Here is a 138,270-nt window from a genome sequence, read left to right on the forward strand (position 1 = left end):
TTCCTTCGTTCCATCCTTCCTTCCTTCCATCCTTCCTTCAATCCTTCCTTCCTTCCTTCCTTCCTTCCTTCCTTCCTTCCATCCTTCCTTCCTTCCTTCCTTCCATCCTTCCTTCCTTCCATCCTTCCTTCCTTCCTTCCTTCCATCCTTCCTTCCTTCCTTCCTTCCTTCCTTCCTTCCATCCTTCCTTCCTTCCTTCCTTCCTTCCATCCTTCCTTCCTTCCTTCCTTCCTTCCTTCCATCCTTCCATCCATCCTTCCTTCCTTCCTTCCTTCCATCCTTCCTTCCTTCCTTCCTTCCTTCCTTCCATCCTTCCTTCCTTCCTTCCATCCTTCCTTCCTTCCTTCCTTCCTCTTTCTCGTCTAACTTTAATTCCATCATAGTTTCATCTTAGTAAAATCTCCCCAGCGCTCAGACAGAGAATCTCTAATGAGCATGTGCAGTGTTTCAAAGATGGCTCGTCTGTGTCTCATCTGGTGCCAAAGTAATTTACCACAAACATCTCTTTTGTAAGTGGAGGTCTGTGTTACCGCTGAGGTAAACAGATAAAACATTTGTAGAGACAAGTCTTTACTGACTGTCTGGTAATTGTTCCAACTGTCGCTGCTGTGAGACGCTCTGCTTTTCTCCCTCATATTAAAATGTGCACTTGAGATCTGATCTCAGTGTGTGTGTCTGTAAATCAGCAGCGCCATCATGTGGTCAGTAGAATATTGTAGCAGCTGCTGTCTCTAATGGATCTCTACCTACCGCTGGATCAGAACCATCAACAGCTGCTGGTTGACTTGGAGACATGATCCAGATGTTGGAACCAGATGGAAAGACTCTCACATGTTAAGTTTGGTCTTATTCATGTGATCATTTCTACTAGTGGTTGAATGAATGACTTAAACTCCTCTTCCTCAGATCAGCCCTGTTGAGTAGGTGGTCTTTAATGTGACCCAGGACTCATTGTGTGTTCACACTACCAAAGGAAGGAGGTCACATGTGTCCCAGACCACCTCCACATGTGGACTGACACCAGATCTGACTCTGGATTTCTTTTTCAGCTGCTCAGTGATGGAGAACAGTCACTGCAGTTCAGTATGTGACCATCAGTGGCAGCACTGAGTCGGTCTCTGGGTCTGTGTTCATTTTAATACTAAGTCAGTTTGTCAGCAGTTTATCTGGTTTTAGTCCAGATAATTTAAAACTGTCATTAGACGGAGACGCTCCTGAATGTGACTCTAATGACGTTGTGAATAACACTGACGACTAATGGAGGAGCTTAAATGTTGAAGCAGAGGGAGGACAGACAGGTTTCATCTCAACTCTCTTTGTCTTCCATCACAGCTTTTGCTGTAAAGCTGTTTTTGTATTTCATCCTCAGAGTCAGACATCCTGGAGTCGTTGGTCCAGAACGTTTTGATGGAAGATGAAGTGAATGAAATGTTAAAGAGGCTCTGCTGTTGAACGAGACGTTAAAATGTTCTGATCTGAACGTTCAGAGAGACGTCCAGTGTCTCATCATCTGATCAACGTGTCCAACAGGACGTTTCACTAAAACTGTCTCAGTGACATGTGTCTCATCTGCAGGTTTCTGATCCAGATCATGTAAAGCATCGAGTCCTTGTTTCCTGCTGGAGGAATAGATGTCTTCACTGCTGGAGGAATAGATGTCTTCACTGATGGAGGAATAGATGTCTTCACTGCTGGAGGAATAGATGTCTTCACTGATGGAGGAATAGATGTCTTCACTGCTGGAGGAATAGATGTCTTCACTGATGGAGGAAGGTAAGGGAGCACTGACTAGTAGTGTGTATTATAGTGTGTATTATAGTGTGTAGTAGTGTGTAGTATAGTGTGTAGTGGTGTGTATTATTGTAGGGATGCACTGATACCTAACAAAGCTTCTCCTGCTGCAGTGAGGAGTATAACACTAAAGTAAATAATGAAGGAGCTGAAACTGAGAAACAAACCAGGAGCTTGACCCGCTGGCTCATAAACAGGGATCAGCTCTGCCCTCAGAAACCTCCTTTCTGTTTATTCAGTTCTTTAGGGAAGAATCTCTGGAGATGTTTGATCAAGTTTTACCACCGCCCCTCTGAACAGTCACTGCTCAGGTATCACACGTAGCTGAGGTAGAGTGATAAAGTTGGATGATCTATTTTAAAAACAATGTGAGCGTTCACACGGCGTGTCGCCAGCGCAGGACGTCCCTCACAGCATAGAGGGTCCTACCCCTGTGGATCAGGCCCAGGTTCTTTAATATCGGATCAGTGCATCCTGTTATACCGTTTAGACTTGTATAACGTGTAGTAGAGTGTAAGAGTCACAGACAGAGAGTTTCTAGTTCCAGTATTTTAATCATTAATTCCATTAATTATTTATTACTGATCTGTGGTCAGTCCTGTTGATGAAATAATAACTTATTAAACACGTATCAGCTGATCCAGGTGATGATTGTTTTTACTGCAGGTAGATAAGAGTCAATAGAATAAATCTTTTATGACATCTGAACTTTCTCCTGTCGGATTAAACAAACAACATTTCCTCGTCCAGAAATGTTGTTTGTTTCTCTCAGGACACTGACGATCAGACGGCCAATGGGACGGCTGCGTGCTGGTCACATGGCTGTGGCTTTGTCCTCGATGACTTCCATGGCGAACTCGTCTCCTTTACGCCTGATCAACAAACATCAACATGAGCTCGTAAGTAATAATACACGTTATAAACTGAACTCTGATCATTTTAAAGGTGGAGAAGACGAGTGAACAGCTGATCCAGTGCTTTGTTGTTGTTACCTGACGTCTGGGCTTCTCTCATACGTGTTGCTCTGGATGAATTCATTTAGCTTCTCCATGTTCTTGTCCTTCTTCCTGCACAAAACAGAAACTTTACATCTTTACATGTTCTAGTTCAGTGGTTTTCAAAGTGGGGGCCGCGGCCCCCTGGTGGCCCACCAGGGGGCGCCAGGGGGGCCGCCAGGGGGCGCTAGGGGGGCCCCAGACAACTGGAGGGAAGATAAGAAAAAAAACTGAAAACTGAAAAAAATATAATCTAATTATTTTTAACCATTATTATAAAATATAATCTAATTATTTTTAAATCATTATCATAAAACGTAATTATTAATAATATATCATATCTACATGGGTTAGGGTTCTGATTCCCTGCCAGTCAAAACATCGTACATGACCTCATAATCTGTGTAGACCTGGCGGTTTGCGCCATTTATCAAGCTGCTTTGCTCCTCAGGCTAGCACGTAGCTAGCACGTAGCTAGCACGTAGCTAGCACGTAGCTAGCATGTAGCTAGCGCAAAATGGCCAGGTTTTTGACAAGAAAGAGACCGAAGGAACAGACCAACAGCCCTGACGTGGAGGACACTGCTGCAAAAAAACTAAGAACTCCTGGCCAACTAAAAACTAAAAACAGAAAAATGAGGCAGCACTTATGCTAAACAAATGTAATAGTTATTGAGGAGTGAATAAAAGTAAGAAACATTATAAAACATGAAGTTTCTTTACATATTTTGTAGCATTGTCTGTAGGTTTGCAAAGGGGGTCCCCAGCCAGAAGCTAATGCCGTTTAGGGGCCTTGGCATGGAGAAGTTTGGGAACCCCTGGTCTAGTTAATAATTTAGTTTCACGTCTGAGTCCTGAAGCTTCTTCTACCAACAAGTCATTCCTATAAACACAGATGGAAGATCAGAGGAGTCACTTTTCTACACATTCACACACCAGTGCCACACACCAGTGCCACACACCAGTGCCACACACCGGGGGTTCAGTCCGGATATCGAACCACTAACCCTCTGGCTCCGCCCACTGAGCCACAGCTGGCCACAACAACACAAGCTGACTAATCAGCAGCGTCTCTGATTAACTGACTCATGTAAATATTAACGCTGTAAAAAGAGTCAATCAGCTGACGTTGCTCTGTTTTGTCATCTTCATGTTCTAATAAGTGAAGGAGTCAAAGAGACACTGACCTCTGGGGGTCATCACACCAGGCCTTCTTCACCAGGACCACCACGAAGGCGAGGAAGAGGAAGCCACAGACGGCGATGATGCCGGTCAACCACTGAGGCAGCGGACGGCTGGTGCTGGTCTGACCATCCTCTGTGTTTATAGACACCAGGTACACATGGAGCAGGAAGAACACACACACAGGTGAGACAGTGTAAGGATATGTAATATTGGCTCACTTTAAATCACAGCTGCATAAATTAACCTGTTTATGTTTAATGTGTCCTGACTGGACACTGAACAGGATCAACTACCACCTGTCCTCACACACACACACACACACACACACACACACACACACACACACACACACACACACACACACACACACACACACACACACACACACACACACACACACACACACACACACACACACACACACACTAGTAGTCTCAGTTCTACAATGGTCATCAGTGTAAACTCAGTCTCTTCATATTTCATTGATTATTCATTAATTATTCATGTATTCATTTGTCCCTGAGGTCATAAAGCTCTAAACAGAGTGACGTCTACATGTAGAGGTTATTATTGTTCCACTGCTGTTGAATCAGAAACATTTACTAAGAGGAGGGTCTCTGTTAATAAAGAAGCTGTTTCTCTTTAGAGTCAGTCACCATGAAACTATCAAGGATGAATTATTTACTCTGACATAAACCTGCTCTCTCTCTCTCTCTCTCTCAGGTAATACTACTACTACTACTAATAATAATAACATTAATAATAATGGAGGTGTTCTCACCGGCCAAGGCCACTCCGAGCGTCAGCAGCAAACAAGGAACCAGAGCTGAGAGGTTTTCCATGGTTGCGTCTCTGCAGAGAAGTGAAGTGAGTGTGAGAGCAGCTCAGAGCTTCAGGTGTTTCAGCCGAAGGTCGATCGAGTCTGTTAATGTTTCACTGAAGCTTTATGTTCGTCTTCCTGGTTCCTCCCAACCAAACAACCAGCGTCTGGTTTAATGTTTAATTTAAACCTCAAGGTTTGTTGTTCAGATCAGAACGAGATGCAACGTGATGATGAAGATGAAGATGAAGGTTCTATTAATCTAATCTGCAACTAAACATGTTTTAAACTAATAAACACGTCAGATCCAGATATAAAGAAAATACCAGAGATAAGGTCACTGAGAATCAGTGACCTTATCTCTGGTATTTTCTTCTGAACCAAAATTAAATGTTGAATGAATCATTTAAAACCTAAAAGCTATTTCTGACCTTTTAAAGCGTCCTCCTCCTCCTCTTCCTCCTGTTGAATCACTGCAGAGCTGACGGAGCCTCTAGAGTTTCTCTTCTATTAAAAATTAACCTAAAGATGTTTGGTCACATAATAAACAGATAACGTCTAGAACATCTAGCACAGATTTTATATCAGGACAATAAAACATTTATTCTAATTTAATCTAATCTAATGTCCTACAGCAGGACACAGGTGGACGAGGGTTTGGCTCTGAGCATGCTCATGAGGTTCAGGTTGAACTGGGCCGGGTTGAAGTCCTGGAGCTGGGACTCGGGGGTGTGCTGGCCGTCCCGGTTCTTGTCCCTGGAGGTGACCCGATACTGAGCCTTGACGTTCCTCAGGGGGTTGTAGTCGGGGCTGACGTGGTCCGGACAGCGGAACACCTCCTTGATGACGGAGCCCTGCTGGGACAGCGCCACGAAGCCGTTCCTGAAGGTCACCATCCGGACCACGGGGGAGTAGACGTACTGGACGTACAGCAGGTTACCTGACGGGACGACATATCGTCAGTACCGGAAGTTAGACAACATCATTCAACCCCCCCCCTCCCCCAACTGTGTAAAATGAGCAGATATTTGAATGGAGTCTGGTGTGGATCTAACATCAGCCACCAGCGTACCTGAGGCCACGTCCCAGACTTTGATGGTTCTGTCCTGAGATCCTGTGAAGACGAACTTGTCGCTGTCGGAGAACGCAGCGCAGAGGACGCCCTCGAAGAAGAACCCCTGAACACAAACAAGAGAAGAAGAAGAAACAGTCATGTGACACTTTGACTTCCTGTTGGTTGTCCTGATGCTTTCTAACTCTGCTGTAGAGTTTTACTTCCTTCCTTCCTCCCCTCCCCTCCCCTCCCCTCCCTCCAGAGCAGACCTTGTACTCCATGGTGTGGTCCAGGACCAGTGGGTCCAGGGCCCACAGTCTCTGGACGGCGTCCTCTGATCCCACCAGAGCGTGCCTCCCCCAGTTACCGGCCGTCACGCAGGTCACTCGGCTGCGATGAGGCTCCAGGTCCGAGCTGCCGCCGCCGCTGAGGTCGTGCAGCTTCACCTCCCCACAGCTGGTCCCGTAGAGCACACGGCAGTCGGGCAGCAGCGCCATGGAGGACAGCGGGCCATGGAGGAGGGACAGGGGGAACCTGTCCACGGGCCCGTCCACCGTAGGGAAGCTGTCTCTGGTGGTGATGTCAAACAGACACACTGAGTCCTCGTAGGCCACGGCCAGGTGCTTCTCCTGAGAACTGACGGACAGACACAGCACCCTGGACAGGCTCTCTGGGGGGGGGATGCAGAGCGTCTCCTGGGGCAACGCCAACGGGTAGATGAGGACAGTCCCGGTGATCAGACCACAGAGGAGGAGACGCTTGTGTTGAGCCAAGTCCAGACAACAAACCTCAGCAGAGACGGCAAAGCTGTCCGACAGAGAACCTGCAGAAAGAAACGAAGAAGAACGTTCCATCTGGTTCCAACATCTGGATCATGTCTCCAAGTCAACCAGCAGCTGTTGATGGTTCTGATCCAGCGGTAGGTAGAGATCCATTAGAGACAGCAGCTGTCTCCACCAGGAAGTAAAGTCTGTCTGTAAATAAACGGCGCCATCATGTGGTCAGGACCATGAACAGCTGTTTGTTGACTTGGGGACATGGTCCAGATTTCTGAATCTTTGCTCCGTTCTTGACTCATTCATTGCAGAATAAACCTTGTGAACCTTTCAGCTCTGGCTGATGGATCTTTAGCTTCCTGCGTCTCTAACCTGTGTGACAGTCCCAGCTCCTGACTTCTGTCTGGTTTTGCTGCCGGACGTAGAAAATCCAATCAGCGTCTTTGGTGATGGTGACGTGGGCGGAGCCTGTGGGGATGTGAGCGGTGGGTTTGTGGCTGGTGTCGTATTTCAGACTCCACAGGTGGACGAAGGACGCGGCCGCCGAGGCTGAAACCACCACGCTGCCGTAGAGGAGCACCGAGGTGACGGGAGCGTCCGAACCACAGAGACTGTCCAACAAGGCACCGGTGGTCACCGACCAGATCTACCAGGAAGAGAGTCAGAATGTGTCCTTTCACAATAAAGCTCCAGTATAAACGTGTGTTGTGGTTTCTGCAGCTGATTCACCCTCAGGTATAAAATTAGCAGATATTTAAATGGAGTTTGGTGGACCTGCGTACCTGAGGCCACGCCCCAGACTTTGGTGATTCTGTCTCGTTACCTGGAGTCTGACTTCACAGAGGCTAGGAGGCTAGGTGAGGGCTTTTATTGTGAAGGGTCAAAAATGACCAGAGGGATTTTAATGTGAAATAGCTGAAGATCTGGTCATTTTATTTATATTTATATCATTTTAATTGTTGTCTCACCCGTATGAGCTGGTCAGCGGCTCCAGACACCAGCAGTCTGCAGTCTGAAGAGATGCAGGCGGATAAAACGCCGTCGTCGTGCTGGAGGTCGAGGAATCGATCCACCGAGTCTGTGAGGACGTTGAAGAGGCTCAGAGTCCGATCGCTGCCTGCACACAGACAACAGGTTCAGGTGAATCCTCTGGTCTCTAATGTGACTCTAATGTTGTGATAGAAGCAGAGCTCAGTCGTACCTGCCAACAGAACGTTTTCATCCTCAGACACTAAAAGTAAAGAAGGAAGCAGAGGGAACTCGGTCACCGTCTGTTCACCCGTCCTGGAAATCTGAACACAGAAAACAAATAAAACCTGTAAACGTCAAAAACATGAATCAGCTCTGTACTTAGATAGAAATCACATTTCTGTAAACACACAATATATTTAGACTTTCTTGGATGTGAAGCTGGGGTTGTACCGACTAGTGGACTTCACTACCGTACTGTGACTCAGCATCATGTGACCATAACAACAACATGGACGCCTCCTAGAAGACAGGTGAGGAGCCCAGAGGGTCGTTGGTTCTCCACTAAAGATGAAGCCCATACTACCGTGACATGTCAGTCCTGAAATACAACTAAAGTACTACTGCAAAAAGGACATGCTAAGGCTAACGCTAGCAGAGGAACGGTCCAAATCCTCTGGACAGCAGTCAGTTAACAACTTGACCAAACGTCCTGTGGTAACAGAGAGAAAGAAAGTTATTAGACCTTTAGCTGCTACACTATCCCATCTAACAACACGCTGTGGAGGACTATTAAATGCTACTGATGGTGCTGAGGTGCTGCCTGGTTTATACAGACTATACATATCTGTAGCTCAGTATTGATGAGCTCATGTGTTTATGTTCCGTTGACATCACTGCTCTGGTTGTAGAGCTGTTTTGTCTTTTAAGAGCCTCGTAGCCTCAGACTGACGGTGTTCATGGTGATGACTGGTCTACAGCCGACAGCAGCTCCTGGTCAAGCTCCAATAAACTAGAAAGTCCTCCGTAGCTGCTTTAGTGTGAGACGCTACCACATGTATTCAGGTCAAGAACATAGTCTACTGTGTTTTTATGTGTGACTCACTTTCAGCACATATTAGTCGACGTTAAAGAGTCTGACGTCTTCTTTCATACCTGATGGAGGAATCCCTCCTTGGACACCAGTAACACTCTCCCTTGGCGTGGTAAGCTAACGGAGGCCACAGGAGTCAGACGTCTCGCTGGCTTTTGAAGCTCAGTCTCAGTTTGGGTCCCGTCAGCTGGATGAGAAATTCTGACCCGACCAGAGTCACACAGAGAAAACACAGATTCACCCAGAACTCCCAGAACCGCTGAGGCCCCCTCACTGCTGCTGCTCAGGTGGAGTTCAGCTCCGTCCGGCCTCCACACCTTCACCTGGACCGACAGGAAGGAAACCTCCTTACAGGGACGTAAATATGGAGGAGCGTTAGCGTTAGCATGGAGCTAGCACGTACCTGTGTCCTGGTGTAGACAAAGACCAGCTGCTCGGACAGGTGGAGGTGAACTGACGAAGGGGTGGAGTCAACAGGCACCGCCTCCTGGATGCAGAGCAGCTGTTGGCCGTTCATCAGGCTCCACCTCCTCAGGGAGCCGTCGGCAGCCAATGAGAGGCAGTGGGCGGAGCTGTCAATCAGCCTGACAGACAGAACTGAGGCTGCAGATAAGACAGGAGGTTATTATTATTATCATTAGTGTGAGATGAATCCACCTGTGATGAGATCCTCTGTCAGACTCACCTGTGTGGCCCAGCAGAGAGTGCAGCAGCTGTTGGTCAGCCAGACTCCAGACCGCCACCACGCCGTCGTCTGAACCCGCCGCCAGGAGCTTGGCCTCCACGCTGACGTCCACACAGACCACGCCTGGAAACACGAGTGTTTTCAGGTCTAGTTTGAAACAAGGAACTGTTTGCTTTTCTGTTATTTGGTCTTTTTAGGAGACACTCGCCTCCCAGAGCCTCCCCTAAATGATTTATTTTAATCATGACTAAGATGCAGTGTCTACCTCCCTGCAGGGCAGTCAGTGTGTGCTGCAGCGCCCCCCCTGGCTGCTGCAGGAAGCTGCTCTTTGGGATGAGAATGGGCTCCAGACTCGTCAGTAACCGCTCCTCACACTGGCTGCACAGCCGACCAATCAGAGCGGGGAAGGCGGAGGTCAGGGAGGAGAGACGGGCCAAGAGCTCGGTGTAGAACAGAGACATGTCTGAAAGAGGAGGAAACGTTTTGATTTCATCCCGACTAAATAAAACTCAGACCAGTAAACGTCACTGACCCATGTGACCCTCCAGGAAGTCCAGGCTGGGTTTGATCAGCACCAGAGTGTCTCGGATCAGTCCAGTCTCGGTACAGTCCATGTACTGGGAGCACTGGTCCAGGTCATGGATCACACTGGAGATCCCACTGACCTGACTCTTAGAGTAGAGCCACTCAGCGCTGCCTGGAAACAGCATCAGACGTTTAGATCAAGAAAAGACAGAAACACATGATCAGTGATCAGGTCCAGACGGGACCAGGCCAGCTTCACCTGTACCGTCCTATGACACCACAGCAGATTTAACCTGCTACAGGTGGGCGGGGTTTTAACGTCCCACTGCCCCTCCCCTTCACCTTACCGATGACTTCCTGTTGTAGCTCCTCCCACAGGCCGGCATGCAGCAGGTGATAGGGCAGCTCCTGCAGCTTCCTGACGTTAGCCAATCCCGGAGCGAACCACAGCGGCTGGGGCGGGACCTTTGACGCCAGAGGACCAATCAGAAAGCACCGTCAGCAGAAAAGGGACAAAATGATTTGAACGTTTATTGGTCTGATCCAGAACAGACCTCAGCTAATGTGGTTCAAACAGATCATGGTTTTACTTTATTCTGGTTCATAACGGATCTCATTTACTGCTGCAGTGTTAACTACTCATCAGTCTGACACTTTAACAGACTGTTTTAAGTCTTTATAAGGGTCACATGGTTTGTTTCTGATCCCCAGCTGCTCAGAGCTCCTTTACCCAGAATCCTCTGTTCTTCATCAGTGACTACCTGTCCCAGGAAACCTTGGTCGTTCGTACCTTTCTGTCAGAGAGCAGCAGCGTCAGACCCGGCAGAGACGCCGGTTTCAGTTTCCCTGACCACCGACCCAGGAAATACTCTGCCATGTTCTTTAGGCTCCGCCCCCGCCGCTCTGACGTCAGGTAGCGAGCTGACACCGCCTCAGAAAGATGCCTGAACACAAACATCAGTGTTTCATTATTTCATTTCTGGAGGATTATTTACAGGAAGTCGATCTGGAGCCACATAAATATTAATGACTAATAAAATGAACCTTTTCTAACGGATCTTCACAGATAATTATCACATAGATTAATCACATGGATTTTTATTTTTATTAATAAAACAGAGGTGAGATGAGACTTTAAGTGACAGACGGAGGAACACCAGAAGGTGTTCAGCTCTAATCTGATTCATTATCTGATCTGTTTTTCTTTTACCGGTTTTTGAAGCCGATGGCGGCGACTCCGTCCGTCCAGTGCTCCTCCAGTTGGTCCTCGAGGTCCCGTCTGAGCCGAGCCCAGAGGAGGGGGGGCAGCCGGATCATTGAGGGCGTTGGAGGGAGGGTGTACCTGTACACCTCACGCATGACATCATCATCCAGAGACAAGACATCACGCAGCTCCGCCTCCAGCAGACCCTCCCTGTGGAGATGATGACGTCATTCCTTCATTATAACTTTATTCAGATTAGAATGAGACAAACACAAACACCTGGACAGTAGATTAGTTTCAATCTGACGTGAATATGAGCTGAGGTGTGTCATGTGACCATCACCTGGCCAAAGCGATGTATCCCAAAGCTCCGCCCACCAACTCCTTCCCATGTTTCTCTTCCAGCATCAGGAAGAGCTGTGACATCACTTCCTGTGTGGTAGCGCCCAGACGCAGCTCGGTCCGTGGCGTGTAGGACGTCCATCGTTTGGCGGAGGACAGGATCAGCTGGAGGTGGAGAGGACAGCCGCTCTGCTCCAAGCTCTGCAGGACGGCGTCGCTCTGCTCGGAGGTCAACGTTCGCCGGGACGTTCGTAGGTACGACTCCATGATGTGGGAGCTTTCATCACGACTCAAACGCTCCACCTCGAAGAAACTCGTTAACGTCTCCAGCTTCATCCGCATGCTAGCGAACGCCTCGCTGTTGGTGTCCATGGAGACCACCAGGTGGACGTTGGGCGGGACGACGGCGGGGAGCCAGCGGAGCTTGTGAGCGTGATGTTGGTCTGAGAGCTGGTCCACCGAATCGAGGCTGACGAGGAGGGTGTTCCCCCGCTGGGAAACCTCTGCCAGAACGTTCCTGAAGAACCGGACCAGCTCCAGGTGGGAGTTGACCGTCAGCGGCGAGGGCGGAGCCAGACCACAGGCCAGGCACACCTGGAGGCAGACGCTCCGGAGTACGTGGTCGACGTCAGGCCTCTGAGGGTGGCGAGCTGCCAGCAGCCTGATCACCACCACTGCCCCGGGGTCCAGGACGCTTCGCATCTCCTGGGTCAGTTTGCAGAGCAGAGACGTCTTCCCCATCCCGGCGGCGCCGTGGACCACCAGAGGGCTGTGGTGGACGTTGGTGGACTCCCACATGGCGAGGCAGAGCTTACCCAGAAGGCTCTCCCTGCCGTGGAGACCTCTGCACTGCTCGGCGCTCATGGCCACGTGCCGCCTCACGTCTTCAGCCACCCAGTCAGACACATCCACCCTCCCTTCATCAACGCTTCCCCAGATCTTCCCGCGACTTCCTTCCACATCGACCGCCGCTACGATCCGAGCCTTCATCTGGGACACGAACTGCTCGCAGACGCTGTCCAGGTACTGAGCGTGCTCTTTACGCGTCGGGTCGATGTTTCCTTTGTTGAGCTCCACACAGTGGAGGTTGAGGATCTTCTGCGAGGTGTCGTAGAGTCGTGCCTTGAGTCTGGTGAGGAATCCCTGAGCTTCAACGTCCAACAGCCCGTTGGCGGTCACGTCCATGAACTTGGCGAGACGTTTGGGACCATCCCTCACCCTCTGACGAGGAATCTCTCGGACGAAGACCAGAGAGGACGACTCGCTGCAGACCTTCCACAAACCCTCCTCAAACTCCTGCTCTGTGACTGGACGAGAAGATGAGACGATACAGCAACAAGAAGACACGTTAGATAGAAAAGAGAAGAAAAATATATACAAACATATATAATATTAATAGAAGTACTAATACTAACACACACCAAGAGGACGATTGCTCATAAAAAACAGTTGTGTACCAACAATGACGTGAGTATGAGAACAAGGTGAATGTACCTGAGATATGGCACAGAGTTAAACAGATTAATAAGAAACAATGAGATGTCACTAGACACGTCCTGATCTGATCCAGGACTCAGCCAAGGAACCCTGGTTCTACCATGAAGGTCGTCCTCTGTTAGTCAGTAACTAGAACCAGTGGATGTGTGGTGAGGTGGTAGTAGTTGATGATCTAAACAGAATCCATGGAGTCCACTCAGTCAAAGGCTGCACCCAAACAACAACAACAAACACTGAACGTTTAAAAGAAGAGAAAAGTTTCCTGGAGACAGCGTCAAGGAGAAACATCTTCCAGAGAGGGTTAGGGAGTTTATGGCAGCGTTGGATGACCAGAACATTTCTGGAGTAGAGAACACAAGGTACCAGCTACCCTCTCCACACTACATTAACTTTGACTGAAAGATTTATTGGACTGAATCCAGTCCACTCTAGGAGAAGACAAGGAAGACGAGGACAGACTTTAGGAAGACACAGGAGACCAACTCTAGGAGAAGACAAGGAAGACAAGGACAGACTTTAGGAAGCTACAGGAGACCAACTCTAGGAGAAGACAAGGAAGACAAGGACAGACTTTAGGAAGACACAGGAGACCAACTCTAGGAGAAGACAAGGAAGACAAGGACAGACTTTAGGAAGCTACAGGAGACCAACTCTAGGAGAAGACAAGGAGGACAAGGACAGACTTTAGGAAGCTACAGGAGACCAACTCTAGGAGAAGACAAGGAAGACAAGGACAGACTTTAGGAAGCTACAGGAGACCAACTCTAGGAGAAGACAAGGAGGACAAGGACAGACTTTAGGAAGACACAGGAGACCAACTCTAGGAGAAGACAAGGAAGACAAGGACAGACTTTAGGAAGCTACAGGAGACCAACTCTAGGAGAAGACAAGGAAGACAAGGACAGACTTTAGGAAGCTACAGGAGACCAAGTCTAGGAGAAGACAAGGAAGACAAGGACAGACTTTAGGAAGCTACAGGAGACCAAGTCTAGGAGAAGACAAGGAAGACAAGGACAGACTTTAGGAAGCTACAGGAGACCAAGTCTAGGAGAAGACAAGGAAGACAAGGACAGACTTTAGGAAGACACAGGAGACCAAGTCTAGGACATTCAGGATCAGATCAGGACTCAGTGTTAGAGCATTGGGTCATCTCTATATTTCGTGCGGTGCTGAGTGGACGCCTCTGACTCTGACCTGAAGTGTAGAAGAGTTGTTTCTGTTCAGCGGTGATGTCTCCGGCGTCCTCAGCGTCGGCGGCTGCAGATCGTAGGAGCTGCAACAGCTGGTTCTCTGTGGAACGCCAGGACAGGACATCGCTGTCGTGCTTCTGCCCACTCTCAGGTCGAAGGTCACAGTAGTGGGGGAAGTGAGCCGTGATTGGCTGAAGGACGTACGTGGGCGGGACAGCGTTGTTGTCCTTTAAGAACCACTGATTCAGCTGCTTGATGCCTTTGGGGTTTTTGGAAAGTTTGGACAAAAGAACTTCAAAGTGTTTCTCTGGAATGAGACGAGGAAGAGCTCGGTGACCGTAGCGGTTCCCCAGCAGAGCCTTCAGAATAAAGAGAAGAATGAATGAATGAATGAATGAATATAATATAATCATGCTCCACCTTCACCTTCAAAAGAAACGTCTCAATAAAATATAACATGACCGTCCATCAGACAGAGACAGAGACTAACCCTTTCAGCAGCTTTAACCAAACACAACAAAACACCTGCTAACTGTTAGCTTCACTAAACTGTTTAAACAAAATAAACTAGTAGCTTCCTTATTAAACATAAACTTTAAAAGAGTCTGCCATGTCTCTAGGGGTCATGCTAACTTTGAATCCTCCACCTCCCTGGTAGAGGTTCAGAGAAACAAAACGTCAGGAAGCTGAAAGTCTCACAACGAACGCTGGACCGGCTGAGATCCTCTGACAGTTCTGGATCTCCTGCAGGAAGATCTCACAGGCCTCATGGTCTCCAGATGGGACGCTTCGAATCCCCCAACGCAGATCAACAACCTGGACAGAAAAGCCACTGAAGAAACAGAAGCTCCACCAAAGAACCAGAAGACAGAGACCACGCTGGACCGATGAGTGAACCGGAGCATCTCTGGTCTGAGGAGGTTCAGACCAGGACGTGACCACAGTCAGACGTCTGTTAGAGTCTCAGCTGATCAGTTGGTTTAGATGGTGGTCACAATGTTTTGGCTCATCTTGGTGTCAAAACACAATCAGCTGTTCAAAAATCAACCTGAGACAAACTCATCAGGACTTGTTGTGTTTGTAGAAGACGTTCAGCTCTAAATGTCTGGTGTTGAGTTCAGGTTTCTGTCAGGAACATCTGGGGGTGGAGTCACCTGAAGGTCACGTGACGAGAAGCCAGAGACTCCAGGAAGACGTCAATGTCAGATATTAAAAATACATCAATCTACATCAGTCTGAACGTCTGAGGACTCTGTGGACATTAATGGATCATCAGAGAACCACTGATAGGAGACAGGATCAGAACAGGTTCCTCCAGGTCCAGGTCCTGGTCCTGGTCCAGGTCATTAACAGACTCTAGTCATGTGACCTTCAGGTGATAAAACCTAAACTCCTCCTCCATCATTTAGAGCTGAACACTTGGAGGAAACGTCTTCTACAAACACAACAAGTCCAGATGACTTGGTCTCATCTCGTCTTTCAGGTTAAATCACAACGTGGACGACTGAACCTTCAGACTTGTCAGTTACTAAAAGTCTTTGTTGATATGTTTGACGTTTAAGGAAATAACTGACCTCGAACACCAACCCCAGACTGCGACAGAAGGTCTGGAGCTCTGGGTACGCTCTCTCCAGCAAAGCTTTCCTCTCACTGCTCATGTCTAAACAGAAACAACAACAACACGTCAGAAAACCTCTGAAATAATTCAGATTAGATACAAGAGTCAAGAACTGAATTCATTCAGAACCACGTCTCCATTCGTTTCCTTTCCTTTAGTTCAGCTCACAGATAAACTGATCCTGTTTAAGACTGAATAAATAACACTGAGCTGCTGTTTTCTAGGTTTGACATGAACATTAAACTGAACATATAACTAGACCTAATAAATAATAATAATAATGTTTTAAATGTGCAGCTCAGTCAGGAGTTATGGAGACAAACGTATGAATTATAATAATAATAAATCAATCAGTGAGTAAAGACACAGTTAAAATCATTTCTATCGTCTCATGTTTTAGACTCTGATCTCTGACCTGTGAACGTGGAGCTGATAAACACTCGGATCATGTTGGACTTTGTCTTCGTCCTCTGACCTCCGTCCGTCCGTCCTGTCAGGACGTCCTCCAGGCCTAACTGTCCTCCTGCTGCTGGACTCTGGGCCATCGTCTTCTCGTCTTCAGTCGTCTTCTTCTTCTCCTCCAGCGTCTGATCTGGTCTCAGCTGTTCTGCAGCCTGTTTGTCTCCTTTGAGAGTTTCCTCCATGACGACCAGTCCTCCCACTCAGAGCTGGAGCCACTGGCACAGCCCAAAACACGAAGCCTGGACTGGAGTCATCCTGCTAACGATGGTCCCGTTTGTTAGAGCCCCTTAGTGCTCTGACTTTAATTAAGACCCCGCCTCTCGCCCCATGGCAGCTGGGATAGGCTCCAACTTTTAGTTAACGTCAACCAAACAGAATAGTTAGCCGTCAGTCACCATTAAACTAATATTACTTTGCTTTAACCAAACTGTTAGCTAACAGTTAGCTAGCTGAGCTGTTAGCTAACAGTTAGCTAGCTGAGCTGTTAGCTAACAGTTAGCTAGCTGAGCTGTTAGCTAACCTTAATTCAGATTAAGCTCTTAGCGACATGTTAGCAACCTTTAACCAAAGAGCTAAACTGTGTAGTTTCATTTCAGTTGGTGATGTAGAACATTAATCAGATAATTATAATGTTTGTAGTGATAGTCGCCTCCAGGTGTAAGATAATTAAACCCAGTGGAATGTATGAATTAGTCACTAGCTCGTTTGCTAACAAGCTAATTAAAAGTTACAAGCTAGTTGGTAACTTGTTCTTTAATCAGACTTTTAAAAGAACCCATAGAACAGATGATATAAAGGAAGGAGTGGGTTTCAGCTTGGTCCCCACAGCTCAACTCACCTGTTCAGGTGTTTAAATCATCTCACCTGAGTGTTTACTGAGGGGGGCCGGTGGGAGTCGGGCCCCTGAGGAGCGCCAGGCAAACAGCTGCAGCTCAGCGCTAATGACACTGAAGATGAATGATGATAATGAGGACGTGTCCTGTAGAGCTGCTCAGAGACACTTACAAACCTCCAGCATGTTAAATGTTTATAAAAGACAGCGGCTGACAAGAACAGAGATCAAATCAATCTAATTTATATCAAAAACACTTTAGAGGAATATTTAGACAATGTGAAAGAATATTTTATTCCTAAATATTTCCAACATGAGTCTGTGCTGTTGCTCTGAGTCAGATCTGAGGTTCTATTACTGCCTCTAACTTTAAATCTAACTTTAAATCTAACATTATATCTAACTTTAAATCTAACTTTAAATCTAACATTATATCTAACTTTATATCTAACTTTAAATCTAACATTATATCTAACTTTATATCTAACTTTAAATCTAACTTTAAATCTAACTTTAAATCTAACTTTAAATCTAACATTATATCTAACTTTATATCTAACTTTATATCTAACTTTATATCTAACTTTAAATCTAACATTATATCTAACTTTATATCTAACTTTATATCTGACTTTAAATCTAACTTCTCTGAGTTTCCTCTGATTCCTGGAACCAAACGCTGAAGCCTCAGCCTCAGCCTCAGTCTCACGTCACAGCTTGACTTGTTTTTCTGTTTGTTCTCTCTTCTGCCTTCAGGCTGTTATTTTAAAGCCGAGCTGATCAGCAGCTCTCTGAGGACGTCCCACCTCTCTGAGGACGTCCCACCCCTCTGAGGACGTCCCACCTCTCTGAGGACGTCCACTGAACACGAGGTCTTTTAGTTTATTCTTCTAACCAAGAGGACGTTTCTGACGGCTTTCACTATAACTGATCTGTGTACGCTCGGAGCTCGTCTTAGCATTCAGTCGCTAACATCAGCTGTAAGTCACTGTTAGCAGGCTAGCAAGCTAATGGCTAGCAAGCTAATGGCTAGCAAGCTAATGGGCAGTTAACACAATGTAGGACATGTAGAGACGTAGTTAGGACCATCAACCTGAGAGGTATCAGGACATTATCTGTGTCAGGCAGAGACAGGAACTAGAGACACACTGTCCTCTACAGAGACAGGGACTAGAGACACACTGTCCTCTACAGAGACACCGTCCTCTACAGAGACAGGAACTACAGAGACACCGTCCTCTACAGAGACAGGAACTAGAGACACACTGTCCTCTACAGAGACAGGGACTAGAGACACACTGTCCTCTACAGAGACAGGAACTACAGAGACACTCTCCTCTACAGAGACACCGTCCTCTACAGAGACAGGAACTACAGAGACACACTGTCCTCTACAGAGACAGGGACTAGAGACACACTCTCCTCTACAGAGACACTGTCCTCTACAGAGACAGGAACTACAGAGAGACACTGTCCTCTACAGGCAGAGACAAGAACTACAGAGACACACTGTCCTCTACAGAGACAGGAACTACAGAGACACTGTCCTCTACAGAGACACACTGTCCTCTACAGGCAGAGACAGGAACTACAGAGACACTGTCCTCTACAGAGACACCGTCCTCTACAGAGACACTGTCCTCTACAGGCAGAGACAGGAACTAGAGAGACACTGTCCTCTACAGAGACAGGAACTAGAGAAACACTGTCCTCTACAGAGACAGGAACTACAGAGACACTGTCCTCTACAGAGACACACTGTCCTCTACAGGCAGAGACAGGAACTACAGAGACACTGTCCTCTACAGAGACAGGAACTACAGAGACACACTGTCCTCTACAGAGACACCGTCCTCTACAGAGACACTGTCCTCTACAGGCAGAGACAGGAACTACAGAGACACTGTCCTCTACAGAGACAGGAACTACAGAGACACACTGTCCTCTACAGAGACACCGTCCTCTACAGAGACACTGTCCTCTACAGGCAGAGACAGGAACTAGAGAGACACTGTCCTCTACAGGCAGAGACAGGAACTAGAGAAACACTGTCCTCTACAGAGACAGGAACTACAGAGACACTGTCCTCTACAGAGACAGGAACTACAGACACTGTCCTCTACAGAGACAGGAACTACAGAGACACCGTCCTCTACAGAGACACCGTCCTCTACAGAGACAGGAACTACAGAGACACTGTCCTCTACAGGCAGAGACAGGAACTAGAGAGACACTGTCCTCTACAGAGACAGGAACTACAGAGACACCGTCCTCTACAGACACACTGTCCTCTACAGGCAGAGACAGGAACTACAGAGACACTGTCCTCTACAGAGACAGGAACTACAGAGACACCGTCCTCTACAGACACACTGTCCTCTACAGGCAGAGACAGGAACTACAGAGACACTGTCCTCTACAGAGACACCATTAAGACATTCTGTTGTTAGCTTGTCATTGACTCTTTCTGGACTCATTTTATTTTGAAAGGAACAGGGCCGGTCCAGGTCTGTTGTAGTTTTAATGACACGTTTTCAGACACCTCAGATCACTTTATTCAGGGGCCATTTTACAGTTTTCTAGAAAACCTCAGTCCATTGTTCTCTGGCTGAGCCGGCTGCTGTGATTGGTCAGCAGGGACAGGGTGTGCTGGCGTCCAGCTCCACTGTCAGTCCTTTGCTCAGCAGGAACGCTTCCTGTTTGGGTTCCCGGCCAAGAAACTTCCTCAGCATCTCAGAGGCGTCCTCAGAGCCGCCGGGACGCAGGATGAACTTCCTGTAGTCCAGACCCACCTGGAGGACCAATCAGGAGACAGAATAAATCAGTGTGAAGACAAATAGGAATATGTCCTCAGACCACAGGCTGTAGATAAAGACAGACGACGTGACAGGTCTCCTGGGTCCTGTAGCTAGCTGGAGCGCTAACAGTGAGCGTCCATGAGACAGGAAGAGGGAGGACGTGGGGACATGTCCACGTGTCAATAATTCATCACTGCTCAGATGTAATGTTTTAAACATGTTTACAGTAATACTCTGTATATTTATTTCTACCTCCAGCCTCGGGCTGACCTTAGGGTTCATGATTCCCTCCTGTTTGAAGCGAGCGTAGAACATGTCCATGGAGAACACCTCGCTCCACAGGTAACCGTAGTACTGGGCGTCGTAGCCACCGGCCAGGTGTCCAAAGGTCGCCGGCATGTTGGTTCCTGTAGGACGACAGGAGAGGGCAGAGGTCAGAGGTCGTATGCATGCGTTGGGTTCTTACCTCTTGAAAGTGAATCTGGCTACAAAATCCTCCTGATTCCACTACAGGAGGCAACGTACACACAATTCAACCTTTGGACATTTTATTTCTCCTGGACATCATCACATTCTACCATTGTGATCATTATACAATCCAGAAGAAGATGGAGATTTCCTCCATGTTGTTCACACATGGAACTCCCCAGAGAAACCAGTCACCAAGGCATGCTACATAGCAATGCTAAGCTAACTTTATTATCTGTAGTGCCACCATTAGACCACTAGATGGAGACAAAGGACCACGTATGAACCTGAGACTCAGGACTCAGATTCTATCAGTCCAGTCACCATGTGGTTCATAGCTGATGTAGAATCATGTGATAGACTCTAAAGGACAGAAGATAATAAAACTAGATGTTTGATGTCAGTTGTTTTTAGATTTGATGAAATATTGAGACAGAAGAAGAAATTCTGACATGATGACTGAGACATAAATAGTTAGCTGAGGCTAGCTGGTTAGCTGAGGCTAGCTGGTTAGCTGAGGCTAGCTGGTTAGCTGCAGCTTCTCTAGTTTCAGGTTTAACGTGTCTCGACCTGAGGACGCTGGGATTCCCAGGATGTCCTGACAGAGACGTCCATACTCCTCCGCAGGGTCCAGTCCGGTCCTGGTGTGCAGAGCTTGATCCACTTTGGCCAGAACGATCTGCCTCAGGTTGAAGAGTCCTGCAGCAGAGTCACGTGATCAAACCAATGTTTTATTAACATGTATTATTGTGTCTCTTCACAACGTCTCAAAGAATCCTTAAATGTCCCGTCTTCTCTGTTTGTTGCTTTAGTGTCATAACTTATTTTCAGATTTGGTTTCCTGAGCACATTTTAGATCCGGTCTCAGTCAGTTCTTGTTCTGTGTTCTATCAACGCTGCATGTTCAGGAGAAAACACAATAAACTAATAACATTAACACTGATATAAACCATGTTAGAGTGTCCTCCTCAATCATCTCTGCTCAGTTTGAACTTAAATCTTTTCAGACTGAATCAATAGAGCTGCGAATTATTTCAGTAAGATGTTTCAGGACGTCCAGACACAAGGACCTGAGGTTCCCTGTGTCTGCCTGTAGGGGGCGTACCGGTGTTGGCGAGCCGGGACTTGATGAGTTTGTCGAGCATGTCCTCGGGGATGGCGCTGCCGGTCTTGTAGTGCTTGGACATCCTCTTCAGAGGCTCCTTCTCCCAGACCCAGTTCTCCAGCATCTGGGACGGCGCCTCCACGAAGTCCCGCTCCACATGAGTCCCGCTGAACATGGCGTAGTCGGCCTGAGGAACCAGACACGTTAAGACACGTCCTCCACAGACACACACTGATCAGGCCTAAAGCTCAGGGTCTGACCTCGGCACAGAGCTGGTGCATGACGTGGCCGAACTCGTGGAAGTACGTCTCCACCTCGTCGTGCTGCAGCAGCGACGGAGCGTCGGCCGTCGGCTTGCTGAAGTTGGCCACCATGGCCGCCACCGACATCTGGCGAGAGCCGTCAGGGAGCAGACAGCCGGGCTGGAGGCCGAAGCAGGCGGCGTGGCCGTACTTCCCCTCCCTGCAGGGGGCAGCGATGAGACGTCACGCCACAACAGAGAGGAGGAGGAGGAGGAGGAGGAGAAGAAGAAGAAGTGAGACATGTTTCTCTGTGGTGTCGTCATGGTAACGGTGGTTCTACTTGTATGAACGGGTTCTGACCGGGGGTAGAGGTCCAGGTAGAACTGGCCGACCACCCGACCGCTGCCTCGGTCCTTCACACAGTACAGGACCACGTCAGGATGCCAGACGGGCGCGCCCTCCACCAGGTCAAAGGTCAAACCCAGCAGCTCCTGGTAGATGTCCAGCAGACCCTGGGTCACCACCTCCATAGGAAAGAACTCCTTCAGCTGGTTCTGGTCCACAGCGTACTGGGTCTCCTCCACCTGGACCAGGAGCAGAGGAGGAGGAGGAGGAGGAAGAAAAGAGGTGAGAAGTGTTTCTTCATCACTAACAGATGGTCTCTGTTGTCACGGTAACAGCATGGTGGGGGTCCTCACCTGTGTCATGTAGTAGCGAGTGTCCCAGGCGTGCAGCTGTCCCTCAGAGGGAAGACCTCTCATCTGACACTCCTTCTCCTTCAGCTTGAGGATGACTGCTCGCTCTTCATCACCCAGAGGCTTCAGTTTACGGGACAGCTCCTCTGGAACAGACATCAGCATCAGGTCAGCCAATCACAGAGCAGCATCAGGTCAGCCAATCACAGAGCAGCATCAGGTCAGCCAATCACAGAGCAGCATCAACAGCCTCCTCCTCCTCCTCCTCCTCCTCCATCATCTCTCTCAGCAGCTCATGGGACCAGACTCCAGGGGTGAAGGAGGTTCTGGAGACCAAATGGTCCGACCCAGTTAGAAGGTGTACCTAATAAAGTGGCACAGCAACTCACCCAGGAAACCAGCCACCATCTTCCCAGACTTGGCCATGTTCATCTCCAGGACGAAGTCAGCGTGGGTGGAGAAGCCCAGGAGGGAACTCTTCTGAGCCCGAAGCTGCACCAGCTCCTTCAGGATCCTCGAGTTCTCCTGCAACGACGAGAAGGAGGTCAGAGGTCAGAGGTCAGGGGTCAGAGGTCAGAGGTCAGAGGTCAGAGGTCAGGGGTCAGACTGGATTAACATCCAGATCGACCTTGAGCAGATTAAAAACCAGAGATGAGATGTATTGTTTCATTCCATCCTTCTCCTCTGATGTCCAGTGAAGTCCTTCCAGGTCTGACTGGTTTTGACTTCCCTCCTCCTCCTCCTCCTCCTCCTCCTCCTCCTCCTGCTGACAGCTGAGGGGACCAGGAGAACAGATCTAGTCTCACCTCCTTGCAGCGGGAGTTGAAGGCCTCCTCCAGTTTCCTGCGAGTCTCTGGGACGAAGCATTTCTTCATGGTGGGGAAGTAGTGAGGATACTTCAGGGTGACCTTCAGCTTGTCTCCGTCCTTGTCCAGGGAGCTGAGGAAGTCCTCCGGGAGGCCGCCTGGGACAATCACACCACACCAGTCATTTAGTGATGCTAACAGCTAGCATGTTTCTGCTCATATCAGCCTCTAAAACTAAACCAGGTAGCTTTCCAGTAACGTTCTGCTCTAAGTGGATGTTAGCACCCTTTAGCATTGGTTAGCATCATTTATCTGATTGATTGATTAGCTTCCTTGTTGCGGTCACATGACCACGGCAGGTAAACGAGGACCGACCCAGCTCGTCTCTGGTGAAGCTCAGGCTGGTGGTGTCCTCGTTCAGGTTCTTGTTGAAGTCGATGGACAAGTTGCTCAGCTGCTTCTTGATGCTCTTGATCTCCTGGTACAGAGAAGAAGGAGTCAGACCACAGGAAGCTCTACTGCAGCACCACACACAGTCATGACTGTTAACGTGCTCTGATCATCTGCAGCAGTTTAATCAGTCTCTTTTATTAGATATCAGATCTTTAACGGTTCATAAATGTTCTCAGATTCAGTTTATTATAACAGGAGACTTGTTCATTGTTTAGTGACTAAAATAATTAATGACTACTCTGAAAATAGATTTATAATTGTTTATTATTAATAAATCTACTCAAGAGACAAACTGCTGCAGCTAACGCTAACGCTAACACTAGAAGTGTGTGAGTTCTGTCGATCACAGTTTGTCTCCGTTGTCAGTCTGAAGGTTTGTGATGAACACAGATAAAATAAAAACGTTGTCTCACCTCCTGCGTCTCCTTGGGGAGGTGGAGGCCGTTCCTCCTCCCCAGTTTGATCAGTCGCTCCATGTAGCGCTTGGACTCCGGGGTCAGGCTTCCAGCATCGATCTTCTTCTACAAGACACGAAGAAGAACACGGAGGTAGAACCCTTCAGAGAGCTGATGAGGAGGACATGCTGCTGAACATCGTTACGGTTGTTGGATCAGAGCAGGACGATCAGAACGAAGCAGCTGGTTGTCAACAATCAACAGCTGATGTTCACCTGTAAACGTTGTCTCACCTCCAGAGCCACGATCCTCTGGTAGACGTCCTCCCTCATACTCATCTCCACGTCAAACTCCGACAGACGCTTGTCGGCCTCGGTGCTCGCCGCTCGGACCTCCTTACAGGACGACACGTGCTGCGGGAAGTCCAACATGTTCCTCTGGACTGAGACGTGAGGGGCGGGGCAAACAGGTGAGGGGCGGGGTCAGATGAGAATATGGGCGGGGAAAGAGACAAGGTTCATAGTTTAAATCAAACAGATGTGACGATAAGTTTTATCAACAGTTATGATTTTATTCACTTTGAATGAGGAAATAAAAAGAGTTGAAAAGGCTCCAAATAAATAAAATATATATATTATATTAATATAATATTATATAATATTAATATAATATAATATAATATTAATATTAATATTAATATTATATTAATATTAATATTATATAATATTAATATAATATAATATAATATTAATATTAATATTAATATTATATTAATATTAATATTATATAATATTAATATTAATATTATATAATATTAATATTAATATAATATAATATAATATTAATATTAATATTAATATAATATTAATATTATATTAATATTAATATTAATATTAATATTAATATTATATAATATTAATATTAATATTAATATTAATATAATATAATATTAATATTCGCTCTGGCTTCAGTACTTGAACTGTTTTCAGTTGTTTCTGAACCTTGGTCATGAGGCTGGTTTGAGAACTGGCCACTTCATTAGGTACACCAGTGACTCTGGTGTTCAGCTTTAGTTTCTACTAACAGAGAGAGATGTTGATTCTACTGTGTTTTCATTGTGTAGATCTATTGAACTGTAGCTGGTTCTAAAACATGGATCATCTCCTCAAATCAATCCAGTTTAACTCCATCCTCCACAATCATCATCAGGTCAACCACCACCTTTCTGACGCTGCTTCTACATCAACTGGTGTACCTAATGAAGTGTCTAGTGTACCTAATGTTGTGGCCAGTGTACCTAATGAAGTGGCCAGTGTACCTAATGAAGTGGCCAGTGTACCTAATGAAGTGGCCAGTGTACCTAACCAGTGTACCTAATGTTGTGGCCAGTGTACCTAATGTTGTGGCCAGTGTACCTAATGTTGTGGCCAGTGTACCTAATGTTGTGGCCAGTGTACCTAATGAAGCTAATGTATATTCCAGGAGGTTTTGAGTTCTTCTTTAACTCAGTCTTCTTTCGTCGCCCCTCTCTGATCAGGCTTGAATCTGATTGGCCGTCTCTGATCACATGATGCAGCAGCAGCAGCAGCATCGTTGCCTTTGAGCGAAGCCTCGGCCTCTTTTGTGGCAGCGCTGTCTGGTTCTTTCTCTGTAACTGCTGACGAGTGCTGACTCAGAGCTTCACTCAGAGCTTCACAATGAACCTCATCATCCGTCCACCAACACAACACAGAAATATCTGGACGGGAATGGAACCGTCAACAACACGGTCCTGACCCGACTGGGCTTCAGTCACGTTTTAGTCCTTTTAAATAAACTAGCCTCCAACAAGTAAACACATAATAAACTCAGAAACTGTTCATTAACACCGTAAAGAGGTTCAAACATTATCCAACTAGACTAGAGACTAGAGACTAGAGACTAGAGATGGAGGACACCAGGACACCAGGACACCAGGACTAGTCCTGATGTCTGGACCTGTTGTGTTTGTAGAAGACGTTTCCTCCAAGTGTTCAGCTCTAAATGATGGAGGAGGAGTTTAGGTTTTATCACCTGAAGGTCACATGACTAGAGTCTGGTAGCGACCTGATACTGACCTGGACCAGGACCTGGATCTGGACCTGGACCTGGACCTGGACCTGGAGGAACCTGTTCTGATCCGGTCTCCAATGAGGGAAACGTCTTCTACAAACACAACCAGTCCAGATGTCTTAGGTTCAGATTTGGTTTTAAGGATGAACCATGACCTGGACCATGCTAACCATTAGCATCTCCATTAGCATCTGTTCTAGACAGTCTGTTGAGTTCTCGTCTGAATCATGACGGCGACTCCCAGACTCTGATCTGATGTTGACGTCTGGTTGGTTTGACGTTGACGGACTGATTTTGGGTCTTTCTGGGTCGTTACTGTCGTTCCATGATGAATTATTAAGTCGTTGGGGCCAGGTTTGTTTGTTTGTTTGTTCTGTTCAGAGTTGGTTCTCTAACGACGTCCAGAAACTCAAGACAGGTTTTCCAGTTTGACGTAGATGTCTTCAAACCATCCGTCTTCTCTGAATTGTTGTCCTCTGTCCTGCAGGTGTTGGTGGACAGATGAGTCCAGACCTCTCTAGTGACCGCTTCACTCCACCGTCTGTTATTTTAACTCCAGTGAGTTCAGACGATGAACGACTGAACATCTGAGACCTTGGATCCGTTGGTTCTCCTCAACATGTTAGATTCATTCTCTTATTAATATATTTATTGACTGTAAAATTAGAAATATTTACAGATGGTAAAATATTTGTCTGATAGTTATTTATTTAACTTGACCTTTATGGTTCATTTGAATCTAAATGTTGGTTCTTTAATCACTGACCCGTGTACTCGACCTCCACGTCAGCCAGCGCCTTCAGCGTGTTCTCAAAGGAGACGGCGTCGAGCTCCACGGCTCCAACCAGGTCGTAAACCTTCTTGGTGCTGGAGATGAGCTCCTCTGACAGCTGATGGATCTGATCCGGGGTCAGGTCCCAGCGGAGACGGTTCTCAGAGCAGACCGGCACCGGGCTGCCGAACACCACCTCACCTGGACAAGACAAGTTAGAGGTGAGAGGACAATATAGGACAGGCTACAGGACAGGTAAGGACAATAGGGGACAGGTGACTATATTACAGGACAGGTGAGAGCGTTACGGGACAGTTGAGGACATTGTGGGACAAGTTACAGGACAAGTGACAACACTATGAAACAAAGACACTACAAGACAAATGAAGAGACTATGGGGCAGCTGAGGACTATTCGGAACAGGTGAGGGGACAGGTGAGGAGACAGGTGAGGGGACAGGTGAGGGGACAGGTAAGGAGACAGGTGAGGGGACAGGTGAGGGGACAGGTAAGGAGACAGGTAAGGAGACAGGTGAGGGGACAGGTAAGGAGACAGGTGAAGGGACAGGTGAGGGGACAGGTGAGGGGACAGGTAAGGAGACAGGTGAGGGGACAGTTGAGGGGACAGGTGAAGGGACAGGTGAGGGGACTATAAGCTGACACTGACCCAATAACTGATGGACTCTAGAGGAAACATTGTGTTGTCTGGTTTCCAGATTGAAGCAGACTTCATGAACAGGTTGACGTCATCCATCACAGCTGTTCACTCATTTAACTGATGTCGAGTTTTAAATTGACAGATTTTTAAATGGACTTTGGTTCGTTTGTTTACTGTTGTGTGTCTGTTAACTGGTGACCCGCCTGTAGCTCAGTGTGTCAGAGGCTAAACAACAACTCGCTGCTCAACATTCAGTTAGCTCAGAGGCTAGTTAGCTCGTTAGCTAACATGCTACACAAACCTGGAGAGAACATGAAGACGGAACTCAGAGGAAGTGACGCACTGTTCTGACATATTACATTTATCTTATTTATTCTGCACTGAGCCGACACCTGATGTGAAGTCTAGTCTTCCGGAGAGTTTAACGAACTGCTCCAGGTGCTAGCATGGAGCTAGCCAGCTAGCTAGCTGAGATACCGTTAGCTATGACAGCCTCACATCAAAGCTGCTGGTCTGTAACGGGAAGGAAACCTGCCGCTGATTTATTCCGTTAAACCGGCTCCGGCCCGTTAAAAGCTTCCCGCCAGGACTCACCTGTCGGCCCCATGGTTCTCAGAATGAATGAAGGTCGGTGTAGTCCGTGTGGTTAACTGACAGGCGGCTCTGCGGCTCAGGATTAAAGAGGCAGCGGAAGAAGAACTACACTTCCGCTCTGGCATTTCAAAATAAACCTCAAACTGGAGCATTCGTTTAACGAGAGAAAAAAATAAACTCTTTCTTTGTAAATAATCGTATTTATTTGAATATTTATTTTGTGGTTATATCAATTTATAAGTATGTGTTAGCTGTAAAATATTTATTTGTCAGATTTAAATTATAATCATCGACACTCAACACGAGAACAGATTTATTATTTTCATTTATCACTTATCTTTAATTTTCCTCGCAAGTTATGTAAACAAACAAATTGTATTAATAATTTCTCTTTTTACATTTAGCACATATTTAATCTATTATTTAATGAACCTTATATATTTATTATATTTATAAATACATGAATAAATAATCTGAAGCCATTTATCATATTATCACATATAGATATTATATCAACGTTTTGATGACACATTTGTTTTTCATGTGCTGATGTGATTTGAACTGATTTATGGTAAAAATTAAACTAATTAATTAATGAATTTTCTGTAACCGCTTGTCCTGTGAAGGGTCACGTGGGTGCGGGGGGGTGGGGGGGTTAATGCACTAATTATGAATCAGAAACATAATTAATTAGATTATATTTAATTTGTATTTTATCACTATTGTTTAGTTATTATTGTTCTATAGATTTATTAATTAATTTTATTCATTTATTTGTAGTTTTTACAGAAGTTAGCGATCATATGTCGCGTTTAATGTTTTATTCTGAAGGCGAGTTTGACTGTTATCTTCCGGTGTTTGCTGGTACCTTCACGCCGGATGTTCAATCCATGACGATACTACACTGACACCTTCAGATGACGGCATCGCTCTGCGACAAGCTCTATTAGCTAGCTAGTGACGGCTTCTCGAAGGGGCGAAGCTAACGTCAACTCTCCGTTACCGGGATAATCCGAAGGTGGAATACGGAGACAGCAGGTAAGAGGAGGGTGTTACCGTGTCCTCGTGTCAGAACCGGTCGACGTGACAGATTCATAGAAACGGCAGCACCGTGGAAATCAACGCAGAGCTACCAGCTAGCTAGCCGTTAGCATCGTGTGGAGGTTGTGGCGAACACGTCACGCCAAGCTTCGTTCAAAACTCGCGCAACGCAGCATGTTCGTTGTTCTGGGTGAACTCAGGAGCAGGTTGGAGCGGAGGTTAAGACATTTAATGAGCTGTAAAGAGACACTCTTTAATTCGGCTTAGCTCACATTCACCAAATAATTCTAGGGTTAAAACGATTGGAGCTTTAGTGGCAGCTTCGCCCATTGTTGTCACGTTATTCTCACATACAGGGTGTATGGAGAAAAGTATACATCAGTAGTTCAGGTTGACTTCAGCTGAGATGAGTTGCTGCTTTAAGAGTCAATAACTTCATAGAAGCTGCCAGAGCTTCAGTCATCCTGCTGATCTTCTCTAAAGCTGGTGAATCACCAACAGTTTGACTGGAGCTTCGTAGAAATGTGTTAATGTTGGAGTTAATATACACAATGTTGTGTTCACCGGCTGTTTAATGAGGCGCTTGTCTGCATGCTAACATGCTAAGCTAAAGTGAGGCAGCTAACTTGAGTTATAAGATCAAAGTGACCTCTCCACAGACTGAAGTTGTTTAAATCAGATGGGGCTGTTTCATTGTGGTCCATACACAGGTGTTAGCAGATGCTAATGCTAAAGGCTAAGCTGCTGTGTTGTTTCCAGGGTGTCGAGGTCTGATTCTCCGTCACCATGACCGACAACAAGCGCCTCGCCTTCTCCATCATCCAGTTTCTCCACGACCAGCTCCAGTCAGGAGGTCTGTCCTCAGGAGCTCAGGAGAGTCTGGAGGGTGAGTCCTCAGCGCTTCACATGTGGATGGATGTCATTCACAGGGTCCGTTTCCATGGAGACGGAATCAGATACATGTGTTTACATCAGAACATCAAGTGGAGCATCACATCTACTGGAAATAGAACAGCAGAAGAAGAAGGAGGAGGAGGATGAGGAGGAGGATGATATAGAGGAAGGATAAGAGGAGGATTAAAAGAGGAGAGACAGGAGACAGGAGGAGAAGAGGAGCGTCTGATGGACAAGGGCCGTTAGAGGTCCATTCATAGGGAAGAGGACAGAGACAAACACAGTCCCCCCCCCCCCCACAACGACAGGTAAGAACCCAACCGTTAATGGAAATGAGCTGCACCGGTTTCTGGTTGTTAACACAACAAGGAGTTCCTATTTAAACCTCAGACTTCCCATCAGACCCAAGAACTGAAGAAGATACTCAGATGAAACGTCTTCTCAAAGAACTCTACGAGTCCAGCTGCCTTTTCTGGATAAACCACGACCTGGATGAACCTTCACAGACAAGAGGAAGAAATAATGACAGACGAAGAAAGTGGAGGGCGGTGAAAAATGAAGTGAGAGGAGGAGGAGGGAGAAACGGGGAGAAGAAGAACGAGTTTAAGAAGCAGAGAGAGGAAGAGGAGAAGAATTATGAAAAGAGGAAAATGATGAGGGAGAACAGAATGGGAAGAGGAGAAGCAAGAGCTTAAGAGAAGAAGCATGTCCTCCTCCATGTCCTCCTCCATGTCCTCCTCCATGTCCTCCTCCATGTCCTCCTCCTCCATGTCCTCCTCCTCCTCCATGTCCTCCTCCATGTCCTCCTCCTCCATGTCCTCCTCCATGTCCTCCTCCTCCTCCATGTCCTCCTCCATGTCCTCCTCCATGTCCTCCTCCATGTCCTCCTCCTCCATGTCCTCCTCCATGTCCTCCTCCTCCTCCATGTCCTCCTCCTCCTCCATGTCCTCCTCCTCCATGTCCTCCTCCATGTCCTCCTCCTCCTCCATGTCCTCCTCCATGTCCTCCTCCATGTCCTCCTCCATGTCCTCCTCCTCCTCCATGTCCTCCTCCTCCATGTCCTCCTCCTCCATGTCCTCCTCCATGTCCTCCTCCATGTCCTCTTCCAGTCCTGAATGTGTAGAGTCTTAGAAGACGACCAAGATGTCTCCACGTCTCCATCGTCTCTGTCCACATTGATTCCATCTTGGTTCATCTTGTTTTTCTACCTCCATGTTTCTGTCCCTCACCTGATGATGATGAGTGAAGGTTACCATGGTTACCACCACCAGATCCTCTGCTCCTCATCCATCAGTCTGAGGTTTTAATCTGTTTCTAAACCAAATGATGGTGGGCTCCGTCGTCCTCCATGTTTTGATTCGAGGAGATCTGATTGGTTTGTGTCCTCTCGTCTTCCTCCAGTTGCTGTCCAGTGTCTGGAGACGGCGTTTGAAGTTTCCACTGACGACCAGAGTCTGGCCGTCCCCATGACGTTACCAGAGATCTTTAACTCCGTCACAGCCAAGGTAGCGTCAGAGTCTCCTCCCTCACCTAACAGCTCATGTTCTCCGTCCTGCTGCTTGGTCCTTATTTTGTCTGATCATCCGTCAAAGATGTCAAAGAGACTGTGGTTGGACAAAGACACAGACGATGATTGTTTAGTCCATCAGCTGATCCAGGGCTGGGTTTATGGTTTAAACTGGTTTAAATCTCCTTCATTCTCTTCTTACAAATCTTAGTCCAGAACATGAATGAAGCTCTGACTCTGAGTTTAGAGACAGACGTCCATCGATCCATGTCCTCCTGGACTCTTTGACGCTTTAGTCTTCATGTCTGACTCTGTTTGTTTCTGACAGTTTCCAGCTCAGTCGCAGGTCAACAACAACTCCAGCCCGACGTCCCCGACCGAGGAGCAGAGAGCAGAGGCCGAGAGACTCAAGAGTGACGGTGAGTCTGACCTCAAGAGTTCAGAGAAATACCACAAAGGTTCTAGTAACAATAGAACCAGGCCCACTCTCCATGTGGAGAACCAAAGAACCCAAAGTGTTCCACGTTGGGTTTTTACCTCTTGAAAGTGAATCTGGCTACAAAATCCTCCTGATTCCACTACAGGAGGCAACGTACACACAATTCAACCTTCTCTTGTTTCAGTTGATACCCAGCACAGCAGAGAGCAAACAAACACGTTTTGAATAAAACACACTTGGACAAGTCAGATCTTTGAGACGTGAGCTTGTTGATGACACACACACAACCAACAGCTGTTCATGGTTCTGAAACAGCAGTAGGTAGAGAACCACTGTTTCAGTTTGTTCTCGTCTGCAGGTAACGACCAGATGAAGGTGGAGAACTTTGCAGCAGCGGTTGAGTTTTACTCGAAGGCCATCGCCATCAACCCTCAGAACGCCGTCTACTACTGCAACAGGTCAGTCTGAGGACACGACTCAACAACAAACAGGAGGAAATGTTTTCATTGAGACTTCCTGTGTCCTTCTACATCTGACCTGTGTTGTAAACTACAAATATGTATAAATACCATAAAATCCTCATTTACATATAAATGCTGCTGAAACACTGTTGATTCATCAGGATGTTCAAGCTGCTTTAGGTCTTTGATTGTTTGACTTCAGTCCGGAAGGTCAACAGGTCAATCAGGGGAAAGACAAAGCTAATTTCTATGACGCTTCTTTTGACCCGAGTCCTTGTTGCTCAAATGTTTTCATGTAAAATCTTTCATCATTGACTAATAAAGGCAGAGAAGGTTCAGCATTGTGTCTGAGTGTAGTAAAGTTGTAAATGAGCTCAAAGCTGTACTTGAGTAAATGTGACTTCCACTCAGACTGATGAAGGTTGTTTGTCGTGTGCAGAGCTGCAGCCTACAGTAAACTGGGGAACTACGCCGGAGCCGTGCAGGACTGTGAACAGGCCATCAACATCGACCCCAACTACAGCAAAGCCTACGGCCGGATGGGGTAAACGCAACACTCACGGTTCTACCGTCGACACAGATCATTCCCTCACCGCTAACCTTTACCATAAACCAACAGGTGTTAACCCTCAAATAAACACGACCCCATCACTTCATAATTCATCGTAGTAGCTCCAGCTGCCAGAAATAACCCAAAGACGATTCAATGAACTACCTAAACTCTCCTCCATCATTTAGAGCTGAACACTCGGAGGAAACGTTTCTTCAAACACAACAAGGCATGCTACGTAGCAGCGCTAAGCTAACTGTCACTACAAGATGGTTGTATTGTTTATTGTCTGTAGTACCACCATTACACCACTAGATGGAGACAAAGGACCATGCATCAAATAGAGGCCCAGGGTTCAGGTTCTGTCAGTCAAGTCACCATGTGGTGGATAGTTGATGGAGGTCGTCTCTTATTTTCCTTTTAACTAAAATATTAAAGTTAGTAACAAATAAAATACGTTTGCATAAAAGCCACTTGGATGGTTTAAAGCCTGATCTCTCGGAGACACAGGCTGAACATCTGGTCACCAGCTGCTCCTCATGCGTCTCTCTGTGTTTCAGCTTGGCTCTGGCCAGCCTCAACAAACACACAGAAGCCGTCAGTTACTACAAGAAAGCTCTGGAGCTCGACCCCGACAACGACACCTACAAAACCAACCTGAAGATCGCAGAGGAGAAGATGGACACGTCCAGTCCGGTAAGATCAGATCTGAGGACCAGATCGGTGATGGTGTGCTGTGAGTCGGTGACGTTTGATTTGATTGTGTCTCTCAGACTGCAGGGATGGGCGGAGTCGATCTGGCCGGTTTGCTCAGTAACCCCGGCTTCATGAACATGGTGAGTTGTGACGGAAATAAACTTCTGACCAGGATCAGTTGTTCCCTCCAGGTGTAAACGTCGGTCTCTTTGTGTCTGCAGGCATCGTCTCTGATGAACAACCCTCAGGTCCAGCAGCTGTAAGTCACCGTCCATCAGCTGCTGCTTCTTCTTCTGTGGTTTGTCAGAACTAATACTTTTCTGTCTTTCAGGATGTCGGGGATGATGTCTGGAGCTTATGGTGGGATGGGAGGAGGAGGAGCCGGTGTAGGAGGAGGTCTAGGAGGGGGTCTAGGAGGGGGTCTAGGAGGGGGTCTAGGAGGGGGTCTAGGAGGAGGTCTAGGAGGGGGTCTAGGAGGAGGAGGAGGACTAGGAGCAGGTCTAGGAGCAGGTCTAGGAGCAGGTCTAGGAGCAGGTCTTGGAGGAGGTCCAGCAGGAGCTCCAGCAGGAGGTCCAGCAGGAGGTCCAACAGGAGGTCCAGCAGGAGGTCCAGCTCCTGGAGCAGCAGCAGCAGCCGGAGATTTATCTGGACTGATCCAGGCGTACGTATCTGAGGCTTCTGATGGAAGCTGCCAGTTGATGCTGTTGTTGTTGTTGCTGCTAACGTTGCTGCTAACGTTGCTGCTAACGTTGTTGCTAACGTTGCTGCTCCGTTTCTTCTGTTGCGGGTCAGAGGTCAGCAGTTCGCTCAGCAGATGCAGCAGCAGAACCCTGAACTCATTGAACAGCTGAGGAGTCAAATCCGCAACCGGACGCCGAGCGCTGGGAACGAGGAGCAGCCATGACACTTGCACGGTAAATAGCCACAGCAGAACGTCACATTCACCTGGATCTGTAGAAGAAGAAACCAGATCTGACAGGAAGTCAGAGTCCCTCCAACGGCTGCTGGTAAACTTCCTGTTTGGAGATTTAATGATGGTTAAACTCAGGTAAACGTTGGTTTAATGAAAACAACAGAAACACTGAGCCAATAGAGCGACTTGATTAAAACTATCAAACTAAAAGAGGGAAGTGTTTGATGCGTCTGATCAGGTAAACACACCTGTTCATTCATTCATGCTGTGATGTCTCTGGTCTGTTTCAGGTCGGACAGGTTTGTGTCAGCGTTTTTTTTTTTTCTTTCTGGTCTGGATCATTATAACTCGAAGGACTAAAAGGAAGCTGTGTTTCTCCATCACTGAATAGTTCCTGCATGAACGCGATCGAGGCGTCCCGCTTCGTTCAGGAGCCACGTCACCAAAAACTCCGCCCACTTCCTGCGGCTCTGTGTGGTCTTTACGAGGAGCGCTATCAAACCCGTGGATGAAGCTGCACCAGGAGCCTGAAACGTCCTCGAATAACCACACAGTGTAACTTCACATGCTTTAGTTGCTCCTTTTATCTGAGTGTGTGCGAGAGAATGAGTGTCGGATTCATTTAGTGTAAATGAACAAATATCTCCTCGGCCACATGGAGCCGCGAGGAGCGTCAACGTTTTACTCCTCCTGTCTGATTCCACTGTCAAACAGAATGTATTAAAGTCTCCAGTTTAATTAGCCAACGGCTCCAGTCTGCTCTCTGACCATGAAAGCTTTAATGTTGCTCCAGTGTTCATCTTAAATGTTATTTTAAGTTGCTTAAACTTCAGTTTAAAGTTTTTTGAATGTTTGTTAAATGACTGTTAAGTGCAGGTTGTTAAACTCAGGTTAGATTTTGTTTCATGATGCTGAGTTAATGCGGTTTTTCACCTGTGAAACACTTAATGTAGATTAATGTTGATTAAACTTTGGTAAAAGTCAAAAGAAAATAAATGAGCAGGCAGATAAATAAGTCAAGATAATTAAAACTGTCTCAGTTTTTCAGTTTTGATTAATAAAACTTAAAAGACTCGAGTTGAGACGAATAAAACTGTTGAAACGTTCTTATGACTTTGAGAAAGTCCTGGATGGATGAGTGACGAGCTGTCAGGGTCAGAGGTCATCAGGTCAGTCTGAGGCGACTAATGGACACAAACACTGATGATTCAGAAAACTACTGAAGCCAGAGATTTAATGTTTATTTTGAATTAAATCTAGTGTTAGTTGGTGTTTAATCACCTGTGAATGTCTTTAGCCCAGACCGAGTCCTTCGCCCCAGACCGAGTCCTTCGCCCCAGACCGAGTCCTTCGCCCCAGACAGAGTCCTTTGCCCCAGACCGAGTCCTTTGCCCCAGACCGAGTCCTTCGCCCCAGACCGAGTCCTTCGTCCCAGACAGAGTCCTTCGCCCCAGACCGAGTCCTTTGCCCCAGACCGAGTCCTTCGCCCCAGACCGAGTCCTTTGCCCCAGACCGAGTCCTTCGTCCCAAACCGAGTCCTTCCGAGTCCTTCGCCCCAGACCGAGTCCTTCGCCCCAGACCGAGTCCTTCGCCCCAGACCGAGTCCTTCGCCCCAGACCGAGTCCTTTGCCCCAGACCGAGTCCTTCGTCCCAAACCGAGTCCTTCGTCCCAAACCGAGTCCTTCCGAGTCCTTCGCCCCAGACCGAGTCCTTTGCCCCAGACCGAGTCCTTCGCCCCAGACCGAGTCCTTCGCCCCAGACAGAGTCCTTTGCCCCAGACCGAGTCCTTCGTCCCAAACCGAGTCCTTCCAAGTCCTTCGCCCCAGACCGAGTCCTTTGCCCCAGACCGAGTCCTTCGCCCCAGACCGAGTCCTTTGCCCCAGACAGAGTCCTTTGCCCCAGACAGAGTCCTTCGTCCCAAACCGAGTCCTTCCGAGTCCTTCGCCCCAGACCGAGTCCTTTGCCCCAGACCGAGTCCTTCGCCCCAGACCGAGTCCTTCGTCCCAGAGCAGCAGTTCCTCCATGTTCCTGCATCGACTCGGCCGACAGTCGTCCCGTTTCCAAACTCAACCTGATGAAGAGTCAAGAACAAAACCAGCTGATCGACATGAGAGGATTCAATAACGCTGTGATAATCTGACAGAAGTATGAAAAAATAATAAAATATAAAGTTTATAATTAAATAATAATAATAACATTATATGGTGTAAAGTGGAAATACTTTAAAAACTACATCTGTGAAATAATAAAAACAATAACATACGTTCATTATCCAACGATTTTAAATTGTCTTTGGTTCCGGGTACGTCACGAGCAGATCCGCCAATTAGCTCCAAGGATTTACAAGACTCGGAAGTGCGGAAGTGTTTTTGGTACACCTGCCGTTACCGGACGGATCTACGGAGGTAAACTCGGTTCTGATGATGATTTCTTGTTCAAAATGTTCCCGCTGAGCTGAAGTCCAGATCCCACTGAGACAGAACCGAGCTCAGAGGATTTCAGCGGGAGTTAGCTCCTTTAACTGCCGAGCTAGCAGCAGCTAGCGAGTTAGCTGTCAAGCTATCCGCTATTAGCTCGACATGCTAGCGGAAACGAGGGGCATTCCAGGTTTTATTGATTTGCGTTTGACAAACTTGAAGTTGGTAAATCAATATTTTAACTACTGTTTATGTTTGGTAAAGTAAATCCTTATTATAAATATAATAGTTTATATAAAGATTCAATAGTTGGTAGTTACGAACTCGATGACGTTTTATTTTGAAGGCGTCTACAGGAAATAAGCTGCACGTCCGGTGGTTTGACGCGTTTGATTCCTGGAGCGACGACGTTAATTATTAAAAACAGACCAAGAGCTGGATGATGTGGGGTCAGTTCATTGGTCTCTGCGCCTCTCTGATCAGATGAAGTTAATAATAAGAGGAGAAGAGGAGCTCTTTAGAAGGTAATAAAATAAAACAACAAGGTACTGGCTCAGTCCTGACAAACCTGAAAATAAATTATAAACAGAATGATAACTGTTAAAATGTGTCTAGTTTCTTTAAACTCATTTAGTTGATTAAAAATAAAGATAAATAAAAGTGGAAAAACAGACGTAGTATCGTAATGTCCTGTTCCACCACGAGGGGGAGATGTTGTCCTGGTTTTGGATGTTTCTGCAGCTGGTGAACTCTGACCTTTTCATGTGTTGTGACCAGATCAGCTGGTGAACTCTGACCTTTTCATGTGTTGTGACCAGATCAGCTGGTGAACTCTGACCTTTTCATTGTGTTGTGACCAGATCAGCTGATGAACTCTGACCTTCCCGTCCAGTAGAAGCAGCAGACCGGAGGAAGATGGCGTCGTGTTGGTCGTAGCGCCGGCGCAGCAGCTTCAGGATGCAGATCCTGGCGGCCAAGCTGCTCGGCATGCTGGGACTGTTCGGCCTGGTGCTGGCCGGCGTTCTGGTCCCGGTGCGCTTCCTGCTGGCCGACCACGACAAGGCACACCGTTACCGGCGGCCGCTGTCTCTGAGTAACTCGTTTGGAGGAGGTGTGTTCCTCGCCACTTGCTTCAACGCTCTGCTGCCGGCCGTCAGAGACAAGGTAAGGTCACCTGACTCACCTGTGGGAGGAGTCAACTGACTCACCTGTGGGAGGAGTCACCTGACTCACCTGTGGGAGGAGTCACCTGACATGCTGACTTGTTGTCCTCAGGTGGGGGTCGTGTTCCAGCAGCTGCAGATCAGCAGCGATTATCCTCTGGCGGAGACGATGATGATGCTTGGCTTCTTCCTCACCGTCTTCGTGGAGCAGACCGTCCTCACCTTCAGGAAGGAGACGCCGTCCTTCATCAACCTGGAGACCTTCAACGCTGGCGGCTCTGAGGCCGGCAGCGACTCCGAGTACGACACACCGTTCATCTCGCCTGGTGGCGTCCAACGTCCCCACGGACACCAGCACGGACACTTCAGCCCGGCCGAGCTGGTGGGGGCGGGGCCTCTGCGGCTGGTCAGTCTGGTCTTGGCTCTGTCGGCACACTCGGTGTTCGAGGGCCTGGCGCTCGGCCTCCAGGACGACGGCGCCAAGCTGGGCGGGCTCTTCCTGGGCGTGGCTGTGCACGAGGCTCTGGCCGCCATCGCCCTCGGCGTGAGCGTGGCCAAGGCGTCGCTCGGCATCAGGGACGCCGCCAAGCTGGGCGTGACGGTGAGCCTGATGATCCCGCTGGGCGTGGCGTTGGGGATGGGCATCGAGTCGGCGCAGACGCTGGCGGGCAGCGTGGTGTCGGTGGTGCTGCAGGGCCTCGCCGCCGGGACCTTCCTGTTCGTCACCTTCTTTGAGATACTGTCCCGGGAGCTGGACGACAAACAGGACCGGCTGCTCAAAGTCCTCTTCCTCATCCTCGGCTACGCAGTACTGGCAGCGCTCGTCTTCATCAAGTGGTGACAGGACAGGAAGTGCAGCGACACAGCACTACCAAAATAAGAGTCCTGTGTAGGGGCCAGAAACCAGATGAACTGAGAGGAAACTATTTATTTACAAGAAAACTTTATTTAAACGTCTCCTGGTGACAGAAGGGTTGATTAACGTGTCTGTTGTAGTTTATTAAAAGCTGAAATATTAATGTTAAATGTTTTCTCGTGTTTTTATAAAGCTTCAGTTTGTGTCGATGGCGCTCAGATGTTTTCCAGCTGCTTCTTTAAAGTTCCTGAACAGAAAATATGTTTTAATATTAAGAATCCTTTCACATTAGAAATAAAGAGTTGAGCAGGAACCAGTGTCTGAACTTCATTATGATCCAGAGTCTACCAACCAACCAGAGACGTTCAAACAGATTCAGATGATGTGTATGAATCAGAGACTACGTGTGGATCCAGGTCCTGGATGAGCCGTCCCTCCTTCCTCTACAGCGTTCACTCTGCTCGTATGAACCGTCACAGACGTGTCACTTTACGTGATGGATGAGTATTTTACACGTCTCCTCTTCCTCTCATTGGTCAAACTGACTCTATGTTCCCGGGGATACGGGTGGCGCCATCTTGTGAGTTTGGATCCAGAGTCTGATCAGTATGGTCTGAGGGCGGAGCCACGTGGAGCCGTGATGTTGATGCCCCGCCCACACTTCCTCCAGACTCACTCATGTTTTAGTTTCATTAATACGACGCTCTGCTCTACCTCCACCTGGTACAAGGACATGATGGATTATACTCTGGACTTATTTTTACAACTCTCACGGTCCTACGGGACATTATGTCACATCCTGTTTCTATAGCGACTCATCCACAGGACGGACTCTTGAACATTCATCAACATATTAACGAACTAAAATGACTGAAACCTCCTTGGAAAAAATAATATTTGTGTCTTTATCAAACAAACTAAATAACCTGCTGTCATTTATCTTCTTTACATCACCTCATTCCATCTCTGGAGGCGCCGAGACAATCCTCTGCTCCTCCTCTGCTCCTCCTCATTGACTCTGCTCCTCCTCTGCTCCTCCTCATTAGGCGCGTTCGACTTCATGCAGATCTGTCTGAGTCTGACTTGACGTGATGCATTCTGGGAAGGACGCAATGCATGCTGGTTAGAAATCCTGTCCGACTTGAGTCAGACGGGGAGGGACTTACCACTACGTCACCATGTCACATGACCTTAAAATATCGCGGGAGTCTTCGCCTGCAGACAGATCTTGCAGTTGCTTTCCACGAACTGCACGACCGGAAACCCGCCCTCATGACGTCAGGTCAAAGACGTGATTGGGCAGTTTGGGAGGAATCTCCTCATGATGATTTTGACGTTTCTCGCTTCGTTATGTTGGAATATGTGAAATGAACAGAAATGGAAGGGATACCTTCTTATATGTGATTTCTGCAACAATGGTAGGCTGGCCTACTGAAAACGTTGTACATCTGACTGCAGTTCAATGCAGAGTTCATTTCTTCCATTAAACAGTAAAAAGGCATTTTTAACATGTTGGTAACAGTAGAATAAGAGAGATAATGGACTTCACTCCATTAGAGTATAAAATAAAAAATAAAAATACCCTGGGCTATTGGCTCAACTGTCAGCACGCTCGCCTCCCGATCCGAGGTGCTGCTGGTTCGAGTCCGGGCGTGTGCAGAGCTCAACACAACGCAGGTTACATTCTAAGGCTTCGCGTTGGGCCGTTTTACCATCTAGAACGCTTGCATTCAATTTGTAGAAGTGTCGTCCATTATCCTTTACTTATATCGTAGTACTGCTTCTTCAGTATCATCCTAAATTGGTTTAGTGGGTAACGCGTCAGTCTGGCGATCGGCCGTCCGTAGTTCGAATCTTGTTAACGGTTAGTAGATTTTTGGGGTTCTTCTTCACACCTGTCTGTCCAGAAATGAAAACAAATGGCATTTAATCTCCATCTCAATATCTTTGTGTGAATTCGTTTCATGGTTGAGTTACAGGTGCTAAACGACTTTGGGTGTAAAAGTAAATATTCAAATAAGTAGCCTAATCAGCAGTTCATTTTGGCCAAGATTGGAGACCAAAGCACTATGCTACTTAATCCTTATTCAGTAGATTTGCTGCTATTCACAATCCTTTGCATGCAGCATGCTTGTTGTAACACGGGTATAAATTCCGGTAACTCCAAAGCTTCTATTTCGTCGGCAACAACGAATGCAAACACCGCGAGATCCGCCATTGTTTACACGAAGTTGACCGTGTCCGACTTGTCTGCAGCCGGGTTCGGCAAGATGGCGAACTGAGCGGTCGCACGTCACGGGCTCTCACAAAAAACTCCTCCAAACTCGTCTTATTGAAGGTATATCCTCCCTGAACATACCTTTAAAGTCTGTAAGTAGTCTATGAGTAGTTTTTCAGTAAAAACGACCGTAAAATGTCTCAGCAAGAGCCTAAAGAGAACTTTTCATCACGCTCCCACATGAGGGACCACGAATATGCCTCACAGGCTTTGATGGACACCGACAAAAGTGGGGATAAACGGTCGTTAGAGGAAGCCGGTGAGTCCGGCCCTTCTACCCCGTCCAAAGGAGCTCACACTCGGAAAATACCAAAACCAAATGAAGACGAGGTATCAAACTCCGAAATACTTGCAGCAATTAACACACTGGTGGCGAGATTTGACACACAAGAACAAAAGTTTGAAGAATTTGGCGTGCAACTAAAACAAAATTGTGCGATGATTGCTAGTTTGACCAGAGCTTCTGACTTCAATGCTGCGGAGGTCAAAGATTGTAAGACAAGAGTCTCAATGCTGGAAAAAGAAGTGGAGCACCTGAGGGCAGTAAATGCTGAAATAAAAGAAAAAGCAAGTGAGCAAGACAGATATAAACGGAGATGGAACCTGAGAATCAGAGGAATGAAAGAAAAGATGAACGAAGACACCAGGAAAGATGTGATTCAATTACTGACCAAGATAGCCCCTCAATGGGAGGAACATATGGAGGACATTGTGGACACTGTTCATCGGATCGGCAGAAAGACGGAAAACAAAACACGACAAATCATCATCCAGTTTACAAGACGACAACACAGAGACGCGTTTTGGAAACTGACGAAGGAATCCAGGGTCTGCATTGAAGCAGGTATCAGGTTTATGGAGGACCTCACGAAGGAGGACAGGATGGCGAGAGAAGCTCTCTGGCCCCGCGTCGACCAGGCGAGGAAGAATGGGGAAAAAGCCTACTTCCGCGGTCCTTTTGGATTTATAAACGGTCGCCGCATCCAAGCTGAACGTCTGACACATCTACAATGAACAGGTATACGGAGGAATTTATCTGAGGAGGAGACACTCTAACTAGTTTACAACACCAAAGCACCTTTTGTTAAACTGTTAATTGATGTTTACACTGCTGTGACGTTCTCCAGCAGATGGTCTGTTTAAACACTAATTTATCTTTTGTTTCATTGAACACAAGGGGACTCAAAGACAATGTGAAGCGAAAAGCTATATTTCTGTTTTGTAAAGGGCGAAAAGCACATTGCACTTTTCTTCAAGAAACTCACTCAAGTGCTGCAGACTGCTCCTTCTGGTCGAACCAGTGGGGAGATAAGATACTGTTCAGTCATGGATCAAACAAATCCGCAGGGGTTGCTATTTGTTTTAATAAATGTCCGGGAAATGTCATAACGCACAAAGCAGACGAGAAAGGCCATTGGTTGGCAGCTGTTCTAAATATTGAAGGTTGTTTTATTATTATAATGAATGTTTATGGATATAATAACTTTAGTCAGAATAGATGCTTACTTTTAGAGGTCTCTGAGGCTATAAATCATTATAAAACCTGTTATAACACAAATTTAATTTTGCTCGGTGGTGATCTGAATATTGCACCTGATGATTGGCTGGACAGATGTCCCTCAAAATTTGCAGATCATCATTTCAACACATTATTTCTTGAATTTTGCAATACACACTCTTTAATTGACATATGGAGAAGTAAAAATGTAATGGTTAAGCAATTTTCATGGCTAAAACCCAATGGAAGTTGTATGTCAAGAATTGATTTATGGCTATCTACACTGGATGTTTCTGAACATGTTTCAAAGGTCTCTATGTCAAGTGCACCTCTAACAGATCACTGCTCATTATATCTGGAACTGAAACCAAAATTAAGTCCTGAAAAAAGAAATATTAATTGGAAATTTAATGCAGATTTACTAAAGTCTGAACACTATTGTAAAAAAATCAAAGAATTACTACTAGAGATTATATTTGACACAACTATTGGGAGTTATAGTAATAGATGGGAATTTTTCAAATATAAAGTTCGGCAATTCTCTATCAAATTTGGTAAACAAAGAAGCAAAGATGTACAAGAACAAGAACTTTACTTAGTTCAAGAAATTGATAAATGCTGTAAAAGATCACCAATGTCAGATGCAGATATGTCTAACTTTATGATTCTCCAATCCAAATTAGATGATTTATATCTAAGAAGAGCCCATGGTGCTTTCATTAGATCCAGAGCAAAATGGATAGAAGAGGGGGAAAAAAATACTGCTTATTTCTGTGCACTAGAAAAAAGAAGACAAGTGAGGAATGCTATTAATGTTCTTCTGATTAATAATTCAGAGTGTACAGATCATAAACTGATATCTGAAGAAGTACACAGATTCTATTCAGCTTTATATACCTCTTCATATTCCAGAGAAAGTTCCATTGGTCTCTTTGAGAATATAAAAACCCACCTTCCTTCTCTTAATATTGACTTTGTTGAGATGTGTGATTCTGAAATTGAAATGTGGGAACTGGAAAAAGCAGTTAAAAATATTTCAGTCGGAACATCTCCAGGACAGGATGGACTAACCTCAAATTTTTACAAATTTTTCTGGCAAGATATCAAAGAACTGTTATTTTACACCATTCGGGAATGTTTTATGAATAAAGTCATGATGCCGACAATGAAACAAGGATTAATAACACTCATCCCTAAACCTGGAAAGGATAAAAAATGTATAGATAATCTGAGACCAATAACATTACTTAATGTCGATTATAAACTATTTGCCCATATCTTTGCCAACAGGTTAAAAGAATGTTGGCCTCATGTTATCAGTGAATCCCAATCTGGTTTCCTTAGAGAACGGTCAATTCACAACAACATTAGATTAGTACTAGACTTATTAGACTGAAGATGATGGCTTCATTTTGTTTTTGGATTTCTGTAAAGCATTTGATACAGCTGAACATGGTTTCATGATGGATACATTGAAATATTTTGGTTTTGGTAAATGCTTCCGAGAGGTAATTAAGATGTTCTATAAAGACATAAATAGTGCTGTACACTCACACTCATACCCCATGACATACTGAAACAACATTATAACATTGGCAGTAACAGTTTTTTACAATACTCACAACTAAAATGCTGCCTAAAAGAGAAAACTAATATAATAAACAACACTTTGCAAATACCCCCATTGTTAAATCAAATAAAATTACTATCCACCCAGAAGAAAACATTTTCAAAAATATACAAACACCTAATACACATAGACAATAACCTCCCGCCAACCATAAAAGACTGGGAAAGGGACCTTGGAACCACCAACGATATCACAACCTGGATACGCATTTACAATAACACCTTCTCAATGTCACAAAATTCCAATCTACAACTTATCCAATACAAAATTTTGCACAGAGTACACTTCACCCAAAATATATTATACAAAATGGGAATGGTAGAAAATAACATCTGTTTACACTGTACAACAAACACTATAGATGATTCCTTTCACGCCATCTGGCTCCGCCCACCAGTTCAGAAACTTTGGACAAACGTTATTAAAACACTTTCAATAGCTATAGGTCGCAGTGTTCCAGCCTCCCCAACTATCTGTCTGCTAGGAGACCTTTCTGTAGTTGAACCGCCACTGAAGTATGAACAACCAATATTGATCGCTTTAACAGTCGCTAAAAAGACGATCCTCCTGAACTGGAAGGACAGAACAAAAATCACAGTATCTCAGTGGCTCCTCCTGTTATCTGACCACATCGAAACAGAAAAACAAATTAAAACACAATCAGACTGACTCATTCTATACATACTGGTCACAACTCCAAAACATGTGCTTAGGGGTCTATAGTGTCCCGGATGTTCCCCCAAACCCCGCCAGCACCCCACATATGAATGACTGAGCCGTTTGTTGTTACTTCTGTTTTTTGTGTTTTTTTTCCTAAACTGTTATTTATTGATTCATTTATTTAATTAATTAATTTATTCCCTCTTTTTTTTTTTTCTTCTTCTATTTAATAGATAAAGGTTCTGTATAATTCTTATCATGGAAGATATTATTCATCTTATTATAATTAAGCAAAACATAATGTAACAGATAGCACTGAATTCTTGTCACCCTCTCCACTCTTTGTTTACTAGTATTGCAATTTATTTATTTATTTACTTATTTATTTAGGTTTTTTTTTTGTTTGTTTGTTTTTTGTTTTCTTTTTTCTCTATCTTTCTTTCTTCAGTTTTTTTTTTTTTTTTTAATTTTTTATTTATTTATTTACTTTTTTTCTCTTCACCCACCCACCCACACAACACGTACAACTAGCACAGTTTATTTTGTTCAATGTTCTACACTGTTTTTGTCCTTGTCTTGTAAGCACCTTGCTTGTTTTTCTAAATAAAAAAATAAAATAAAATAAATAAAAAATAAAAAAATAAATAGTGCTGTAATTCTACCAACTGGAACATGTAAAAGATTTACAGTGAATAGGGGAATCCGTCAAGGATGTCCGGCCTCACCTTTACTTTTTATTTTAGTTGCAGAAGTGTTAGCAGTTATGATTAAACATTCAGAAAATATCCAGCAGTTAAATGTTATGGGAAGACCTCTAATCATAAGCCAACTGGCAGATGATACGACTCTCTTCCTAAAAAATGCAACACAGGTACCAGAAGCTTTAAGGGCTGTATCTGTTTTCTCCAAGGCTTCAGGGCTCTGTTTGAATCTCAGTAAATGTGAGTTAATGGCAGTTCATGATCACCCCCTGGTGTCTATTCAAGGTATTGCAATCAAAAAGGAGGTTAAATATCTTGGCATTATTATCTCTAAGGACTTACACTATAGAGAGAAATCCAATATTGACAATATTATGTTGAAGAGTAAAACAATTCTAAATTCATGGTTGCAAAGAGATTTGTCTATATTTGGAAGGGTTTTATTATCTAAAATGGAAGCTCTCTCACGTTTTAATTATCCAGCATACTCCTTAGCTATCCCTACTAACATGATTAAAAACATCAACCAAATTATTTATAACTTCATTTGGAAGAATAGACATCATTATATGAGAAAGGGTGACATAGTTAAGTCAATAGAAGAAGGAGGGCTAAATGCTATCGACTTTGACCCCATGAATGGAACCCTGAAGCTAAAATGGTTAAAAAGTTTCATAACGCAATATGAACACTTTTGGTTTCACTTGCCTTCAAAAATATTTATGGATGTTGGAGGTATTACATTTTTATTAACATGTGATTTTGAGATTAGCAAACTGCCAATTAAGCTGTCTGAATTTCACCAGCAAGTCCTCCATTATTGGAAACTTATCTACAAACACAATTTTTCTCCACATAATACCCCAATTTGGAACAACCGGTACATACTGATAAAAAAGAAGTCAATTTATTTTAAAGAATGGAAGGAAAGTGGAATTTGGTCTATCCAACATCTTATGGATGGGAGAGGTAACATGTTAGATTTTGATGATTTTAATCATAAATATAATATTGATTGCTCCAGAAACGACTACTGGGCTGTAATTAAAGCAATTCCACAGGCTCTCATCTGTATGATTAAGGGCACTTTAATGTACATGCAGATAACACCTGAATTACTCACCCTGTCCATAAATAACCAACCTTTATTAGAGAAAAAATGTAATAACAAATTTCTGAGATCTACTCTCACCAAAGAATTTTTTCCGTTTTCTTTCAAAAGAAAACATATATTAAAAGAATACTCCACCTTGGATGCCAAGAGAATTTGCTTTCCCATCCCCCCTAAAGCGAAAGAGGTACACTTCAAAACAATAAATGACATTTATCCTTGCGGTGAATTCCTAAGACTTAAATTTAATTTGGATTGTAATGAATGTGCCTTCTGTAAAACAGAAGCAGAAACACTTGAACATTTAATATTCTCTTGCAATCTATCTGATTTGTTTTGGAAGGACTTCAAAAATTGGATAACCTATAATAATATAGATGTACCACCCCTAACCTATAATAATATAGATGTACCACCCCTAACCTATAATAATGTGAGATTTGGTTTCATAATGGAGGACAGAAAGTTAGAATATAACATAAATAACCTGGTTATACTCGCTAAATACTTTCTACACAAATGTAAATTTTCAAAAACTACCCCACATTTCAACATTTTTTTAAAAGATCTGCACCTCTACTTTGATTCATTAAAATTTATGAAATCAAAGAAAGCTCTACAGCTGTATGACAGTTTATCAACATTCACTTTTGATTGATCCCCTTTAAGATTTTCTTTTCTATTGCTTTACTTTCTATTATTGTTCTGTTTATATCCTTTCTTTTTTGTGAATGTAAGAAATGCCACGCTCAGTTCTGAAAGCAACAACGTTCTGTAATTGTATTTGAATATGCTTTTGTGTATTGTGTTTTTGCATCTTGCAATAAAGGAAAATAAAAAAATAAAACTTGTCTGCAGCCGTTTTATGCTCCACCCCTACAGTCGGCGTAAGATCACGTTGACGTAAGCACCTAAGGCTCAGACAGGCGCAGACATCTCGAACGAGCCTACTTGCTTCATGAGCTACCGCGCATGTGTCGGAGCCTCGGGTCAGAGGGCCATCACTAGGTGTCAGAGGGCCATCACTAGACATGACCGCGCCTCGGAAAATATGTCGTCGAAACAGAAAGAGTCTCTGACGACCGAGAACAAATGTCTCCGAGGTCAAACAGCTGTTTAGTTGATATGTTACCTGCTGTCACATGAACACCATGACTCCTGTCCTCGATAAAACAACCGGAAGGCTAGCTTAGCTAAGGCTACTCCGTTAGCTAGTTAGCTAGTTAACTAGTCCAGCTAGCTAGTTAGCTAGTTAGCTAGTCCAGCTAGCAGACCAGCTGTGTTGGACAAAGACACCAAACATACAAATATACTGGAAATTCACTTACTGATAAAACTGGAGGACGTGTTGGTGTTAGCCGTTAGCTCTGGTGAGGGCTAGCCGAGAGACACAGCTCGTCACTCAAAGCGACCACGCCCCCAATTATATATGTTAATGAGAATACCCATGCCCCTCCCCTTTAAGCCCCTCCCCCACACGCTAATACTGACAGGAAGTTGGAACTTAAGGTAAAACATGTTGGAGAAATCTGAGACATCGAAAACCACATATAACCAGAGAGACCTGGACCACAGAGAGACCTGGACCAGAGAGACCTGGACCAGAGAGACCAGAGAGGCCTGGACCAGAGAGACCTGGACCAGAGAGAGACCTGGACCAGAGAGACCAGAGAGACCTGGACCAGAGAGACCAGAGAGACCTGGACCACAGAGAGACCTGGACCAGAGAGACCAGAGAGACCTGGACCAGTGGTCACCATGGAGACTACTGCCTGCTTCAGTCAAGGACAAGAAATCACGTCAGGAGAAACAACATTAAGACTGAGATTAACTCTCTCTGTTCACTTTTAGAATACACAGTAAATGAAAGGTTTCTATTTTAGATTTTTGGATTTAAAAATAAAAATTGATCAACAGTTGTTTGTCCAGTTTTCGTTACTGGTTTTAAAATGAAACTTAAAAAACACCAAACAAATGCACAGACCCAAAAGTCTCAGTAAAGATGTTCTCCGTGTGCTGTGTTGTCATGTGTAATGTCTCCTTCACAACGTCTCTCCAGTTCAGGTTAAAGAGGAAGTTCATCAGAGGAAAGAGAACGTTTCAGGAACTCAGTTTGGTTTCTCAATGAATCAAACTGACTTTGGGTAATCGAGTGAATTCCGTCTGATCAATGGAGAAGTTAGTTTGTTTCAGTCTGATCATCGTCTCACTGAAGTTGTGACATAACAAACAGTCAGACCCACATCATCTCTAAGTCCCTGTGTCCATCTACCTGGTCTGAAGATAAATGTGTCTCCACAGCTGTTTAACCTGGACTCTAGAGACCAGATCAGTGTTCACACCTGGACCTGTTTAACCTGGACTCTAGAGACCAGATCAGTGTTCACACCTGGACCTGTTTAACCTGGACTCTAGAGACCAGATCAGTGTTCACACCTGGACCTGTTTAACCTGGACTCTAGAGACCAGATCAGTGTTCACACCTGGACCTGTTTAACCTGGACACTAGAGACCAGATCCCTCAGGAGGGATGTTAGTGTTTGTGAACCAGAATCTGTAGAACCTCAGAGTAATCTGATTACCTGGACCAGGTCTAAACCAACAACAATGTTAAACTTTTTCTTCACAGATTAGGGTTTGAGGTTCAAATGTGATCAGATGAGGACAGATGCAGGTGGAATAAGATGATAAGACATGTTTATTAATCCCACATAAGGGAAATGATCTTGCCTGGTCGATAGGCAAACTGCAGCGGGTCCATGTTGTTGTTCACCAGATGACGGAGGTGGCTCAGGATGATCCTCTCCATGGTCTTCATCAGATGAGAAGTCAGGACTACTGGCCTGAAGTGGTTCAGCTCTCTGGGGAGCGGGACTCTCTCCAGACTGATGCTCAAGTTGAAGATGTGCAGAAAAATCCCAGAGTTGATCTGCACAGTCCTTGAGGAGTCTGGAGCTGATGCCATCAGGGCCAGTAGCCTTCCTTGGTTTGATCCTCCTTAGCCAAGGACAAGGTCATTTCATAAACATGTCTTATGTCTTAAAGTCTTGAGTCTCTAAACGATGAATGTTCATTAATCAGTATTAGTCCAAACAGAGTGGAGAATAACTCCTACACTTTTTGATTTCTGAGCTTTTTAATCTATTTCATCTGAAGTTCAAGAGAAATCAGATCAACTTTAAAGATTTGTGTTCAGTTTCTGAATTCTATTCAAACTAGAAGGAGTATCTATCTGTCTATCTATCTATCTATAACCTTCACGACATGAGTACATTGTGTTCTTAAAGCTGCAGATCAAAATCTGTTGTCCGTTGATAAAGATCTCAGATTTTCTCAGGAACGTTTCAGATGTGATAAAGAAAGTAAAGTGTTTGTCTTTCACTTCCTGATAAAGAAGAGTTCAGCTGAATCACTCCAGAGTTGGGTATTTGTTCCACCCAGAGAACCAGGAAGTGTGTGAGGGTGTTCCTGGTGTAGGTGGATTCCTGGGTGTGCCAACGAAAGGTTTTTAAACGGCATCACAGACAGACTGAGGCATCACATGCTGAACATGGAGTCTCTTCATTCTACTTTATGTTTAACACTGTTGCTAGCTCTACCAATCTTTATTCTACTATTTCTTTTTATTTTTACTAGATTTTTACTTAAATAATTGTATTTCTATTTTAGTTATTTTTATTTTATTGCTATATCTTATTATTTATTTTTTGTAACCATCTTCATTTATTTTTATTTTTACTTTACTTTTTATGAGCAACTGTGACCAAGCAGCTTCCCTAATAATCACAGTAACATTCAGACCAGTCACAGTTTAATATAATAAACTTACATCAGTCTAATTAAACAGACTCTATTATAATTTAATCTAACCATCCTCTGCAATATTTAGTTTTTATGCATCTTACATGTTTCATATATTTTTATTTTATTTCCATCTTATTAGTATTTTTAGATTCTGAAATGAAAGTATTTAATTTCTCTAACTGACTGTTGTCTTAGGGTTCAGTGTTCAGTTCCACTGAATCGTAAATGATTCATTTGATAAAACAAGCTTCAGAGTTACTTCAACATGAGACGTCAAACATTTTCATCTGCAGATCGTTGTACCGACGTCTACGACCTCCTGTGGACAAAAAGTCTGGACATCGCCAAGCAGACTCTGGAGGTACCGTTTCTGCAGAACATGGAGCTCGGAGACCTCGAGGCCGACCACTACGTCAGCTTCACCATCCAGGACCTCAACTACCTGGTGAAGGTCACTGACATGTTGGAGAAGATGTGTCAGAAAGTGAAGAGCCCTGAAGACATCTGTCAATTCATGCTGGACAGATATAACAGCTACAAGAAATACGCCAAGGGAGCACTGAAGATGTTCAACCTCACAGTAAGAAACCAGCCAACGTTTCTCAGCCATTAAATAAGATTCAATTATTTATAGTGCAGGTTCAAAGATTTCTACATTTCTACATAAAAGTGACTCAAAACATCCTGAAAGTCGACAAAGACAAACACAACCAACCATGAGACAGAAACGTTAGACTAAAATGAGCCAATATTACATATCATGTCCTCCTTGTCTCCAGTATCTGCTGTGACCTCCTTGTAACTAAATGTTTCTGGTAACTGCTGATCAGTCGTCACACTCCTGTGGAGGGGAACAGTCGTCTTCAATCTGTCTGACTGTGGATTATTTGTGGGTTCCAAACTCTTTAGAGATGGTTCTGGAACCTTTTCCAGCCTGATGAGCAACAACAACTCTTTCTCTGAGCTCCTCAGAAAGCTCCTTTGTCCACAAACATGTGTTGTGAAGATCAGACTGAGACAAATCCCTGATTTATTGAAACTAAACCAGGAACTGAACCACACCTGAGTCTCATTACATTGATGGAAACACTTCTGAACACATGGACTCTGATTTAATCCTGGAGGAGCTCCTCTCTGATATGTAATATAGGCTCATTATTCTCTGATATGTAATATTGGCTCATTTGTCTGTGTTTGGTTGGGTTCTTTGTCTACTTTCAGGTCTTGTGTGTATAATATGTCATCCTGTTTCATCCACAGGATGTGTCAGACATCATCCCGACACCTGCCATGGAGAAGTACCTGTCTGATTACAGCAACATCATGCAGAACGAGGAGGCCATTTACTTCGTGGTGGCTCTGCTTCCCTGCGCCAGGCTCTGGTTGTGGTTGGCCACTCAGCTCAAGGAAACCACCTGCAACGCCTACTTCACCTGGAAGAAGGACAACTCACAGGGCCACCCAGAGAAACACTACAAGGCGCTGCTCAACAAGTATCTGACCACCCCCGATCAGATTGCATTGGCCAATCGCATCTTCCGCCAACAAATGCAGAACGAGCACGATTTCTTTGCATCCTCACTCATAAAGAATTAATGAAATAACAGCAGCTGTTTGTGATCAGTTAGTTTATGTATAAATCTGGAATGAAAACTACACTGAAGACATCAACTGGAATCCTTCAATAAAAGTAACTGCTGTTCCTAATGTGTCCACTAGGGGTCACACTGAGTCAGAGTTGTGGCCGTAACAACAGTATGTTTTAAAACATAAAATGTTTTGTAAAAGTTTATTAAATGTAAACATTACCATCCTGTACTTGTTGTTCATTACTCTAAAACAAAGGGAAACATTTGTAGTATGTTTGATACTTTGATATAAACCATGCTACAAACTACTCTGATATTTATTCAGCCTCCATCACAGTCACTAAGATAACTATGAAGTTAAAGAAGTCTCATCTAAGAACTTTACTAGGTAAATGAAGTTATTGACCTCTGACCTTTTACTGACACAGTGGACAGTAGAGTGGATGATGGATTAGCATTTAGCATTTAGCTAAAACTGTCCATAAATGTGGTCCCTACAATGAATCCTTCTCATGTATAAGTCCAGATATGAAGTGAAACAGTCAAACATTCACGTTACAAGCCTGGACGTTTTCCTCTAAATGTGTTCACCCTTCATGGTTTCACCTCATTGTGTTTATGAACAAGTTATCTCATGATTATGCTCTGACATCATTCTGCTTCTAAACGTCCACCTCGCTTCCTCTTTTCTCTGTAATGTCTGATCCAACCTTATAAATGATGAAGACGTTGACAAGGGATCAGTGTTGATCCAGACTGTTACCTGGATTCACATTAAACTGGTCTAAAGAGATGTTACGTGACGGTCTAGGGGTTAGAGGATGTAACATAAAAAGAAGGCGAGGAACGAGATGAGCAGCAAATGTGACCACTTTGTAGTTAGTTACAAGTGAGTTATACATAAATCTATATCCAAAGCGAAGCGCTGCTTCAGGGTGAACCCAGGACAAAACAACAACAAAACACCAGCTACCTTGTTCCCAAACTACAAACTAAAACCTACGTGCAAATAAAAGAAACAAAAAGAAATGTAATAACCCTAACACCTAACCCTGCCCCCCTCATCTCACGCTGTGCTGGGGCAGGAGGTGCCCTACTGGTCGTTGAAAGCTTTTGGGTAAAGAATCAGATCTGAGTCGGGTTGTGTTGGTCGGAGTCGACCAGCAAGTGTCAGTGTGACTCTGATATCCTGACATAGACCTCCACACAAACGTCACGACAGGTCGCAGTGTTCTCTGAATTCACTGTTAACACAAATGTCCATTGTTGTCATGAGGAAAAGAATTTTGGTAAAATTCTACAATACGCTGATGGAAACGTGGGAAATTAACTGAAAACGGTTGATTCAGTAATAAACTCTTTATTATACTAAATAAATGATGGAACCTGTGTCTGTAGTTCGACTGATTGTTGAGGGCCACATGATGTTACCATGGTAACAGTAAGAGCCCTGTGATGATGTCAGACATGTGACCTCACTGGTGAGGTCAAACTCCTTTGATCTTGTGATGATGTCACAGTCTGAGATGGAATCTCCTAAGCCCCGCCCACAGTTAGCAAAGATCAAAGACATGCTGCCTTTGATCTCCTGGATAGTTTAAATAGGAGCAGATTCATCAGAGATTCTCTTCATCTTCGCTAAACCGACGACATTCAGTTAAGTGACACACTTTAAAAGTTAAATCTTGTTCTTACGACACAGATTCATCAGAGATTCTCTTGATCTTCACGACGACATTCAGGTAAGTTGGTAGACTTTAAAACCCATAAACCAGCGCATCCAAGATAATGTATCGCAACACGTCACCAACAACAGTTCCAATGGACAGAAGGAGACGTTCCCAGACAGAGGAGATCCCACAGATCACAGTGGACACGGTTCGTCCACTGATCGAATCCTTTTTTATCACGATCACACCGGACCAGTGGGCATGTTTGAGATCCGGTAAACCAGACGATGATATCCAATATTTGCTGGCACAGCTGATCAGAGACTTGATAGTGCTCATTTCCAAATCCTTGCTGGAGAAAATCAAACAGAGACGTCTTATCTCTGAGGATGTTGTCTTGTCCAGCTTGGGCGACACACTTTCTCAAACCTTTGCTGAAGTCCTGGACGTTAAAGAAGTGGTCCGCTCTGAGAGCTCAGAGGTGTTGACCAGCTTAATTGCCCAAGACGTGGCTGAGAGCGTCAACTCTGTCCTCTCTGCTGGCGAGGACGCTTCAGAGTCTGAAGTTAAAGAGCACGTCCCTCCCAAAAGAAGAATTGAAGCTATGGTTCGTTATATCAGCAAGATGTTGAAAGAATTCATTGGGAAGGTGAAGCGCAAACCTCGAACACATAGTAAGAAGAAATGCGTGGTCACCCCCCCGGAAGACGTGGACGCTGACAAAAAGTCAGAAGATGTGGAGTCTAGAAAAGCTGAAAGCTGCATTCAGTCGTTAGACACAGACACCCAGGAGACAGCCTCCACAGGAGTCAAGGAGAGCTGTGAGACTATAACAACAGAAGCTGACACAGAGAGAGAGGAGATCCAAGAAGAAACAACCCCAGACTCCTCCTCTCTCAAGGATAAAGTAGTTGAGGATGACGCTGCCAAGTCTGAAGATGACGAGGACAAGAGTCCTGAATGCAGGACGTGCAGACTGTCCCTGAAGAGATTGGGGGGCATGATTAAAGGGTTCTTTGTGAAACCTTCATCCACAGTGTCATCAACACAGTCAACAGACGTCCCACGGGTGACCACTGTGGAGGTCATTGTACCTGAGCAGCAGTTTCCAGATGTTGCTGCTGTGGTGCTCATTGTACCTGAGCAGCAGTTTCAGGCAGGCAACGCTGTGGAGGTGGTTGTACCTGAGCATCACTTACCAGGTGACAAACCAGCCCAAGACTTTGAGCAGATGGAACCCTCCTCTCTGGAGATTATAGTAGTGGAGGATGAAAGCGCTCAGTCTGATAAAGAGACCAAGAGCTTGGCAGAGAGCAAGGCTTCAATTGTTCGCCCAAAGTCCAAGAAGAAACTGTCTGTGAAAATCAAGACTATAGGCTTTTTTGCTAAAAGGATTTTCACGGTGTGCCCTGCTGTAGTTAGATCAGCATCAGTAAAGTCATCAGAAGATGGTTCTGCAGAGATCATTGGGCCTCAGCAGCAGGTCACTACTGTGCTGGTCACTGTCCCTGATGAGCAATTTCCAGAGCCCACCGCTGTGGTGCTCATAGACCCTGAAGACAAACCAGCCCAAGACTTTGAAACCTCCTCTCTGGACAGCACTGCTCAGCCTGAGGTTGAAGAAGTCCAGGGTCTGGAAGAAAGACCTGTTCCAGCCACACGTCCAAAGTCTAAGAAGAAATTGACTCTGAAAGGAGTGAGTACCGCATTTGGTGGCTTCTTTGTGAAACCACCTGCTGTGACCCCTGCCCGCATCTCACCAGAGGCCACCACCATGGAGATCCCTGTGCCTCAACACCAGTTACCAGAAGACAAACCAGCCCAAGACTTTGAGCAGATGGATGGCTCCTCTCTGGACAGAGTAGTTGAGGACAGCACTGCTCAATCTGAGGTTGAAGAAGTCCAGGATGTGGAGGAGACACCTGCTCCAGCCACAAGTCCAAAACAGAGATCTTTTCTGAAGAGATTGAGGTCCGCATTTAGAGGCTTGTTTACGAAACGACGCGTTGGAGTGGCATCAACTCAATCACCAGACGTTACCCCTGCCCGTATCTCAGCAGAGACCAGCACCGTGGAGGTCACTGAACAACAGCAGTCATCCAAAGACAAACCAGCCCGAGGCACTGAGCAGATGGAAGCGTCCTCTCTGGAGATTATGGTAGTGGAGGATGAAAATCTGAGTCTGACAAGATCTGGAGAAGAAGAATCACTTGATGAAGCCTCAAGAGATGATCAAGAAAGGTGCAAACTGCGTGTCAACGTTTTTGTTGAGAGCCTAATTTCACGGGCCTTTGCAAAAGCAAAGATAAGATACGATATGGACGAGTTTGAGGCCATCCGCTACGGGCTGTTCAACAAAATCTGGGATGAATTCAAGCGAGACAATGTGAACATACCCAAGGAAAGGTTCAGGAACCTCCACAAGGCTGTTTTGAAGGACCTCTGCAAAAAGTGGAAATCTGAAGACAATGTCGTGATTTTCATGGAGCTTGACCGACCAGTGATTGACAGAGTGATCGTGGCTTCCTTTAAAGAACATCTGATGAAACCTACCAGGAAGCTCTGCAGCCGTTCAGTTAACATCAGTCCCGTGTAAATCATGGGAATACCTTCTGTTCTACTGGTTTCTGCAAGACACAGACCAGTGGAGCAGGGGTTCTCTTAAAGGGGAACTAGTGTTTTTACAACCTGGACCTTATTTCTAGCATATGTTATGATCGTTTACTCACCCATATAACTTTTGTGTCATTTGCACTCGTTCAGGAGATAATTAGATCCACGTATATCCATGTAGTGGGAGTGACTGGGGACGCAGCCTCTAAGTAACGCATTATCTGAGTTTCGTGGCAGATAATGCGTTACTTAGAGGCTGCATCTCGGTGCCCCAGTCACTCCCACTACATGTATATACGCAGATCTAATCTCCTGAACAAGTGCAAATGACACAAAAGTTACATGGGTGAGTAAACGATGGTATTTTATGCTAGGTCCAGGTCCAGGTTGTAACAACAGTAGTTCCCCTTTAATGTGAGGTCAGTTTTAGAGTTCTAAGACTCACCTCACTGGACAGTAGTACAACCTGACAGCTACAAGGCGAGGGTTTGATTCCCTGTCCTCAGCTTCTGTCAGCTTGTGCTGCTGTCTACTTTAGTACGGAGGGTTTTCCCCGGGTACTCCGGTTTGTTCCCTCATTTTTCATTTTAGTTCCTTTAATTCAGTTTCATTAAATTCCATCAAAAATAACATTTGAGTTCCTCCTTGTTTATTCTTTTTTTTTGTCAAATCAACAGTTCAACTAAATTTCTACTTTTTTCTGGTAGAAAAGCGTTGCATTGTTTTAGGGGTTTAGTTTTTCTTTCTACCAAATTAAAAACCTTTGCACAGACACTAAAGATGGCTGCATGGCTCAGCTGTATTACACAATAGACTCTTTTATGTCCTACGTCAAGGGTTGGACCGAGGCCTTCATCAAAAATGCACGTGTGTGCAGTGACAATAAATAAAGTTTTGTCATTTGTAGATTTGGTTTCTCCTCTAAAGATTGGTCATTAGATTAGATAACAATTCTCCAACCTGCCTGTGATTCCTCTTACATTTTCAAACTGTCATGTAACATCATCAGTTTGTATCATCAGATTCCACATGTACGCTTTAGTCAGATATGTGTATCTATGACAGATGGATGTTTATCTTGCTGTTCTCTTCTCTCTTTCTTATGTCTGTACCCGGCTGGCCTTAGGCAGATGGTTCCTCCATATGAGCTGGTTCTGCTCAAGGTTTCTTCCTGTTAAAAGGGAGTTTTTCCTGCCACCGTTGCCTTCAGGTTGCTCTGGGGGTTTCAGTTTTGTAAAGCGTCTTGAGACGATTTGCATTGTTATTGACGCTATATAGATAAATTGAATTAAATTGAATAAGTTCTAGTTGCATGTCTCCGTTCACTAAATACCATTAGCTAGCTCCTCTGGGTAAGTCCAGACTTCAGTGGAGGGACCGACTGGGCTGCGATCCCTCATGAGGACGTAGAGTTTGTGGCTCGGGACAAAGACGTCTGGAATACCACGCTAAGGCTGTAGCCGCTGCAGCTCAACTTCAGATGGGCGGATGTAAATGGACGTGATCTGAGACGTTTAGATTTATCAACAGGTTTTATTTCTTATCAATGGTCCGATATCAATAATGTCACAGCCACTAAAACTCATCAGGTCAAATCTGGTCCAGTTTGAGCTCGTTCAGCACAACTCATGGTTGAATATAGTGGGAGCAGAGAGTAGCCATGGCGACGAATATAAATAAAGATCTTTCAGCATGAAAAACCATCAACAATGATCCAAAAATAATTCTAGGTCAAAATTAAAGTAAAGTGTTTGTAAAGTAAATCAGTGCTGGGTCCGTTTTTAACTCTGGGGTTTTTAGTGTGTAATCTCATTTTAAAAAAACAAGTCTGTGATGACGAGACGACTGAGTCAGAACATCTCCAGGTTACTGGTCTGCAGTGGTCAGAACCAATCAGCAGTGGTCCAAGGAAGGAGAAGAACCAGAGACAGGGTCATGGACCAAGGATCACTGATGCAGGTGTGGTGCTAAGGCTGGCCAGTGTGGTGTGAAGAAGACCAGCCGGTGGAGTCAGTGTGATGTTTGGTCCATGTTCTGCTGGGAGACCTTGGGTTCTTTCATTCATGTTCCTTTGACTCGTAGCTCCTCCCTCAGCATCGCTGCAGACCATGTCCACCCTCTCATGGAGACAGGATTCCCTAAAGGCCTCTTTCAGCAGGATGATGCTCCCTGCTTCAGGAATGAGTTCAAGGTGTTGACTCCAGATTCAACCAGATCTCAGTCCAGTCCGGCGTCTGTGGGACGTCGTGGACAAACTAGTCTGATCCATGGAGGCTCCACCTCTCAACCTGCAGGACTTAAAGGATCTGGAACACCTTCAGAGGTCTAGAGGAGTCAGGAAGGTGGTCATAATGTTATGGCAGAAACGTGACAGCTACTAGATCAAGGGTGGATCTTTAAATGAAGACAGATATAAAACACATGTGATAGAAACAGGAGGCTCCAGGATGAAGAGGGAAACCTTCACTCTCTCCTCTTCCTCACTGAGGCTCCTCCTCTTCCTCACTGAGGCTCCTCCTCTTCCTCTGGTGCTATTAGACAGGCTGTAGAACAGAAACACAAGGTGATGAGGTTTATTATGGCTTCATGACTTCAGCCTCCTGCAAACAACACCGACCGATATATTAGACACTTCAAATGATTCTTTCCAGTTGATGATCAGTGCAACACAAACAGTGTTGAACATGTAATATTTCTGTTTCTCTGTGAAGATGATGAATCTTGTCGAGCACTGAAAGCTGTTACTGGACAAGCTTCATGTTTTATTTGTCTCTGTTACAGACCAGAACCTCAAATGTTCTCCTTTTAAAATCTGAATGAACTAAATGACAGGAAGTACAGTTCTGGTCCGGTCTGATTTCCCATCAATGTGTGGGTCACGTTAACTTTGCTCTCTGTTGTAGATTCAGGAAAACCAACGTTCAGATCAGGAAACTAGAACCATGACTGAGGTTCCACATCTTCCTCCTAAATGATTTAGTGTTTCAGAGATAAGAGGCCTCTGAGTTTGTTTATTCATCAGCAGGAGGAACTTACCGTCAGTCTACACTGAGTCCATCCTGATGTGCAGACAAATGACAGAGACAACCAACAGTTAAAACCAGAAGCTACAATTAAAACCCTTCTACAGTTGAATAATGACTCAACCAGATCAAACTCCTTGGAGTCAGAGAGAGGGACCAGGCAGAGCTCTGTTCGTGTTCATTGAAGCTTTAAGTCAGGAGATCATCAGGAATGAAGGTAGAGAATGCTAAAACATACCATGTCTTCATGTGCAGGTGATGTTTTAATTTACCTGTCAAACCCAGAGACTGTTTCACAAACTTTACTTTCTGTTTCAGGATAGAAATTAAACATCCAAAGACCCAAACTGTACATTTCAAGAAGAGTCAGACAATAAAGGAGTCAGTTAAAATGAATGTCCTGCCCTGGGGTGTCACACTACTTTATTATCAAGGTCCATCTGGCAAAGAGAGAAATAAAAGAATAAAACAACAAACTCTTCATCTGACAGAGAACAAGGGAGGACCAGCTCTCCCTGCCTGATTAGAGTCCAGCTCCACTGAGAAACTAGATTTCCTGGTGCGACTCCCGTTACCAAGCAAGATGGAGAGAAACAAAAACTTCTTCCAGTCCAATTTGTTTCTAAAGCATCAATAACAATCCAGATCTTGTTCCAGAGGATGAAACCTCCAGAGCAGCACCAAGAAGAACTTTATTTATATAAACTTTATAGAGGAATGAATGAAACTTAATGTTTGACTTTCTTTTCTTTCTTTACTTTCTTCTGAAATAAAACACTGTTGTCTTTGCTGCTAATACAATATTCTGGGTATTTCACATGTCACCAGTTAATTAGTTTTTCTCTCACTGATCTCTTAAACAACATCTAGAGCTGATGGCTTCAGATCAAACCCATGACGGTGTCCCACAAGGGTCAAGATTAGTTTCCCTGCTCTTTCTCTTCTAGGTTCGTCTGATGGAACGACGTCTGGTCCAACAATTAAAAACCAATGAGCCCAGGGAGCTGGTGCAGCCAAGTCTGCAGCACCACCGAAGAAGAAATGCCAAGAAACCATCAGAGCACTGAGGTTCTACCAGGGTCACTGAGGTACATGCTAACTCTCTTCACACCAACAGGCTACTTTACCAACACCAAACCAGCCCACTTACCAAACTGGTTAACCCAGGAAAGGCTGGAACAGGTGAGAGGACATCTGGGTTAGTGAAACATCCATTTATCTCTTGTTCCAACACAAAACCACAAACTGTTGATGAAAGTGATGCTAGAGGAGACACAAGGTGATAAAATCTAGAGGCTTCAACCTGTGTTGGAAGTTATAAATGTATTTATGGATCAAATGTGCTAAAATAAACTAAATGATCAACTAAGATCTCCTGGAAATATGAAGAGACCTCAACAAGGTGTGTGTCTCTAAGAGGACAGATGGAATAAACTGGTCCAGACAGATGGACAGGGACTGGTCTGAGGGGGACAGAATGATAGGAGGATGAAAGCAGATGTGGTTTACGTACTCTCTCTTCGACTTTAGCTGCTGACGTCTCTGCTGATGAACTTGGTAAACTTCTAGGTTCAGACTGAGCGACTTGCGGCGCCGGAGACACCAAGGCTTTACTCTTCACCAGAGTGGACAGGACTGAAAAGAAGAGGAGGCCAGAGAAGCACAGTTAAATATTTCAAACTGCCGTGAGAGCCGTGGTCTGGGATCGGTCCTACCTTCTCTGGTGAGGTTCTCGGCGGCGCTCATGGCCTTCCCTCCGAGGTTGCTGACCATGTTGTCCACTGTGGCCTCATGGCGGAGGAAGACGGGCCGAACCACCTTGTCGTAGATGATCTGGGAGCCGTTCCAGGACATCGGGACCATGCACCACAACAGGAAGAGACACTGGAACCGCAGAGGACGGACAAGCTGTGGATTTACTGGACCAGTACCGGCTGAGCCGACCTTAACGGCACCGAGGACCGGTTTAATGCCAACGGTGTTCTAGCAGAGCGCTCAGTGTGGATGTACAGGATATCGCTCCGTGTCCTGAGTCAGTTCTCACCTTGAAAGCGTAGTAAAAGGGGAACCAGTAGAGGAAGATGTCGGAGAAGAACTCGCCCAGGCTAAAGACGCCGTACACCACCCAGTACGTCAGCCATTTTGTGTCGTCTTCTTTGCTGGGGCTTTCAATCGCTTTGATTCTGCAGGAAGTCAGAAAGTTTCCACAGAGAAAGATGTTTATCTTTCAAGCAGCATCAGAGCTTCTGTTTCTGAAGCCTCAGGAGAAGGGATCAAACACTTCAAGACTAGTTCTCAGTGGATCACATTCACCGTCTGCCTCTGTTATCACCAACGCTGCTGGTTTCATTCAACCTCTGGCAGCAGATCTACAAACTCTCTCCATAGAATCAGCCCCTACGCTGACGACATCCAGCTACAATGAACAGACTCATCAACACATTTCAGGCCATAATAATAATCTGGTCTCAGTCTGGTTTGAACATCTCCACCAGTCACTCAGAAATATCTTCTCTTTACCTCGTTACTGAAAAACACTGAAGAGGACGTCAGCTACGTCACCGTTGCTGTTAGCTGAGCTTATCTGATCTGTTCTCATGTTCTCTTATCTTATGTTAGTTTAGCTAATTCTTTAACGATGACTATTCTTCTTCTGCAGTGGTTTAATGGCACCGTCTGGAGAATCAGCTCCACCTGCTGGTCAGCTGATGAACTCATCAACGAGCAAATGGACGTTCAGTCCTTCTTTAGCTCATTTATCAGAACTTTGTGCTATATTTGGATAGAACGTCAGTTATTGAATCAGTTTCATATCTGTGGTTCTGCTGAGAGGATCCAAGCTGACACAGATCAGCATCAAAAGACCAGAAACTCACGAATAATACGCTGGATAGACGAAACCGATCAGGTTGCAGAGGAGGGCGGCACCATATCCATACATCAGGTAGAGTCCAGTCAGTGAGACGGCACCTGGACGAGGACACGCAGAGACAGAGAGGTAAAAGCAGTATTTTCTGATGTGGTGGAAGGTGAACACATCCTTTAAATCCTGCACCGTTACTTCAATAAAACAGTTCAATCAGGGACATATAGTTACTCAGTGGAGAAGAATGACCCATGTGACCGTACCTGATGAAACTGAATGATCAGCTTCATAATGATTCACATCCACTGATCAACACATTCATTTCTACAGGCTATGGCTACTGTATAACTAAGTATTAGTTTAGTAGATTAGTGAGTATTTCACAATAATACTGTATAAAAGGATGTAATACTAACATATAGATCAGACTGTGCATACTGCAAATATCAATCTATATATTAGTATCACATCTTTTTCTATTCTATTATTGTAAAATACTCACTAATCTAATAAAACAGGAGCTTCTTCTGGTTAGATGCCACTCTGCATTCTGTTGTGTATGTACCTGGACTATATGCAATGACAATGAATTTAAATCTAATCTGAATTGTTTGTAAAAGTTCAGCAAACAGAGAGAAAAGCTGTCTCCCAGAGCTCAGAGTTAAAGTCACAGTTACTACAAAATAAAGTGGAGAAGAAGCTGAAACCATGAAGAATCATTAAAGATCTCCAGCAGCTTGTTAGCACACTGACAATCCCACTGGTTAGAAACCAACTGACTCACAAAGACTCACTTCAGCTCAGTCTCTTCACTTCATTCTTAATAACACTTTCATTATGACCTGCTGCTTTTAACAACAACACAGAACACAAAACGGTTCTTCCTCTGGGCGCTGATAGCATTTTAGCTAACCTGCTAGCAAAGACAACAAGCTAACAGCTGTTTTAACGCATTAACTCACCTCTGATGCTAAAGTCTCGTTAAACGGTGAAAGTCAGCAGGAGTTCAGATATGTGTTCAAGTCAAAGTGCTTTCAGTGCTGAGCTCACAGCGATTATTTAGCAGCACAGTTAGCATCGATGCTACACACTTCTAACGGAGCGCCGCCGTTACCATGGTTACCAGGGAACTTTCCCGCCAGACCGAACCAAAACAGCCTGAACAGAGAGGGGGTTCTGAGTGGAGCACTGAGACTAAGATTCAACTATAAACAGGAAGACTTGTACGTTTTATTATTATTGAATGAATCAGTTAGTTAATACAGGTCCACCTGAATGGAGACAGTGTCTCTGAGAGACAACATCTCATGTCTTAGTTCTTGTTGTTGAATCTCCATCCACTCAAACAGTGTGATGGATTTAAGGAGGTATGGACTCAAAGTGACTGAGAAACGTCACAACCATATACATATATATATGTCTATGGTCACAACCACTGGTGGGGAGAGAAAGGTAGCGTTATTGTTAACAGGAAGCTGCACGTGCTGACATCATGTCATATTACAGCAGATCACTGCAGCAGCCATGTTGAAGAGGTTAACAAACTTCCAGGATAACTTCCAGAGTGGACTCTGCCTCCTCCCTGATGCTGCAGGAACAAAAACAGGGAATGTGTTGGATAAAAGTGTCCTACCTCTGACCAGCTGATGCTGCTGCTCACACATGAGGCCGCTCTGCTCTGCTCTGCTGTCTGTCTGTCTGTCTGTCTCTGAGGATAATCTGCTTCAACGTCAGCGCTCAGAGCCAGAGACAGTGAGCGCCAGGCACCAGGCTGATGTCATGTTCACTGAGTTACTGGTCACTGCAGCTACCACCACTGTTACTGATCACTGCAGCTACCACCACTGTTACTGGTCACTGCAGCTACCACCACTGTTACTGATCACTGTTACTGATAACTGTCACTGATCACTGTTACTGGTCACTGCAGCTACCACCACTGTTACTGGTCACTGCAGCTACCACCACTGTTACTGGTCACTGCAGCTACCACCACTGTTACTGGTCACTGCAGCTACCACCACTGTTACTGATCACTGCAGCTACCACCACTGTTACTGATCACTGTCACTGATCACTGCATCTACCATCACTGTTACTGATCACTGTTACTGATCACTGTTACTGATCACTGTCACTGATCACTGCATCTACCATCACTGTTACTGATCACTGTTACTGATCACTGTTACTGATCACTGTCACTGATCACTGCAGCTACCATCACTGTTACTGATCACTGTTACTGATCACTGTTACTGATCACTGCAGTTATCATCAGCCCAACAACAAAGAACTACTAAAGGCCAACTGTGACATCTCCAGAACAAAAAGCTGCCCTTGAACGCACCACAGAGACTGCAGCCAACGACCAGCTGGTATATAAACTACTCTAATACCAGCAGGTGGCAGTAGTTTGGATTCGTCATTCAATAGAGGAAACAGAAAGAGATACTATTAGCTGGAGGCTAATCTTGTTTGAATAACCTTTATTGAACTGTAAATGCTAACCTTGCTAGCATGCTAAGTGATCGACAACAACAACTGTTGATACTGGACATAAAGAGACTCTGACAGGAGATGTTTGGACCACAGGAAGTTCTGAACGGTTCTGGATGAACCCAACTAGATGCTGTTAGAGCTCTAAACACTGAGACTGAAACAGACAAAACCAAAACTAGGAGCTGAAAGAAGCTAAAACGCTGCAGAGATACAAAGATGGGGACAGGTTTCTGAGTTCAACCCAAAAAATGTGAAATCAGATGTTAATGAATAATTATGAAGAGGATGAAGAGCAGCTTCCTGTTTCCAGGCAGCAGCTGTTCACAGGAGGATTAACTGGATCCTCTTCAGTTTCCACTGACATGCAACAGGCCGTCACAAACGTCCTGGATCCAAACAACACACACGTCCAGAAGATATTTGAGCTGAACCGAGCAGACTGAACCACAGCAGATCAAACCTGACCTACCCCCTGCAAGGATCTTCTTCCTGATCCCAGTTTTCTCCTCCACCTTCCCCAGAAAATCCGTCACCATGTTCTTCTCGTTCAGAAACTTATCAGCTCGGTCTCTGATGGAGGAGAGGATGTTCAGCAGGCCCATGGTCCTCAGTCAGGTCCTCAGAGAGCAGAGGAGGAAGGAAGCAAAACGAGCAGCAGGAGAGAGGAAACCAGGCCGAGTGTAATCCTCTGACAGCAGCAATCTGCTTTAATGAGGAGCAGGAGGGGGCGGAGCCAGGAGGAGGAGGAGGAGCCAGGAGGAGCCAGGAGGAGCCAGGAGGAGCAGGAGGAGCCAGAAGGAGCAGGTAATCAGATTACTCTGACCTGCAGCAAACTCAGCTCTCTTTAAAGCCTTTAGTTTTTACTAATTGACCGATCAAACTGTGAGCAACTAAGCAACTGTTTAATTAATTAATCAACATACCAATTAATAGACCAATCCATAAATCACATTGATCCATCATTCAATCAAAACCCATCCAGAAATCCAGTAGCAGAGCAATCAGTGAATAGATTACTCAGTCATTCACCAATCAACCAAAGAATTAATCAATAAACAAATCAGTCACTTGATCAGCTGTTGGCCAGATGTGATGGGTAAGGAAATCAATAAAAACTGAACTCAAACTAATTCCTTCATCATCACTGGACAAAACCAGAACAAAGAGGTTTGGGTTCAACTCCAGGTCAGTGTCCAACCAACAGAAAGACGAGGTATAAAACTAGAACATCCAGGAACAGGGAAGGTTGTTAGTTCAGTTCAGACCCACGTTGCTGCTGTAGTAAACTCTGCTGCCTGGGGGGGGCGCTGAGAGGACTGGCTGTGGTTTGACAGTGACACCTCCTCCTCAGGACGACAGCAGCAGCGTGGGGAGGTGGGTGAAGCAGGAATGTGTGGAGCAGGCCGACACACGTCTTCCTGCAGACAACAAACCTCCAACAGCACAACTGATCGGAGACATGAGAGGATACAGAGGCATCAAATACTCGTTGTTCATCTCCTGCTACCTGCTGTGGGTGAGTGTCTTCATCTGATCAGTGAATGTGGAACGATTAACTTCACCAAAGCTGCTGCTCCCAAGTGATTTCAACTCCTCAGCTACCTGACAGGAAGAAGACGGTCTGAAAACGTCTCTTTACTTTCTTCTGTTTACACCAGAAACGATTCAGAGTTAAGACTGAACTCAGAGGAAACACTTTAATGTCATGAATGTTATTTATCTGTGTGTCACCTTAAAGTCAGCAGGAAGGATCGAGCTTCATTTAGTCAAAACTATAGAACTGAAAGTCATTTCACAATTCTGCATCAATCTAAAATATATCAACACTCACATGCTTTGATTTATCATGTTCCACCCAGAACGAGAGAACTGATTTCTCTTCTCACATGAACAAATCATGGAGGCCTCCAGACAGCAGGGGGCGCTGCACAAAGATGTTTATCCTTTATAACCATGAATTAAATGGCAGGACATGCTTAGCTTAGCTTGGCTTAGCTTAGCACAAAACGTTGTCAGTGGAGAACAAACGAACTATGACAAATAAATGATTATAATCTCACTGCAAACACAAATCTTTGCTGCTCTGTGATTGGCCAGGTCGTGAGTGCCGTCCTCATCGCGGTCGGGATCTACGCCAAGGTTGCCAAAGAGAAAGGTTGGTCGCCAGACGATTAATCTTAATCTTTAGAATTTATTATTGGTTTCATTTAAAGATAAGAACTTTATTAATCCTGGAGGAAACTGTTGGGATGGATAAAGAGGAAAACACAGCAAATACAACACAGATCACTGAGTTATACACAGACCAGCGTATCATCTTTTTGTACAGTTGCTATGGTTACGGGTGTGGTACAGGTCAGTGAAGTTAATGGACTTCCTGTTTCCTGTCTGTTGCCACGGAAGGAAAAGGAAAAGTTACATCCACATCAGCTGATCATGCTACGTTAGCTTAGCTTGTCTCAGCTGTCGTGTTGCTGCTTCTTGTCTGGTTGCAGCTCAAAGCAGGAAATGAATATGAGTCATGGTCGTCATGGAAACCAGACTCTGCGACAGGTTAGACAAACACATTCCTGAACACGAGCTTCACATGTTTGGACATTTACTCGGTCTGAGATGATCACAGTTAAACTCGTGTCTGTCTCTCTGTGTGAGGACATGTGACGTCCATCTTCTCCACACAGAAACTTTTCTACTTCTGTTTCTGAAATACTACGGTGTGTGTTGACAGATGTGGTCGACACTCTGACGGTAGACCCGGCGCTGCTGTTGATCATCGTGGGTTCAGTGATGTTCCTCATAACGTTCCTGGGCTGTTTCGGGGCGCTGCGTAACGCCGCCTGTCTGCTGAAGATGGTACGACATCCGTCTGGTGATATTTATTCCTGCTCTGAGGTTTTGTTTGCTTTGGTCGTGACGGTGGTTGATCTGGTCGTCTGTTGTTCCTGCAGTTTCTGGCGATCCTGACCATCATCCTCTTCCTCCAGATCGCGGCCGGAGTCGTTGGATACCTCTTCACTGACATGGTAACGTCACACTGCATGCTGGGAATTATATCAAACTAAAGACAACCAAACACAAAACTAAACGGGCCGTGCTGTTGGTCAGGTGATGGAGAGGACTGAGAAGATGATGATGAAGGCGATTGTCCGCTACAGGGAGGACCAAGACCTGGAGAACGCCATCGACTTCATCCAGAAGAAGGTGAAGAAGAACGTGACAGACTCATAGAAACACTTTGATTTAATAAACTCTGGTGTGGTTGGTGACGCCTGCTGTTTGTTGGGTTTGTAGTTCCAGTGCTGTGGAGTTGAGACCTACAAGGACTGGTCTCATAACATCTACTTCCAGTGTTCAGATACCAACCCCAGCCTGGAGGCCTGTGGAGTTCCCTTCTCCTGCTGCACTCGCCTCCAGAACCAGGTCAGAATCAGACACTTTAGAACCTGTTACCTGATCTTGATCCAGTCAGGGTCCATGGGTCTGTTCTCATCCTGGTGAGGTCGGAGTAGAAGAAGAAAAGATCCGGTGGGTGGGTGGTCCGAGCTGACCTCTGATGCTTTGGTAGTGTTACTGGTTGTGTTCTCATGTCTCCTCAGACCGTGTTGAACACCATGTGTGGTTACGGTGTTCAGCAGCAGGACGAGCCTTCGGCCACTCAGGTCATCTTCACCTTCGGCTGCCTGGAGAGGATCGTCTGGTGGGCCAAGAACAACCTGCTGCTGGTGGCCGGGCTGACCGCCGGCCTGCTGCTCCTCGAGGTAACACCCCTACGGCTTTTAAAGGATTCTGTTTCACGCCGTCAGTGATAGTTTCTTATCTTGAAGCTGTTTCCTCTGGCAGATCTGCATGGTGTCTCTGGCTGCTGCTCAGATCTCCTGGATCAACAAAGTCCGACGGCATGAGAAAGAAAACGCAGCTGGAGTTAGAACAGAAAGGAAGGACAGCTACTGGTATCCGGCTTTTGCAGACTTTGACGACGAGTAGAAACTGAACACTGGGACAGATGAGAAAGACGAGGGACGGACCTGAATGTTGATCAGATGGAATGACACTGTGAACTCGTAAGGTTGACGATTGTACTGCAGGTGAACAAACTGAACTACCTCTTTTTACTTTAAATGCTCCTCTACCAACCTTCTGCTGCACCCTGGCTCCTGTTTTAATGTTTAGCACCTGTACTTTGTCTCAAGAATTTATTGTGAACAGATATATTTTTTATATTATGAAAAGTAGGAGATCAGTTAAAGGTGTTTTACCTGTACAACTATGCAGTATGTTGGTCACTGTGTATTATGGGATAGTGTAGATGTTGGTCTATTGTTTAGGCGAAGGTGTCTGGTAGTTTGTTTCTGCTAGTGTCTTATTTTTGCCCCATAAATATGAGGTGCATTCAAAATAAAATATTACCAACAATCCACTCTGCTCCACTGATGTCACATAGCTACAGCTAACCAGCTAGCCTCAGCTAACAGAGAAAACACACAAACTTTAAATTTAACATCGCCCTGTACCTCAGGTTCATACATGTTCCTTTACCTCCATCTAGTGGTCCTATGGTGGTACTACAGGTAATTAACACAATACAGCCATCTAGTAGTCAAAGTTAGCTTAGCACTGATATGTAGCATGCCTGATGGTTTTGGAGGTAGTCCTGGTTTATTTATTTTTAGTAGAGATTCACCTCCATCAGTGAAAAGAAGTAGAGTCATGTTTTCTTACGTGCCATTGCTGGAGCTCCATCACCATAGATGATATCATGTACTATATGAAATCAGTCTGTTTAGTTTCAGTGAGTCTGAAGGTAGAAATGGTTCCTGTCAAGCAGTCTGAAGTAAACAAAACTGACATCAGGACCAGATCTACCTCTCTGGTTTCACTGATATAAATAAAACCGTGTCATGTGTTTCTATCTTTTTGTGCTCTGAAAGGATTCGTTCTTGAGGACAGAAACTCCCAGCATGCAAAGCCAGGAGACCCCTCAGTAATCCGGGCTAATCCCTGTTGTTCCTCCCTCCCTCATCCTGTCTTCATTGTAGCGTTAATCTGACGTGGATTAGCGGCCGGGTACCTGTGGCTGCTCGCCGCTGCAGGGATTCGGTCTCGTGCGCCCTCACGCTCGCCTGATTGGATTAATGGCTGCGGCTCTAGTGACGATAAAAATAGCTTCAGTCATGACGTCCCATCACCGTCCAACACCTTCCAGCCACGTGTTCCTTCAGGTTCTACTACAGTCTTAATCTAAAGTTGACCAACCAGAAGGTTTGGTCCTGGCTCCGTCCCACGTTTTCTAGTCCCATTCCATCCGTATACGATTTAGAGAGAATAAACCCAAACATTTCAGCTGTTTCAGCCTTTAGCTAACTCCTTTAACCTTTAACATTATATAAACTTCTTTAGCTAATCATGTATCCATAACTTTAGTGGAAGAAGTAAAGCTAGTTTAACTATTTAGAACAGGAGTTTTCAAAGTGTGGGACAGTGGGCCTTCCCGTAAGAGAGTTCAAAAGAGTTTACATGTTCGCATACTGTCGTTAGCTAGCACCTCTTTGCAAATAACTGTGGCAGCGGAGCATCGTCAGGCCCAAGGCATGAAAAACCAAACTTCAAATAATCAGGGTCATACTTCCTCCGTTTTCTGCTCGCCTCTCTGTCCACTCTCACTTTCACCTTAGGTACTAAAAATCGATCCATCTTGCCCCGCTGTAGTTAGCTAACCACATGATACACCTTTTTGTATTTTTTTCCCACACTGCGCCTCCCCTGAAGTCCTCTGGTGCCCCGCCTCACACTGACAACCACTGATTTAGAACATTTAACCGTTAAAGCCATTAGCAGATTTATTCATTTACTTTTTGATCATTTATACATTACTTTTAGCTATATATATATATATATATATATATGTATAAACAGCTAATAATCACCTTAGGCCCTAGCAGTGCCATTCTTTGAGCTAAGCTAAGCTAAGCTAACCATGTTGACAGAAGAAAGAATAAATCCAGTTGACTTCCTTTTAATTTTCAAATACAAATAAACAGAAATCAATGACACACATTATATATGTAAACATATATAAAAAACAAGTTTGATGAAGATGAAGCTGGTGGTGTGTTGGCAGATGAACACTGAGGTTAAAACAATGAATTAAGGCAGCTCTATGTTTTCATGTTAAACTCTACTGAGACAACAACCGCTGCTTCTAATGAGTAGAAGAAGAAGAAGAAGAAGAAGAAGAAGAAGAAGAAGAAGAAGAGAGGCAAGACATCATCTCAGACTAGAACCTGTTCACGTTAGCTGCAACTGACTTCAGTCAAATTCCGACGATCTCTACAGCACCTGGTTTACTTTCAGATCAAGACAACAACAAAGAGAAAATAATGCACGTCGACTTCACAGGAAGTCAGTGAGAACGCATGCCAGCATGCAGATAGGTACAAAGGAGACAGAAGAAGAAGAAGAAGAGGAAGAAGAAGAAGAAGAAGAAGAGGAGGAAGAAGAAGAAGAAGAGGAAGAGCACTTGGATTCGTTCATTAAACACCGAGCGCCGTCCAATCAGATCAAACATGAACACAAACACAGTCAGAGGTTTGTTTTACTGTGGTTCAGGAACATAAAGGCAGATGTGTTCTGGCTTCACGGTCTAGATCAGGGGTCAAACTCATTGTAGCTCAGGGGCCACATACAGAACCATCTGATCCTGGGGGCCAGTTTTGGGCCGTATGTTTGACACCCCTGGTCTAAATAATCTAGTTACTGATCCATGGAGCATCAGACCAAGATCCAGGAATCCAGACATTACCCTCCATACCTGAGTCTGATGGGCGGTGATGAACCAGGATCCCAATCAGATACCAGGTCTGCTCTGAGAACCTCAGACGTCAGTGAGTTGATTTCCTGACATGAAGCTAGACTCTAGAGATCAGATCAGAGTGGATGTTGATGTTTGGTCTGAACGAGGCCTTAAGCCGGGCATACACTGTGTGATTTTCAGCTCATTTTGAGACGATTTTCCACTCGTGCGACTATTTTTTGAATCGGGCCGAATTTCGGCTCATTGGCGTGTCGTGCTTCGTGCAGTATACGTGGGGTAACGAGGAGAGATTAACACCTCACGATGAGCTCCCGATCACAAATCGTGTGCTCGCAAGAAAATCAAACTTGTTTGAAATCCTGGTCGCTCCTCGTGAAGCTATCGCAGTAGAAGCAGCGCCACGAGCCGATTTACCTCAGCCTCTCGCACAGAGCATGTGCGATTAGGTGCGTCTCCCACTTCCAGGTTTCTCTTCTTTTTCTACTTCTTTTTGACGTTGCAGTTCTGGATACAAAAGTCCGACGTGTGGTATCTGGACGTACAGTGTGAGAACATGATTCGTAGGCTGTGAACTTTTGAACTCAGCGATCTAGTCGTGCAGTTTGAGATGGAGCTGAATCAAAGGATTTAAAACATCTTACAGTGTATGCCCAGCCTTAGTGACCTGGGTCGTAACATCTGTTCTTTCAAACATCACTTGTTAATTGACTTTCAGAGAAACCAGCGTTCAGCTCAGCGATGTTGGTCTGGATTCCTGGACCTGACCAGGATCAGCTCAGCTGAAGGTCTCAGAGTTGAGGGTGAAATAAAGACTTAGCTGCTCTGTTCAGACGATGAGGTGCTGAGATTAACTGACTCAATCAAGAGGAAAACTCCTCATATCTGTCGGTTCGTTCTTGGAGGTGCTCATGGCCGACAGGTTGAACCCCACGGCGGCCATGATGAACCCCAAACGACTGTTAGAGCAACAAACCTGCACCACATCTTCCTCTTAGGACCAGTAGATGGTGTAGTTCATCTGAGCAGGTGTCCTCCAGGTGGCGCTGTTGGCGGCGCTGTATACCCATGACCCTGTGGTGCAGACCAGACTTCATCCTGTTCTTCAGCAGCGATCAGAATCTCCTCCTTTCAAACTCAGGCCGGCAGGAGATCAGTTCCTCTAAACTAAAGTCAGAGTTGGTCTCTTCTTGAAGCTCCCGATCAGATGGCACGATGGCGCTGGACTCCGGTCATGTCCGATCACACCTGACAGATGTTGTAGTAGACGGTGTGAGCGTGTCTTTGATCCACAGAGTCACCCATCGCCTCGAACATACCGTCTTTGTGAGAGTGGATCTCGGTCATCGGGACGTCCACGCTGTGGGAGCTGTTGTGAGGATTCTGCGTCCCATAAGAAGGTACAGACTGTGGAGGAGATATGGAAACACATCAGCTGAGAGCTAGCAGGTTCCAGTCTTTATGCTAAGCTAACCTAAGCTAACCATGCTCCAACCAGCTCTGTGCATGACGCAAAGAAATATTTACAAAGATGCAGTTAATGTTTAAATGAAACGACACCATTCACCCCAGGACTGATTAGCCTCCATGCTAATTAGCCATCATGCTAATTAGCTACGATGTGGTTAGTTGTCAGTCTGTAATCCCAGCCATGGGCTCCACAGGGAGCAGGTTCTCAGCAGGATTCATGCTGGAGGCGTCGGTTCTTTCTGAATATCCTCAGACATGACTGAAGCCAGCTGGCTCCTGTTTACGTAACTGTCTCCACAACAGGAAGGTCGCTTTATTTACAAGATTTATTCTGTTTGTTGACGCCTACATGTCCACAGCTCAGCTCACTTCTCAGACACGTTTGCTTCATGTCGTACCTCACTTCCTGTTTGTAGTTAAGATCTTCAGAGTCACCGCTGAGATAAACAGATAAACGGTGACCTGGACGACGGAGAATCTTCACATCTAGCGCCGACGTGTGAAAGGTCACAGGATGTTCTGTCGTCCAGAATTTATCCAGAAAATTACGACTTGAACCAAAGACATCTGGACTTGTTGTTAACGCCCAGAGACTCCAGACTCAAGATGTCAATGAAAATACAGATGTTGAGACTGATGTGACTGATGTCAGATAATATCTCAGTCCACCTCCCCCTAAATGTATAGTTGTCTTCTCTGGCTACAATCTGGACACTGATGTCCTGATGATGAGAGAACATCAGAGAACCAGGATCAGAACAGGTCCAGGTCCAGGTCCAGGTCAGTATCAGGTCGCTACCAGACTCTAGTCATGTGACTTTGAGGTGATAAAAACCTAAACTGTCCTCCATCATTCAGAGCTGAACACAAACACAACAGCTCCAGGTGATTCATGTTGTTTTGAACCTGAACGACTGAGAACCTTCTAGAGAATAAAATAATGAGACAAACATTTGACTCTGAACCAAGACGTAAATAAACTCTAATCTGTGTCTTTGTTTATTACAGTTCAGATCAGTGCGTAGCTGCTTCTTCCTCCTCCAGGTGTGTCTCTGGGTGAATGAAGGTGTGTTCTTTACCTTTCCTGCTCCGCTGAGGGGGAAGTCCTTCCGACACAGGTGAGCGATGATTCCTGCCGCCAGGGCGTCGCCGAGGACGTTGATCATGGTTCGAAACCTGTCACTGCAGAGACACGAGGAGACGCCGTCAGACTGAGAAGACACGGACACGACCTCTGACCTCTGAAAACCTTCTATATCAGACTCACAGGATCCAATCAATGGCCACGATGAGCGTGATGTCATCTGGAGGCAGGCCCACAGATGTTAGTACGATCACCATGGTAACCAGACCAGCCTGAGGGATGCCGGCTGCACCGATGCTGGCGGCCGTGGCCGTGATGCTGGAGGACAGACAGACATGAGGACAACAGGAATGAGACGACCTTTGACCCCGGTCAATCAGACCTGACCTCTGCAAACCACGTGTATGTGTATAAATGCTCCGTGGCCGGTTCATTAGGTACGCTAGTGAAGTGGTTCTAATCTAAATAACGTCCAGTTCATTACTGTTGTTCTGAATATTAAACTGGATTATGTGTCGCTGATCGTCTGCATGTGGCCGCACAGTAAACACTGCTTAACGCTGGTTTACCTGATGGTGACTAACTGGCCAAAGTCCAGCTCGTAATCGTTAACCTGGGCGATAAAGATGGCCGCCACGGCCTCGTAGAGCGCCGTGCCGTCCATGTTGATGGTCGCTCCCACCGGGAGGACGAAGCGAGCGATCTGCCGGTCAACGTGACAGTTTTCCAGCAAACACTTCATAGTGATGGGCAGCGTGGCCGAGCTGAGGAGACACAACATTCAGAACCTGAACTTACCAGAACAGAGCAGGAAGTAGGAAGTATGAAATAATAAGCAGGAAGCAGGAAGCAGGACCGACCTGGAGGAGGTGGCCAGGGCGATCACCATGGCCTGCAGCAGCCCTCGGATGTAGCTGAACGGGTTCTTCCTGGTGAGGACCAAGTAGAAGAGAGGGAGGAGGACGAGTCCGTGGACGAAGAGGCCGGCCAGCACCGTGATGCCGTACCAGCCCAGCTTCTTCCCCAGGGTGCTCGGGTCCTGCATGTCCAGGATCTTCCCGGCCACCAGGAAGACGATCCCAAACGGGAAATACCTGAGGACAGACAGCGTCCACGTCCATCAGAGGAGCTAAACATGAGAGGCTCATCCTCTGGGCAGCAGGAATCCGTCCTGACCATCAACAGACTGAAATCATTTATCACACATTTATAAAATCAGTTGAAATGTTTCTTAAAGGATATTTTTCAGGTTTTTAATATTCTTGTTGTAACTTCTGCTTTCATCACTTCCTGGTTTATGAACATATGTGTGTTAACGTGTTATTGGCATGTTCATTTTGCCATTTTGCCGGCCTGGAGGTCATCCCGTTAGCCTGGTCAGGACAGTTTTCTTGAGTCATTCAGTCTATTGCCCCCCCCCCCCATCTGGACTCTGTTAACACCCAGCGAGGCTGAACTGATCCAGCTCCTATTAAAAGCTCCTTTAAACATTGACAACTCACCTCTCCTCTGTTGATGTGAACTGGTTACCATGTAGATCAGTAATGGAGTTCATCATCATCATTATTATTATTATTATTATATCATTAATGACCAGAGTGTTTATTGAGCAACGACCAGTTAAAGGTGACAGGAGGAGACAGCGTTACTTAATGCTGTGTTTCAGGACGTTATGAGGATGTTAAACTTTTTATTTATTCATTAGGTTTACATCCTGTCACTGTGTTCAGCTCCATCACATGGTGCCTTCACTGTCTGGATAACGTCTGCAGGGACAGTAAACGTCCCGCGGGTCTGTTTGTGTTTGTGCTCTGCGTTGCTCGTTGATCCTCGTTTAGACTCTGTTGCTGTTTTTAATCTGATCACGTTTTCTGCCCCTGACGGGTCATTGGGTCACATCCAGTAAATCCTCCTGAGCACGAGAACACGACGAACACTTAGCAGCGAACATTCACAGACGGGTATCAAACCAGAACGTAGATGTAAACTGAACCACATGAACATGTAACATCACATAAACACAGACGACTTCAGATCAATCAGCAGAAACAATCAACCAGACGTTGCGCTTTGGTCTCACCACACGGCGGCGTTGATGATCTTCATGACACATTCGTTGATGCATTGACAGACGTTGACCAGCGGAGCTCCTCGTTCTCCCATCCGACCCAACAACAGACCTGCAGCACATACAGACGTCAGAATGAACCAACACCAGTCAGAGTGGATCGAACCTCATCTTAAAAACATTTCTTCTGATGAATCTGGTTTCTGCAACATCTGCAGACGAAGGAATGATGACGCTTAATGACGCTGAAACCAGAACAACCTCCCCGTCCACAGATATGTAACGATGGGACATTGGTCCTGAGAGCTGCATCACATAGAGTTTATTATTCTTAACTTGTTTCCACAGTAATAAACCATAGAAGTGCTGCAGAGAGATGTTGATCCCTTATGTATTATCATGGTTAGCTTAGCTTAGCACAAAACTAAAAGCAGAGGAAGCTGTTAACTCCAGAAGTTGTCTGTTTGTTTGCAAAGACATCTGTGGCCTGGAAGTTTTTTAGACTAGTAAAAAAAAACTGATTCTGCTCCAGCAAAGATCTAGCAGTGAATAGAATAATGACATTAATTAGACATTTCTGCAAGAAGCTTCTTATTTAAACGCTGATCGTCCCGTTACTGGAGGAGTTCCTCATGGTTCTGTTCTCGGTCCTTTATAGTTTCTTTAAACAGTTTCTCCTGATTGTTTTCGGTGGAACCAGCTGACTGATCTAGAAAGATTTCCAGGATTCGGATCCCACCCAGTTTGTTCTGGAGTCTTTCTGACGGGAACTGATTCTACTCAGATCATGTGGGCGGGGCTTAATGTGGTGATGGACAGAAGAGTAACCGTAGTCATACATGTCATGTGATTAGTCGAGGGCTTTTATTCTTCAGATGGAGAGTTTGGATATGACAGGACAGGACGATTATGGAAAGGGAGGACATTTTATACTTAGTGTTCACCTTCAGGTTTAGAGTCCTGAGAGGACGTCATGTTTATATTATGTTGTGGACAAACGGCCCCAAAACATAAAAACTTCAACCTGTTCAGACTTGGTTTTAAGGTTTAGGATGTTAGAGAGATGGTCAGGGTTAGAAAAACTGCTCTTTATGGAGAAAAGGTCTGTGTCTTATAGTGTCTTCTAGCGGAGCCAATAAAAGACAGAGAATAATAGAGAAGACTAGAAATAAAAGACGTCAGCCACAGTAAACCTCATCCCTGTCCACTCACCCATGGTGGCGGAGAAGATGACGATGCCGAGGACGTTCATCTGTTGGCTGCTGCCGGGACTCGTCTTGTACATGACCTCTGGGGGCGGGGTCAGCTCCAGGTACACCGTCCGCCCTTTGGGGTCGCCGTCGTCGGGGATGACGTAGACAAAGTTTGGCTGGATGGTTTTGGTCGGGACTTTGAGGATGGGAACCAGGTCGGTTTTGTACTGAACAGAACACAGTGAGGTTTGTAAACTGTGTTAATTTATTCAACGAAGACGATGATGAAACATGTGCGTCCCTGTCATGTGATTGGATAAGAGGCTGATCTCAGTTAGTGTTAGCTACCAAAACTATGTGTATCACTGGATTATGTTATTGACCTCCGACCTTTTACTGACACTGATTTAAACAGTGGACAGTAGAGGGGATGATGGATTAGCATTTAGCATTTAGCTAAAACCGTCCATAGATGTATTTCCTGGAATGAATCCCTCCTCTTTTCTCTGTAATGTCTGATCCAACCTTATAAATGGTCAGCGGCTGAGATCTGCTCAGAGATCAGTGTTGATCCAGATTGTTACCTGGACTCACATTAAACTGCTCTGAAGAGAGAAACACTATGAAAGATATCAAAGATGGCCGTCAACATTATCACTAGGCTGTAGCTTTAAAGGCTGTCCTCTTACCTGCTGGAACGTGGCCTCGATCAGGTTGGAGGGAACCATGTTTCTGTGGAGCAGAAGGAAATTACAGAGAACTTTAATACTAGAACAGCGTAGAGATAAAGATTATATTCATGGAAATATCCAGAGCTAGCATCGTCGCCTTCAGCAGAAAGAAATAACTTCTTCAGTTGATGGTTCTGATCCGGCGGTAGGTAGAGATCCATTAGAGACAGCAGCTGGTACAATATTCTACTGACCACATGATGGCGCTGCTGATTTACAGACACACAAACTGAGATCAGATCTCAAGTGCTGGCTGGGGACGCATGTGGAGACACATTTATATTAAGACCAGGTAGGTGAGACCAGGTACTGATGAAGGTCCCGTTGTTGGCTGATGAAGCTGGTCTGACTTCCTGGCTCGTAAACATCAACAGACGTGGAAATAAAACTCACGAGCAAACGCCTGTTAGCGGTGATTCAACCTTTTCACTTCCTGCTTGTTAGTCTTCCTGTTGCGTTTCAGACCGACGGCGGCCATCTTTACAGGTCCAACAGACACAACCACCTGCAGCAGGTAAACAGTCCAGATCAGCTGACCTTCGGTCAACAGGATGAGGATGTGTTTGAGCTGCTCCTGCGGCTCTGTCCAAAGTGGGCGTGGTCTCTAATCGAGGCATGAAAGCAGAGATCACTGCGCCAACTCTAATCTATCACTGATCCACACAGGATTACTAAAAATACACTGATCAGCCCTGGACGCTAACGGGACGCTAACAGGACACTAACGGGACACTAACAGGACGCTAACAGGACGTCCCGTTAGCGTCCCGTTAGCGGGATTAATGTGGCAGTGACTCTTGGTGTGTTTTCATGTTTTCAGGATCATGGGTAGTGTAGTATTTTACCAAAATCTCTCAGAAACACCACAACACAAACCAGGGCCCGGCTGACCTTTGACCTTTCTCACCTAATTAGGTCGAGCAGGGCGTCGGCCGAGGTCATGACGGGCCCCCCTCCCAGACGGTTGCTCTCCATGTCCGTCCCCACGCCAGGTTTGATGATGAGGACGAGTATGATGCCGACCACGACGGCGATGAAGGTGGTCCACAGGTAATAGGTGACGGTGAGGACGCCCATCCGGCAGCACGCCTTCGACTCCATGGACGACAGACCTGACATTAAACTAGAGCACGAGACGGGAAGAGGCAGATCCTGGAGTTAGCCTAGCTTAGCTTAAAGACTGGAAAGAGAGAGAAATTTTTAGCCTAGCTTGTTTTAAAGACTGGAAGCAGAAGGAAAATGTTAGCCTAGTTTAGCTTGAAGAATAGAAGAAGAGTGAAACTGTTAGCCTAGCTTGTCTTAAAGACTGGAAACATAGAGAAACTGTTAGCCTAGCTTGTCTTAAAGACTGGAAAGAGAGAGAAACTGTTAGCCTAGCTTGTTTTAAAGACTGAAAGCAGAATGAAACTGTTAGCCTAGCTCTGTGGCGTCAGATTAAATTGATTCAGTCAGGAACACAACCCTTTAATGTTTTTATCGCCCTACCTGGACGTGATGAGAGGAAGGATGAGCATCTTCAGCATCCTCATCAGCAGCTCTCCAGGGAAAGAGAAGTAGATCTTGGCCTGAGGAGGAAAGAGACAAGAAACTATTTTCAGGACTCGGTGCAGAGTTACAGCTTTTAAAATGTGACTTGTTGTTAAAACCAAACAGGAAGAAATTAACTGATCAGTTCCTGAGAGGAGGTCACCGTGGTAACCAGTCAGCCTCCTCTCCTGTCATTCCAATCCTCCTCCTTATTTACCTGTTCACCTCTCTGGCCTCTCATCAGTAGTGATTAGTGTTTAGTTCTTTTGGTTTTTGGTCTTTTGTCAGTTTCTCATCAGACTTGTCTGCCGTGGATGAGATGACTAGTTGGTGTCTTTTTTAAACCTTTGTGTCGTCGTTTTGAGTCCTCTTCAGTTGATCTCACATGAACAGGATAATGATGAAAGAAGATGAGGCGTAAAAAGTTTAATGTTGTTTAATATTTTGTGTTTTTTAGAGGATTCAGCAGCTACAGGTCAGAGTTTGGTCCTGAAAGCTCAAGTTCATGACTACAAACCTTTCATCAAAAGATGGAGGACGCTCAGGGGCCAGACCTACCCCATATTACTGGTTAATTTAACAATACAATAGATCCATATATAATAAGAAAGTCATATAATTAGATACAGTGTCAAAAGTTTTAAGTGTAAGTAGATAAAGAGAAGTCAATCAAACAAACATGAATATTAAACTGGCAGATCAGCAGTTACCAGAAACATTTAGTTGCTGTTATTACTGCACAAGGAGGCGTCACAGCAGATAATGAAAAAGGGTTCACCTACATTAACACCTCATAGATATGAACTAATTATTCATTTTATTGATTTCTTGAATAAATTGAATAAAGTAAGTAAATTATTTCCCATATCTGCTGTGATCTTTGAGCAGCGATAACAGCAACTAAACGTTTTTTAACAAAATTAACACGTTCTCATTTTTCTGTTTTATTTTGTTCTGAACATTTGGTTAAAAATGTTACGCTGGTAGAAACCTGGTGGCTGTTTGCATGGAGAGGCTGTGTTCGTGCTGCTGATGATGAAAAGAGTCTAATCCATCGACTGTTTAGTTCAGTTTCAAAGTGCCGTGAGATAATTTACTGGATTTAAAATAAGCAGATCTGGACAAACGGCTGCGACTCTAATCTCTCGGTGGTGAGCGTGGTCTGGCTGAGAGGAATCAATTCTTCCTCGAAAGACCCGTCACAGAAAAACAAAACTATTTTTAACTAAATGCAAAATTTGTTTCAAAAGCTGCTGACATGTTTGATGATGATGGAGATTAAAGGGCTAGTTTAGTAATAATAAAGTCATATTATTATTCGTACTTGTGACATTCTGCACAGAGTCCTGTACAACCGCAGTAAAATACTGAGATATTTAAATGTTTATCTGTATCTGTCATTTTATATGATCCAATTCCACTTGAACGCAACAGAAATAACAATAATAAATAAAACCTTAGTTTATATTTAATATCAGACTTGTTTGCACTTTTATCTTTTAGTTAATGTGATTCTGCGTCTTTTAATTGGTTAATTGGCTTTTTATTTTACAAACTATCTTGTTTAGTGTCCTTGAACTCACCAAATGAGACCATGAATGCGGCATACCTCTCACTATTGCTACATGCTAATGTTAGCTTAAAGGCTGATAGCATCTACCTAGCACAGACTCGACAGAGATGGAGGATACTTTATTTTGTTTTACCATGAACTCAATAAATTCAGATTTAATCCGTCAGCTGTTCGCTAGTGAGGAGCTCAGTTTGGCCTGAAAATGGACGATGTTAGCTTCAAACAAGATGTCTGCTGGTTCCTTGATGTCTCCAAATGTTGTTTCTGTGTTTTTAATTGTTCTTATGAACAGCGCCCCCCTGTGGTAGTAAATGGAAACTGTTGTGTCATGTTATCTGACATGTTCAGAATGGTGAAGGTGAGTTCATTTTATAATAATATATGGGGAAAAAGTTAGCTGCTCATTAGCTTGCTAACTGTTAGCCTCTGTGGTTTCTAGTTGCCTAGCAGCAGCAACAACTTCACATGTCATAATCACAAGCTCATTTGATTCAGATACCTGCAGCCATCTTTAAATCTTCTCTCCAACGTGGCCTAAACGTAGCGTTAGCTTCTGTGCGATTTTAGCATCTCCTGTGTTTTTTCTCAGAACTACATGTTGGGTGTTTCAATTGGACACACAACCAAGCTAACACGCATGATGCTGTCAGTGCTAGCGTTAGCATGCTACATTAACATGTCTCTGTTTCATAAGTTTAAGCTAGTTAGCTTTGCTTGCTAGCTTCCGCTTCCTGAACTCGTCCAATTAAGTGTTTCCGCAAATTAAATAACCGGTTAATTTAAATATGTTGAGAACCAGTTTGATGCAGTTTGGTAAAAACGTAAAAATGTATTGAGGTGCATTTTAGTAGGAAGCTAATAAATCCAATAACAGACGACACAGCTGATGTTTGGTTTATTGTGACAGAAACATGAGAGATATTTTGGTTCAATATGTTAGAGCATGACTTAACTTTATTTGGGAGTTTTTAATCTTTAAACTTTTATGTCGTTTTGTTCAAGACACTGAGAGTAAAATATGAACCAGTGATTTTAAAGCAGAGCATCAGCCTGGAGACTCAGTCAGACACAGAGATCTAAATATAAAGGTGAGTGTCATCAGGTGAGTTCTAATGAAAGACTAAATAAAGACATTCAGCTCTTCTCAGAACATGTAATAGTATCAGCTCTAGAGACGGAGGAACATGTGATGGTAGGATATTTAAAGGAAGCTACGTCCTGACTGGAAAAGCAAAATAATGAATGAACAGTAACCACAGATTTAGATGTGAGGTCTTCAGCCTCCAGGTGAGTGTTACCTGAGTGGACAGCTGAGTTCCTCTCAGCATGAAGCCTAGTGTGCAGCCGGTCACCACGGCGATGACGGACAGCGTCAGCAGCCCATTCCTCTTTAAGAAATCCCTGACCGTCCTCTGCAGGTCCCCCTTCATCATGCCCTGGAGGAAGGTCTTGACTCGGCCCCCCGTCGTCCTCCTGGCGTCCCCTGGAGCACACGAGCCGTTGTCGGAGGGAGCCTCGTCCTCGCCGTTCGGTAACAGAAGCTCCTCCATGTCTTCCCAGGTCTTCTGCCTGCCGTCCTGGGTCTGAATCCGAGGCTTGCAGGGTGACGAACCGGGCGAGAGCCAAAGACAAGTTAACCTTTCCACGGAGGGATTAAATGATCACTGATCAGAGCCGACGCAGCCCTGCAGCAGAATTACAGGAATAAGAGGCTTAAAGAGGTGGAAGAAAACCTCACACTCCTTTGTTGTGGCAGCTGCTCCGGCTGCTGGACCCCGTCCTCTGGTTTGCCTCCTGTTGGCCGAGGAGTCCAGCTGAAGAGGTCTGAGGATCCTGCAGGCTCAGATGGAGCTGCTGGACTCTTCATGGACTCTGTCACGGTCTGGAAGAATCACAGTTTACTGCGGGATGGACAAACTGGATCAGGAGACGTGGTTAATTATATCTGTTGATACCGAACCTGTCAGTGAAACATCCGACCTTCAGTCCAGCAGAGAGGACGGAGTTCTAGTTTCAGGTTCTTGGTCCAGGTTTAGAGAAGGTGGACGTCCCAGAGCTTTGACAGTCAATCACCTGCAGGAGAGAAGGAGGAGCCAGCTCAGAGGAAGGGGTGGGGTCAGCTGGAGGATAACCAATCACAGGAGTCGTAGCAGATCTGGAACGCTAAGACTGGCTGAGGTTGATGTGGGTTTGACTGTAAACACAACAACTCTACCGTTGTGTGTCTGTTGTGGTGCAGACCATCCACTGACATGATGCATTCTACAACACTAACCACTAACCCAAACCACTAACCCCATTAACCACTAACCACTAACTCCACTAACCACTAACCTTTACTCATAAACCAAGTCTGAACAGGTTTTAACCTATGGTAAAAATTGAACCACACAACTTAATGATAAACCAGACCACAGGTCCAGTCACAGAACTCTGATCTAAACCTGTTGTTTGGTCACAAAGTGAGGACTAAACAAGATGTCCATCTTTTCCACAAATATCCAGATTCTTCTCAGAATCAGAGTCTGGTAACTCTCCATCCACCACAGAATAATATCCTCTGCATCACATGGACAGTCCTCCAACCAATCAGAGACATTTAAACTAATCAGATGACGTGTATGACTCCTGTTACTCTTCTGTCCATTGCCACATTAAGCCCCACCCGAGGCAGTCGTTTGCTGGTTGATTGATTGGTTGGTTGGTCTTCATCATTAAAACACATTTTTGTATAAAACTATCTCAGCTTTCTGTTCCTGTTTAGAACTGTTGACACGCTGGTGACCTGCTGCAAAGGCCCCAGCTGAAGGTGAAGCTGATCAAATCAGTTTGAAGGTAATTCAGAGATGTCACATCGTCTACATCACAGAAGAATCTGTATCATGGACCGTGACCTCCATCTGTTTGTTCATGGTGTGCCTCAGGTGTAGGTTCTAGGGTTAATATTATTTACTGTGTGAATGCTTCCTCTTGGATGTTTACGCTGATGACACTCTGATGTTAGCACGTGAGACATGTTAAAGTTTATTCAGCTTTTACAAACTTCACGTTATACATGTTGCCATTAGGCAAGATTATTAGAAAACATGGCATAAACTTTCATTGCTATGCAGACGACACCCAGCTATATTTATCTATGAAACCAGATGAAACTAATCAGTTGGTTAAACTCCAAGCATGCCTTGAAGACATAAAGGCTTGGATGACCTGTAATTTCCTCTTAAACTCAGACAAAACAGAAGTTATTGTATTCGGTCCTAAGCATCTCAGAGATTCATTATCTAATCACATGGTGTCTTTGGATGGCATTACCTTGGCCTCCAGTACTACTGTAAAAAACCTTGGTGTTATATTTGACGAGGATATGTCCTTTAAATGTCACATAAAGCAAGTGACCAGGACTGCCTTCTTTCACCTGCGTAATATCGTCAAAATTAGGAACATCCTGTCTCAGAGTGATGCTGAAAAACTAGTTCATGCATTTGTGTCGTCCAGACTGGATTACTGTAATTCATTACTGTCTGGCTCCAAATAGCTCTTTAAAAAGCCTCCAGTTGATTCAAAATGCCGCAGCAAGAGCATTGACAGGAATTAACCAGAGAGATCATATTACTCCAGTTTTAGCTTCTCTTCACTGGCTCCCTTTAAAGTCTAGAATAGAATTTAAAACCCTCCTCCTTACATACAAGGCCCTTAAAGGCCTAGCTCCATCGTATCTTAAAGACCTTATTGTACCAGATCATCCCAGCAGATCACTTCGGTCTGAAAGTTCAGGCCTACTTGTGGTTCCTAGAATTTCAAAAAGTAGAATGGGAGGCAGAGCTTTCAGCTATCAGGCTCCTCTCCTGTGGAACCAGCTCCCAGTTTGGGTTCGGGAGGCAGACACTCTCTCTATTTTTAAGGTCAGGCTTAAGACTTTCCTTTTTGATCAGGCTTATAGTTAGGGCTGGACTAAACCATCCCTTAGTTATGCTGCTATAGGCCTAGGCTGCTGGGGGACGATGCACCAAACACATGTCCTCCTTCTTTCTTCTCTCTCCTCTCTCTCATCCTCCACTTTCTTTTCTCTGGCACAGAGCTCTTGCCCTCTAATTTCCTATATACTACTAGTCATACAATTCTGTGCTATTACTATGTAGAATGTTTACTGCTGTGTGTGTCCCACCCCCCTTCCCCCCCCCTTCCTCCCTCTTCCCCCCTCTTCTTGTGAGTATCTCTGGCCTGGAGTGGTGTGTTTCCTGTGGAGCTCTATACTACATCTGTTGTCGTGGTCTCATCAGCCTGCCCAGTCTTCATGGAATCCTGCAGTTATCCACTCCTACCTGAATGAACAATTCTCCAACCTGCCTATGATTCCTCTTACATTTTCAAACTGTCATGTAACATCATCAGTTTGTATCATAAGATTCCACATGTACGCTTTAGTCAGATATGTGTATCTATGACAGATGTATGTTTATCTTGCTGTTCTCTTCTCTCTTTCTTCTGTCTGTACCCGGCTGGCCTTGGGCAGATGGTCCCTCCATATGAGCTGGGTTCTGCTCCAGGTTTCTTCCTGTTAAAAGGGAGTTTTTCCTTGCCACCGTTGCCTTCAGGCTGCTCTGGGGGTTTCAGGCCGGGTTTTTGTAAAGCGTCTTGAGACGATTTGTATTGTTATTGACGCTATATAAATAAAATTGAACTGAATTGAATTGAATTGAACTCTGACACGGATTAAACCATTTCTTTTGTTGTTAATTGAGTTTTTTTTATCTTTGTCTCGTGTGTCTTCAGCAGATTATTATTATGTCTTTGTTTATTACATTTTAATGCTGATTTTCAGGAGCCAGAGAAATAAGGATTACTATATTACTGCAGAATAATCTGATTACCTGCTCCTCCTGGCTCCTCCTGTTCCTCCTGGCTCCTCCTGCTCCTCCTGGCTCCGCCTCCTCCTGCTCCTCCTGCTCCTCCTGGCTCCTCCTGCTCCTCCTGGCTCCGCCCCCTCCTGCTCCTCATTAAAGCAGATTGCTGCTGTCAGAGGATTACACTCGGCCTGGTTTCCTCTCTCCTGCTGCTCGTTTTGCTTCCTTCCTCCTCTGCTCTCTGAGGACCTGACTGAGGACCATGGGCCTGCTGAACATCCTCTCCTCCATCAGAGACCGAGCTGATAAGTTTCTGAATGAGAAGAACATGGTGACAGATTTTCTGGGGAAGGTGGAGGAGAAAACTGGGATCAGGAAGAAGATCCTTGCAGGGGGTAGGTCAGGTTTGATCTGCTGTGGTTCAGTCTGCTCGGTTCAGCTCAAATATCTTCTGGACGTGTGTGTTGTTTGGATCCAGGACGTTTGTGACGGCCTGTTGCATGTCAGTGGAAACTGAAGGGGATCCAGTTAATCCTCCTGTGAACAGCTGCTGCCTGGAAACAGGAAGCTGCTCTTAATCTTCTTCATATTTATTCATTAACATCTGATTTCACATTTTTTGGGTTGAACTCAGAAACCTGTCCCCATCTTTGTATCTCTGCAGCGTTTTAGCTTCTTTCAGCTCCTAGTTTTGGTTTTGTCTGTTTCAGTCTCAGTGTTTAGAGCTCTAACAGCATCTAGTTGGGTTCATCCAGAACCGTTCAGAACTTCCTGTGGTCCAAACATCTCCTGTCAGAGTCTCTTTATGTCCAGTATCAACAGTTGTTGTTGTCGATCACTTAGCATGCTAGCAAGGTTAGCATTTACAGTTCAATAAAGGTTATTCAAACAAGATTAGCCTCCAGCTAATAGTATCTCTTTCTGTTTCCTCTATTGAATGACGAATCCAAACTACTGCCACCTGCTGGTATTAGAGTAGTTTATATACCAGCTGGTCGTTGGCTGTAGTCTCTGTGGTGCGTTCAAGGGCAGCTTTTTGTTCTGGAGATGTCACAGTTGGCCTTTAGTAGTTCTTTGTTGTTGGGCTGATGATAACTGCAGTGATCAGTAACAGTGATCAGTAACAGTGATCAGTAACAGTGATGGTAGCTGCAGTGATCAGTAACAGTGATCAGTGACAGTGACCAGTAACAGTGATGGTAGCTGCAGTGATCAGTAACAGTGATCAGTGACAGTGACCAGTAACAGTGATGGTAGCTGCAGTGATCAGTAACAGTGATCAGTAACAGTGATCAGTAACAGTGATGGTAGCTGCAGTGATCAGTGACAGTGGTGGTAGCTGCAGTGACCAGTAACAGTGATCAGTGACAGTTATCAGTAACAGTGATCAGTAACAGTGGTGGTAGCTGCAGTGACCAGTAACAGTGGTGGTAGCTGCAGTGACCAGTAACAGTGATCAGTGACAGTTATCAGTAACAGTGATCAGTAACAGTGGTGGTAGCTGCAGTGACCAGTAACAGTGGTGGTAGCTGCAGTGATCAGTAACAGTGGTGGTAGCTGCAGTGACCAGTAACTCAGTGAACATGACATCAGCCTGGTGCCTGGCGCTCACTGTCTCTGGCTCTGAGCGCTGACGTTGAAGCAGATTATCCTCAGAGACAGACAGACAGACAGCAGAGCAGAGCAGAGCGGCCTCATGTGTGAGCAGCAGCATCAGCTGGTCAGAGGTAGGACACTTTTATCCAACACATTCCCTGTTTTTGTTCCTGCAGCATCAGGGAGGAGGCAGAGTCCACTCTGGAAGTTATCCTGGAAGTTTGTTAACCTCTTCAACATGGCTGCTGCAGTGATCTGCTGTAATATGACATGATGTCAGCACGTGCAGCTTCCTGTTAACAGTAACGCTGCCTTTCTCTCCACACCAGTGGTTGTGACCATAGACATATATATATGTATATGGTTGTGACGTTTCTCAGTCACTTTGAGTCCATACCTCCTTAAATCCATCACACTGTTTGAGTGGATGGAGATTCAACAACAAGAACTAAGACATGAGATGTTGTCTCTCAGAGACACTGTCTCCATTCAGGTGGACCTGTATTAACTAACTGATTCATTCAATAATAATAAAACGTACAAGTCTTCCTGTTTATAGTTGAATCTTAGTCTCAGTGCTCCACTCAGAACCCCCTCTCTGTTCAGGCTGTTTTGGTTCGGTCTGGCGGGAAAGTTCCCTGGTAACCATGGTAACGGCGGCGCTCCGTTAGAAGTGTGTAGCATCGATGCTAACTGTGCTGCTAAATAATCGCTGTGAGCTCAGCACTGAAAGCACTTTGACTTGAACACATATCTGAACTCCTGCTGACTTTCACCGTTTAACGAGACTTTAGCATCAGAGGTGAGTTAATGCGTTAAAACAGCTGTTAGCTTGTTGTCTTTGCTAGCAGGTTAGCTAAAATGCTATCAGCGCCCAGAGGAAGAACCGTTTTGTGTTCTGTGTTGTTGTTAAAAGCAGCAGGTCATAATGAAAGTGTTATTAAGAATGAAGTGAAGAGACTGAGCTGAAGTGAGTCTTTGTGAGTCAGTTGGTTTCTAACCAGTGGGATTGTCAGTGTGCTAACAAGCTGCTGGAGATCTTTAATGATTCTTCATGGTTTCAGCTTCTTCTCCACTTTATTTTGTAGTAACTGTGACTTTAACTCTGAGCTCTGGGAGACAGCTTTTCTCTCTGTTTGCTGAACTTTTACAAACAATTCAGATTAGATTTAAATTCATTGTCATTGCATATAGTCCAGGTACATACACAACAGAATGCAGAGTGGCATCTAACCAGAAGAAGCTCCTGTTTTATTAGATTAGTGAGTATTTTACAATAATAGAATATAAAAAGATGTGATACTAATATATAGATTGGTGTTTGCAGTATGCACAGTCTGATCTATATGTTAGTATTACATCCTTTTATACAGTATTATTGTGAAATACTTAGTTATACAGTAGCCATAGCCTGTAGAAATGAATGTGTTGATCAGTGGATGTGAATCATTATGAAGCTGATCATTCAGTTTCATCAGGTACGGTCACATGGGTCATTCTTCTCCACTGAGTAACTATATGTCCCTGATTGAACTGTTTTATTGAAGTAACGGTGCAGGATTTAAAGGATGTGTTCACCTTCCACCACATCAGAAAATACTGCTTTTACCTCTCTGTCTCTGCGTGTCCTCGTCCAGGTGCCGTCTCACTGACTGGACTCTACCTGATGTATGGATATGGTGCCGCCCTCCTCTGCAACCTGATCGGTTTCGTCTATCCAGCGTATTATTCGTGAGTTTCTGGTCTTTTGATGCTGATCTGTGTCAGCTTGGATCCTCTCAGCAGAACCACAGATATGAAACTGATTCAATAACTGACGTTCTATCCAAATATAGCACAAAGTTCTGATAAATGAGCTAAAGAAGGACTGAACGTCCATTTGCTCGTTGATGAGTTCATCAGCTGACCAGCAGGTGGAGCTGATTCTCCAGACGGTGCCATTAAACCACTGCAGAAGAAGAATAGTCATCGTTAAAGAATTAGCTAAACTAACATAAGATAAGAGAACATGAGAACAGATCAGATAAGCTCAGCTAACAGCAACGGTGACGTAGCTGACGTCCTCTTCAGTGTTTTTCAGTAACGAGGTAAAGAGAAGATATTTCTGAGTGACTGGTGGAGATGTTCAAACCAGACTGAGACCAGATTATTATTATGGCCTGAAATGTGTTGATGAGTCTGTTCATTGTAGCTGGATGTCGTCAGCGTAGGGGCTGATTCTATGGAGAGAGTTTGTAGATCTGCTGCCAGAGGTTGAATGAAACCAGCAGCGTTGGTGATAACAGAGGCAGACGGTGAATGTGATCCACTGAGAACTAGTCTTGAAGTGTTTGATCCCTTCTCCTGAGGCTTCAGAAACAGAAGCTCTGATGCTGCTTGAAAGATAAACATCTTTCTCTGTGGAAACTTTCTGACTTCCTGCAGAATCAAAGCGATTGAAAGCCCCAGCAAAGAAGACGACACAAAATGGCTGACGTACTGGGTGGTGTACGGCGTCTTTAGCCTGGGCGAGTTCTTCTCTGACATCTTCCTCTACTGGTTCCCCTTTTACTACGCTTTCAAGGTGAGAACTGACTCAGGACACGGAGCGATATCCTGTACATCCACACTGAGCGCTCTGCTAGAACACCGTTGGCATTAAACCGGTCCTCGGTGCCGTTAAGGTCGGCTCAGCCGGTACTGGTCCAGTAAATCCACAGCTTGTCCGTCCTCTGCGGTTCCAGTGTCTCTTCCTGTTGTGGTGCATGGTCCCGATGTCCTGGAACGGCTCCCAGATCATCTACGACAAGGTGGTTCGGCCCGTCTTCCTCCGCCATGAGGCCACAGTGGACAACATGGTCAGCAACCTCGGAGGGAAGGCCATGAGCGCTGCCGAGAACCTCACCAGAGAAGGTAGGACCGATCCCAGACCACGGCTCTCACGGCAGTTTGAAATATTTAACTGTGCTTCTCTGGCCTCCTCTTCTTTTCAGTCCTGTCCACTCTGGTGAAGAGTAAAGCCTTGGTGTCTCCGGCGCCGCAAGTCGCTCAGTCTGAACCTAGAAGTTTACCAAGTTCATCAGCAGAGACGTCAGCAGCTAAAGTCGAAGAGAGAGTACGTAAACCACATCTGCTTTCATCCTCCTATCATTCTGTCCCCCTCAGACCAGTCCCTGTCCATCTGTCTGGACCAGTTTATTCCATCTGTCCTCTTAGAGACACACACCTTGTTGAGGTCTCTTCATATTTCCAGGAGATCTTAGTTGATCATTTAGTTTATTTTAGCACATTTGATCCATAAATACATTTATAACTTCCAACACAGGTTGAAGCCTCTAGATTTTATCACCTTGTGTCTCCTCTAGCGTCACTTTCATCAACAGTTTGTGGTTTTGTGTTGGAACAAGAGATAAATGGATGTTTCACTAACCCAGATGTCCTCTCACCTGTTCCAGCCTTTCCTGGGTTAACCAGTTTGGTAAGTGGGCTGGTTTGGTGTTGGTAAAGTAGCCTGTTGGTGTGAAGAGAGTTACCATGTACCTCAGTGACCCTGGTAGAACCTCAGTGCTCTGATGGTTTCTAGGCATTTCTTCTTCGGTGGTGCTGCAGACTTGGCTGCACCAGCTCCCTGGGCTCATTGGTTTTTAATTGTTGGACCAGACGTCGTTCCATCAGACGAACCTAGAAGAGAAAGAGCAGGGAAACTAATCTTGACCCTTGTGGGACACCGTCATGGGTTTGATCTGAAGCCATCAGCTCTAGATGTTGTTTAAGAGATCAGTGAGAGAAAAACTAATTAACTGGTGACATGTGAAATACCCAGAATATTGTATTAGCAGCAAAGACAACAGTGTTTTATTTCAGAAGAAAGTAAAGAAAGAAAAGAAAGTCAAACATTAAGTTTCATTCATTCCTCTATAAAGTTTATATAAATAAAGTTCTTCTTGGTGCTGCTCTGGAGGTTTCATCCTCTGGAACAAGATCTGGATTGTTATTGATGCTTTAGAAACAAATTGGACTGGAAGAAGTTTTTGTTTCTCTCCATCTTGCTTGGTAACGGGAGTCGCACCAGGAAATCTAGTTTCTCAGTGGAGCTGGACTCTAATCAGGCAGGGAGAGCTGGTCCTCCCTTGTTCTCTGTCAGATGAAGAGTTTGTTGTTTTATTCTTTTATTTCTCTCTTTGCCAGATGGACCTTGAAAATAAAGTAGTGTGACACCCCAGGGCAGGACATTCATTCTAACTGACTCCTTTATTTTCTGACTCTTCTTGAAATGTACAGTTTGGGTCTTTGGATGTTTAATTTCTATCCTGAAACAGAAAGTAAAGTTTGTGAAACAGTCTCTGGGTTTGACAGGTAAATTAAAACATCACCTGCACATGAAGACATGGTATGTTTTAGCATTCTCTACCTTCATTCCTGATGATCTCCTGACTTAAAGCTTCAATGAACACGAACAGAGCTCTGCCTGGTCCCTCTCTCTGACTCCAAGGAGTTTGATCTGGTTGAATCATTATTCAACTGTAGAAGGGTTTTAATTGTAGCTTCTGGTTTTAACTGTTGGTTGTCTCTGTCATTTGTCTGCACATCAGGATGGACTCAGTGTAGACTGACGGTAAGTTCCTCCTGCTGATGAATAAACAAACTCAGAGGCCTCTTATCTCTGAAACACTAAATCATTTAGGAGGAAGATGTGGAACCTCAGTCATGGTTCTAGTTTCCTGATCTGAACGTTGGTTTTCCTGAATCTACAACAGAGAGCAAAGTTAACGTGACCCACACATTGATGGGAAATCAGACCGGACCAGAACTGTACTTCCTGTCATTTAGTTCATTCAGATTTTAAAAGGAGAACATTTGAGGTTCTGGTCTGTAACAGAGACAAATAAAACATGAAGCTTGTCCAGTAACAGCTTTCAGTGCTCGACAAGATTCATCATCTTCACAGAGAAACAGAAATATTACATGTTCAACACTGTTTGTGTTGCACTGATCATCAACTGGAAAGAATCATTTGAAGTGTCTAATATATCGGTCGGTGTTGTTTGCAGGAGGCTGAAGTCATGAAGCCATAATAAACCTCATCACCTTGTGTTTCTGTTCTACAGCCTGTCTAATAGCACCAGAGGAAGAGGAGGAGCCTCAGTGAGGAAGAGGAGGAGCCTCAGTGAGGAAGAGGAGAGAGTGAAGGTTTCCCTCTTCATCCTGGAGCCTCCTGTTTCTATCACATGTGTTTTATATCTGTCTTCATTTAAAGATCCACCCTTGATCTAGTAGCTGTCACGTTTCTGCCATAACATTATGACCACCTTCCTGACTCCTCTGGACCTCTGAAGGTGTTCCAGATCCTTTAAGTCCTGCAGGTTGAGAGGTGGAGCCTCCATGGATCAGACTAGTTTGTCCACGACGTCCCACAGACGCCGGACTGGACTGAGATCTGGTTGAATCTGGAGTCAACACCTTGAACTCATTCCTGAAGCAGGGAGCATCATCCTGCTGAAAGAGGCCTTTAGGGAATCCTGTCTCCATGAGAGGGTGGACATGGTCTGCAGCGATGCTGAGGGAGGAGCTACGAGTCAAAGGAACATGAATGAAAGAACCCAAGGTCTCCCAGCAGAACATGGACCAAACATCACACTGACTCCACCGGCTGGTCTTCTTCACACCACACTGGCCAGCCTTAGCACCACACCTGCATCAGTGATCCTTGGTCCATGACCCTGTCTCTGGTTCTTCTCCTTCCTTGGACCACTGCTGATTGGTTCTGACCACTGCAGACCAGTAACCTGGAGATGTTCTGACTCAGTCGTCTCGTCATCACAGACTTGTTTTTTTAAAATGAGATTACACACTAAAAACCCCAGAGTTAAAAACGGACCCAGCACTGATTTACTTTACAAACACTTTACTTTCATTTTGACCTAGAATTATTTTTGGATCATTGTTGATGGTTTTTACTGCTGAAAGATCTTTATTTATATTCGTCGCCATGGCTACTCTCTGCTCCCACTATATTCAACCATGAGTTGTGCTGAACGAGCTCAAACTGGACCAGATTTGACCTGATGAGTTTTAGTGGCTGTGACATTATTGATATCAGACCATTGATAAGAAATAAAACCTGTTGATAAATCTAAACGTCTCAGATCACGTCCATTTACATCCGCCCATCTGAAGTTGAGCTGCAGCGGCTACAGCCTTAGCGTGGTATTCCAGACGTCTTTGTCCCGAGCCACAAACTCTACGTCCTCATGAGGGATCGCAGCCCAGTCGGTCCCTCCACTGAAGTCTGGACTTATGGAATAAAAGGAAATAAAGTGAGTAATGAGGGAACAAACCCTCCCCACAGACAGAAGGACGTTGACTGGTCTCAGATCAGCTTCATATCAACACGTCCAAGAGTAACTTATTACTTTTACTGATAATATATTACAGGAGCATTTAGCCTGTTCTACCTAAAACATACAACACAAGCCTGATACAGAGGATTCAGATTCAGAAAACTTTATTTGTCCCTAGGGCGTAATGATGCACAAGAACAAGACATTTAAGGGACAAAAAGACAGAACAATACACAATATGTAGTACAAAAAACTATACCATCAATGACTGGAGACGTTTATTTCAGGGTCCAACTCTGGATTAAATGTGTCCTCAGTGACTGTAGAGACAGGACATGATGTAGAGACAGGACATGATGTAGAGACAGGACATGATGTAGAGACAGGACATGATGGACTGAGACACTAACAGACCTGTCTCTACTTGTTTATATCACAAACCAAACTGTTCAGCTCCAGTGTTTCAGAACAAAATGATGTTAAAGTCTCTAAGAATTAAAATCATACTTGACACAAACCATTTTACGACATATAGAAATAATAATAATAATACACAAAGGAGGAGAAAAAGGTTTTCTTTCTCATCGTGTCGTCCATCTCTAAAAATAGTCACCGACGTAATGACGTTGCAGCTGACGCCGTGACGTGTCACAGTTAGCGTCTATCCGGAAGCTTGGAGTCGTGTCGGTGCAGAGGTCTCCGTGTTTTCCTCCCGTTAATCCGGTTCAAGCGGCGACAGAGCGGCCGAACAGGAGGACAGAGTCCCGGAGGTTTTCACCCAGACGGAGCAGCTCTGGTAAGATGTTGTTCTGGTAAGATGTTGCTCTGGTAAGATGTTGCTCTGGTAAGATGTTGCTCTGGTAAGATGTTGTTCTGGTAAGATGTTGCTCTGGTGAGATGTTGTTCTGGTAAGATGTTGCTCTGGTAAGATGTTGCTCTGGTAAGATGTTGTTCTCGCTAAAACAGAAGACGGGATTAAACAGTCTGAGAAAATAAGAATAAAACCAATCGGAGGCAAAAATAACGAGATTTATTTGAGCTTCTAACTCATTCTTACAGTCGTCAGGGCTTCCTTTCCACGGGCTGTGAGACATGTCTGCGTTCAGTCCTGTTTAACAGAGACGTGTCTGAATCTGGGACCACAACAAACCAGTCCACTAATGAACATGTTCATCACATCCTGACTCCTGGACTCATCCTGACTCCTGGACTCAGTCTGTGGTTTTATCCCAGGACACCTCCAGGGTCAGATCAGTGAGTCCAGATGTTCGACTCCTTCTCTCTCTCTCTTTTATTTGTCAGTTAAGGAGCCATAATGAATATCGGCTCTAAAAGTAAGAAACGGGTGGTGCTGCCCAGCCGCCCTGAGCCCCCCACTGTGGACCAGATCCTGGAGGACATCAGCAAAGCCGCCCCCAACGACCCGGTCTTCAGTATTCTGGAAAAAACTGGTCAAGGTGAGTCCAGAGTCTGAGAGGGGACACCCCTCTGGGACACAGTCGGCATCATTCTGTCTGAACCATAGACTGTATAAAGATGGAGCTCCCCCTGGTGGCTGGCTGCAGTATAGGTCATAAGCTCCACCCCCTCCATGTTAGTGGGCGGGGCCTGGGCCAAACTAAAACACTAAAATACACGTCAAATAGTTTATTTTTTTCCATGACACTTTAATTTCAGGTAGTTAATATACTCCAATTAATTTACTTCCTGTTCCGTGTCGTTTACTTCCTGTTCTGTGTCGTTTACTTCCTGTTCCGTGTCGTTTACTTCCTGTTCCGTGTCGTTTACTTCCTGTTCCGTGTCTTTTGCTTCCTGTTCCGTGTCGTTTACTTCCTGTTCCGTGTCGTTTACTTCCTGTTCCGTGTCGTTTACTTCCTGTTCTCTCCTCAGATCCGTCCCGGCCGGCGGACAGCGAGGCCGAGCTCCGGTTCCAGCAGTGTCGTCGGTATCTGGAGCTGAACGAGCAGCTGCAGGAGGCTCGAGCTCGGCTGATGCGGCAGAGGGAGGAGCTTCAGGCGGCGGGGGAGAAGCTGGCTTGTGACGTGGCAGAGGTCAAAGGTCAAGCGCTCTGACTGAATCTGAATCCGGACAAACCAGATGATTTAATGGGACAGTGTGGCGTAGACAGTCGTCAGTCACACGCTCTGTTAGCATCATGTTAGCTTTCTGGCTCATGGCACTCAACAGGCCGACTGTGACCGTGTCCTTGAATGCACCACAGAGACTGAACCAACAACCAGCTGTTCCGTCCGTCCGTCCTCTTGACCAATCAGAGATCAACGATTTATTTCATTTAAAAGAAAACATTTCAGCGTGAAGGACATGGTGTTAGTTTTGTTCAGTGTTCTGAATGAGAAGGATTAATGTTTAAAGTGAATTAATGTGGAGTGAAAAGTCAAACTGTTTTCCTTTAAAGTCGGAGGTTTGTGTTCCTGAACCAGCAGAAGATTGAAACTGTTCTACTCTCCATCCACCACGTTTCTACTGGTGTCTATTAAATGATTAAATGTTCAGATGAAGGACTCGACTGTTGTTGATTAAAGTCACAAATAGAAACGTTGGCAGCAGAATGAACCAGAGTTAATGTCTCTGGTTTAGTCTCAGACACGTCTGAGTCATTTTTATCTTTAGTCAAACTAACAATAAACCTTTTAAAACTAGAAACGGGTCAGAACATGTCCCGTCAGTTCAGAGCTTCATTTAGGATTCACTCCATCACCGTGACGACACCGTCCCGGCTGTAGAGAGCAGCGCCTCATACACCGTTAACGGGACCCCAGCAGAGTGTGCTCCTCTGCAGCCGGAGCAGGACGTCCCACCAGCCTCCAGGTTCATTTTACTGCCGTCACTTTTAACTCATTGTCATCTGGACTCATTCCTCCAGGATCGTACTCAGACTGTTTTTCTGCATCATCATTGATGTTTCATGTTTCTGAGACTGAATCCTGACAAACACCAGCTCATATTAAACCTCAGTCATTTCAATAAACAGCTTTAACAGCTCTTCACTTCATCTACATTAATGATGCCATAGAAACCATACCTCCTCCTCCTCCTCCTCCTCCTCCTCTTCCTCCTCCTCTCCGTCTTCTCATCCTGTAAATGATCTGATCTTCTTTCCATCGATGGTTCCATTTGTTTATTATTTAATAGGAACTGATTGTCCGTAGCTCGTGCATCGTTTCTCTTCCGGGTGGAACACCTGTCCAGGTAAGATTGGTTCCTATTTATAGCCACGCCCCCTTTCAATTAGACCTGCAGACCATAGACTTTAGGCGTGTTCGACTTCATGCAGATCTGTGCAGATCTGACTTGACGTGATGCATGCTGGGTAGAACAAGTTCATTTTAACCAATCATATTCGAGATCTATGAGCATGACAACCCAGCATGCATCACGTCAAGTCAGATCTGCACAGACCTGCATGAAGTCGAACGCGCCTATTAAATATGAACGCCACGTCTCCTCTTCCTCTCATTGGTCAAACTGACTCTATGTTCCCGGGGATACGGGCGGCGCCATCTTGTGAGTTTGGATCCAGAGTCTGATCAGTACGGTCTGAGGGCGGAGCCACGTGGAGCCGTGATATTGATGCCCCGCCCACACTTCCTCCAGACTCACTCATGTTTTAGTTTAATTAATACTACGCTCTGCTCTACCTCCACCTGGTACAAGGAGATGTTGGATTATACACTGGACATGTTATTAATTTTATTTTTTTTTTACAACTCTCAGGTCCTACAGGACTGCTTTATATTCATGTTATATGTTTCTATAGCGTCAAATATCTAAAACGGAACTCATCCAACAAAACTGACTCTTGAACATTCATCAACATTATATTAACTACCTAAAATGACTGAAACCATGCATGAAAAAAAATGATTTGACATGTATTTCAGTGTTTTAGTTTGACCTAAGTCCCGCCCACTAACATGGAGGGGGTGGAGCTTATGATCTATACTGCAGCCAGCCACCAGGGGGAGCTCTTTATACAGTCTATGCTGCAGACATGTTCTATGGCTCCTCTTCCTGTCATTCAGTTTTAAAGGGTTCATTTTATCAGTGTTTCTCTTTTCAGACCAGTTTAATGTGAATCCAGTCTGGATCAACAGATCTCTGAACGGTTGGATCAGACATTACAGAGAAAAGAGGATGGATTCATTCCAGGAACTACATGCATGGACAGATTTAGCTAAATGCTAATCCATTATCTCTAGTGTCACAGATAGACTGGTCGTCTCTTCATACTTAACCCAAACCACTGAAACTGTCTGTGTGAATAAAAGGAGACTCTGGTTTAAGGAAACACGCCACTGTTTATTGGATGAAGACATTAATAATGACACATTTCACTCCGTGGTTCCAGAGGCTGCGACCGAGTCGACGTTCATGCTCCAGACATCGAGGCCGAACAAAGAGACGCTGACAAACCTCCAGGAACATTCCCCCGTCGGTCTCATTGACATGTTCATCTCCGGTTTAAACCTTCAGTCAGTCTCTTCAAACACTCAGATACAGATTATTAATCCTCCGCTAAAGACTGAAGCTCAAATAAAACCACCTTTCAAACTCTGCTTTACGAGAGCTGAGCACTGACTTTCATTATCATCAGTCTACGATGAACCAAAACATATTCATATTAACTTCATGTAAAACAAGGAGACGGAGCAGGAACCAGGAAATGTTGGATTAGTTTGCTTTAAAGAGTCGTCTAAGGATCAGAGTTGTTTGTGGTTTTACCTCCAAAAGACTCAAGTTCTCAGAAACCATTCATTGTCCAAAACCTCAATAATCAAATTAAATCTATATAATACTGAATCAGATTAGTAGTCGTAGAAAAACTGAGAATGTCGATTCTTAAAATGTTTGTTTTCTGCTTCAGGTCTGTTCGACATATTCTCAACTTTTTTCTCCAACTCTGTAAACCTGAAGCCCAAATCCAACGGACGAGTGTCGCTGTGAGACCGTGACCTGAAGGCTGCGTCCAGGAGCTCTGAGGGTTTCTATCTATTTAAAACATGCTTTGGGATTTTTTATGAATGAATAAAAATCAAACAGCCTCATAATCTCAGTTTAACTCGGCTCCATCCAGCTCTGCAGGCGCACATTAAAGAGTGATGGAACAACTACAGAGAATATTTATTGTCTTTATGTTCTTCTCCATCTATCACTACTTTTACAGCAACACAGTTAAGCAGATATTAACACGTTATAGAGACGTCCAGAGGACAGCACGTCCGTCCACTCAAAGCCGCCGTCCGTCAGGTCGTAGCGGCAAAGAGACGGAGGTCATTGCAGTGATGCCGATCCCTCGTAGCTTTTTATAAATCTACGCGACACAAGAGTACAGATGGCTAGGAACGCTGTGGTCCGGCTACCAGTTAACAGGAGTGTGTATACAGCCAGTGAATATAAGAGCATGCTGTCAGGGAGCGTCTGGATATCTGCAAGTTATTTACAATACTGACTAAGAGACTGAACCAGGATCAGCTGACAGAAAACATGGACGACACGTCTCCACCTGGAGGACTCAGCATTATATTAGCTACCTAGAACGTATGTGATGTTTACTTTAATCCCTCCCCCTGACATGGAGGACATGTACTGCAGCCCGCCACCGGGGGGAGCTCTATACTAGCGTCAGCAGTTTGACCAATGGGAGGAAGTGAAGACGCGTCGTCCATTCTACGGTTCAGTCCAAGGTTTGGACCGTGAGAGGATTTGCTATAATATTTTCTGTGAGGGTGAAATAGTCCGGTTGGTGTCAAAGGAAACATTTGTGATGAAGCGTACATTCAGTCTGTGGGACAGTTTACTGCAACGACACAAGATCAATATTTTAAATCTAAAACTTCAGCTGTGCCAGGTCATATTTATGGTGGTGGTTCCTAATATTTTGTCCTCTTGTGTAATTTAATGGTGTGGACAAGATACGAGGAACATTAATATCTTTTACACACTAACTAGTAGAATGATCACCTTTTTGAAAATGTCAGCAAACTGACAAATATAGAAACGTCACAGACGTAGAGTTGTTGTTGTAAAAGAACTAAACAAAGTTTAAAACGATCCTGGAATCCAGACTGAAGTTTCTCCACCAGATTCATTTTGGTCTATCTGCTGGGCCAATCAGATCATTTGGGGGCGGGGTTTATGTGGTGAGGGACAGAAGAGTAACAGTAGTCACACACGTCCCTAGCCTGAAAGCTAGACCGAGTTCCTCCGCCTACAGATGTTTGTGGAGGAGAGTTGTTCTGGAGTATCTCCATTAAGAACTGATTCCTCGGACCAATCCGATCGTTTGGGCGGGGCTTAATGTGGTGACGGAGAGAAGAGTGACTCTGATTGGTTGGAGAACTATTCAGGTGATGCAGAAGTATTGGTTCAGTACGCCTCATAAGGAAATCTAGATGTTACCAGACATTTTTGAACTGGAATAAAAGTGGTCGTGCTACAGAAATGAAAAATATTTCATCACAAACGTATTCCTGACACCTACTGGGCTGTGTTTGCCACAGGAAGGGATGACGTGATGAGTTGGGTGGTGAAGTGGTGAAGGATTGAGAACGTTGATGTATTTCATGTTAAAAATACTTTACATCTCGTCGTAGTTGTGTCCTGTGATCCGCCACAGTTTGTACCTTCTCAGGCTGAAGTTTGCATAAGATTGTTCTTTTTGTCGATTATATCAGGGAGACTGATGGTAGTTTATGTGCTGAGTTCAAGTTCATTGTCTCTTGCTTCATGTTTTCACTACATTTCTACCAGGCAATGATTATTCTACAAATACAAAAAAAGTACAAAAAGATGCACCTCCTTTTCACGTCAGAGAGTTTCCTCTGAAGTGCATCTCTAAAAGTTCTTGGTGGTCCGTTCAGGTCAGAACAGCCTCAATGCATACATCCAACTCTTTATGAAGGGTAAATGGAAGCGGTGGTTAATTGTCCAGAGAACAAAACTTGAATACAGTGAATGGGGTAAATAAAGGGTCAGTACCCGAGGTAAAGGGCCCAGCACTCTGCATGTCCGTCGGTCTGAGTGCTGAGTTTGACTCTGGAGCGATCTATGTTCATTCTCTACGACTCACTCTTTTCTCCTGACTTCTCGTTGAATCCGGTTGCTTGGTTCAGTGTTTCTTGCGGGCAGCAGGCCATTGGGCTGGGGATGTAATTAAATGGTGTGACTCGGGCGGCCTTGCTCGGAGATCCTTGGCGGAAAGTGACAACTCCGCCCACGTGACTGTCCGACGTCCCTGTGGAGACGGTACTGTGGCTCCGCAGTGATCCATCTGAATCTCCATCCTGGAGGTTATTCCCAGAGGTGGAGCTGATCTTTCTGAGGAGGGTAAGTCTTGCTACTTCCTCTGAGGTCCCCAGACTAGTTTCCACTGTTGGAGAGGTGCTCGAATGGGTCTTATTATTTGAAAAATCTTCCGTCTGGACTATTGCGTCACTCGTCTTGCGAGATGCAAGTAGGATGGTTGGCAGCTTTCCTGGAAGAGCTAGTGGCTTTGGCTTTTCCCCCTCAGGAGAAGGCACCAGAGGTAATGCATTGGCCGGCAGAGTGCTTTTCAGGATCTGAGGAACATCCTCGTCCCTGATCCTCCTCCAGGTCACTCCGTCGTTTAGCCGAGATGAGGATCTCTGCCCTTTCTTCTTTGTATCATCCTCACTTTTTGCTCTTCCACTGGAATCGGATGAGGAGGAGCGCAGGGAGGAACGGCTGGTCACTCTGCTCAGTACGTTTATGCTCGGCGATGATGCGTGGCGTTTAAAAGTGTCTTTGTCCAGTTGCTGCCTGACACTGGACACTCTGCCGGGTCCGCTCCGCTGAGCCACCCTGCATGGGCTTTCAGAGCTCGTTCTCCTGGATGGGCGTCTTGCAGATAGGTCCCTTTCACTGGATGTTGCTCTGGAGAGGGCAGTGGTCTGCTTCTGGAGGCCAGGGTTTGTCCTCTGGGGCTGCTGTGCTTGTCCTGGATTCTTTACTTGGACCCTTCTCGGGGCTTGTACCACCGCCTTTAGTTCCTGACAGCGTGATGAGCAAAGGAAGACGGCTGCAGCTCCAGGAACTGCTCTGCGGGGGGATCCATTTTGAGATCCTGGGTTGTTGCGAGCAGAGCTGTCACGTCTTAGCATGGGCTTTGATTCCTTAATAAACGTCAGCTGTCTCATGAATCCATTGCGATCAGACTCTCCGCCGCTAGAATGGACAGAAGTCATCCTGACCAAGTCGAATCGATTGGGCGGCAGCACCCTTTTCCCATTGACCTGATTTGTTTGTCTGTTGGTTGTCTGGTTAGTTACTAGAGGTGACAGAGGTCTGGACTGCCTGGCTGAAGTTTGCATAAAAGGGATTCGCACAGGTGACTTCTGAGTTTTAGGTGGCGGGGATTTTTCATTTTGATTCACAATAGGAGAGCGTCCCTTTCTTTCCGGGGGACTACTGGCTGTTGGGACACTAACTGGCGTGGCATTCTTCTTCTGGATGGGTTTATTTGTCTGATTTGGGGATGTAATCTTCCTCTGTGACTGTTTGGATGGTGTAGAGCTCTGAGAGGATCCAGAGGACGAACTCTTTGGTATCCTTGGAGGTGGAGTAGAGCTTCTCTTTGGCAAAGACAGTTCTGTGTCCTGGGGGCGGCCGAGTCGATGGAGGCTCTTTGATCTGTGCTGAGCTAGGTCTGGGTTCTTTGGGGCATCTGTCTTGGTTGGTACCTTTCTAGGAGGAGGTCTTTGTGACGGAGCTGTCTCTTTCTTGGGGGTATAGATCACTGTCCTGCCTCTGAAAACAACGGGTAAGTTTGGAACTGGCTTGCGCTGAGCGAAGTCCAAAGGTTTATTTGCTTTTTTGTCTTTAGCAAACTTTCTCTCTTTGGGTGTAAAGCTGGACGTTGACATGAACGACAGGACGGACTCGGTCTCTTCGGAGGACGGGTCTTGAGACTTTGACGCCTGGAGACCAGTGACGACACAATTAGCGCCTTCCTGTATGGCTCTCCATTCAACACTATTCAGGTCTGAATCTTTATCCCACGCCATGTCATCACTGTCCATCTCCTCGTCCACATCCCACACGTCAAAGGCCTTCTGCTTTTGTTTTTGAGAGTTTTCAGCTTTCTTCTTCCTGGCAGCCAGCTTCCTCCTCTGCTTGGGCATGGCAGATGTTATGCATTTCTGAAGGAGGTCATCCTCTGAGTCGACACTGACGGAGCTCGGTGAACTTTGCTCTTCGTACTGGCAGTGGATGGTCACAGGCTTCGATTGCTGCATCATATTCAGAGTTTTGTTGTGCCGGTTCTTGTACCAGATTTGCTGAGCCTGTGACTTATGATCCTCATATTCGGCATCGCTCAGTGAACTGAGAGAGGAGCTGAGTGAGTAACATGCCAGCGCTTCATCCTTCATCAGATTCTGTTTGATCCTGTTAAACCCCCTGGGCTTTGGTTGGCAGTTATCTGTCCGTCCAATATTTGTCATGCTTTGGGAGAGAGTATTTCTTCTTACTTCCCTCATCTGTTTTCTACTCATTTGTTTCATCTCTTCATTTCCTTCATCGTAGAAGCTGTTGCTGTCTTCTGAAGAATGTGTCATTTGTCGAAACATCGTTTTTCCTTTTTGTGACCCCACATTGAGGTTAGCTTCTGTGTTTTGCTTAATGATAGGAAGTTCCAGTTTCCTGCCGGGGCCTTGATCTTGCCACCTCTTTTGTTGGTTAGGAGAATGATCACGATTCTTTTGTTTTGCCACTCTATCAGCGACTTCTTTGCTCTGCATCAGCACCCTCTGAGTAGGGACGACATGTTTGGTTGTTCGGCTCACTTGTATCTCAGGTGGGTAGTTCATCCTGTTGGGTTTGTGGAAGTGTGAGAATATCCTCAAGTCTTCGATCCTCTTTGCCTCATCGTCAATCACTTCCTGTTTGTTCATGCCTTTAGCGGTGCACTCTTTAGCTCCTCTGTCCTTCACTGGATACTGAAGTGTTTCATCACTCAGGGATGTTGTGCTGGAGAAGTTGACTGGCGTACCTTCAGCAGAATCAGTAAAGGATGAATCATCCAATTTGAGGTCTTTTTGTGGGATGACAATTCTCCTGCCATGACAAATTTGGGTTTTTCCATTTGGCAGCATCATGTAAACCGGAAGATGTATTTGTTTTCGGATCTGGGAATTCAGAATGTGAGGAGAGATGGTTGTCATCAGGGAAGGTCTCACTTTTCTGAACTTGGAGGGCATTGCTGAGTTGATGCATTCCTTTAAGATTTCAATGTCGTCGTCTGAGTTGCCCTCACTGTATCGCTCCCCATTGTCAAGTCCTTGCTCATCCTCATCAGGGAAAGCGAGATTGTTGTCGTTTTGCTGGAGTAGGGGGGTCAGTTTCAGCTCCACATCTTTCTGTATGTAGTGTTCATGCAGAGGCAGAGCACTCAAACTGGAAGCACAGGAGAAGTTCTCAGTGGGTTTTTCCACAGTAAAGTAGATCATGGTGTCCAGGTCAGGAGGAAGGTTGAACCTCTCTTTGGAGTCTGTGATCTCCATGAACTTTCGTAGACTGTTTTCCCACTGACCTGCGATTCCTGTGGTCTGGGATTCTGGTCCATTCGACTCAACGCAGCATGGAGTTTTACTTCGACTAGGAGGCATGGTTTGCCCTGGGCTGTCTGGAAGATCACTAGGGCTAATTGTTCCGTCAATCATCTCGCTACAGGGATCACTCTGGATTGAGCTGGCGATAGAGGGAGACTCAAAGCTGCCCAGTGAACTGACGGAGCTGCAGCGACTCATTACCAGCGGCGTCTCATGGATGTAGTTCTCAGATGAACTGGATGGAGATCTGTCTTCTAGTATTGCTGGAGAAGCTCCCCTGAGGAAAACCTTTTCTCTTTTGGCAGGACAGGGGATCTCAATGGGATGCGTCTCTTTGCTGGGGAAGGTTTTTGAGTCAGTCATCAGCAGCTGGCTGTCGCTCAGATCCTCCAAGGTTTCATCCTCCTCCGTCCTCTTCACCACCTCTCCATCTTCCACCTCAATTATTTCTAACGACGAGTCACTCTCCAGCTCGTTCTCACTTTGTCCATCCAGCGCCCCGTCCCCTGAGGATAGGGAGGACAGTGAACTGCAACGGGAGAAGCAGATCGGGGTGTTTTCCACAGAGTATTTCTGGACCGTCTCCATCGTCCCGATGGTTGGACTTCTGGTTGAAGTCATTGGAGAGAACTTGGTGATACTTCCCCCCGTCATGGCAGTAGGTACCCATGCTTGCCTCCTCATTGCCTGGGCAGCCTGGACATTGATGGTGGTCTTTGCTACACCAAATTTGGCCACACTCTGAATGAGTGGGACCTGTTGATAAGACGGTGACAGTTTAATTGAGGTCATGCTGACGTCAGAGGACATTTTAGTGGATGCACTGACAGGCGTTTGTACTTGTGGGTCTTGGTTCTTTTCTGTATCTGTGTAGCTGAGCTCTAGAGCTTTCATGTCTTTGTTGTCAACAGAATCTCTCTCTGGAATATCTTGCTGCGCAGACTCATTAAATCCACCATTCCCTAGATTAAGGTACTCTTGATGAGCCACCTTGAGGTCGAGCTGATTGGGTCGTTGTTGTTTCGTCGTAGTTCTCGCCGCAGGTCGGATCTGGTCTTTGCTGCCGCAGTAACCGTCGCTGGTGCTGCCGCTGTTCAGACTGTCTGTCGATACGCTGGTATGAGCGGTTTTGAGGCGTAAGAGAGCGTGAGCTCTGCTGAGGCGATCTCTGTGGGCCAAGCTGCTCGTATCAGAGAGACGGCAGGGAGAGCAAGACTTGGCCCGGGCTTCGTTGAGTTCATCTAGTCCGTAAGGCCAGTCTGCCAGGTGGTCCTCAGAGCTGAGGCTCAAGCTGTCCTCAGAAGACGTGTGCATGGTGATGTCCTCCACTAATCTGTCGATCTTGGCGACCGTGTTGGTGATCTTTTTTGCTAACTTCTCTGCAGCAGCTGAGACGGCATCATCAGAAGGGGCGTGTCTCTTCTCAGTCGTCTGACCGGGGTCCATGTCTCTCTCTGGTTCGCTGTCCCTCTTACGTGGCTGGTTTTGCAGGAAGTTGGAGTTGGTGAGAAACATGGACAACATGGAGAAGCTGCCGGTGTCCAGACTGCTGGAGATATTCGGGGCCTCGTCATCATCAAAACAACCTGAATCAGATGCATAATCCTTTGCCAGGCTCTCGATGTGCCGTAGCGGCTTGTTAAGGGTCAGGTGTTTGGGGCTCTGTTTCTCAAGGGTATCAAATGTCTCTGCAAGGTGTTTGGCATCCAGCTCCGCCTCCAGAGCCTTTTGTTTCCTCATGTAGAGGGAGGGCATGCAGGAGCCGGGGGATACGACTGCAGTATCCTTATATTTCAGTGGTCGATTTGTGAGGAGGTTCCTCAAAGCTGCAGCGCTGCCCATGGCTATCATCTTGTGCTTGGAGTGGATAAGGTTGCGCAGCATGCTAACTGCTCCGAGGTCCCACAGCAGCTCCTGGTCTTTTGGACTTCTGGCTGAAAGGTTCCAGAGAGTCCCGCAGGCATTGCTCACGATGGTCAGACTGTGGGAGCGCAGGTGCTGCAGCAGAGTCTGGAGGCAGTTGTGGTCCCTGAGGATTTGCCTGAGAAGAAAGAAAGAAAGGAAATAAAACAGCACGTCAATAACGTTTGCCTGAAACACTGTAGATGTTGCTGTTGATGTTTTTCTCATTTCAGTACAGATCACTGACAGCAAGCACGCTGAAATATTTTATATATATACTTGGTTCCTTTCTGTAAATCTTTTTGGTTCTTATTCTTTTCATTATAGTTTTCTGTGAATGTCACATATTATTTTAGTGTTGATGTTTAAGCATCTGAATGATTAATCTCAGTTAAACTGCAGCGTAACAAATTCATTTAACATGATATAGAGACAAATGGACCTCAGCTCCACTAGAGAAGCTTCTCTTTCCATCTATACCAAGCTTCACATAGCTGCAGCTAACCAGCTAACTCAGCTAACTATCAACATCATGTCAGAATTTCTTCTTCTCACCACAGCTGAATTTACGCAGAGAAAGAAGATAACTACAAATCACCTCCAGTTCCACTCAGAAGAATTAGCCTTCATGCTAAAAGAAGATCTTTGTCCTCTAACAGAAAGCGTTGGACGGACACAAACCCACCTGTAGTCTTCTCGCGTGGCGACCAGACTCGAGACGTTTCGGAGGATCCCCCCTCCGCTCTCGATGATGGCGAGCGAGTTGGTCTGACAGCGGTACGTCAGCGTGCTCACCAGGAAGCCCAGAGCGCCGTCCACCGAACACAGCGCCATCTTGTTCTCGATGCTGTGAGCCGACAGGTTCCACAGAGCGCTCAGAAGACTCTTCAGCGTCGACTCCTGCAGAACCGGCAAAACAGAAACACAAACAACCTCCACCATGACTCTGTGTTTTACAGGTGTTCTATGTCCAGAGGAATTTACAGATAAATTAGGTGACAGGTGACGTTAACAAGTTTGTCCTACACAGTTTGAAACTAACAAAATTCACAAAATGGAGAAAATATCAGTTACAGGTAAACGTAGAGAGTAGAAATAATAGATAAGCTGACATCAGTCTCCACCAGAGTTTCAAAGATTCAAAGCGTTTTTCAGGAAATGATTGGCTGGTGGACTGTTGATGAAGAGGTATTTTATTCTCTGGATCAGAATGAAACCCAGATAGAGAGTTACCAGACTGTGATTAAGAACCCTACAATCACATCAGCCCACTGAAGGTTTTCAGATTTATAAGAAATGAAACTCCTCTCTGTGGGTTGGTTTGTTTTTGGTACCTTGGTGGCCTGCAGGGCACAGGTCATCAGTGCAGACACTGAGCCGATGTCTCGGAGGACTCTCTTGCTGCTGATGTCGGCTCTCCAGGACAAGTTCCTCAGGATGCTGGAGACCACCTGATGAAGCTCCTCGCTGTCGGAGGCCAACTGGGCCACCAGAGCCTGGAGGCAGCTCTTCTTTGAGCATAGGGTGGCCTGGAGGAGGAGGAGGAGGAGGAGGAGGAGGAGGAAGAATCGGAGGGTGTCAGTGGGGTGGATCAGAGGTTCAGACCTCACATCAACACCTGGTCTCACCTGTCCATCTCTATGTCCCTGTGTTGACACCTGGTCTTAATAAAATATTCAGACTTCAGGTTAAGTTAAATCGGCCAACAGACCGTGTCCTTCACAGATTACTAAACATTATTTTCTCTTGGTCTGGTAACACAGCCAGGCTAAAAACAACAACTGTCCCTGTAATCCATAAACTGTGCGACTGCTGATGATCCCATGTGAAGCATCAGGCTCTGATTCGCTGATCTCTACCTTGTTGACGACGTCCCCGAAGGTGAGGTTGGTGAGCGCCATCCCTGAGTAGCGGCGCAGAGCCATGTTGATGGGGTCGTTCTGCATCCCGTACATGTCCTGCTCCAGGTGGATCAGATCAGCCACCACCTGCAGACCACCTGGAAGGAACAATACACAATCATTATTCCACAGATGGAAAAAGTAGTCTAGTGCTTCCCAAACTACAGGTCAGGCCCACCTAACAGGCCACCAGATGAACCTGAGGGGTCCTGGGATCATTAATAGGGTTCTGGAGATGGTCCTGATTTATTTGGTCTTTTTAAGAGCGACTCACCTCCAGCAGTCTAGGGACTAAGAGGCAACAAACCTAATTCGTTCATGGCTCGTCGGTACTCCTCCTCGAAGGAAAGCTTCATGATGGCGCACATGGCCTGACAGATCTGAGGGTCCACAGGTTCAGGAATATCTGCAGGGCAGAAGAACCACATAAAGAAACGTCTGAACCATCAACTCCAGAGGTAACAGAAGTTCAGTTCCTTCCCTCGGGTTCCTGCTCACCTGTGGTTCTGGTTCCTCCAGGTGAAGGGGTCCCGGCGTGGCACTCAATCCAGTCCCAGCCACTGTCGCAGTAGGTCCGGATCTGCTCCAGCATGTGCAGGACCCTCATCTCCCGGCGGGCCTGGCCCTCGTCCTGCTGGGAGTAGATGATGTTGTGGAGGGCAGCGCTCGCTCTGGACTTGGCCTCGCGGCTGCAGCCTCCGGCCGCCGTCTCCCCAGGACCGCCACCGCCACCAGGAGCCTCGTGAAGGATCTGAACCAACAGCGGGACGCAGCCGGACTTTCTCATGGCAATGCAGCTGTCCTGAGAGCTGGACAGAGCCAGCAGAGTCCGAGACATCTCCTCCTTGTCTCTGTTGGCCAGCATGGACAGCAGCCAGAAGACCATCTCCACCTGAGGACGGACGGAGCGCTGTTAACAGCCTGACACCAGGAAAGTCCTTCTGCACATGCTCAGTTAGCTGCTCAGCCTCACAGGTCGCTATGGAAACAACTCTAGTGACGATCCTTTGGTCTGATTCGCTGATCAATTACAGAAATAATCATTTCACTGCTTTTAAGGTGAAAACCAAACACCTGATGAGCTTCCTGTCCCAGGTCTTCACCTGCCAACGGACCACTTCACCGCTACCTTCATGGAGTCTAGAGTCACTGCCGTGCCTAATGAAGTGGCCAGCGCGTCTAGATTATAAACTCTGGACTATATCTGCTCTGTCTACTTCCTGTTGACGTTTTAGTGATAATTAATGATAAAAGATGTTGATGGTGTCGTCACCTTGCTGCCTCCGTCTGCAGCTTCTGGTCCCGCTGACGACGAGCTGCTGTTCTCTGGTTCACCAGCAGGAGGCTTCTCAGCACCAGACAGCTGCAGGAGGGGGAGGAGGAGGAGGAAGAGGAGGAGGAAGAGGAGGAGGAGGAGGAGGAGGAGAAGGAGGAGGAGGAGGAGGAGGAAGAGGAGGAGGAGGAGGAGAAGGAGGAAGAGGAGGAAGAGGAGGAGGAGGAGGAGGAGGAGAAGGAGGAGGAGGAAGAGGAGGAAGAGGAGGAGAAGGAGGAAGAGGAGGAAGAGAAGGAAGAGGAGGAGGAGGAGGAGGAGGAGGAAGAGGAGGAAGAGGAGGAGGAGAAGGAGGAAGAGGAGGAAGAGGAGGAGGAGGAGGAGGAGGAGGAAGAGGAGGAAGAGGAAGAGGAGGAAGAGGAGGAGGAGAAGGAGGAGAAGGGGGAGGAGGAGGAGGAGAAGGAGGAGGAGGAGGAGGAGGAGGAGGAGGAGGGAAGAGGAGGAAGAGAAGGAGGAGGAGGAGGAGGGAAGAGGAGGAGGAGGAAGAGGAGGAAGAGGAGGAGGAGGAGGAGGAGGAGGAGGAGGGAAGAGGAGGAGGAGGAAGAGGAGGAAGAGGAGGAGGGAAGAGGAGGAAGAGGAGGAGGAGGAGAAGGAGGAGGAGGAGGAGGAGAAGGAGGAGGAGGAGGAGGAGGAGAAGGAGGAGGAGGAGGAGGGAAGAGGAGGAGGAGGAGGAGGAGGAGGAGGAGGAGAAGGAGGAGGAGGAGGAGGAGGAGGGAAGAGGAGGAAGAGGAGGAGGAGGAGAAGGAGGAGGAGGAGGAGGAGAAGGAGGAGGAGGAGGAGGAGGAGAAGGAGGAGGAGGAGGTTCAGAGCATCAGTAATAAATCTAATTGTGTTTTGTTCATTCAGATGTTTCATGAAACAGGAAGTGAAAGTTATAAACTGTTTCTGTTTTCATTCTCCTGAAGTCAACACACCCCAGACACACACATCCTGTCACCATGGCAACGCCTCGGGGAGGGAAGTGAGCCGAAGACTGCAGACAAAGAGAGGGTGCCACCACCAGGACCACATGTCCCCTCAGAACCAGAATCTGGTAACATCTGGACTACCCTCCTGTCCATCACCACATTAAGCCCCGCCCACGCGATCTGATTGGCCCGACTGGCCCAGACCACGATGATTAATATTAAGATTCGTTAAAAAAACCCAAACATAATAAAGTATTTACAGTTTTTAAATATAATCATGGTTAGAAACAATAACTATAAAAATAATCTTAAACATAAACACTGCCATGGATTGGCCACCACAGAGTCCAGACCTGAACCCCACTGAGAATCTTTGGGATGTGCTGGAGAAGGCTTTGTGCAGTGGTCAGACTCTCCATCATCAATACAATGAATGAAACACTGGATGGAAATAAATCTGGGGACATTGGAGAAGATTATAGAAACAATGATACAGAGAATGAGCTGGAATCAGAGATAAAGGAGGTCCAACCAGATACTAGAGGGGGACCTTTATTTGGCCAGGTGGTGGGTTTATCTTCTTAAAAACTATATAATATTGATTAAAAATATTAAACCTTATAATAATTACTGAAAACCTATTACATCTAATAATATATATTTATCACTTTTCAAACATAATAATTAGACATTTATTAAATATAAAAATAAAAAGACTAAATAATGAACCCAGCAGACGTGTGGTCGTCTCTGTGGCGGCCATGTTTCCAGCTCCTTGTTATTCTCACAGCAAACATGGAGACACACTCTCTCTCTCTCTCTCTCTCTCTCTCTCTCCCTCTCTCTCTCTCTCTCTCTCTCTCTCGCTCGCTCAGTGCCAACCCTGCAGCCTGGCAACAGCCAATCACAGCGCAGCTCTGAGAGGCGTAAAAAACCCTGGAGTCTCTGCACAGCAACGAGCTGAAGCTGCAGAGATGGAGACAGAGGAGACGTGATTCATTCAGAGGCTGAAACTTTAACGTTCTTTAAGTTCTAAAGAATCAGCAGAACGGTTCTCTGTCGCCTCAGCTGGAAATAAAGAAATATCTACAGCCCTCTGAGGCTTCATTCAACAGAACCATTATTATACTGATGTGTAACAGGGGCCACAGGGGCCACAGGGGCACAGGGCCCGTCAGGGGCCACAGGGGCACAGGGGCCATCAGGTGCCTGTCAGGGGCCCGTCAGGGGGCACAGGGGCCACAGGGGCCCATCAGGGGGCACAGGGACCACAGGGGCCACAGGGGCCACAGGGGCCCGTCAGGGACTTCACCTTCATTCACAGCAGAAACATTCATAGGAAGAAACCAGACCTGAACAGATCAGCTGATCCTGAAATATGGAGACAAACCTGTCCAACCAGAAACAGGACGAGCTGAAAAAGACAGAGACGCAGATTACAGCTCTGAGTCTGAGTCAGAGGACGGAGGACGGAGGACGGAGGACGTGTTCAGACTGTCTGGCTTTAAATGAAGACAGTGAAGCGGCTGTGAGTAACAGATTCACTCTGAACGAGCCTCGACATGAACGTTTGCTGTGTTGAAACTGAATCAGCTGTTCAGACATGTTTAGATGTGACTCCGGCTTCATTTAAAACCTTCTGGTTCAGTCTTGTTGGGGGGCTCCATGTTGTTTCTTAGCACCGGGTCCAGCCTGGGCCCCGTGGAGGAAAACCTGGAGCCAGACGCTCGCTGGTCTGGATCCTCAGTTTTTCTATATTTGTGGGAGAAGAGCTTCAGGTCAGACTTAGAGGAGGGGGAGGAGCTTCAGGTCAGACTTAGAGGAGGGGGAGGAGCTTCAGGTCAGACTTAGAGGAGGGGGGAGGAGCTTCAGGTCAGACTTAGAGGAGGGGGGAGGAGCTTCAGGTCAGACTTAGAGGAGGGGGAGGAGCTTCAGGTCAGACTTAGAGGAGGGGGGAGGAGCTTCTGGTCAGACTTAGAGGCGGGGGGAGGGGCTTCTACGAGGGACATGACAAGAAGTCATTATCTGGACTGATCACAGTCTGTAGAACCAGTGGACGCCATGACGACTCCTCAAAGCACGTGGAGCTCCCCCTGGAGGCCGGCTGCAGTATAGGTCATATAAGGCCGTCTTTTTGTCTTGTCTACTAAAATAAAACTGTTATTTTAAACATTTTCATCACATTCTTATCGTGGTAGTCATGGTTACGTCTGTTTCCTGCAGCTCTTCCACTGAGTCCGTCCCATGATGCACCTGGTCTCTAACCCGTCCAGGAGGAAGCAGTCAGACGGGGGGAGGTCTAATCTAAACACTAACTCTACATCTGATTACAGACCAGGAGTCTAGACGTCACCATGAGTCACCGCGACGACGCTTCAGCAGAAAATGATCAGAGCGAGACGGAAACACAAACGGACGACTACCTGCAGCCACAGGACGGTAACGGTAAAGACGTTCAGCTGAAGGATTTCCTGAGACGGTCCATCAGTCCTCTGAGTCTCCTCAAAGAGGACCTGAGCCAGTTCAAGGACGAGGTGTTGAGAGTGTTCAAGGACAAAGACACAAAGAGTCAGTCGACAGAAAAACCCATCAACCCTTTCACCCTGCTCAAAGACGACCTGAGTCATCTTAAAGACGACCTCTCCAGCGTCTTCAGGATCGGACGAGACAATAAGGACGAGTCCTCCTCCAACACCTTCAAAATAAAAGCCTCCAAGGCTGAGAGGACAGACGAGACGACAAACAGTCTGTTCAGAAGAGACCGAAACCTTTTAAAGACGTCTCAAACACCAGAGGACATTCAGGAAGTCACCAGAGACAAAAGCAACTCCCTGAGAGTCAGAGGGAACAAACCAGAGGATGGAGACAGAGACATGTCTGCGAGCAGGAAGAGCTTCACAACACAACCAGGTGAGTAGAGAACATCACATCTGTCCTCGTCTCTATCCTGACTCTGTCCATCATCCTGGAGACGGTCCAGCTCCACTCAGACATTTATAATTTAAGTGTCGACTTCCTTCATGAGTTCAGTCTCATTCGTTCTGCAGCAGGTCAGAGACATGGGGCTGAAGACGAAGCATCTTCTGAGACTCCTCTGTCCTCTGGGATCGACTTATTCAGCCTGAGAGACGCCAGCGACGCCAGGTGAGACGAACCGGTTCAGTCTGAGACGTCTGAAGCGTAAACAGAACTGAGACGTGGCTGATTATCTGGTGTTGTGTTTGTTTCTGTTCTTGCAGAGATCGACTGGGAGGAGACGAGTGGTCAATAAAAAACTGTAAGATCTGAAACCTTCTGTTTTATTTAATGGTCCTGAGTCTGATGAACGTCTGAAAACACCCTGATAGCAATGATATCATTCTGAACTCATTCAGCAACCCCTTGACTAGAACTGGACCAAGAGTTTAGAGAAATACCACAAAGGTTCTAGTAACAATAGAACCAGGCCCACTCTCCATCTGGACATGTGGAGAACCAAAGAACCCAAAGTGTTCCACGTTGGGTTTTTACCTCTTGAAAGGGAATCTGGCTACAAAATCCTCCTGATTCCACTACAGGAGGCAACGTACACACAATTCAACCTTTGGACATTTTATTTCTCCTGGACATCATCACATTCTACCATTGTGATCATTATACAATCCAGAAGAAGATGGAGATTTCCTCCATGTTGTTCACACATGGAACTCCCCAGGGAAACCAGTCACCAAGGCATGCTACATAGCAATGCTAAGCTAACTGTCACTACTAGATGACTGTATTATGTTTATTATCTGTAGTACCACCATTAGTTTCATCCATTCAGCTTCTCTCCTTGTTTTACCAGTCGCCTGCTACCTGACCCTTGACCCCAACACCGCCAACATGGAGCTGTATCTGTCTGAAGGCAACAGGAAGGTGACCCGTGTCTTTGAGGACCAGCGATACCCGGACCACCCGGAGCGGTTCGAGTGCTGCCCTCAGGTCCTGTGCAGGGAGGGGCTGCTGGACTCTGTGTACTGGGAGGTGGCGTGGAGAGGCGGCGTCGACATTGGCGTCACCTACAACAACATCTGCAGAGACGGGGACCCGGAGACATGTCTGCTGGGACACAACGACCGGTCCTGGAGTCTGGAGTGCGCCGAGGGAAGCTACACGCCGTGCTACAACAACAAGAGGTTCAAGTCTTCCTCGCCTCAACCCTTCATCCGTAGAGTCGGGGTCTACCTGAACTGGGCCTCTGGATCTCTGTCCTTCTACTGCGTCTCTGAGGACGCCATGGTCCACCTCCACACCTTCACCACCACCTTCAGTGAGCCTCTGTACCCGGGGTTCTGGTTGTGGGCCTATGAAGGCTCGGTGTCGCTGTGTCAGGTGGAGCTGGACTGGGAGCGCCTGCTGCAGTGAAGCAACGTCGTCCTGCAACTAAAGTCTGTATCAGACAAACGCTGCTCAACGTATAATCTACAGAAATGTGAAGTTTAATAGAGCTACTGTTGTTTTTGTTATTAATAAAACTAAAGATAAGTTATTTTTATCCAATACCTGTGTCTTCCTAAAGTCTGTCCTTGTCTTCCTTGTCTTCTCCTAGAGTTGGTCTCCTGTAGCGTCCTAAAGTCTGTCCTTGTCTTCCTTGTCTTCTCCTAGAGTTGGTCTCCTGTAGCTTCCTAAAGTCTGTCCTTGTCTTCCTTGTCTTCTCCTAGAGTTGGTCTCCTGTAGCTTCCTAAAGTCTGTCCTTGTCTTCCTTGTCTTCTCCTAGAGTTGGTCTCCTGTAGCTTCCTAAAGTCTGTCCCTGTCTTCCTTGTCTTCTCCTAGAGTTGGTCTCCTGTGTCTTCCTAAAGTCTGTCCCTGTCTTCCTTGTCTTCTCCTAGAGTTGGTCTCCTGTAGCTTCCTAAAGTCTGTCCTTGTCTTCCTTGTCTTCTCCTAGAGTTGGTCTCCTGTAGCTTCCTAAAGTCTGTCCCTGTCTTCCTTGTCTTCTCCTAGAGTTGGTCTCCTGTAGCTTCCTAAAGTCTGTCCTTGTCTTCCTTGTCTTCTCCTAGAGTTGGTCTCCTGTAGCTTCCTAAAGTCTGTCCCTGTCTTCCTTGTCTTCTCCTAGAGTTGGTCTCCTGTAGCTTCCTAAAGTCTGTCCTTGTCTTCCTTGTCTTCTCCTAGAGTTGGTCTCCTGTGTCTTCCTAAAGTCTGTCCCTGTCTTCCTTGTCTTCTCCTAGAGTTGGTCTCCTGTGTCTTCCTAAAGTCTGTCCCTGTCTTCCTTGTCTTCTCCTAGAGTTGGTCTCCTGTAGCTTCCTAAAGTCTGTCCTTGTCTTCCTTGTCTTCTCCTAGAGTTGGTCTCCTGTGTCTTCCTAAAGTCTGTCCCTGTCTTCCTTGTCTTCTCCTAGAGTTGGTCTCCTGTAGCTTCCTAAAGTCTGTCCTTGTCTTCCTTGTCTTCTCCTAGAGTTGGTCTCCTGTAGCTTCCTAAAGTCTGTCCCTGTCTTCCTTGTCTTCTCCTAGAGTTGGTCTCCTGTAGCTTCCTAAAGTCTGTCCCTGTCTTCCTTGTCTTCTCCTAGAGTTGGTCTCCTGTGTCTTCCTAAAGTCTGTCCTTGTCTTCCTTGTCTTCTCCTAGAGGTGGTCTCCTGTAGCTTCCTAAAGTCTGTCCTTGTCTTCCTTGTCTTCTCCTAGAGTTGGTCTCCTGTAGCTTCCTAAAGTCTGTCCTTGTCTTCCTTGTCTTCTCCTAGAGTTGGTCTCCTGTAGCTTCCTAAAGTCTGTCCTTGTCTTCCTTGTCTTCTCCTAGAGTTGGTCTCCTGTGTCTTCCTAAAGTCTGTCCTTGTCTTCCTTGTCTTCTCCTAGAGTGGACTGGATTCTGTCCAATAAATCTTTCAGTCAAAGTTAATGTAGTGTGGAGAGGGTAGCTGGTACCTTGTGTTCTCTACTCCAGAAATGTTCTGGTCATCCAACGCTGCCATAAACTCCCTAACCCTCTCTGGAAGATGTTTCTCCTTGACGCTGTCTCCAGGAAACTTTTCTCTTCTTTTAAACGTTCAGTGTTTGTTGTTGTTGTTTGGGTTCAGCCTTTGACTGAGTGGACTCCATGGATTCTGTTTAGCTTTGACGCTAACCAGCCACCCTTAGAATAAATTACTACTACAGATAATTCTTGGCTGAAGTCTGATAAAGATCAGATCATTTTAAACACGCCTGGATCGGCCCTGAACAACAGAGTCACATTTATTTATTTAATGATCTTATTCTAGTTGAAGATTTAACCCAAAACAAAGTTTCTCACTAAAACAGTTTTAAAGGTTTTAAAGCAGCCTCCAGACTGACCAATCACGCCTCTGGCAGTGTCCACGTGACCTGTGTGTGTGTGTGTGGAGGTTAAAGGTCAAGTGTCTGACCTGTAGCTGGCTCTCCTGACTCCCTCTGACCTCCTGCAGCTCCTTCTCCAGCTGCTCCAGACGAGCAACACGACCCTGCAGCACACAGAGACACACTCAGACACATCCAGATGTGCTGTGTCTGCTCCAGCATCTGTCTCCGTCTCATTACAACGCCGTCTGAACCACGTCCAGGTGCCGGTGTTTCCTGCCGCCTGTGAACGTCTCACCTGAGTCCTCTGAACCATCTCGCTGGTGCCGAAGCGTTCCTTCATCAGCAGCTCAACACGCTGGGCCTCGAACTCCAGCTGCTGCCGGATCAGATCCATCTGCAGAGAAAACTGGAGCAGAACAAAGAGGTCAGAGGTCAGAGGTCAGAGGTCAGAGCTGCTGAGGTCATCCATATTTAGGAAAAAGCTGTAAAGTTCTTCTTTATTTCTGATGTTAGTCATTTTAGAAAAGGAATGAATGAATGAATGAATGAAGTGTGCTCTCACTGTGTCGATGCGTGGTAACTGGGCCAGTCTCTGTGACAGCGCCTCCAACTGGCTGAAGTACCAACAGCGCTCTCTCTCCTCCCAGTCGATCTCCCCCAGCAGGAGGTTCCTTCAGACGGGTCAGAAAACATTTAGGTCAGGAAACTTCCAGCAGGTGGACGTATTTATTATCTAAAGGTGATGCTATTGGGCCCCCCCGGCCCCCCTGGCCCCCTCGGCCCCCCTGGTCCACTACTCCATCTCACCTCTCCTTGTACAGCTCCTCCAGGTGATGGTCGCTCAGTCGTCCATCGGGTCCGCTGATCACAGCCGTTCTGGGCGGGGCTCCGTCCAGGAAGTGATGCGGCAGCATGACGCTGGCGGACTCCCCGCCGGATGCCGCGCTCTGACGGGACGACGCTCTGAGCGGGCTCCTGGGCCGCCCCCCCGCCGCCATGGAGCAGGACGAGGAGGAGCGGGACGAAGCCGGCAGAGCCAGGTGGTCGTCTAGCTCCGCTCCTCCGCCCACACCTGGCCCCGCCCCTCCCAGGCCGCCCGTCAGCAGCCTCAGGTTGTGAGGTTGGTGTTTGAGTTCGTAGTAGTTGGTGAGGTCCATGTGCAGCTCTGAGGGGGCGGAGTTAAATGAGTCAGTTCCCGACAGAGAGACTCCAGATCAACTATCCTGAGTAAATACATTTTTTGTGACACGTTAAGCCTCAAAGGTTTAAATCCTTCATCATCTTTTTTTTTCATCTTCACAGTGAATCTAATCCAAACTAAAAGGATTATTTTCTCTGACTCTTTAATTAGATTCAGATCCAGACGAACTAATTAATCGTCTGTTTAACGGGATCGTGTCATAACGAGGCTGAGCAGCTGCAACCAATCAGGTTAGCTAATTGAGTTCGTTAGCGGTAATTGGTCCCAGTAGAGTCACAACAATCAGATGTTCAGTAATGATAATAAAAAGAATCTCAGCCTCCAAAGAAGAGACATCCAGCAAGAAACAGCTCTGCTAAGCTAAGCTAATGCTAATGCTATGCTATCACAACAGTTGACCTGATTTTGTTGACAAACTCTGTCCATGTATTATCCAGCAGCGGTGAAAAGCTACAGAGGAGATGCTAATGGTGACGCTAATGGATTCTGGGTGGATCTGACTCTCTACAGATTGTTTCCTAGACTCAGTCCTCATCAGGATCTGGAGGTGAATCTCTGCGTGGGTGAATCTCTGTGTGGGTGAATCATGGCTCAGACCTTTGAGTTGGTGCAGGACGTCGCTCCTCCCAGATGAAGCCAGAGTTCCTGCCTCCTGCTCCAGTTTACTCTGCAGCTGCTTCAGCACCTCCTGCATCAAAGAGGAGGAGCCACAGAGTTAAATCCTCCTCAGACTGAAGCCGAACCACAGGAAGCAGCTCTCTCTCCTCACACAGATAAAAGTTCTTCCACCTGGTCTGAAGCTGGACGTCAGCCTCTGTCCGTGTCCTGATTCTGGACTTAAATCCAGATCAGCTGATAATCCAGCTGTTCTCAGCATCTGGACACGTGACTGTGTCCGTGGTGGTTGATTTATTCATACAGGTTATTGATGCTTCTGTTTCAGATGTCGCTTTGAATGAAACATAATCCTGAAATAATCTTCAACTAAATAAACTCTGGGAACATTTGATCAAACTGTTAATTAACAAATCACTGTCAGACCGGTCACCCAGCGTCTGAGTGTTCACAGGAACTAATCCCTTGGATTTATGAACGTTAATGAACGAATGAATGAGTCTGATCTGTCGACTGTTTTGGGTCAAACATCTCTACATATATATCTATATATATATATATACAGTACATGTACACGTGTTTAAAATCTGATTTAGAAATATTCTGAGCAGCGTTTACAGTTGTATTAACATCTAGAGGTTTATCAGAGCTGCTCTGGTTCTTTAACTGGTTTGATTAAATAAATGTCGTCTGAGGTTCTTCTCTGACCTTCATGCCGAACGTCTCCGTCTCCAGCTTGGACAGGTGGTTGGAGTTGTCCTCTAGCTCCCTCCTCAGGTGGGAGTTCTCCTTGCGGAGCGCCTCCACCTGGTGGGCCAGCTGGTCGTAGGAAGCCACGGTGTTGGCCATCTTCACAGTCTGCAGCGCCTCCTGCAGGAGAACACAGGACACGCAGTCTGATCAGGCCTGACATTCATTCATTCATTCAAACTCGTTGACGCGTTTTACATGAATGTGTTCTGATGTCATGACCTCGGTCAGACTGGTGAACCAGCAGCAGGTGAAGGGTGGTGGTAGTAACTGGCTCCACCCTGTAGGGGGCAGTGATACGACCTGTCGACACTAAACTGACTGAAACCACCAAAGAAGAAGAAGAAGAAGAAGAAGCAGCAGGAGGAGGAGGAGGAGAAGAAGAAGAAGAAGAAGAAGAAGAAGAAGAAGAAGCAACTAATGAGAAGATAAGGGCGAAGAAACGTTTGAGGGACAAGTTCAGATTGAGGATGAGTTCTGAACTAGAAGTGATCTACATTAATGTGGATGTGAACTGATGAGCATTAACTATGAATATACCTGCAGGTTCTACTCAGTTCTACTGAGTTCTACTGAGTTCTACTGCATCAGAAATAAAAACAACAAAGCAACGAGAGGAAGCTCTGAGTCAGGGTCAGCTGATCAGAGGCTGGAAACAGCCGGAGGAGAAACTTAGATAATATGTTATCTAACACCAGCTCCATGCTCTGTCTCTAAAATAAAATCCAGATTAAATCTTTAAACGCGTTGAGGTTCGTATCGAAGCGCGACGTCTCCTGAGATCCAGCCGCGAATGAAGCGATGAACGAGTGAATGTCAGACGGAGGTCGTCAGTCTCTGGTTCTGATCGACTCAGCAGATCTGGAGTCAGAGCAGCAAATGTCATCACTGCATTCATTACCAGGAGCTGCCTTCATCCCCCACCCTCCTCCTCCTCCTCCTCCTCCCAGGGGATTGTGGGTAAGAGGGCGATGGAGACGTGTTCTCAGGTTACAGACCAGACTGCAGAGAACCTCAACCACCTGATCCAGGAACACGTCTCTTTGACTTCAGCTCCAGATGAGTCGGAGCACAAAGGAAAACCAGGAGCAGAGAGAATGAGTCCAGGTCTGAGACGAGGACGAGGACGGGGACGGGGACGAGGACGAGGACGAGGAGGTCACATTACAAATACTGAACTAATCCAGAGACCAGGTCATCAGACTGTTAATGAACCAGATGGAATCAATGCAGCCTCCGGCCTGAACCGACCTGATCCAGATCAATACTGGATCATCATCATCATCATCATCATCATCAGGACACTTCCTGTAGAGCAGGGAGGACAGCAGGTTCATCTCTAACAAAGGAATCATGGGAAACTGAGTCCCTGTGTCTGTTTGAGAGCAGCAGCTGATCATGTTTCCAGGGTCCAGACAGAACTGGAGGTCAGAGCTCTGGGTGTTCTGTTGGGAACTGGTTCTACTCCAGGAAACATCTGCTGGACCAATCAGATCATGTGGGCGGGGCTTAATGTGGTGATGGACTGTTAATTTAGAGTCCAAATGAAAGTCTCTGATTGGTTGAAGGACTATTCAGGTGATGCAGAGGGATTTATTCTCTGGGTCAGATAGAAGGACAGAGACCTTTTGTTTATAGATTTCAGTTCAAATGATAAAACTCAGCTGACTAACTGACGCAGACTGACGCTTTAATATGATTCTAAACTTTATTCTTCACCTGGAAACATTTCTGTGCTCGTCTGTTTTATTTGCAGCTCATCCTTGATCTCTCTCGTCACCGTGCGTCCATGTACTTTCTCTCAGTCTCAGTTTCACTCAGTTTCCCATGATGTTAAAGAGTTAAAGATAAACCTGCAGCAACATTAAACACAGACACATGCTACCAGCTAGCATGTATCTGCTCTCAGTGCTAAGTGTTAGCATCCTTTAGCTGATCAATAATTAAATCAGACAGAGAATTAAACCGTCTGAGCTCTGTCATCAACAGCAGATAAAAGTTAACGTCTTCATCTTCACATATGTCATTAGGAGGAAACGTAGCAGAGCATCAGCTGGGATCAGCCAATCAGCAGCGGTCTGCTGACAGGAGGTTCAGAGTCAGGCTGGATCATTAGTCAAGTCTTCTAATAAACTAATAAAGTCTCTTCCTGCCTGTAGAGACTGCCACTGTCATGTGATCAGTAGACGGCGCCTCCACACCGTCCTCAGTGTCTCTCTGAGGCTCTGGGACGCCGTCCTCTGTGTCTCTCTGAGGCTCTGGGACTCAGAGAGACACAGAGGACGGCGCCTCCACACCGTCCTCTGTGTCTCTCTGAGGCTCTGGGACGCCGTCCTCTGTGTCTCTCTGAGGCTCTGGGACTCAGAGAGACACAGAGGACGGCGCCTCCACACCGTCCTCAGTGTCTCTCTGAGGCTCTGGGACGCCGTCCTCTGTGTCTCTCTGAGGCTCTGGGACTCAGAGAGACACAGAGGACGGCGCCTCCACACCGTCCTCTGTGTCTCTCTGAGGCTCTGGGACGCCGTCCTCTGTGTCTCTCTGAGGCTCTGGGACTCAGAGAGACACAGAGGACGGCGCCTCCACACCGTCCTCAGTGTCTCTCTGAGGCTCTGGGACGCCGTCCTCTGTGTCTCTCTGAGGCTCTGGGACTCAGAGAGACACAGAGGACGGCGCCTCCACACCGTCCTCTGTGTCTCTCTGAGGCTCTGGGACGCCGTCCTCTGTGTCTCTCTGAGGCTCTGGGACTCAGAGAGACACAGAGGACGGCGCCTCCACACCGTCCTCTGTGTCTCTCTGAGGCTCTGGGACGCCGTCCTCAGTGTCTCTCTGAGGCTCTGGGACTCAGAGAGACACAGAGGACGGCGCCTCCACACCGTCCTCAGTGTCTCTCTGAGGCTCTGGGACTCAGACCTCAGCTGTGTGTTTGTCTCCCTTCAAAGAAACTCGGGGTGTATTGATGTTCTCCGTTACCGTGGTAACGCGCCACTCCCCCCCCCCTCGTCGCCATGGTGACACATTTACATGAAGTGATGGCTCTCTCTCTGCCTCCTTTGTCGTTTGACACACAAACACGGAGCAGAGACTGCCGCAGTCGCCGCAAAGCATGCTGGGTAAGAGGGAGAACGTGCAGGCAGCTCCCGGAGGACGGGCCAGACTTAACGAGCGCTAAAGGGGCCCGTTAACAGAGCTGTTGCTATGGAAACAAGAGATCCAATGTGTGTGACCCTAATATGAGACGACGGCGTGATGAGATGAAACAGGAAGAGAGAGAGAGAGAGAGAGAGAGAGAGAGAGAGGGAGAGAGAGAGGATGAAATAGAGAGGATGGAAAAAAAGAGAAAACTAAAGGAAGGATGAAAGAAAAGAGAGATAAAGATAAATCTGCTGACATGACAGGACGATCTGAACAACACACGATGACTGAATGAATGAATGAATTACAGCCTGACCTCATTCACACGTTCACCTCCAGCCTGCTCGTCCCTCTGGTCTTTTCCTGCTGCGACACATTTAAGAGCAACGCTGTAAAAACCTCCGCCTCCAAACAGGAAGTGCTTTTATCGGCTCCTTTCAGTCTAAAGCTCCGTCAGCGCTCTGAGACGACACAGACGCCATTTTCTCCTCCTCATCTCTGCTCATCCTTGCCTGGAGGATGCGGTTGCCGCGGTAACCAGACAGTCTCAGGGGGCAGAGAGAGATGGAGGATGGGAGGATGTTCGATGTTCTCTTTGTTCAGAAACATGTTTAGAATTGAAGTGAACACGACTTCATAGATAGAGTCACATTTTAAATCTGGACCAGAGCGACAGAGCGTTTGATTCCAAGGCTGGAAAAATAAAAATAAAGAGTTATTTAAAGGAATGTTCCCTGGAAGCTGAAGGTTCCTGGTTTAACGAAGGAGAGCAGGAAGCTCGTTTCTCTCTGGGGAATGTTTACACAATGTTACACAAGCTAATATTAGCTAACTTAGGCTAATGTTGGCTTGGTTAGGTTAGTTTAACTGGTTCATGTTTAGGTTAACTGGTTTAGGCTAACACTGTTTAGGCTAACGTTAGCTGGTTTAGGCTAACACTACCACCAGAGCCATCATGATGATAGCTTTTACTCTTTGAAGTTTGAAGCACGTTCAAACCTTCAAAGCTGCAACCGTGACTTCAACCAATCAGAACTCGTCTTTAATCAGACTTTATCTGATTAGAAACTGAAGCAACACAATCACATGTTGACGACAGAAACGTCAGCAAGAGCAACAAACATAACAACACAAACACTAAGCTAGCTAGCTAGAGACAGAGCATGCTAACGCCAAACAAATAAGGAGGAAAAAGTGAAGTGGGCGGTACCAAGTTGAACTGATCTGGACCAATGGGAGCCACTGATTCAGTTGATTGACATGTGACTCAAACACAAAGTCCCCCACCAGATGTTTCCCTGAAGGAAACACCGTCCACCACTTTGGTTCCTACCCCCAGATCCACCATGATGCTAGCGGCTTGGAAGAAGAAGAACTAGACCTATTTATATGAGGGTTACCGTGGCAACCAGAGCCTGGGACGTCCAGTAGAGACTAGAAACCACAGAGGTTTAGCACCTCGCTGAACTATTTCATGGTTAAATACAAGTTGTAGATTCATTCAGTCAAAACGAGTCAATGTCAGGACAGAAAGTGAATCTTTATGCTCATGGCGTTTGATTCCAGTTTGAGTTTCATCAGGTGAAAGGACGAACCAGCTCAAAGACAAATGAAATGAATCGTCTTCATCCTGAGGACGAGTGGAGACGATGAGGACACAGAAACCTGGTCCTCCATCTTTTCTCTGTTGTTGCAGCAGATGAGCTCAGAATAATACGCTGCTGTTTGTTTGGTGTCCGACAGTTTCAGCTGATCAATCAAAGCTGCAGCCGCCGCCTCATCAGCCGGTCCCAGAGTTCTAGCTTCCTTCAGAGATTTATACATTTCTTCCTAAACTGATATGTAATATTGGCTCATTTTCCTGAATAAACAAATACACCAGTATAATGTCTGTGTTACAGGATGAGTCATTTACTGTGGCTCTGTAACTCTTGGCTTCAAAACAAACCAATTATTGACGATCAACTCAGTTGAATTAGCTTCACGGTACAACCAGGACGAAGGTCAGATGTCATCCAGACAAACAGTCAGACGTGGTTGGTTACGTAACGTCTGCCTCCGGTCCTGAAAACATCTGATCTGATTCATCCAGGAACAAAATCTACAGAATGAAACGCTGCAGGAACCACAGCCTCACCAGACCATCGCTCTTCCTCAGAGAACATGTTCCACCGGTGGACGACAACGTGTTCTTGACTTTAGATCTGATCCACAGATTCAACCTGTCTGCAGTGGAGGCTTTTATTCTGAAAGGACAATCAATGTCACTTCCTGCAGCAGGTGGACGATGTCTGGAGGTTAAACTGAAGCTTCGGTCATAAATCTGTTTTTAAAAACACTTCCTGCATTCTTCTTCTACTCATTTTCACCTGCGTTACGCCACCTACTGTACAGGAGAGGAGCTTCCTGACTTCCTGTTCTAAATATTGAATCTGTGTTTCCTTTCTCAGACTCATTGTCTTCATGACAACCAGTCAAAGAAAAAACGTCTTTAAGATTAAAGTACGCTTTGTTTTCAGAAAGATTCAGAGGAAAACATCCTCCACACCGTTCACTGTGAAGTCCTGCCTCCATGCTAAGCTAAGAGCACAACTAACATAATAAGGTCTGTAAAGTTCTACGTCGTCCAGGTCCTGGTTTAATCAAAGCTGAGACAAACAGATCTGGACTCTTCAATTCTAAATGACACATTATACAATCCAGAAGAAGATGGAGATTTCCTCCATGTTGTTCACACATGGAACTCCCCAGGGAAACCAGTCACCAAGGCATGCTACATATCAATGCTAAGCTAACTTTATTATCTGTAGTACCACCATTAGCATGAATGATAATAGGGAATCATGTATGAAACTGAGACACAGGGCTCAGATTCTATCAGTCCAGTCACCATGTGGTTCATAGCTGATGTAGAATCATGTGATAGACTCTAAAGGACAGAAGATAATAAAACTAGATTTGATGAAATATTGAGACAGAAGAAGAAATGATGACAAAGTTAGCTGAGGCTAGCTGGTTAGGTCCAGCTGTGTGATGCTAGGTATTGATGGAAAGAGAAGCTTCTGTAGTTTCTAATGACGCCCAGCAGAGCAGAGTGGAGCAGAGGATTGTGGGTCTTTGTGTTTTCAGTCTTTTTCTGTCGTCCTGGATCTAATCCTTCGTTCTCGCTGCAGAGACGTGAAGCAGCAGATCTTTAAAGTCTCCTCCAGTCGTCTTTCTGGTCAAACTTCAGTCTGAGAGTCGGCCACGCCCTCCACCTCTGCCTCCCCCTCCACCTCCACCTCCAGCCTCTAAACCAGTCTGATCCAGACTAGAACCCAGACCAGCTTTACTTCTTTATTTCTGGTTATTTTCCAACAAAGATCCAAACAATCAGCTGTTCACCAACAGACACAAACACAGACTCGTGTTCAGAAGGTGACCAGGGTCCTGATCAGCACCGAGGCGACCTGCAGCCATCACTTCATTTATTACAGAGTGTCTGTGAACGCACCACCACACAGCAGCAGATCCCAGCTCCATCACTGATGGATCTGAACAATGAACCAGTGAAACCAGTGAACGCAGCACAGCCGTGAGACGTTCAAGGCCCAAAATCATCAACCACTAAAAAAATATATTGAGCTCATCGTCACTATTTGACCTTTATCAGCACACACACTAACACACACACACACACACACACACACACACACACACACACACACACACACACACACACGGATGAACGGATGAAAACATTAAAATCTCTGAACCTGGAATCTGCGCTGCAGCGTCTAGAGTCTGGATCCATCAGCCTCCTCCTCCTGAATCATCTGCGACAATCTGCGACAATCAGCGACGAACCCAGCCGAACACAGCCGAACACAGCCGAACCGAACCGAACCCAGCCGAGGGGAGGCGTTGAACCGAAAACAGCGATGATAGAAAAATAAAAGACAAAAGAAGGAGAGATGTGATCTCAGCTCACGACTGAGAGACGAGTGAAGGAGAGAGAGAGGGATGGAGAGAGGAGGAGGAGGAGGTTGGAGGAGAGAGGGGAGGGAGGGAGGGTGTGTCTCTGAGAGAGAGAGAGAGAGAGAGAGAGAGAGAGAGAGAGAGAGCAATGGGGGAGGGGTGGCATTGATTGATAGTCGTTGGGATCAGTCTATCTCCTGCATCGTTTTTCAGTGGTTAGGATCGGTCTACGTCCTGGGAGTCAGTCTATGTCCTGCGTCATAGTCAGTGAATATATTAATATTTATATATATATATGTGTGTGTGTGTGTGTGTGTGTGTGTGTGTGTGTGTGTGTGTGTGTGTGTGTGTGTGTGTGAGATAAATGATCCTGGATCTACATAATGTTTATTGTGGAAATAAAGATCAACAGTTTCCTGTTTCTACCGCCAGAGGGAGACAAGAGAGCATATAACTAATAGAATGTTCATAATGTATATATCTTTGATTTATTGTATTGTACTTTAATGCTCTGCTTTGGCAATATTGTTTTTTTAAGAAACTTTCATGCCAATAAAGCCCATTTTGAATTTTGAATTTGAATTTGAATTGAGATAGAGAGAGAGAGAGAGAGAGAGAGAGAGAGAAGGCCCCCCTGTTTACCACACCAAACATCACCCGTCGGAATAACCGTGACTCAATATTGAATCAAAGTGGCAGGGAGATAGTGCATCTCTGTCGGGCCTTAGGCCTGTACATAGTTAACGGTAGGTTCAGAGGGGACTCTTTGGGGAGGTTCACATACTCCTCAGCTCTTGGGTCTAGTGTTGTAGACTACGCAATCACTGACATGGACCCCTCAACTATCAGTGCATTCACTGTCAGACAGCAATCCCCCCTTTCAGACCACAACCAAATTAATGTGTTCTTTAAATTGTCAGGTCAAATTAGTGACACAAAAAGGAAGCCCAGTAAGCTGTATAAATTAAATCCTTCTTACAGATGGGCCCCAGACAGTGGAGACAAATTCACCAAGGCTTTAAACTCCCCTGATCTGATGAACTACATATCAACATATACTCAAAATCAATATGTCCCTACCAGAGATGGGGTAAACAAGGCCACTGATGATATCAATATGATATTTCATAAGGCAGCTATTAGGGCTGACCTCATAAAGCAAAGACGGAGACCTGTTAAAAGGCAAAATACCGACAAATGGTTTGATCAGGAATGCAAAGAAATCAGAAAAGAGCTGAGAAAAATAGCAAATGAGAAACATCGCCAACCGAACAACCCAGCCCTGCGCATTCGATACAATGACATTTTAAACACATATAAACACACAATTAGGATCAAAAAACAAAATTATACCCAATTGAAACTTGAAGATATTGAGAATGCCATTAACCAAAATCAATTCTGGGATATGTGGAACAAGTTCAACACAAAGCAACAGCAGACATTACCCATCCAAAACGGTGACATCTGGAGATCGCATTTTGAAAATTTATACAAAGACATACCAATCAATCAAATCAATTCAGATCAGTGTATTATGAAAGAAAAACTCCAAAAATTAGAAGAAACAATTAAAGACAACCAAAACCCCCTTGATTTCGAAATGACTTGGGAAGAAATAACCAGACAGACAAAATGTCTGAAGCCAAGGAAAGCTTGTGGTCCAGACAGCATTAGAAACGAAATGCTCAAAAGCAGCAGCCCAGAAATGCAGGGTGCAGTGTTACATTTGTTCAACCTTATACTACAGGCAGGATGTTTCCCCAACATCTGGTGCAAAGGGCTCATTTCCCCCATTCATAAGAGTGGGGACAAATCAGACCCTAATAACTACCGTGGCATCTGTGTCAGCAGCTGTCTGGGTAAACTATTCTGTAGTATTCTTAATACAAGAATACTAGATTTCCTTGAGGAACAGTCAGTCTTAAGTAAAAGTCAGATTGGCTTCCTCCCAAAACACCGCACCACCGACCATGTATATACCCTTCACACTTTAATCAACAAACATGTACAACAAACTAAGAATGGAAAAATATTCGCCTGCTTCATTGATTTCAAGAAAGCTTTCGACTCTATTTGGCATGAAGGGCTCTATTACAGACTTTTAAAATGTGGCATAGGTGGCAAAATGTATGATCTGGTTAAATCAATGTATTCGGAAAACATGTGTGCTGTTAAAATTGGAGACAAATTAACTGATTTCTTCCCCCAGAGAAGAGGTGTTCGGCAGGGTTGCAACCTAAGTCCGACGTTATTTAATCTGTATATAAATGAACTGGCTGTTGAGTTGGATAAATGTGCTGCTCCGGGCCTCTCCCTCCTAGATAGAGAGGTGAAGTCTCTGTTCTATGCTGATGACCTTGTTCTACTGTCTCCTACTGAACAAGGACTACAGCTACAGCTGGACGTAGTAGAAAAGTACTGTCAGAACTGGGCCCTGGCAGTAAACATGAAGAAAACAAATGTCATGATTTTTCAAAAACGCCCCAGGTGTCATGAGAACAAACACCAATTTACCATCAATAATCATGTCATTGAACACAGCATGAGTTATACCTACCTTGGTATAACCATAACAGCATCAGGGAGTTTCAACATGGCAGTGAATGCACTAAAAGAAAAAGCTCGAAGAGCTCTATATGCAATTAAGAGAAAATTTTATAATGTCCATATTCCAATAAAAATCTGGCTTAAAATATTTGATAGTGTCATCCAGCCCATTGCACTGTACGGTAGTGAAGTATGGGGTCCACTCAGTCATCAGAGCTTTATCCGTTGGGACAAACATCCAACAGAATCTCTACATGCAGAATTCTGCAGATACATTTTACACGTACACAGAAACACACCAACAAATGCATGTAGAGCAGAATTAGGCAGATACCCACTGATAATCAACATTCAGAAGAGAACGCTCAACTTCTTTAACCACCTGAAATCCAGCCCCAGAGACACCCTCCACTCCAAAGCCCTCCAAACCCAAGAGCTGAGCCCAGAGAAGAGTCCCCTATGTCAGTTGGTACTGAGGCTAACTGCCCCCTCTCAGACACAGTCTGACCAGCCTCACAACAACACTGCTCTACAAAAAGTAATCAGGGTAAAGCAAATTATAGCACAATGTAAAGAAAGCTATCTGGACCATTGGGAAGAAACAACTAAAAGCCAAAGTAGATTGGAATGTTATCTTGCCCTTAAAAGAGATTATGAATTAGCAGAATATCTCTCTACTGTCAGAGATAGAAAGCAGAGACAGATCCTAACCAAGTACAGGCTCAGTGACCACAAACTGGCAATCCAAACAGGAAGACACAAAAAATCATGGCAACCAAAAGAAAACAGAAAATGTGGTCACTGTTGGACAGGTGAGGTTGAGACGGAGATGCACTTTCTCCTACAATGTACAAAATTAAATGACACTAGAGAAATTTATTGGAACAAGTTCAGCTCTTTGGTTCCAGGTTTCAAAGAGCTGGACGACCTCTCCAAATTAAAAATACTCCTCGGAGAAGGAGAGCGGGCACACCTTGCTGCCCAGTATGTGTTAACATGCCACACCCTGAGGGACAGTGAGTGATCGAGGCACACACACACACACACACACACACACTGTATATAACTAATAGAATGTTCATAATGTATATATCTTTGATTTATTGTATTGTACTTTAATGCTCTGCTTTGGCAATATTGTTTTTTTAAGAAACTTTCATGCCAATAAAGCCCATTTTGAATTGAATTGAATTGAATTTGAATTTGAGAGAGAGGGAGAGAGAGAGAGAGAGAGAGAGAGAGAGAGAGAGAGAGAGAGAGAGAGAGAGAGAGCTCCTTGACCTCTCCACATTAAAGATACTCCTCAGAGAAGGGGAGCGGGCTCACCTGGCTGCCCAGTGTGTGTTAACGTTCACTCTGGACCAGAGAAGAAGAGTCTGCTCCTCCTGGACCACGTGACCTCAATCAATCAGTAATTGATCAGTGTTACGTCATAACTTTAGCTGTGAGAGAAATATAAATCACTGAGAAATGTTGATGACATTTAAAAAATATTCCTCCTCAAAAATATAATAATAATAATAATATGACTTTAAATAAGACATTGCATGCATTACATATTTTTTAAATAATAAATACATATCGTAAATATAGTTTAAAGTTTATGTTAAATCCATATTTATCTTATTTTAAAAGTACATATGTGTCAATAGTTTTTAAATATGGTTAGGGCTAATTATTCATTATTTAATTTGTTCTTTATTTATTTTAAAATCTGTTCATATGACAATATTTCTTCTACTTGTAACTAATTGTACATTGTCTATATATTTGTTTAGTTTATTTTATAATATAAAATATATAACTATATTAAATACTGCGTGTAAAACTAAACATTTAAAGATTATAATTAGTACATTTATTTTAATTTCTAATCAAACGGAATAAATATGTGATGAACGAGTTGATTTTCTTTGAATCAACTAAATAAATAAATAACCTCTGCTCTGGTCACGTGACCAGCGAAGTTTTATCATTTCTGAGTTTCTATTGTGTTTCTATTGTGTTTCTATTTTGTCTGCTGCTGACGTCTCCGGGTGACGCTGATGGAGCTGAAGGTGTGGACGAAGAATTTATTTTTACTTTGGAGGAGGAGGATGCTGAAAATAAGACTTCCGGTTGGGGCAGCCTTCAAATTAAAAGCGTCAAAGCCTGATTTTATTGCCTGAGATTTATTATTCTTCTTCTTCTTATTATTCTGTATATATATTACCAGTACACTTCAAATGTCACTTTAATGAGACTTGATTTAATCCGTTTTATTTTGTTTAACTGTTTAACATGTCTTTAAGATTTTATGGAAATAAAATAAATAAATAATGATGTTTTATTGTAAACTGGAGGTCAGTGAGTTTACAGACATGAGGCTTTTATTCTGGAAATCAAGTGACAAAACGACAGCGGAAGTCTTGTTCCTTGTTTGTGAGGAGGAGGTGATAGAGGGAGGAGGAGGAGGAGGAGGAAGAGGAGGAGGACTGATGTGAGCTGATCAGCAGCAGGTCTGATGATGATGATGATGATGATGATGGTGGTGGTGGTGGTGGTGGTGGAGCTGTGAGTCAGACAGCGGAGCTTCAGGATGCTCAGAGCCGCTCCGGAGTGAACCGAGCCCGGACACAGACACAGCCTCAGACCGAGAGGAAGGAAGACGGTGAGTCCGCAGACATCACACCCTCCTCGGCCACGGAGCCGGCGCTCACCCCGGAGAACACGCACCGACAGCCGGGCAGCGGGGTCTGAACCCACCGGCCCCGGCTCGGTGCTGGTCCGGTTCTATGTCTGTGTGTGTGTGTGTGTCGGTGTGTGTGTGTGTGTGTGTGTGTGTGTGTGTGTGTGTGCACGTTCATGTAATGTCAATGGGCCCGGCCGTGCGCGTGCCCGAGGAGTCAGACTGATTAACATGATGAGAGGAGATAATGAGTTAAAGAGAGTGACTGAGCATCAGTTATTGTTCATTATTGTTCATCATTGTTCATCATATCAGAAATAACTGGAATTATTTTTTCACAAATAATGATTTAATTCAGTTAAAAGTCAAGAGACGCTGATTTAACGTCTGAAAATGTGAAAGTAAAAGTAGAAGTTAAAGTATGAGGAGTATTCTTCACCTCTGTGTCAGTTACTGTCATGTCTGGGTATCAGATTACACTTCCTGGCCACTTCATTAGGTACACCAGTGAGTTCCTTCTAATCTGTATAAAGCGTTGAGTTGATGTAGAAGCAGCGTCAGAAAGGTGGTGGTTGACCTGATGATGATTGTGGAGGATGGAGTTAAACTGGATTGATTTGAGGAGATGATCCATATTTTAGAACCAGCTACAGTTCAATAGATCTACACAATGAAAACACAGTAGAATCAACATCTCTCTCAGTTAGTAGAAACTAAAGCTGAACACCAGAGTCACTGCTGTACCTAATGAAGTGGCCAGTGTGTGTTTAGTTTAGATGATGTTGCCTTCGCTGTCATCTCATCTGTGGTCTCCTTCCTCAGCTCTTCATGTGTCTATGTCAGTACTCGAGTACATGTACTTCAGCCTTTAATGTGCTAATGTTAGCATGTTAGCATGGAGCTTGGGGTTTAAATCTAAACCGTCCTGATGAAGGAGGAAAACATCCAGCTCCCCCTGAGGTCATGACCCCAGCGACTCAGACACGATGCAGGGGGGTGGGCCAGGACGTCTGGGACTTCTGTCCATCACTTCATTAAGCCCCCCCGTCCACACGATCTGATTGGCCCGTCAGATCTTTGAGTTCCCAACAGAGAGACTCCAGAACAACTTTCAGCTGCAAACATTTGAGTCTGGTTCTCCTCTTTCTTTGGACCTGATCGGTTCTGACCTCTACAGACCAGGATCATGGAGATGTTCTGACCTAGTCTAATCATTCAGCTTGAACATTTCTCCTGCTTCTAACATCAACTCCTGATAGAACCAGATAGAACCAGATAGAACCAGATAGTCAGTGTTAGTGGTCATAATGTTATGGCTGACCCGCAGAGTCGTTAATGATAATGAGTCATTAATCGTTGGCCCTACGTCAGGCTCTTGGCCGTCCTGGTGTTTTCCCGCCGCCCGCCTCCACACAGGAAGTGATGTCAGATGATGTGGGCAGGAGGGTAACCATGACGACGGCCCTGCTGCTGCTGATGACATGTTTCCCCCTCAGAGTATAAATCTCTGCCGTCTGTCTCCTCCTGAGCCCCGTCACCACGGCGACCGGACAGCTCTCACACACACACACAGAGTACGCTGAGACGCTGCCATGGCAACGCCCAGAAATAAAACGGATGCTATCGGGGGACAGGTGTGTGTTCGGACCGGTTAACGAGCGTCTGATTGGTCGCTGGTCTGAGGAGATAAGGAGGAAACTCCAGCAGCTCCACTCAGACCTGTTCTACAATCTAAAGCCAATCACATTCCAGCCTCTTCACGCCCCACTGACTGCTGGGAAACGCAGTCTGACAGGAATCACATGACTTCCTTGTCACTGGTACCACTTCCTGTTAGACTTGAATCATAACCACTCAGTGAGACTTAGCTAAGACTTCCCCAGCTAACAGCTAGCTCACCTAGCTAACAGCTAGCTCACCTAGCTAACTGTGTGTTAGCTTATTTCACCTGCATAACAACTAGAAATAAAAATATGAGACAAAATAAATAACGATGAGCTCAGTGTAAAATCACACAAGGCTTTAATTAATGCTCGTTAGTGTCAGTGAAGAGGGGCTGCAGCTCGGCATGCTGGGAAACTACCTGAGGCCTTGACTTGTAGAATAAGACACCCAAATATCTGACTGTTCTAACAGACCGTGAACTAACCACAGAGTTAATTTAAGGTGGAAATAAACGATGGTTTTCTTTCTTCTTCTTCTTGTGAATCATTTGATGTAAAAGTTATTTCCAGGTGGACGTTTTAAATCTCCCCGTCTGTCCTCTCGTCCTCAGCGTCCATCCTACAGCAGCATCTGGACTCCATCTCCCAGAATGCCTGAGCAGAGCAACGACTACCGGGTGGTGGTGTTTGGAGCCGGCGGGGTGGGGAAGAGCTCGCTGGTGCTTCGCTTTGTGAAAGGCACCTTCAGAGACACGTACATCCCCACGGTGGAGGACACCTACAGACAGGTGGGACAACGTCAGTCGCACACATCTGACCTCAAACGCACCACAGCGTCCTGTAGTCTCATGAATGACTGTCCGTCCTCCCTGCAGGTGATCAGCTGTGATAAGAGCGTCTGCACGCTGCAGATCACAGACACAACAGGAAGTCACCAGTTTCCCGCCATGCAGCGCCTGTCCATCTCCAAAGGCCACGCCTTCATCCTGGTCTACTCCATCACCAGCCGCCAATCACTGGAGGAGCTGAAGCCCATCTACCAGCAGGTCTGAAAAACAACCACATCAACCTGAAACATGTTCTGTCACCATCAGATCATACAGAACCTGGAAGTAGATAAAGAGAACCCAGAAACATTAGAGTAAAGTGAGCCAATATTACATATCATGTCCTCCTTGTGTCCAGTATCTGCTGAGACCTCCTTGTAACTTAATGTTTGTGGTAACTGCTGATCAGTGGTCTACATATTTAATATTATATGGAGCTAAATAAAGTCATTAATGGTGTCCTTGCAGGTTGTGGCCATCAAAGGCAGCATGGAGTCCATTCCCATCATGCTCGTGGGCAACAAAAGCGACGAGACGGCCCAGCGCGAGGTGGAGGCAAAGGAGGGCGAGGCCCAGGCCGCCGCCTGGAAGTGCGCCTTCATGGAGACGTCAGCCAAGACGAACTCCAACGTGAAGGAGCTGTTCCAGGAGCTGCTGGCCCTGGAGAAGAAGAGGGACATGAGCCTGAGCATCGATGGGAAACGCTCGGGGAAACAGAAACGAGCCGATAAGCTGAAGGGGAAGTGCAGCATCATGTAGAGCGAGCGGAGGACTCGCCGAACAGGAAGCCACAGAGGGCAGCTCTTCTTCTTCGGTGGTGTCGTCCTCCGTCTGTCTGAACTCTGGAGCCCAGATGAACAACAGGACCAGAGCGACTGGTCCAGACTGCTGCTCTGAAACGTTCATAAAATGTTTGACGCTCCCAAAGAACTAAAAACACGTCACAGAAATCACTCGGCTCCTTCTTCACTTTCTGTTTGTTGTCAGTTTGCTTTGATCAGATTCTCGTAGTTCTGTGCAGCCGTGGTTCATGATCACCTCCTCCCTCTGCTCACCGGCTGAGGCAGCAGCCACAACCCTGCACGACTGGCACGCTAGCATGCTAATTCATCCAAGCTAATCTAACAGAACAGCACAGCAAACATGTTAGCGTGCTAATATTTTAGCCATGAACCAGACGAGGCTGATTTAGATATCGAGGTCTGTCATCGACGGGATGTTTTCAGCTTCCTGCCGTCGTCAGAGCAACGCCTACGTCCAGGTGAACTATCCTCCAGGTGAACTATCCTCCAGGTGAACTATCCTCCAGGTGAACTCTTTAAACAGCAGCAGGAAGGTGTCACTCTGGAGTCGTCCACCATGATGGACTGTGTGCTGGACAGAAGAGGATGCGGGACGTAATTAGCCTAGCTTAGCACAAAGACAGGAAGCAGGGGGAAACTGTTAGCTTAGCTCCATCTTCATGTTGTGGGATTTAAATGATCCTTTTGGGTTAAATTTAGTTTGTAAATGCAGTTTTAATAAAACGGAGGCAGTGAGTGCTTCGTGTTGATTGAAGACAATGATGTTTTTATTGATCCCAGAGCTTTGCTTCAGACTGATCAGGATCATTAGCATTTACTTTAATAACAAGAATAAAACCATCAGATCTGAAATATGTTTAAATTCATTTAATTAAAACACGTCTTCCTTAAATCGGTCAGATTGTTATAGGACCCTGGTGCAGGCGTCTCTCTCTGCAGCTTCATATTTGATGAATTTGAACAATGCTGTTGAACAGGAAACACGTGTGGTCATTGAACACACCTCAACAGAATCAGGTCAGACGTCAGACACACCTGAGGTCCCACTTCTGTGTCTGAGGCTCCTCATAAAAACACTGAGTCTTGGTTTTGCTGCCGCCTGGTGGTCGGAGTTTGACATTACTGACAATTCTCCATAAACAACCAACAGTGACACAAACGCATCGTCCGTGTGCTGCGTTTAGGTGCAGATGGAAACCTCAGATCACACTGGCTTTGATTATTTTTAAACAAATAAATTACTGACTTTAAATTAATAACTTTAAACGTCTGATGGTGTTTGAGTCACATGACGGTGGAGAGGCAGCAGAATGAGCCTTTAAACGTCTGACAGCACGTTTCTTTAAAATCTGCTCCTTTTGTTAAATCAAATGTTTCATTGATTGAAAACTATTAAAAGTGATCTGACAGAGGGCGGCCATTTTGAATATTAAATGCCAAATGCTGCTGTGATGCTAACGGGGGGAATGAAGCTAAAGGGCAGCCAGGATGCTAACAGTGATCCATGATGCTAACAGTGACTCATGATGCTAACAGTGACTCATGATGCTAACAGTGACTCATGATGCTAACAGTGATCCATGATGCTAACAGTGACTCATGATGCTAACAGTGATTCATGATGCTAACAGTGATCCATGATGCTAACAGGACGTGTGATCCTGTTTGTTGTGAAGTTTTAAGTTCACTTCTGATCGGATCGATTATCAAACTGTGGAGTAAAGAGGAGGGAAAGGCCGCTGAGACGATGACCTCCTCCAGGTCCGTTACACCTGGACATGTGTTTACATATATGTTAATCAGAATCAGGATTTATTTATTGTCATTGCACAGCAGCACAACGAAATTAAAAGCTTAACCTTTAAAGTGCAGATCACAGAACAAGACATTAAACAATAAACACTAAATAGTCGGAGCCATCATTCAGCATTGAACAGTTATTACATGGTCCTGAGTATACGTTCAGAATATATAAAGTGCATTGAAATATACTAACATGGGTTTATCTTTATCTTTTGACAGTTAGAGCATGTTTATGTGATGTGTAATGTGTAATAATGTGTTTGAACTGGACACACAGTAAAACTCCAGGACAAACTAATGATGAAACATCTTGAATAAACTTTATTACTCCACAGACGTAGAGCGAAGCTGCAGAGCGTCTGGGTCAGAGTGTGTTTGTTGTTGTGTAACAGCTGTTTACGATGCTGCAGGTACAGCTGATCTGATCTGACCTCTGACCTCTGACCTCAGCTCCTCAGTTTCTTTCTCTATTCGTAAAATAAAACATTTAGATTGAACTCACAGATACAGAAGAAATCAAACCTACAACCTGAGGAACATTCTCCATCCGTCATGTGACATGAACACAATCTACATGAATGAACTAGTTTAATTTTCTGTTAAATAATTGACAGAAACATGAATAGATTATGAAGCTTTTGTGAATTCAGAGAAAAAAAAAATGAGATTACAAACTAAAAAAAAGCATTTTCATGATTCATTGTGAAGTCCTACCTCCGGTTCCCTGCATGCTAAGCTAAGCTAAAAGCACCAATTAGTGAAGGTCACATGACTCTGTTAATGACCTGATATTCACCTGGACCTGGAGGAACCTGGTGTGAACAGATCATCGTTTGAGTCACTGGACATTAACGGTTCATCAGAGAAACCGGTTCCTCTAGGTCCAGGTGACATCGGGTCGGTCCAGACTCTGGTCATGTGACCTTCTACTGACTTGGTGATCACCCAACAAACACCCTGCAGTCATTCTGCTGTAAGAGTTTATCCACTGAAGATCAAGATGAAAGAAACCTTCAAACTACAGGAAACCAACGTCCCGCTAACAGAGACACTAAGAGAGAAGTCAGACTGTGATGAACGCTGTCAGACTGCAGCAACGATCCACCGTCAGCAGGTGGAGCCGTTGTCTAACAGATATGGTCTGAAGTGAACTGACTCATGATTGTTCTTGCTTGTGTTTGATCAGTTGTCCTGAAC

General features: G+C 45.5%; 14 protein-coding genes across 27 annotated transcripts in view; 8 read left to right on the forward strand and 6 right to left on the reverse strand.

Moving 5' to 3' along the window:
• The window catches only part of patj (PATJ crumbs cell polarity complex component), an 80,814-nt gene extending 80,809 nt beyond the window's left edge, over positions 1–5 (forward strand). For all 4 annotated transcript variants that reach the window (XM_084548223.1, XM_084548225.1, XM_084548224.1 and 1 more), the window contains one exon: positions 1–5. This exon is cut by the window's left edge and continues 3,724 nt beyond it. The gene's annotated coding sequence lies outside the window, so the exon portion shown is untranslated.
• A 2,327-nt stretch (positions 6–2,332) lies between these two features.
• Positions 2,333–5,390, reverse strand: pdzk1ip1 (PDZK1 interacting protein 1). Of its 2 annotated transcripts, XM_084548231.1 has the most exons (5): positions 5,222–5,390; positions 4,752–4,822; positions 3,973–4,102; positions 2,784–2,858; positions 2,333–2,663 (listed from the first exon to the last, which is right to left on the reverse strand). In XM_084548231.1, the coding sequence occupies exons 2-5, from the start codon at positions 4,810–4,812 to the stop codon at positions 2,606–2,608; spliced, it is 324 nt and encodes a 107-aa protein (XP_084404357.1). In that variant the 5' UTR covers positions 4,813–4,822; positions 5,222–5,390; the 3' UTR covers positions 2,333–2,605. The 2 variants fall into 2 exon arrangements, with proteins under 2 accessions (XP_084404357.1, XP_084404358.1); XM_084548232.1 differs by lacking the exon at positions 5,222–5,390 and having other exon boundaries at positions 4,752–5,121.
• A 29-nt stretch (positions 5,391–5,419) lies between these two features.
• On the reverse strand, positions 5,420–16,258 carry nwd1 (NACHT and WD repeat domain containing 1; the record flags this gene model as incomplete). The annotated part of the gene is made up of 19 exons (XM_084548227.1): positions 16,159–16,258; positions 15,700–15,785; positions 14,825–14,941; positions 14,130–14,484; positions 11,440–12,745; positions 11,103–11,306; positions 10,683–10,836; positions 10,240–10,357; positions 9,900–10,064; positions 9,633–9,830; positions 9,368–9,490; positions 9,086–9,285; positions 8,745–9,005; positions 7,822–7,912; positions 7,589–7,737; positions 6,993–7,266; positions 6,114–6,667; positions 5,863–5,968; positions 5,420–5,730 (listed from the first exon to the last, which is right to left on the reverse strand). Exons 1-19 carry the CDS (start codon positions 16,190–16,192, stop codon positions 5,420–5,422), a joined length of 4,806 nt encoding a protein of 1,601 aa, XP_084404353.1. The 5' UTR covers positions 16,193–16,258.
• A 3,281-nt stretch (positions 16,259–19,539) lies between these two features.
• Positions 19,540–28,205, reverse strand: thop1 (thimet oligopeptidase 1). Its single transcript, XM_084548228.1, has 14 exons — positions 28,114–28,205; positions 26,857–27,063; positions 24,293–24,441; positions 24,018–24,125; positions 23,527–23,629; positions 23,152–23,309; positions 22,735–22,870; positions 22,349–22,491; positions 22,011–22,234; positions 21,669–21,870; positions 21,409–21,595; positions 20,874–21,002; positions 20,106–20,242; positions 19,540–19,829 (listed from the first exon to the last, which is right to left on the reverse strand). Exons 1-14 carry the CDS (start codon positions 28,124–28,126, stop codon positions 19,668–19,670), a joined length of 2,058 nt encoding a protein of 685 aa, XP_084404354.1. The 5' UTR covers positions 28,127–28,205; the 3' UTR covers positions 19,540–19,667.
• An 808-nt stretch (positions 28,206–29,013) lies between these two features.
• sgta (small glutamine rich tetratricopeptide repeat co-chaperone alpha) lies at positions 29,014–35,628 on the forward strand. 2 transcript variants are annotated; one of them, XM_084548230.1, is made up of 13 exons: positions 29,014–29,151; positions 29,914–30,040; positions 31,450–31,553; positions 31,884–31,974; positions 32,353–32,452; positions 32,895–32,999; positions 33,566–33,701; positions 33,779–33,841; positions 33,923–33,960; positions 34,033–34,109; positions 34,158–34,362; positions 34,494–34,615; positions 34,905–35,627. In XM_084548230.1, the coding sequence occupies exons 2-12, from the start codon at positions 29,941–29,943 to the stop codon at positions 34,603–34,605; spliced, it is 1,131 nt and encodes a 376-aa protein (XP_084404356.1). In that variant the 5' UTR covers positions 29,014–29,151; positions 29,914–29,940; the 3' UTR covers positions 34,606–34,615; positions 34,905–35,627. The 2 variants fall into 2 exon arrangements, with proteins under 2 accessions (XP_084404356.1, XP_084404355.1); XM_084548229.1 differs by having other exon boundaries at positions 34,033–34,362; positions 34,905–35,628.
• A 1,325-nt stretch (positions 35,629–36,953) lies between these two features.
• LOC311490282 (zinc transporter ZIP3-like) lies at positions 36,954–39,567 on the forward strand. Of its 6 annotated transcripts, none has more exons than XM_084547692.1 (3): positions 36,954–37,019; positions 37,892–38,195; positions 38,307–39,566. In XM_084547692.1, exons 2-3 carry the CDS (start codon positions 37,989–37,991, stop codon positions 39,033–39,035), a joined length of 936 nt encoding a protein of 311 aa, XP_084403818.1. In that variant the 5' UTR covers positions 36,954–37,019; positions 37,892–37,988; the 3' UTR covers positions 39,036–39,566. The 6 variants fall into 6 exon arrangements, with proteins under 6 accessions (XP_084403818.1, XP_084403819.1, XP_084403820.1 ...); XM_084547693.1 differs by having other exon boundaries at positions 36,958–37,019; positions 37,924–38,195; positions 38,307–39,567; XM_084547694.1 differs by having other exon boundaries at positions 36,958–37,019; positions 37,927–38,195; positions 38,307–39,567.
• Positions 39,568–60,049: 20,482 nt separating this feature from the next.
• On the reverse strand, positions 60,050–65,702 carry LOC311491043 (receptor expression-enhancing protein 6-like). The gene is made up of 5 exons (XM_084548881.1): positions 65,465–65,702; positions 62,504–62,597; positions 61,672–61,810; positions 61,343–61,511; positions 60,050–61,262 (listed from the first exon to the last, which is right to left on the reverse strand). Exons 1-5 carry the CDS (start codon positions 65,595–65,597, stop codon positions 60,955–60,957), a joined length of 843 nt encoding a protein of 280 aa, XP_084405007.1. The 5' UTR covers positions 65,598–65,702; the 3' UTR covers positions 60,050–60,954.
• Positions 65,703–66,018: 316 nt separating this feature from the next.
• LOC311490367 (tetraspanin-33) lies at positions 66,019–69,410 on the forward strand. Its single transcript, XM_084547811.1, has 8 exons — positions 66,019–66,511; positions 67,093–67,150; positions 67,724–67,848; positions 67,944–68,018; positions 68,101–68,196; positions 68,287–68,415; positions 68,592–68,753; positions 68,836–69,410. The coding sequence occupies exons 1-8, from the start codon at positions 66,455–66,457 to the stop codon at positions 68,977–68,979; spliced, it is 846 nt and encodes a 281-aa protein (XP_084403937.1). The 5' UTR covers positions 66,019–66,454; the 3' UTR covers positions 68,980–69,410.
• Positions 69,411–71,552: 2,142 nt separating this feature from the next.
• slc1a8a (solute carrier family 1 member 8a) lies at positions 71,553–83,454 on the reverse strand. Its single transcript, XM_084548211.1, has 11 exons — positions 82,748–83,454; positions 79,835–79,914; positions 79,257–79,472; positions 78,308–78,350; positions 77,638–77,845; positions 76,438–76,537; positions 75,218–75,451; positions 74,927–75,121; positions 74,541–74,675; positions 74,353–74,455; positions 71,553–73,210 (listed from the first exon to the last, which is right to left on the reverse strand). Exons 1-11 carry the CDS (start codon positions 82,997–82,999, stop codon positions 73,046–73,048), a joined length of 1,731 nt encoding a protein of 576 aa, XP_084404337.1. The 5' UTR covers positions 83,000–83,454; the 3' UTR covers positions 71,553–73,045.
• A 3,101-nt stretch (positions 83,455–86,555) lies between these two features.
• Positions 86,556–94,150, forward strand: LOC311491097 (receptor expression-enhancing protein 6-like; the record flags this gene model as incomplete). The annotated part of the gene is made up of 5 exons (XM_084548966.1): positions 86,556–86,688; positions 89,527–89,620; positions 90,314–90,452; positions 90,613–90,983; positions 92,977–94,150. 4 exons carry the CDS (start codon positions 86,556–86,558, stop codon positions 90,877–90,879), a joined length of 633 nt encoding a protein of 210 aa, XP_084405092.1. The 3' UTR covers positions 90,880–90,983; positions 92,977–94,150.
• A 596-nt stretch (positions 94,151–94,746) lies between these two features.
• cUnh19orf25 (chromosome Un C19orf25 homolog) lies at positions 94,747–96,728 on the forward strand. 3 transcript variants are annotated; one of them, XM_084548880.1, is made up of 3 exons: positions 94,747–95,037; positions 95,512–95,666; positions 96,100–96,728. In XM_084548880.1, the coding sequence occupies exons 2-3, from the start codon at positions 95,525–95,527 to the stop codon at positions 96,279–96,281; spliced, it is 324 nt and encodes a 107-aa protein (XP_084405006.1). In that variant the 5' UTR covers positions 94,747–95,037; positions 95,512–95,524; the 3' UTR covers positions 96,282–96,728. The 3 variants fall into 3 exon arrangements, with proteins under 3 accessions (XP_084405006.1, XP_084405005.1, XP_084405004.1); XM_084548879.1 differs by having other exon boundaries at positions 94,748–95,021; XM_084548878.1 differs by having other exon boundaries at positions 94,749–95,005.
• A 4,295-nt stretch (positions 96,729–101,023) lies between these two features.
• On the reverse strand, positions 101,024–119,783 carry apc2 (APC regulator of WNT signaling pathway 2). The gene is made up of 13 exons (XM_084547514.1): positions 119,628–119,783; positions 118,902–118,992; positions 117,911–118,268; positions 117,666–117,774; positions 117,399–117,509; positions 117,190–117,264; positions 109,875–109,964; positions 109,100–109,493; positions 108,909–109,007; positions 108,560–108,699; positions 108,035–108,229; positions 107,386–107,600; positions 101,024–106,839 (listed from the first exon to the last, which is right to left on the reverse strand). Exons 1-13 carry the CDS (start codon positions 119,766–119,768, stop codon positions 101,289–101,291), a joined length of 7,569 nt encoding a protein of 2,522 aa, XP_084403640.1. The 5' UTR covers positions 119,769–119,783; the 3' UTR covers positions 101,024–101,288.
• Positions 113,056–115,462, forward strand: LOC311490157 (uncharacterized protein). The gene is made up of 4 exons (XM_084547515.1): positions 113,056–113,749; positions 113,887–113,983; positions 114,079–114,116; positions 114,666–115,462. Exons 1-4 carry the CDS (start codon positions 113,194–113,196, stop codon positions 115,223–115,225), a joined length of 1,251 nt encoding a protein of 416 aa, XP_084403641.1. The 5' UTR covers positions 113,056–113,193; the 3' UTR covers positions 115,226–115,462.
• An 11,997-nt stretch (positions 119,784–131,780) lies between the features above and the next one.
• On the forward strand, positions 131,781–136,029 carry diras1a (DIRAS family, GTP-binding RAS-like 1a). 2 transcript variants are annotated; one of them, XM_084548859.1, is made up of 4 exons: positions 131,781–131,806; positions 134,252–134,428; positions 134,516–134,686; positions 134,936–136,029. In XM_084548859.1, the coding sequence occupies exons 2-4, from the start codon at positions 134,291–134,293 to the stop codon at positions 135,224–135,226; spliced, it is 600 nt and encodes a 199-aa protein (XP_084404985.1). In that variant the 5' UTR covers positions 131,781–131,806; positions 134,252–134,290; the 3' UTR covers positions 135,227–136,029. The 2 variants fall into 2 exon arrangements, with proteins under 2 accessions (XP_084404985.1, XP_084404984.1); XM_084548858.1 differs by lacking the exon at positions 131,781–131,806 and adding an exon at positions 131,832–131,958.
• The last annotated feature ends 2,241 nt before the right edge of the window (positions 136,030–138,270 follow it).

The sequence above is a fragment of the Chelon labrosus genome, assembly GCF_963514085.1.
Source record: "Chelon labrosus genome assembly, chromosome: 7".
Lineage (NCBI taxonomy): Eukaryota > Metazoa > Chordata > Actinopteri > Mugiliformes > Mugilidae > Chelon > Chelon labrosus.

Excerpts from the sequence above, each read along its gene's own strand:
- sgta (XM_084548229.1), top strand. The coding sequence starts at position 29,941 with ATGACCGACAACAAGCGCCTCGCCTTCTCCATCATCCAGTTTCTCCAC. Across the intron at positions 31,554-31,883 it reads TTAACTCCGTCACAGCCAAG|TTTCCAGCTCAGTCGCAGGT; the intron begins GTAGCGTCAGAG and ends TGTTTCTGACAG. Across the intron at positions 33,961-34,032 it reads AACCCTCAGGTCCAGCAGCT|GATGTCGGGGATGATGTCTG; the intron begins GTAAGTCACCGT and ends TCTGTCTTTCAG.
- LOC311490282 (XM_084547692.1), top strand. The coding sequence starts at position 37,989 with ATGCAGATCCTGGCGGCCAAGCTGCTCGGCATGCTGGGACTGTTCGGC. Across the intron at positions 38,196-38,306 it reads TGCCGGCCGTCAGAGACAAG|GTGGGGGTCGTGTTCCAGCA; the intron begins GTAAGGTCACCT and ends TGTTGTCCTCAG.
- LOC311490367 (XM_084547811.1), top strand. The coding sequence starts at position 66,455 with ATGAGAGGATACAGAGGCATCAAATACTCGTTGTTCATCTCCTGCTAC. Across the intron at positions 66,512-67,092 it reads TCTCCTGCTACCTGCTGTGG|GTCGTGAGTGCCGTCCTCAT; the intron begins GTGAGTGTCTTC and ends GTGATTGGCCAG. Across the intron at positions 68,754-68,835 it reads CCGGCCTGCTGCTCCTCGAG|ATCTGCATGGTGTCTCTGGC; the intron begins GTAACACCCCTA and ends TTCCTCTGGCAG.
- pdzk1ip1 (XM_084548231.1), bottom strand. The coding sequence starts at position 4,812 with ATGGAAAACCTCTCAGCTCTGGTTCCTTGTTTGCTGCTGACGCTCGGA. Across the intron at positions 4,103-4,751 it reads GCTCGGAGTGGCCTTGGCCG|AGGATGGTCAGACCAGCACC; the intron begins GTGAGAACACCT and ends CTATAAACACAG. Across the intron at positions 2,859-3,972 it reads TGGTGTGATGACCCCCAGAG|GAAGAAGGACAAGAACATGG; the intron begins GTCAGTGTCTCT and ends TGTTTTGTGCAG.
- thop1 (XM_084548228.1), bottom strand. Across the intron at positions 22,871-23,151 it reads TCAACTCCCGCTGCAAGGAG|GAGAACTCGAGGATCCTGAA; the intron begins GTGAGACTAGAT and ends TCGTCGTTGCAG. Across the intron at positions 21,596-21,668 it reads TGCACCAGCTCTGTGCCGAG|GCCGACTACGCCATGTTCAG; the intron begins GTCAGACCCTGA and ends CTGGTTCCTCAG.
- slc1a8a (XM_084548211.1), bottom strand. The coding sequence starts at position 82,999 with ATGGAGGAGCTTCTGTTACCGAACGGCGAGGACGAGGCTCCCTCCGAC. Across the intron at positions 77,846-78,307 it reads TCGAGGCCACGTTCCAGCAG|TACAAAACCGACCTGGTTCC; the intron begins GTAAGAGGACAG and ends TGTTCTGTTCAG. Across the intron at positions 76,538-77,637 it reads CATCTTCTCCGCCACCATGG|GTCTGTTGTTGGGTCGGATG; the intron begins GTGAGTGGACAG and ends TATGTGCTGCAG.
- apc2 (XM_084547514.1), bottom strand. The coding sequence starts at position 119,768 with ATGGCCAACACCGTGGCTTCCTACGACCAGCTGGCCCACCAGGTGGAG. Across the intron at positions 117,265-117,398 it reads AGATGGTTCAGAGGACTCAG|GGTCGTGTTGCTCGTCTGGA; the intron begins GTGAGACGTTCA and ends TGTGTGCTGCAG. Across the intron at positions 108,700-108,908 it reads ACGAGCCATGAACGAATTAG|GTGGTCTGCAGGTGGTGGCT; the intron begins GTTTGTTGCCTC and ends TGTTCCTTCCAG.
- cUnh19orf25 (XM_084548880.1), top strand. The coding sequence starts at position 95,525 with ATGAATATCGGCTCTAAAAGTAAGAAACGGGTGGTGCTGCCCAGCCGC. Across the intron at positions 95,667-96,099 it reads TCTGGAAAAAACTGGTCAAG|ATCCGTCCCGGCCGGCGGAC; the intron begins GTGAGTCCAGAG and ends TTCTCTCCTCAG.
- LOC311490157 (XM_084547515.1), top strand. The coding sequence starts at position 113,194 with ATGAGTCACCGCGACGACGCTTCAGCAGAAAATGATCAGAGCGAGACG. Across the intron at positions 113,750-113,886 it reads GAGCTTCACAACACAACCAG|CAGGTCAGAGACATGGGGCT; the intron begins GTGAGTAGAGAA and ends TTCGTTCTGCAG. Across the intron at positions 113,984-114,078 it reads AGAGACGCCAGCGACGCCAG|AGATCGACTGGGAGGAGACG; the intron begins GTGAGACGAACC and ends CTGTTCTTGCAG.
- diras1a (XM_084548859.1), top strand. The coding sequence starts at position 134,291 with ATGCCTGAGCAGAGCAACGACTACCGGGTGGTGGTGTTTGGAGCCGGC. Across the intron at positions 134,429-134,515 it reads TGGAGGACACCTACAGACAG|GTGATCAGCTGTGATAAGAG; the intron begins GTGGGACAACGT and ends TCCTCCCTGCAG. Across the intron at positions 134,687-134,935 it reads TGAAGCCCATCTACCAGCAG|GTTGTGGCCATCAAAGGCAG; the intron begins GTCTGAAAAACA and ends GTGTCCTTGCAG.
- LOC311491043 (XM_084548881.1), bottom strand. The coding sequence starts at position 65,597 with ATGGGCCTGCTGAACATCCTCTCCTCCATCAGAGACCGAGCTGATAAG. Across the intron at positions 61,512-61,671 it reads CCTTTTACTACGCTTTCAAG|TGTCTCTTCCTGTTGTGGTG; the intron begins GTGAGAACTGAC and ends CTGCGGTTCCAG. Across the intron at positions 61,263-61,342 it reads CGAGAACCTCACCAGAGAAG|TCCTGTCCACTCTGGTGAAG; the intron begins GTAGGACCGATC and ends TCTTCTTTTCAG.